Here is a 136,137-nt window from a genome sequence, read left to right as displayed (position 1 = left end):
CCACGCTGAGAGATTGTGGATCCACCATGTTAATATGTCTCTGGTCTCCGCATCCAACGATATTACGAGGCCCCGGAGTGGAGATGGGCAGTCTTCAGGTATTGTAGGGCCCGGTAATGGAGTGGAGCCGGAAACACCGCTTGGATGGATGATAAGAGGAGGCCGATGATCCGGGCCAGGTGCCGAAGTCACAGTTGCAACATAGACAGAGTTCTGCGTAACTCCTTGTGGATTGCTCGAATCTTTGCCAAAGGTAGACTTAGGGTCTCCAGTAAGGAGTCCAAGAAACCCCAAGAAATTCCATGGTCTAGGATGGAACCAGCACAGATTTTTCTTGATTGATGAGATACCCTAGGCCAGGCATGTCCAAACTGCGGCCCTCCAGCTGTTGCAAAACTACAACTCCCAGCATGCCCTAATAGCTGTAAGCTATCCAGGCATGCTGGGAGTTGTAGTTTTGCAACAGCTGGAGGGCCGCAGTTTGGACATGCCTGCCCTAGGCGAAGGAGGAGAGTCATTGTCGAATTCAAATGTCTGAGAAGGATGGTGGGATCCTGAGCCAACAGAAGGATGTCGTCCAGATAGATAATCAGTCGCACTCATTGGCTGCGGAGTGTGGGGGTGGAGCCCGTTCGATCGCCTCTTGCATCACAATTATTACAAGAGGACTTGAGGGGGGAAGGTAAATCCACTATGTGGAAACCGAGGATCGTGGTCAGGACCCAGCGGTCCGTGGTGATGCTTGTCCAAGCATGATAAAAATGTCGGAGTCTGCCCCCAACACAAACCTGAGAAGAAAACTGAATTAGTCTTACCGGTAATTCCTTTTTCGCGAATCCTCCATGACGGCACCTTACTTGGATTATCCTCCTCCTCCAGCCAGGCAGGGACAGGAAGGTTCAAAAGGGCCCGCCTCCTCACTTATCTTCAGTGTCTTCTGGACTTGACAGGCCCTAAACTTACACACTCATTCGTGACCTCCACCAGTTAATTAACTATTCATTGTCATACGTATTAAACCTCATACATATAATTATTAACTTTATAACTAGTCCCTTTTTTTTTTTTTTTTTTTTTTTTTTTGGGGGGGGGGGAATATAAGCGGTGCCGTCATGGAGGATTCGCGAAAAAGGAATTACCGGTAAGACTAATTCAGTTTTTCCCCTCCCCTCCATGACGGCACCTTACTTGGAGAACTAACAGATTAGTCAATTAGGGAGGGACAACAGCTTGTAAAACTTTCCTACCGTAGGATAGGTCTCTTTTAGAGTCAGTATCTATCCTATAGTGTTTTACAAAGGTATGCGGATTCGACCAGGTTGCTGCCCTACAGATCTGCTCCAAGGAAGCGGATGCTTCTTCCGCCCATTAAGTCGATACTGCCCTTGTTGAATGAGCCTTGATATTTACCGGGGGTCGCTCTCCTATTGCTATGTAGGCCTCTGAGATGGCCGATTTTAACCACCGTGTAATAGAAGGTTTGGACGCTTTTAATCCCTTCCTACCCCCTAGGAATTGGACAAAAAGGTTATTGGATTTTCTCCAGTGTTTAGTTTCTGATATATACTTCAGAACACATCTTCTGACATCCAAAGTGTGAAAAACCTCTTCTTTTTTTAGATCGGGGATTTTCACAGAATGAAGGGAGAATCACCTCCTCCATTCTGTGGAACTCCGAGACAACTTTAGGCAGAAAGGAATTGTCGAAACTTAGAATTATTCTGTCGTCCCTGATCGTCATGAAGGGCTTTTTAACCGAGAAGGCCTGTATCTCGTTAACCCTACGTGCAGAAGTAATGGCCACTAGGAAAACTGTTTTAAGGGTCAGATATCTGATATTTGCTGACTCTAAGGGCTAAAAGGGGGGTTTTGTGAGACCGGAGAGGACAGAATTTAAATCCCACGGAGCGACTAGAGGTCTATTCCGGGGTCTGAGTCTGACGGTTCCCTTCATGAAGCGAATAATCCACGGATTAAGAGCTATTTTTTCATCTAAGTAGGTACTTAATGCTGAAATTTGAACTCTAAGAGTACTAGGTTTTAGCCCTTTGTTAAAACCTTTTTGAAGGAAATCCAGAATAGACAGAATACACCCCCTGGAGCTAGAGGTATTTTCTGAACACCAGGAAACATATCTCTTCCAGATTTTACGGTAAATTTTATTAGTAACCTCTTTTTTGCTGGCTACCATGGTATTAATTACTCCGTCCGATAAACCCTTAGATTTTAATACTGCCCTTTCAGGATCCAAGCAGAGAGGTGCAGACTTTGCGTCTTTGGGTGGAAAACCGGCCCTTGAGAGAGGAGGTCCTCTGACCAGGGCAAAATCCAAGGATCCTCCCTGGACATCTTTGCCAGGAGAGGAAACCAGGATCTCCTCGGCCAGTTGGGAACAATCAGGATTACCTCGGCCCTTTCTTCTTTTATTTTCCTGAGAACCCTCGGAATCAGGGGTAGAGGTGGGAAACAGTATGCCAGTTGGAATTTCCAAGGGAGAGCTAGCGCGTCTGTTCCTGCACTCCTCGGATCCCATGGATCCAGGGAAAAATAGGTTGGTAATTTTGCATTTATTTTGTTTGCAAAAAGGTCTATTTGGGGAAGACCCCACCTTTGTGTTAAGGTCTGGAAAATTTCCTCCTTTAAACTCCACTCCCCCGGATCTAATCTCCTGCGACTGAGGAAATCCGCCTGTATGTTTTGCGTCCCTTTTAGAAAAACTGCTGACAGGGAGAGGAGATTCTCCTCCGCCCACAGGAAAATCTTGTTGGCTAGGGCTTGTAGTTGTTTGCTTTTTGTTCCTCCCTGGTGGTTTATATATGCCACTACCGACTTGTTGTCGGATCTTACTTGTACGTTGGACCTTTCCAACTCCTCTGAGAAGTAACTCAGAGCTTCCCACACACCCAGAAGTTCCCGGTGATTTGATGAGTATCTCTTCTGGGCCTGTGACCACTCCCCTTGGGCTGATTTTGTTTGAAGATGTGCTCCCCAGCCCCAAAGGCTGGCATCTGTGGTGAGGATCACCTGATCTCTCACTACCCATGGAACTCCCCTCTGTAAATTTAAGTTTACTTCCCACCATTTTAGCGAGGACCGTACGTGATCCGGAATTATTATAAGACTGTCCAGGGAATCTTGTTTCCGGTTCCATACTTTTAACATAAACGTCTGAAGAGGACGGGAATGTATTTGCGCCCACTTCACTGCCGGGATACAGGCTGTAAAGGTTCCTATCAGGGCCATCGTTTGTCTTATGGTGTGGGATCTTTGTTGCCTGAACCGTTTTACTTGGGATTGGATTTTTGGGATCTTTTCTGCTGGTAAGAAGCATTTTTGGCTCACCGAGTCTATGAGAATTCCCAGAAAAACTATCTGTTGCGTGGGAACTAAATGGGACTTCTCCCGATTTAAAATCCAACCCAGTTCCTCCAGTCTGTCTATCATTCTGGATAGATTGGACTCTAGGTCTTTTCGGGAGTCCCCCACTACCAACAGATCGTCCAGGTATGGAATTATCATTATTTTTTCCTTTCTCAGAGGGGTTATTGCCTCTAGCATAATTTTTGTGAAAAGCCTGGGGGCAGTCGTTATCCCAAAAGGTAGAGCTTGGAACTGGAGATGTTTTAACTGCCCTTGGACCCATACCGCTATTTTCAGGAATGGTTGAGACCCTGGATGGATGGGTACGTGAAAATACGCATCTTTCAAATCTATGGATGGCAGAAACGCCCCTTCCTGTAGAACTTTGACCGTGGTTCTTATAGATTCCATCCTGAATTTCTCGTGCTTTATGGACCTGTTCAGGGCTTTCATATTTATAATGAGACGCATTTTCCCGTTTGTTTTTTTTTTACCAAGAATACCCTGGAATAACAGCCCAGACCGACTTGGTCCGTAGGTACCGGAACTAAGACGTTCATCTGAACTAAAAGTCTGATTTCTTGCTCCATGCCGAGCTGGAGATGTTCCGAGCTCTGAACTGGGGTCTGAATAAATAGGGGGGGGGGGGGGGGCTCCTTACAAAGGGAATACTGTACCCCTTGCTGAGAGTATTCAGTAACCAGTGGCTGCAAGAGTATTTTTCCCAGCAATCCACAAATTTCCCCAGTCTTCCCCCCACTGGGGCTCTGGCGTCATTTTTTGGAAGGTTCCTCGGAACGGGGAGAGAACAAAAATCCCTTCCCTTTCTGTCTTCCTGATCTCCAGTTTTCCGATTTACTCCTTTTATTTTGAAAACTAACCTTTTTTTGGGGACGAAAAAAGGGAGCTTTCCTCTTCTTTTTATCCTCTGGAAAATTCTTTTTAGAATCGGACGCTTTCTCTAGGATTTTATCTAAATCCTGACCAAAGAGAAGGTTACCATGAAATGGAATGTTACATAGTTTCGCTTTGGAACCTGTGTCACCAGACCAAGCTTTTAGCCAAAGTGCCCTCCTAGAGTTATTGGCTAGAGCCGTAGCTCTTGCGGCCAGCCTGACAGAATCCGCTGTTGTGTCTGACAGAAAATCTACGGCTTTTAATAAAAGAGGGAAGGAGTCTGCAAAATTTTCGTATGGGGTATTGGACTTCAATAGTATCTCTAGTTGTTCCAACCAATTTTTTAGAGATCTAGCCACGGACGTGGCCGCAATATTAGGTTTAAACAAAGCCGCGACCGCATCCCATGTTCTTTTAAGGCTAGCATCCACTTTTTTGTCCATGGTAAAGAGGAACCCTTAGCTAATTTGGAGAGCGACACGTCAATTTTAGGACAAGTCAGGAACGGGGACAGTTCTTCTTCGTCAAAAGGAAGCCTTTTCCTAATTGTTCGGGGCAGAAAAACCTTCCTGTCAGGATTTTTCCATTCCCTCAGGATAAGAGACTGCAGATTTTTGTGTACCAGGAATACCCTTTTTTTCTTGGTTTCTAATACTGAAAACATTTTATCCTGGGCGGACTTATGTACTTTTTCTTCCTTAATTTCCATGGTATCCCTAACCGCTTTTAATAGATCCTTTATATCGTCAGATGAAAATAGATAATTTTTAAAATCTTCATCAGAGTCGGAATTAAAACTATCCTCCTCGCTATCTGAAGAAACATCAGAGGCAGATGAAGAGGTTTTTAAGGGGGATCTTTTCCTAGGCCCCTGTTTGGAAGTAGATGGGACGTTAGCAGCTGCAGAAAAATCTGAGAAAGCGTTTTTTATTTCCTGCTTAATCAGGCACTGCAATTCCTGTTTCAGGGACGGGGCTTCTTCCCTAACGATGCTATCAATGCATTTCTCACAAAGTTTTTTAGTGTTAAGCAAAATACTAGTATTTGGCTGTATTTGTGAGAGGAGAGGCTGATTACACGGCTACTTACTTGCACCTGTGAGGCCAGGCTGGGTGGGTACTAGGCTATTTATAGGCTCCTGTAGGCCTAGGCTGACGACGGGTCAGCTGATTTCACTACCTGTGAGTCAGCTCTAGGATACAGCAGCATGGTGTGGAGGCTCCTTACGGCTGGGCGATGGCAGAATGTCTTAGCAGGGCGCTGGTATTCACGGTAGGATCGGAGTGGTTTGCACAGGACCAACGCTGCGGTCCACGACATGTAGCGCTCTGAGATGTAGCAGAGTCGGGCGCTAAACGGTTGAATGAGGGTTGTTAGTTGGTTCAAGTCATGCACGCTGTGTTTTATATCAATGGTAAGGAAAAATAAATAAAAAAATGCTGTGGTATTGCATTTGATGGCATGGTGCCTACAGGGCGGCATGCGATGTGCAGTACTCTGGTTCAAAGCAGAGCGGGGTGCTTATGGTCTAGTGAATGCTCGGCTGTCCAGGGGCTTGTTGGGGGTCATTGCATATAGTTGTTGGCCTAGCAGGCGCCTGGTGTAGGTATGGTCGCAGGTTTCCTCTATTTAAAAAAAAAAAAAAAAAAAAAGTGTGTTTTTAACATGCAGGGGCACACCCGTAGCTAATGCCAAACAGGCAAGGAGTTGGGGTATGTATACCAGGGGTCTGCATGTGGGGATCCATGCAGATCAGTCGAGGCGCCTGCATTTGAGTTCTGATGCTCCTATAGGTAAGAGTGGTTTATCTATAAACTGTATGTTATGGGCACACATGTGTCAGCGGTTCTGTGCTGGGGTACAGGTGCATTATGTTGCCTTATTGTCGTTGCTTCAAGGTTCATGCTCATACACGTTTATGATTTATTTTTTGTTTTTATTTTTTGGTGGTGCTGTGGTGACCATCCTGGGAAAAAAAAAAAAAAAAAAGCCTGCAGCATTATGTGGGGGCGTTACTTTCATAGCTATGTCCATGTGTCTGCATTTACAATTTATACTCTGTTCACCACTAGAGCTGCGTTCATGCGTTGCTGTTGCATAACATTGATACCCTGTTAGCTCAGATTGCATTCACAGCTGCGTTATACAGTGCTCTTCATGCTCACAGCTGGGCCCATACCATGTTTTCAGGCACTACTCACATCCAGAGCTGCGTTCACCCACCTGTTCATACATCACTTCGGCTTCCACTTAAGGCCGCATTTTTCTTTTCATTGCTACATCATGGTTACTCAGTATTTTCTCGGGGGCAGTCAGTGCACCGCTCTGATACCGTTCCCCTAATGAACATGGCTGCTTCCTTCAGGTTACATTTCTTCCCTCGCAGATGCCTGGCCCCGCCATTAGGGTCTCTCGCGCCTGGCAGTTAATAAGTCCTGTCACGACTACAGGCGATTACGAAATCCTGTCACGTCTACAGGTTAATAAGTCCTGTCACGTCTTCAGGCAATTACGAAATCCTGTCACGTCTACAGGTTAATAAGTCCTGTCACGTCTTCAGGCAATTACGAAATCCTGTCACGTCTACAGGTTAATAAGTCCTGTCACGTCTTCAGGCAATTACGAAATCCTGTCACGTCTACAGGTTAATAAGTCCTGTCACGTCTTCAGGCAATTACGAAATCCTGTCACGACTACAGGTTAATGGGTCCTGTCACGACTACAGGCGATTACGTCCCGATCCATTATCAGAGTTAAGCGGCATATGCCATCCTCTGGGTTTTTGGGTCCTATATTAATAATAAGAAATAATTTAAGCAGTGGCCTGGGGGATAAGTATAGGTGTAGTATTTGCTACCAGCAATAGTTGGTGTCCGAGCAGGGCCCTTAGCGAATGGTTGGACTTCATTAAGTCTTCTATCACATTCACCATTGTTATTTCAGTTCGCAGCTCCCGGGTTCAGACCTTCTTGCAATATGTTCATATGATCGTCAACATAGGGGTAAATCGTTTGACTACCGACCGCTCTTTCAAAACATCAACTTTAGCTACCTCCTAAAACAACGGCACGTGACAAAGAGGTAAGGTATATAGAAGTCGCTGTTGTGTACGGTATATTCCGCACCTTCATCGGGCAGAGTTTTCGGCGTTCAAAGCGGGCATCGTAATGGTATGTATATATTTACTCTAAATACGGTCCATGCTTTTTGGCCCCTTTAGGCTACCCTACAGCAGCAGTTACGGCACAATTCTACTGCTTGTTGAAGATAGGGTTAGATAGGTTAGGGACACCTTTCTGATAGCCGATCCGAACACAAGCATAGTTATCGGGGAGTTTGGCCGAACATACGCGACATCTAGGAATTTTAGATTTCGGCGATATTTTAGGCCTTACAGAGCTATCCTTGTCACTCTTCCATACAAAAAAAGGGGAAAGATGAGAAAGACTTAGTATAGTGCAAGAAGCATTCCATACTCACAACCTGGATGTCACTCACAGCTACAGGTTGGTCCATAGCCTCCTCCTGATCCATACGTGCGGATGTCTGAGGCTGCAGGAAGCTTGCAACTGTCTGGTCAGAGGCCGACATCCGACTTGACCAGGGCGCCAGATTTTGAATGTACGTGTGGCCGGAAGTCCTCCCCCTGACCTCCGACGTCATCCGGCCGGGCAACTCTCCGGCTACATCAATTAGGCCCCTAGATGACGTCACCCGCCGGAGCCGAGAATCTCGGGCAGCGGGCAGCCTGGAAACCGGAAGTACTCCCTGAGTGTCCGGTTGCCGCGGCCTGCCACTACGCGCTGGCGCGCGCGAGTTTTGAAAAGGGGACCGCGGCAGGCATCCATGGAACGGACTTACTTGCCCAAGGTAAGACCGTGGCTGGCGCAATGCACCCGCCCTCCGCGAAAAGCTCCCGACCGGGGCACAAACGTAGTCCTATCCTCCGCCTGGCAAGGACAGGAAGACACTGAAGATAAGTGAGGAGGCGGGCCCTTTTGAACCTTCCTGTCCCTGCCTGGCTGGAGGAGGAGGATAATCCAAGTAAGGTGCCGTCATGGAGGGGAGGGGAAAATTAGAGGTATGGCACTTAGCAAAGGGTAGTCGCGAGTTGGTGGTTCCTCTGTAACCTCTGAATTGGCCTGGTGCACCTCTGGAGGGGAAAAAACTTGACGGTTGCCTGGCCTCCTGGAAGGCTGTTCTCTGGGGAAAGGGTCTATGGGTGTAGGAGCCTCGAGGTGGAGCGGCTGGACAGATGGCCCCTAGAACTGCCGGCCCTGGTGGAAACCCTGCTCTGAAACACTCTTTTCATTCATACTTGTCCGTGAAGGCGCCCACGAATCGACTCAAATCCTTAAAGGGCTTCTGTCACCCCCCCCCCCCCCCAAAACTTATTTTTCATTTTTTGGCATCTTAAAATCCTTATTGTACGACTATTCCCTATATATGGCTCTTACCTTGTTTTGTGGCTTCGTTTCATAAAAAAAAAAATCTAGCTTTTAAAATATACAAATTACTTTACTACCAGCAAGTAGGGAGTCTACTTGCTGGTAGCCGCCACATCCTCCTTTTAAAAAAAGCCCCCTCTTCCAGTTCTCCTCCTCCAGCTGGCCCTGTCTGCAATTCAAATCCCGCGCCTGCACCTTACGTGTCTTCATTTGGCGCAGGCGTTCTGAAAGAAGGATGCTCGCTTCCTCAGTGCACCTGCACCGATGACTTCTTCGTTTAGAGGCTCTTTACTAAGAGGGCAGCGCACACGTGACTCCAAATATTGTGCCACCAGGAGCCATTCCGCGGATCGAGGGTGGTGGAGAATATTCAGGATCGAAAAGTGGTTCACCAGAAGGATACGTTAAAGTAGCCAAGGTGGAGACCGCGGACTCAGGAAAGGCGACACCAGGAGGGGCTGGGGTGGAACGCCTGTCAGACATACCTGAAAATTCTTCTCCTGACATATCCAGGTCATCTGCTCTAGCCTCCTCATCAGAGCCGACTTCGGACTCAGAATCAGTAACCGGTTGTGCTCTGGCACATTTCCAGTTCTGCGCCTTTTCTGCCTGACGTGGGAAGGCTCTTTTGCGCGTCAAGGGTGGCAAAAGACACACCATTCGAGGTGTTTATGGAGGCATGAGGGAGCTCCCTGGATGTGGAAGGTTGCGCTCTCAGGGCGTCAAAGATGGACCTAGATAGGGTCTGGGACATTGACCCCATGGCTGCTAAAATAGCGTCCGAGAAAGAGCGCTGGAAAGCATCCACCTGGGAAAGGTCTAAAGGGGGGGGGGGGGGGGGGGGGGGGGAACTCCCCCGGGGCATAGAGGGGGATTATGGCAAGGGGAATGGGCCCCCATATCAGAGTCCTCAGCCTGAGGACTGGAGGGCATATACCTTGCTGGGACATAGTGGAAGGATATGTATATAGAAGCAGTCTGCAGAAAAACTGAATGCACCTATCCTGTAAGGGAAGCAGTCTAGCTAAGTATAATAACTATCTGGGCACAGTAGACTAAAGCCAGTAAGGCGAGTTACCAACACAAGGGAGTAAGCCAGGCGCCGAATGAAGGAGCTGCCGATTGCACGGACTAAAGACCGGAAGCGGAAGGGTGTGGCCGAAGGAGAGAAGGTAGCGCGCGAAAAAGGAGACGGCGCAGGAAGGAGAGAGGCCGACAGAAGCGTGATCCAAAATGGGTGCCGAAAACACGCTATGGCAGCCGAAGTCTCGTGAGATCACAGCCGCGGTGAGGAACGGTGCAGTAGGTAAGAGGACAAAGGAGGCGGAGGAAACAGGTAGGGCACAGTGTAAGGGTAGAAAAAAAATCTCCCCTACCAGGGGAAAACGGCAGCATAAGCAGGGGGAGAAGGAAAAAAGCTAAGGGAGGGAGAGCCTCCGGAGATAAAAAAGGTGAATAACCTAGGGAGAAAGAAAAAAAATTACAAGCCCCCAACCGCAAATAAGATGAATACACAATAATGGCTAACAGTGAGGAACAAAGACATGTATACTCTCTACTATACTATCTGTGGCAGCAGCAAAGAAAGAGGGGGATTTCCTAATGCATGGACACTATATAGGGGCTATAAGGGGAGGGCCTATTGCCATGGTGATATGCTAATCTCAGGATGTTTTTTCTTTGCTGCTGTGGTTGTCAATAAAGATATAGCAATAGGAGCCTCCATGTCTTGTACTAGTTGCTGATGTGATCAGACGCTAAGGTCTGTTGTCTACAGGATGTGCAGCAGCTAACAAATGTACACTGAAGCATATTTTTCTGTTTTATCTTCTGATTGTATATTCTTTATCACACAGACGTAAAAAGCAGTTTCTGTATATCTGAGTGTCTTGTGAGCATGCTCTGAGAGAGAGGCAGACGTCAGCGTGCAAAAAGTGGGGACGAGCTATCTCATATCACCTGTGCAATCTGCTCCAAAATTATTCATATGCATCAAATTTGTGAACAACTTCTGCAGATGAAATTCTGTTCTATTCAACTGAACGGGGCTGCTTTGACAGCACCATATGGATTTCTGCAAGAACCATTCAGATGAATGGGATAGTCACAGAAATTTCTACAGCAAAACTGCCCTGTGTGAATTAATTGCTCAGTAGAATAGTATAGCTCAGGGATCAGTCCTGTGTAATGTCATATCCTACACATCATGTGACCCCTGACGTTCAGTATTGTGGGTCAGATCACAGATGTCTCCATGAGATAACCATACAAGACTAATGGTGGAATAAATTATATTTATTGTGGTTATTACATGTAAAGCAGAGTTCCTCTCTTTACGTGATTTGTGGCACGGCTGCCCGTCTCTAGGTAATTTTGTTAATAAAGTGAGCAGTAGTGATTGTTCTTTCCTATAAAGAGTGGTCAGACATAACTGCCCTACAATTGCTTTATATTGTTCTTTTTCTGATATGCAAATTAACAAAGGGCATCTCTATTGCACCAAAAGCCACACTCCTTATTACTCCCCACCCCCCAGCTTTAAAGGAGAGGGCCTGGAGATATAATCACGTTTGCTTGTTTGCCTTGGGGATCTGCACGCGCACACAGCGTACAGGTCCGTGGAAAAATTTTTATGCATGTATTTCACAAAAGTATGATTTCCTATTCTAAAACAAAAGTAAGCATAAAAGCTGTAAACCACCTTTAATGTGACAACAAACAGATGTATTCTAGTGGTTTTGCATCTATAATGACTATCTCCATCACTGCATCCTACCATCCAATAATATACTGTATCCACTTTCCTGCCCACCTTCTGATTTAGAGACCACCTTGAATTTTAGATGTCATATGATTATCATCAGTAACTGTTACTGCCCCCTCACGTGAAGAGCTTGTCTGGTACAGAAAGTTCTGGTTCCTATATGGGTGACTTAAAAAAAAAGAGTCATGAAATTACACTGAACAATGCAATAGTCCCAGTCTGATACAGAGAAAGTGAACAATAAGTAATCATAATAAGAAATGCTATTGGTTTCTAAAGGTTAACTTGTAAGGTATTCCTGCTGTATTATTCCCATTATGATGTAGTAGCTGACTTGTGAAATATTGTATGTCGCTTCTCTGTGACATCATCGTAGTAGCAACATCTACCAACAAATTATTGTTGCTCAGTGGAGTAAGATAATAAGGTCTGTACTATCATGACTTCTAAAGCAAGCTTGGAAGAAACTTTTTGGCCGACTGGTACTGTTCTGCCAGGTCTTGCAAAGAGAGCTCTGTTAGTTACCAATATTGCAAACCCAGAGGTACAAAGGAAGGCAAGATCTAAAGTTCTGAAAGAAACCAGGCCAGTCATAATTGATATAGGAACAGGTTCTTGCAAAATTGGATATGCAGGGGACCCAAAACCTTCATTTGTTGTTTCGTCTACAGTGGTAAAACCTTTTAGAGAGACTTGCAAAACAGGAGGCATCCAAAAGGAATATTTAATTGGCAAAGAAAAAGAGTTTTTTCCTAATATCTCCCAAAAGCTTGTAAATCCTCTATGGCATGGTGCAATTGTGGACTGGTATTGCATTGAAGCCATGCTTGAATACCTGTTTGTTCAGGAGATGAAGATTACACCTGATGAGCATGCTGTTCTGCTGTCTGATCCTCCACTGAGCCCAATAACTAACAGAGAAAAATATATAGAGATGATGTTTGAGACCTTCAACGTCCCAGCTTTCCACATGGCCTATCAGCCAAGACTTGCTATGTATTCGTATGGAAGGACATCCAGCCTTGTTGTTGAATGTGGCCATGGTGTGTCTTATGCAGTCCCGATAAGTGAAGGACACGTTCTTACTAGTTTAACAGGCAGAGTAGATTATGCAGGAGCAGACGTTACAAAATGCCTAATGGAGAATTTAAATGGAACTGGCCATAAATTTAACGTAGAGCACCGAGACATAATTGAAGACATAAAAAAACAATTTTGCTACATTTCCTTTGACTTCAATAATGAGTTACGTTTGCCACAAAATAAGTACCTAGCAGAGTATAAACTTCCAGATGGACAGCGAATCATTATAGGAAAGGAAAGGTTTATATGCCCTGAAGTACTCTTCCGGCCATCCTTAATGGGTTCTCCTCAACCTGGTCTTCAAGACCTAACCATGACATGTATTAATAATTGTGATGCTAGCCTTAAGAACAGCATGCTCAATAACATTTTGCTGTGTGGAGGCATTACTATGCTTGAAGGTTTTCCTGAGCGTTTTCAGAAGGAATTGAACCAGTTTTCATGTCATCAGAAACCTTCTGTTTTAGCTTGGCCTGAACGACAATTTTCTACCTGGAGGGGGGGCTCGGTATTAGCATCCCTAAAATCCTTCCAACAAGTTTGGTTGTACAGGAAGGAATATGAAGAACACGGTCCTTCCATCGTTTATAGACTATGCTTCTAAAGAAAAGAATATTCTCCACAATACTGTACAATAAAAGAATGAAATAAAATGTGCTTCCTGCATAAATGTTATTTACAGTTTATGGAATACTATACCATAGAGGAAACCAATCATTGGTGTATTAAATAGAAACTGAACAAACCGCTTTAAAATCATTTTAAGTCAATAGGTGCCAGGTCAGTTTTTTAAGTTACCGCAAAAAAACGGATGCAGCACCATTGATTTGCATTGATTTTCATGTCAGATCAGTTTTTTTTGTTTCGCGGACCGAACACAAAACCGCAGCTTGCAGCGATTTTTGTGTCCGGTCAAAAAACTGAACAAACCACAACAGAACAGCATCCTGATATGGTTTTGTTCTGTTTTGTCTCCATTGAAAATGAATGGGGACAAAATAGGAGCGGTTTTCCCCAGTTTTGAGATACTCTGTCGGATCTCAAAACCGGAAGGCATGTGTGAAAGTAGAGTAGACTAAGGCCTCATGCACACGACAGTTTTTTTTCACGGCCCGCAAAAACGGGGTCCGTGATCCGTGACCGTTTTTTCGTCCGTGGGTCTTCCTTGATTTTTGGAGGATCCACGGACATGAAAAAAAAAGTCGTTTTGGTGTCCGCCTGGCCGTGCGGAGCCAAACGGATCCGTCCTGAATTACAATGCAAGTCAATGGGGACGGATCCGTTTGATGTTGACACAATATGGTGCCATTTCAAACGGATCCGTCCCCATTGACTTTCAATGTAAAGTCTGGAGTTCTTTTATACCATCGGATTGGAGTTTTCTCCAATCCGATGGTATATTTTAACTTGAAGCGTCCCCATCACCATGGGAACGCCTCTATGTTAGAATATACTGTCGGATATGAGCTACTTCGTGAACCTTAGATCCGACAGTATATTCTAACACAGAGGCGTTCCCATGGTGATGGGGACGCTTCAGGTTAGAATACACTACAAACTTTGTACAAGACTGCCCCCTGCTGCCTGGCAGCACCCGATCTCTTACTGGGGGATATGATAGCACAATTAACCCCTTTAGGTGCGGCACCTAAAGGGGTTAATTGTACTATCATATTCCCCTGTAGGAGATCAGGGCTGCCAGGCAGCAGGGGGCAGCCCCCCCCCTCCCCAGTTTGAATATCGTTGGTGGCACAGTGTGCCAACCACCATCGGCCCCCCCTCCCTCCCTCTATTGTATTAAATCGTTGGTGGCACAGTGTGCCAACCACCATCGGCCCCCCTCCCTCCCTCTATTGTATTAAATCGTTGGTGGCACAGTGTGCCAACCACCATCGCCCCCCCCCCTCCCTCTATAGCAGTAACATTGGTGGCAGTGTGCGGTCTCAACAGTAGAAGATTCATACTTACCGGCTTGCTGCTGCGATGTCTGTGTCCGGCCGGGAGCTCCTCCTACTGGTAAGTGAAAGGTCTGTGCGGCGCATTGCTAAAGAACTGTCACTTACCAGTAGGAGGAGCTCCCGGCCGTTCACAGACATCGCAGCAGCAAGCAGGTAAGTATGAATCTTCTACTGTTGAGACCGCACACTGCCACCAATGTTACTGCTATAGAGGGAGGGGGGGGGGGGGGGGGGTGGCGATGGTGGTTGGCACACTGTGCCACCAACGATTTAATTCAATAGAGGGAGGGAGGGGGGCCGATGGTGGTTGGCACACTGTGCCACCAACGATTAATACAATAGAGGGGGGGGGGGGGGGGCGATGGTGGTTGGCACACTGTGCCACCAATGATATTCAAACTGGGGAGGGGGGGGGGGTCTGCCCCCTGCTGCGTGGCAGCCCTGATCTCTTACAGGGGAATATGATAGTACAATTAACCCCTTTAGGTGCCACACCTGAAGGGGTTAATTGTGCTATCATATCCCCCTGTAAGAGATCGGGTGCTGCCAGGCAGCAGGGGGCAGTCTTGTACAAAGTTTGCAGTGTATTCTAACTAGAAGCGTCCCCATCACCATGGGAACGCTTCTGTGTTAGAATATACTGTCGGAAATGAGTTTTCACGAAGTGAAAACTTAGATCAGAAAAAGCTTTTATGCAGACGGATCTTCGGATCCGTCTGTATGAAAGCAACCTACGGCCACGGATCACGGACACGGATGCCAATCTTGTGTGCATCCGTGTTCTTTCACGGACCCATTGACTTGAATGGGTCCGTGAACCGTTGTCCGTCAAAAAAATAGGACAGGTCATATTTTTTTGACGGACAGGATACACGGATCACGGCCTCGGCTGCAAAACGGTGCATTTTCCGATTTTTCCACGGACCCATTGAAAGTCAATGGGTCCGCGAAAAAAAAACGGAAAACGGCACAACGGCCACGGATTCACACAACGGTCGTGTGCATGAGGCCTAACTTAGTTGCTTCTCTGCTGTGACAAGTGTAACATTAGAACGTCCTGGAGATTAAGGGAATCTAAAGCAACATCGGAAACAAAACTTTTTATTTTATTTTTTATTAAAGAGCGGTATGAAAAGAGCTACCTAACAAAGTAAAAGAAACATTAGTTTTCAAAAATGTATTTTACGCTATAATACATAAACACATCATATATAAATAACATGCATAAACTGGGCAGACTTGTTGGTTTTCCAGTGACTGTTGGGACAGTGCTGGTGCCCTCATGTATTCGCACATATATATTTGTTGCAGTGTGACACAGTGTTAGTCAAGCAGGTCAATCTTCCATTGTATGGTTTTACCAAGTTTTGGTGGGATGAGGAGTTCTGTTTCTGGAAAAGAAAAAAAAATTATATTTAATTTTTTAAACTCCACTTTTAGGGTAGGTTTAGGCTCATGCACACGTCCGTTGTTGACAGGTGTCCGTATTGCGGCCTGCAAACAGTGAGACGGCAATATACGGACACAGTCCATTTGTGCATTCCATCATGGATGCAGACCTATTCACGGAAGCACTACGGAGCGCTTCAGTGGGTTTTCTGTCAGTGTTTCTGCAATGCAAAATTTTTTAACTTGTTCTACATTTTTTTTTTGCAGTGTGGACAGATCATGGACCCATTCAAGTTGAATGGGTCTGCATCCATTTGCACCCGCCACATGTACGGTATCCATGCAAATTGCGGTCCCCAATGCACGGAATGGGCAGCACACGTTCATGTGCCCTTACACAGTTTTTTTTTTCAACCAAAGCCAGAAGTGGTTCCAGCAGGAAGAAGTACACATTCGGTCACATTATTAGGACCACAGCTAATATTCAGAGTAACCGCTATGTGCAGCCCACACAGCCCTCAAGCACTTTCGTCACCAACTTTCATATCTCACATCAATGGCACATGATGATCTGCAGTTTCCACATCGCTTATTTACAATGGTGCCATTTGTCCACTCACGATACACTTTCACCACAGCAGCACATGAACAGATTACAAACTTAACAGTTTCAGACATATTGCCACCCTCGGCCTGAAAGCCAATAATCATCCCTTCTTGCAACTCTGATAAATTGCCCCTTCTACCCATGAGAGCATCAGATATATTGAGCAGAAAAGGAATCAATATTACAAAAGCCTTTATACAGATTACATTTAAAGATGGGTATATGGACATTCGGGTAGCCATCTTGTCTGTTTTCTGAAAGGGCAGTGCGAGTTCAAGCTTTCTCAAGACAGAGAATCACTAACTAAAAAGTTAGGAATGCTTGCATGAACAATTCCCAGGTCGTACATTGAATAGGGAAGATAGAGATGTACCATAAAACATGCAGGCCAGCCTTTAAAAACAATGGACTAAGGCCTCATGCACACGACCGTGGTGTGTTTTGTGGTCCGCAAATCGCAGATCCGCAAAACACGGATGGCGTCTGTGCGCGTTCCGCAATTTGCGGAACGGCACGGACAGCATTTAATATAAATGCCTAGTCTTGTCCGCAAAGCGTGGACAAGAATAGGACATGGTATATATTTTTTTGCAGGGCCACGGATTGGAGCAACGGATGCGGACAGCACACTGAGTGCTGTCCGCATCTTTTGCAGCCCCATTGAAGTGAATGGGTCCGCCTCTGAGCCACTGATGCGGACCAAAACAACGGCCGTGCGCACGAGGCCTAAATCTGTTAAAGTTTTTTTTCCATCCCAATTAATAAAAGGGGATACATTTTATATTCATTGTATGGAGTATATAGCTATAAAGTGATTGTATTGTGTATTATATATTTTATCCTATATGTTATGTTCTAAGAAACTGAAATCAATTAGAATTCATTATTGGTAATCAAAATATATTCTTTTAGTGTAGAGAATAAGGTAAGGTTTCCAAGATAGTCCCCGAGTGTGAAAACATTGGGAGTTAATTACCTCTTGGCTCATAAATGTGTAGATAAGGGAGTTAAGTGTTTGGATACCGAATGTCTTAGTATATCTAAGTGTCTTCCTTATCTTATTTATGTCAGAGGTTAAATTTTACAAAATTAAAAGTAAATAGAAGAGTTGATTTGTAATTACACCAACTCTTACATAGAACCCTAGTGCCCCCTTGTGGTAGAGTTGAGGTAAGAAAAAGGGGATGATATAATACAAAATGATGTCATAGTCACATGGAAGACCAAGTCAAGCTCCTTTTTCAGGAGAGAGATAAAAGCAGGGGCGTAGCTAAAGGCTTATGGGCCCTGGTGCAAGAGTTCAGCTTGGGCCCCCCTTCCCTCAAACCTTCGTGCTGCATGAGGCAAAAATTTAAACTGCACCCCCCCCCCCCCCCTCCTCCATACCAAATTCTTAACCTAACCCCTTCTGTCCAGCCAGAGGTGTAACTTGCATACACTTTCTATAATACCAGTGTCTTCTTATGTGGCACAAGGGTCTTTGGGCCCCTCAGGCTCCTGGGCCCGGTAACGACTGCTACCTCTGCACCCCTATAGCTACGCCCCTGGATAAAAGATAGCATGAGGGGACACAAGGGGAAAGCCACTACACCCAAAAGGAAAGAAAGAAAGCCATTACAATACCCAAGAAAGACACACAAGAGGAAAGATCAGAGGAAAAAGACTTGACCTGACTTCATTGCTGAACCTTGACACGGATTTCTTCCAGACAGATTAATCCCGAATAGCTGGTATAGTATACATTTTCATCTGTATATTAGGCAACTGCCATATACACATATTTATTTATTTATTTATTTAAATAGACCATATTGTTCTTTGTAGGATCTAGATTGATATGAGATAATTGTACCTGCAGCATCAATTATGTCTTTCCAATCTAGGGAGATTTATCTATACAATTGATATATCTACAGTTGTGTGATCTCCAGAGAACTGATTGTAGTTCTAGTCAGATGGTCTAATTGAATTGATATAGTACATCACATTGTGAAAGCCTAAATTTACTTTGAATCAGGAAAATCTGTTCGCTGTGAGAAATCAAGTGTCAATCTTAAATTTTCTTGTGTCTTATTACGATACCAGTTTAATTATTAATTATATCTATATCCTATACCTATAGGTTATTTTGTCTTTTTGATTGCATATAATTGATTATTCTTGAATTGTCACCAATTTTATGTATTTTTTATTGCACTGGAATATTATTAATAAATATATATATATATATATATTTTGTACACAACTGTCAACTTAGCGCAGATCATGAGCTCTCGTTAGCTCTTGTTTTATTTGTGGAAATAAGTCGGAATCTCCTCTATTAGGGTACTTTCACACTTGCGTTTTTCTTTTCCGGCATAGAGTTCCGTCACAGGGGCTCTATACCGGAAAAGAACTGATCAGTTTTATCCCCATGCATTCTGAATGGAGAGTAATCCGTTCAGTTTGCATCAGGATGTCTTCAGTTCAGTCGTTTTGACTGATCAGGCAAAAGAGAAAACCGCAGCATGCTACGGTTTTATCTCCAGCGAAAAAAACTGAAGACTTGCCGGAACGCATAGGGATGTATTAGTGCTGGATCCGGCGTTCAGAATACCGGAATGCCGGATCCGTCGTTCCGTTATGCGCATACGCAGACTGAAAAAAAAAGGTGAAAAAAAATAAATGCCGGATCCGTTTTGCCGGATGACACCGGAACGACGGATCCGGCATTTCAATGCATTTTTTTGACTGATCAGGCATTTTTAAGACTGATCAGGATCCTGATCAGTCTTACTAATGCCATCAGTTAGCATACATTTTGCCTGATCCGGCAGGCAGTTCCGGCGACGGAACTGCTTGCCGGATCTCTCTGCCGCAAGTGTGAAAGTAGCCTTATAGATTCTAACTTGTTTTTCCATGAATAAATTAAACTGTTTTTCAGAGCAGTATAAATATTCTGACAAAAGCAATGAGTGATATGTGTGCAGACAGCACATCACCAACTGATATACCTACTAAACCAGCTCACGACATGCAACTTCCTTCATGAGCTAGGCAGTGCTGGTGTGTAAAAGTAGGACGTGATCCTGATCATGTCATTTAACCGTGTATAAAGCCTTCCTTTATATTTCCGATTCCTTTCGAATCTACTTCTGGCTTTGGCTGAAAAACCCTGCAGGAAAATCTGCTTCCAAACCTCCTTAAAAAAAACTCAAAAGGTCATCCTAGGGGTAGGTTTACACATACTTTTTTGTAAGTCTATTTTTAATGTGGGCAGGTGTTACTTTAAAGGGGTTTTCTTAGGTTATCATTAGATGACCCATCCTATCCTAAAAAACAAAAAAAAGGAAAATCTGATAAGTGTGTGTCCCACCTCTGGAACTCTCTGTCAATGGAGTGCAGCGTTTTTCATGCACTGCTATGGGACTTCGGAAAAAGCCAAGCACTGGCTTGGCTATTTTCGGAAGTCCCATAGCAGCGAATGGAGGGCGAGCCGCGAATGCAGGGACAGTGTCCTCTCCATTCACTATGGGACTTCCGAGAATAGCAAAGTTCTCTAATCATGCTTGTGCTCCTCATAAATGATGGGGACATGGAGGTTGGGCTCGCATTTATCAGACATTTATGGCATATGCTATCAATATGCCATAAATGTCAGATGGGAAAAAGGAGATTTTTGTATAACTTACCAGTAAAATCTCTTTCTTGCTCTTCATTGGGGGACACAGGAACAGTGGGTATAGCTATGTCCTCTAGGAGGCGTTGACACTAGTAAAAGCTGTTAGCTCCTCCCCTGGCAGCTATACCCCCTCCAGCCTGGAGAGAGAGCTTCAGTTTGTGTACAAGCAGCAGGAGAAGCAAGCCAACCAAAGAAAAAACATGGAACGCCAAAAGACCTAACGGGGTTCAATCCAGCAACAGCCACAACTGTGGTCGACCAACAATACTGGGTGGGTGCTGTGTCCCCCAATGAAGAGTGAGAAAGAGATTTTACTGGTAAGTTATACACTAATCTCCTTTTCTCGCCCATATTCATTGGGGGACACAGGAACCGTGGGACGTCCAAAAGCAGTCCACAGGGAGGGAAAAAAAACACAGACCCATGGAAGCAAGCGTCCCTGCAGGCATCTAAGAACTGTCGCCTGCAAGACTACGCGGCCCAAGGCAGCGATCGTCGATGCATAAGTATGCACCTGGTAAACTTTTGTGAACGTGTGTAGGAGGACCCGTAGCCACCTTACATTACTGTGAAGCCGAAACGCAATTCCTCCCAGCCCAAGAAATCGCCCACCGCTCTGGCGGAGTGAGCCGTGACACCTAAGGGCCGAACTCTGCTCCGTGCGCGGTATGCCTCAGCTCTTGCAGGCCAAACCTAACGTGCAATCGCCACCTCAGAGGCCGCCAATCCCTAGCGAGAACCCTCCGAAGACAAAAAGGGTGTTCGTACACCAGAAGGGACTGAAGGCTTCCAATAATGATCAGAGCTCTGACAACGTCCAATAATGTAACTCCCTTCCGTGGGGAGTGAAGGAGAGGGACAGTGAAGGAAGGAGAATTTCTTCATTGATATGGAAGTCAGAGACCACCTTCAGGAGAAGAAGGAATGGGCCGGAGAACCACCTTATCCTTGTGAAGAACCAGGAAGGGTTTTCTGCAAGAGAGCACCCCCCCCCAACTCGGACGACCATCTGATGGATGTGATAGCCACAAGAAACGACTACTTTCTAGAACAGGAGCTGGAGTGAGATCTCCCGCAAGGGCTCAAAAGGGAGAAGACTGGAACGCTGAGAGAACTAATTCAGATCCCAAGGCGGTAAAGGACAGTACGGAGGAACCGTATGTGCCACTCCCAAAGGAAGGTTGTCATGGAACCAGGGAACCAGAGGATGCGGGAAGCTGCCCAAGGACAGAAGCGCCAACACCTGACCCATTAAGGTACGAAGGCCTGAACCAAGGTCCAACCCTGATTAAGAATGATATGACTGTGGGGAGAGAAAACGGAGTGAGGGGATGTCCCTGCTGTCACAGAAGCCCAGGAAGGACCTTCAGGTCCTATAATAGATCCTGGGCAATGCAGTCTTCCTGGCCTGAGTCATAGTGTGGATGACGTCCGCTAAAAACAAACAGTCTCCTCGTCAGAATGGCTGTAACAGTCACACCGTCAGCAAAACGCTGATGTAAAAACGCACCTTGGGAAGAAGGTGTGGCAGTGACCAAGGGACATCTCCTAGAAGGAGAACGAGGGCGGCATACCACGCGCGACGGGCCAATCCAGAGCGACTAGGATTTGTCGGAATGCCCTCCATCTTGATCTCCCGTAGAACCCTGGGTAGGAAGGGAAGGGGAAAAACGGTATGGAGGGAGAACTCCTGCCAAAGGAGATATGAGGGCGTCTCCGCCGCATGCTTCCGGAACTCTTGCTTGGGAGAGAAAGGTGGAAACTTTCGTGCAGATACCGTAGCACACCCGGACCAATGAAGGAATCCCTGTAGAAGGAGGGATGTGGAGGCGTCACAGCTTACCAATCTGGACCGGAGCGTGCCTGGAAATGGAAGACTACTAAACGAATACCCTGTGCAACAGATGAGGGAAGGTAGTAACGCAGGAACTACCAAGGCATGCGGGGTGGCCATGAACTATGAGCCAGAGGAGGAAAAAGACAGGAGAAGAATAGGCTAGGACTAAGCCCATTCCCCGTCTCAGACCGGCGCTATACAGAAGTAGCCAAGGAATAAGTGGCTGTGCAAAACTCCGCCTGAGGAGGAAGCCAGGCAAGGGGAGTGGCACCCTATTGCTAGCCCCATACCCCAGCAGAGGGGGCCACCCGCAGAGGCCACCGAATTCAGTGCTAAAAGAGCCCACCACCTGACGAAAGAGCTGTGCAGCAAGAACCCAAATATGTAGTGGTAACTCAATACCGCTCCCACAGTAGTAGCAGTCGCTTGCCCCTTCAGCGTAAAACTGAGGTTGAGGTCTGACTATCCGTAGAAGCCACATACCATACTGCCCCACTTAAGTAGAGCTAACCTTAAAGACTCTACCTGGAAGGGCGCTGTAGAGGAGCAACTGCCCAGCCAGCGCCAGGGTAGGACCACTGCACCGACTACAAACTCAAGCATTAGCGACAAAACTGCACCTGTGGAGAGTGCCAGCATAAGCACTTCCTAGAGAAGGAGGAGTGGTGGGTAGAAAATACAGAGTCCGTGAACACTCGACTTGCTGGAACAGACCACCAAATATGTGCAATGGAGTACGCGCTACGCATTGAAGCGGACAATATCATGACCGACAGGAATGGAGGAGGCCCATGGAGATGGGGGGGGGGGGGGGGTCACAGGGACACATAAGTGATGCTAGGTAACCCCCTGAGACAGAGGATGTTATAAGCCTGTCCAAAACCCACGCCAAAAGAAAGATAGACACCGAATACACTAGCGACGCCCGTATACCACTAGGGTAAAAGTACCGGGCATCCGCGGGTTCCGACTGTTGCCTAGTTATTCCCCGCTAGTGGATCACTTGCGGAAGGGGTTAATGCAACAGGAAGCACGGTGAAGTGCAACAGGGTGCAACACTTCACCCTTAGAAAGGGATAGTGCGACAGTCGGGACCATATGCAATGGTAGTGCAATTACTGTACCTATGGAAGAGGGAAAGCATACAGCAAGTACTTAAGCCAGCGGTAGGGAAATACTCCACCTATGAAGGGGGGTTAATGCCCACTGCGGGAACTAGTGCATATGGAGAGTCCTGCACGCCGTGGGAGTACAATATATTGCACCTAAGTAAGGGGGAATGCATACCGCACACAATGTAACCAGTGAAAACGTCATCGCGCCACCTAAAGAAGGGGCTAATGCATATGGCAGGTACTGAACCCAGAGGAGATGCGATTCTGCCACCTACAGAAGGGCACATGTATACTCCCCACACCGAAATCAGTGTTATTGTACTTAGGCCACCTAGGCAGGGGACAGTGTATAGGGCCAGTACTGCCTCCCGAAGAGGAGGGCAATGCATAAGACAAGTACTAGACCACCCTACACGCAATCCTGGGAAACTGCTTCGGATTCACGTCAGGGTCTGGATCAGTGATCTCCTCCCCCCCCCCCCCCCCTCCCCCTTTAGACATCTTTCTTTCTCCTTGAATATCTCCGCACCCCCACCCTTCCTCCCTGGGCCACACTCAGACAGTCTAAAGCAGGCATCCTCAAACTGCGGCCCTCCAGCTGTTGTAAAACTACAACTCCCACAATGCCGTGCTGTAGGCGGATACCTGTAGGCTGTCCAGGCATGCTGGGAGTTGTAGTTTTGCAACAGCTGGAGGGACGCAGTTTGAGGATGCCTGCTTTAGACTGACCCTCTCTGGAGGGTCTGTCTGAGTGTGGCCCAGGGAGGAAGGGTGGGGGTGCGGAGATATTCGAGGAGAAAGATGTCCTGCTGTAATCCGCTTGCGCGCAGATCTACCCCTCAGAATCTCGCCCCTGACCGTTGCGGACTGCACAGGTGGGGACTTATCAACCAAACCACCCAGGGGGTGGAATGGGAACTTCTATAGGTCTCTCCATCAGATTGCGGAGGCGGTGCATTATCAACCAAACAACCCCGGAGGGTAGATTGGGAAGTTCCAGAGGTCCTCCACTGGATTGCGCAGGTGGAGAATTATCAACCAAACAACCCGGAGGGTGGATTGGGAGTGTCAGAGGTCCACTATTAAATTGTGCAGGTGGAGAATTATCAACCAACAACCTAGAAGGGTGGATTGGGAATGTCAGAGGTCCTTCATTGAATTGCGCAGGTGGAGAATTATTAACCAAACGACCCAGAAGGGTGGATTGGGACTTCCAGAGAATCTCCACTGGATTGTGCAGGTGGAGAATTATCAACCAACGACCGAGGAGAGTGGATTGGGAATGACAGAGATCCTCCTTGATTGCGCGGGTGGAGGATTGTCAGCCAACGGCCCCGGAGGGTGTATTGGGAATTCTGCAGGGGTCCCTGTATTGCGAAGGTACATGCAGAATTATCAACCAAGCGGCTGTGTAGGGCGGATTGGGACTATGAGAGGTCTTACTGTGATTAAATGTTCTAGTTTTTATTTTTTTTACATGACTGGATTAAGTGAAGGAAGGGTTAAATCTTGAATATTAAGAACTGCACTGTTTATCTAACCCCTTGATGACCCAGTGCTGGCCTAATAAGAAATGGCTGGTCAGGAAGGGTTAAAAGTGCCTGCGACCAGGGTGGTACTCAGCTGGCTTCTGGGGGAGGGGACAGCTAGGTGGGAAGAATTCGCACCAGCCCGCAGCCCCTCCCCCAGGGATGAAGTTGCGGGCTAGTATGCTGCAAAGCTGGGCCAAGTTAATACACGGCCGACTGTGAAAAGAGCGCCTTGAAAACACTGTCGGACGGCCGGGGGAAAAGAGGGGGCCTGGAGCGGAGCATCCTGTTTCAGCGCGAATCGCCCACACCGGCCGGTGGTGCCCGCCCTCGGAGAGGAATAGACACTACCGCCTGCCGCTGGAACCCAGAGTTGGGCAAGGTAGCCAGCCGGAGTCCCCCATGCCCTACAAACTCTCAGCAGCGCACGAGGCGTCTGCGCTAAGGTCGTGCCGGAATTAACCCTTTTCGGAGCGGCGCGCTTGGCGCCCACTTCCAAAGGGGGTGGAATATGGTGCTGCCGAGTGAGCAGTCCTGTGGAGGAAAATTTTCCCCAGAGGCCAAACTATTAACCGACTATGAGCCGGAAGCAGTCGGCCTATGGAGGGGGATGAGGGGGACTGCCTTAGGGGTCTTGTGCATATCGCACACCAATAAATAAATGCCCCAGGCAGCCTTGTGTGTCCCCTGTAAGACATAAGTTGCGGCCTTGTTACGCAGCTAGGAATTGTGACAATTCAGGCCTCCAGAAGGAACCCTCCAGGTAATCCGTGCCCGCACTAGTTAACCCTTGGAAACTATGCCAAGGGGGAGGGAGGAAGTTAATACTTACCTAGTCCCGTGTACTCACCTCATCTTCTGTCTTGCCGCCATCTTCACCCCTCCTCTGGTCCAGCAAGGTCACCCCTTCAGCTACTGGCACCATAGTGGCAGGACGCTGGAAAAGGGGGGCTTGGATGGGTGACCCTTTGGCTGGCGGGATGCAGGGGAGTGAGGCTGCCCTGGTCCACCTTGTCTTTTGTGGGGAAGGCAGCAGTGCGGGTGACAGGCACTGGCGCAACTCGACCCCGGGAGAACAGGGAGGCGACCACTGTTGTCCCATCTGAAAAAGGAAAAAATTAAATAAAAAATCTTCAGGAGCTTCTTGCCTCCTATTGACACTAGAAAAAACTGAAGCTCTCTCCAGGCTGGAGGGGGTATAGCTGCCAGGGGAGGAGCTAACAGCTATTACTAGTGTCAACGCCTCCTAGAGGACATAGCTATACCCACAGTTCCTGTGTTCCCCAATGAATATGGGCGAGAAACCCTTTTAAAGAGACTAGCAAAGATTAGCACAAAGGGGGAGATTTATCAATACTGGCACTTTCTGCGCCTGTCTTGATATACCCTGTACTGCCAAAGGTTGCACCTAATTTATGACAAGGCACATGCCTCATTATAAATTAGGCACATCCTCCAGCAGTCCATGCGTCTAACCAGAAATCTATGGCAGCTCAGAGCTTCCATGGATTTCTGGCTTCATTTACTGCAGAAAACTGGTATACATGAAGATAAGCTTGTTGCAGAGGCTGGTCATGCCCCCTTCCAGAAAAGTGAAGAGGACTGCAAAAAGTGGCAGATGCAACAATTTTTTAAAAATTTTCACCTGTGACATTTTAACACCACTTTTCAGGTGCAAAGGGAATGATTAACCCCTTAAGGACCCTGCCATTTTTCACAAATCTGACATGTGTCACTTTATATGGTAATAACTTTGGAACACTATTACTTATCCAGGCCATTCCGAGACTGTTTTCTTGTCACACATTGTACTTCGCGACAGTGGTAAATTTGAGTTAAAATATTTCATTTTTATTTATAAAAAAATACCAAATTTACCAAAATTTTTAGAAAAATTCTTAATTTTCTACATTTCTATTTCTCAGCTTTTAAACAGATAGTAATACCTCCTAAAATAGTTTACTTTACATTTCCCATATGTCTACTTCATGTTTGGATAATTTTGTAAAATTACATTTACTGGTCACACAGCTCCCCAAACATAGCACTAAGGAAGGGCTATGGATGTGTGAGGAGTACTGAAGGGGTTAACTCTGCAGCTGAGGAGGAAGGGCAGGCTAATCCACAGCTTTGATCTCCTCAGCATTAGAGAAGGAGAATTACAAGTAGCTCAGTTCTTAATAACTGTGTGTTTACTCACAGTGACAGTTTAACTGCAGGATGAAATTGTTCGTCCTAGTGTTAAGCACCTGCAAGTTAGGACGAGCATTCTCGTCCAAGGTCCTGAACGTGTTAAATCTCCCCCAAAATGTCTCCAATCTTCTAAAAACAAAGCCACTCTTGTTCACGTCAAGGGAGTACAGGTCAACATGGCTGCTGGTTATGAATATTTTTTGCAGTACGTTTATTTTTTCCATCAAAACTTTGATACCAGTTTCAAATGTATTTAAAAAAAAAAGAAAAATTTCAGTCAAGGTCTTTTTATGTGGGCTGCTGCACATAAAATTAGTAGAAAATAACCTAATGTTCACAATGGTTGTCTGATTGGTGAGCTGACGTGATATCTGCATTCACATGCCACAACAAACAACCACAAAAAAAAGAGTTTGGTGGGAGCACAAGAAGGAAGGAAGGAAAGAGAGAGAAAGAGAGATATCTCTAGTGTTCTCCAGCGAAAACAAAAGAATCAGGCTTTGGAATTAAACAGCATCTGTCAGCAGATTTGTACCTATGAAACTGGTTGACATGTTGCCATTACACCTAGAGGCTCTGCAACTGTCACACACTTTGCACTTTAATTGACAGGACCAGACAGTGTAAAAGTGATCACACCTGCTTGGCCCTGTCAAAGTGCAGAGGCTCTAGGTGTAATGGCAACGCCCCTGTTGCTCCTAGAGGCTCATTTGCATATATTAAAACATCATTTTTTTTGAAAATGCAGGCACATATGTACAGGTCAGTCAGTTTCATAGGTACAAATCTGCCGACAGATGCCCTTTAAACACTCCAAATCCTTGTTTCTCCCTCGTCATCATCTGTTGAGGGACAGTCAGGAGCTCCCTGCCACAGTTGGGCAGTTCCGCCAAATACTTTGTCTATGGGGGACATTAAAAGAGTGTTCAGCAGATAAGAGGCATATGTTGCAAAACAACAGTGCTTTTCTGTAGCTAAGAGTATACACACTCCTGGACTGGATTCTTAGGGCTGTATTACACTGGCAGATTGTCTGACAGATGATCGCTAATAACATTCATAGTAACGCACATTAGCCGTCTAATACTGCCGCCGATTACACACTCGGTCATCGGGCAATCTTGATCTTTCAGCATGCTTAAATATCCCAATTTGCGAGCGGCCAATCATGCTGTTTAATCACAATCTGCTGCAGGCCAACAACTAATCAGTATAGGGACAAGCAATGGCCTAACCATCTCTCCTCCCCATGCTGTGGAGGAGATCGCTGCATGTAATAGCAGTGGTCTCCTCCTCTAGCGAGCAGGCAATTGCCGGGAAGGAACAGTAAATGTAGTACAGGCTTTACCTTGCTCTGCAGGTTTTATTGTTTTCTGTTGTTGATAAGAAGACATGATGCTATTAGCAGTTGAATGGGGTCCTAGTACCTGGAAAGAAAATAGCAACATAAGGCTCTTTTCACATTGCATTTATGTCCTCCTATTGTAACATACACACAGACAGGAGCCAAAAGTCGTAATAATGTAACCCAGTGGATTCTTTTAGCATGGTGGGCATTTAAACATGAACATGCATATAGCTTGTATGTGAGGATGTGTGTGACTCTTTCCTGTCGCAGTTTTGCATTTGTTTTTGGAGGAGTCTAACGGAAAGCATTATAAGATTATTGGATTTAATCAGACTCTTTGGGGGTCATTTAATAAAGCCAAGCGACTGATCTGCCGAAGTTATATAGAGGCTCCGGCCTCTACATAACTTTGGTGCACCCACCGCCAATCTAAATCTAAAATAGGCGTAGAAAATGAAAAATGAGACAGGCCTAGTGGCCCACTCCTTTGTTTCGACCTGGGGCGGGCAAAAGTCATAGATTGCGGCACAAATATCTGGAGTATATCAGTTAGTCAATGACCCCCTTTATTTCTAAGAGTTTTTATTTCACTGTCCTATATTTCACGATAGAACATTCTCTAATAGGTTTTGATAGTTGTTCAAAGATTATCATCTATTACTGTTTTAACCCTTTGAGGACAAGGCAAATTTCAGTTTTTGCGGTTTTACTCCCTGCCTTCCAAGAGGCATAACTTTTTTTTTTTATATATCTGTTCATCATGACGTATGAGGGCTTGTTTTTTGTGGGACAAGTTTCACTTTCTAACATCACCATTTAATATTGCATACAATGTAGTGGGAAGCTGGAAAGAAATTTCTAATAGGGGAGAACTGGAAAAACCGCTATTGCACCATTATTTTATGGGTCTATTTTTAGCGGTGTTCCCTATGTGGTAAAACTGACCTGTTCCGTTCATTCTCTGGGTTAGAATGATTACAGCGATATCACATTTATATAGTTGTCCTTGTGTTTTAACAATACTGAACAATAGATAAAACCTTAGGACAAAATAGTTTTTTTAGTGCCATATTCTGACCCTTATAACTTTTTTTTAGATTTCCATCTACTGAGCTGTGAAGGGGGCTTATTTTTTGTGGGGCGATCTGTTTTTTTATTAATAGCATGTTGGAGTTCGTAAAAAGAAAAAATCTAATTTTCTTTCCAACTGGCCATTTTAATTTATTTCTCCTTTACTGCTTTCACAGTACAGGATAAATATGTTTCTATTTTAATAGCTTGGGCATTTTGGGATGGGGCGGTGCATATGGTCTTTATTTTTTATTGTTTATTTTTATTATGTTGAAAGGGGGTGATTTGAATGTTTACATTTCTTTTTAAACAGCTTTTTGCTTGAACATGCAATCTTCAGATTGCTTCTCCCTTACATTGCAATGAATTAGCATGGCAGATTCGCTATTTTGTTATAGAGCCTTGCTACCTGCTGACCTTCGTTAGAACTACAGCTGGAATATCCTCAAACTCTTTACAGAGACCCATGATATTAACACGAATGAACGACTTTCCAACGCGAGGAAGCCATTCAGGCTCCGAGAGTGCAGAGCTTCCAGGGAAAGCTGCATCAGATGCCGTGGTTGCAAAGCAAAGCATCTGCGGGTTTAAAATGTCCACAATTGGCGTTATCGCTCAAACATTAGACCCGGGTGTCTGCTGTGTGAAACAAGAGATGACATGCACCACACATGTACGCCTCACGGTGTCAAGAGGTTAAAATGTTTCTTGGTCCTGAATGCATGTCAGAACTGCACTGTGTGCCAGCACCCTTAGGCCTCTTGCCCATGACCGTATGCCCTCCGAGATATAAGGTCCGTGAGCGAGCCATATGTCCCGGAGGAGCATTGATCGTGCGCACGGGAGCACACAGCATCATAGATTACAATGATTCTGTGCACATCGGGTCGCCTGCGGGGCTATTGTCCCGTGCACACGATCAATGCCGCTCCGGGACATATCGCCCGCTCACGGACCGTATATATCTCGGAGGGCATAAGGTCATGGACAAGGGCCCTTAGTTTGTTCTCTGAAACGATAAAGCCCCAACTGATAGTAAAACTGTGCCAAATTTACATTTTGTGAGAAAATTCTTTTAAAGAAAATGTTTAGACTTACTGAAGGTACGGCATTTGGCTGTGCACATGGAGTCCAGATGTCCGGTATTGACGTTTCCAATAACTGGAGCAGTTCATGATAAAGGTGTTGCAGTTCTCCAGCGTCCGTATCATAAAGAAACAGGACCAGCACTTTCAAGAGACTGTTTATCTCCTCTACAAAAACACAAATCAGTAGAAAACAGCATATTCCTTTTTATCCTTAATGCAAGACTGCATCAGTCAGTCATTTATTTATTTTTTTACTTCCGTCTTCAGTGAGGATACAGAATAAGAGTTACTTTATTTTTGATGACCAAGCATAAAAGTTATGCCAGCTCAGAATGGTCCTTGACCTGTGTCAATGTCAACTTGAATTCCTGGTGACACAACTTGCCCTTGCGGGGGCTGCTATTAAACAGATTCACCAGTCACTGTGACAGATCTAGTACTATAAAGGAGCCTGCAATAACCACTTCCCTGTCACTTTAATTTCTAAACACAAAGCTCAGATCCAGTACTATGTCCATTATTATGAACTCCTTCAACATATGTGTTTTTTGCAAGAAAAATCTGTGACCTCATGGGATACCCCAATGACTGCAAGTAAAGTCGAAAGGCAATCAATGCCATCCCCGCATTACGCTGTTGAGCAATAAAACAATGAGGTAACACCCCAACCCTTAACCACATTAGTGACTGCACATACATGTTTTTTTTTTTACAGTGGCTCTAACAGACGGGATAAAAAATAAAAACGCCAATGGTGGGCTATGGTTTCTATGGCCTGCCACTTACAGAAGCCCATTAGGCCCTGATAGAGGTAGATTGTAGAATGACTCTTTCAATGTAAAATAACAGGAATAATACAATGCACTACATAAGTTTTGCTGTGTATTATGTAAGCAATCAAATGACTGCATATCCAAGTTCTTTTGTAGGACTAAAAAAGAAAAAAAATCCAAAATATTTTTCACTGAAAAAACTGAATATAAAATAAAAAAAACATAATGGGTATCAATATATTCACACTGACCTAATCTATACAATTATCACATTGTTTATACCACAAGGTCGCTGACTGAAAGGTAGACAGTAAAAATACCACTTAAAAATAATGTATCTGCCCGGTAAGTAACTATATCGGGTGTAAGGTAGTTGGGGTATCTGAGCCCAACTCCATTGTTCACTTTCTCCCTATATGATATCTGTTAATAATGGGAGTTCTGGCCTTTTTTTTTTTTCAATACTCATTGTGAATGCGTGAACAATAACATAACAACGGTATAGTTCGGGTCATGGATGCTGTGATACCACAACTCACTTCTCATATTATCCACTGCACGGACAATTTCTCCCAATGCTTCCAGAAGGGCCAAATCCTCTAGGGGACTACCTTCCTTCAGACTGTGCTTTTTGCGTTCGGCTTTTCGACGATTCTTAGATGATCTCCTGTACGGAGGAGGATAGGGTCACAAGTTTGACAATTAACGTATACACCATCATTATTATTCTGACAACTTACGATGAAATTCTTGAATTACTGTGAGAATATTTCCCACTCATATCACTTGCTGTCATGATGCTGCTTGTGTCTGAGAACAGGTCAGATTCTAGGCCTCCTGGGAGTTCATCATCTAACCCAAGAAAAGACATATAATCACATTTCAGTGTCCAAACTAAAGTGTTGACAGTATTTTGTATTACTAAACTAAAGGTAACTTTCAAGAACAAGTGAAAGGTTAAAGGGGTTGTCTCACTTCTGCAAATGGCATTTATCATGTAGAGAAAGTTAATACAAGGCACTGACTAATGTATTGTGATGGTCCATATTGCCTCCTTTATTTTTCCATCACATTATAACCTGTTTTCTTCCAGGGGTCATGGCTGCCATTGCAATGCAGATACAAGTTGGTCAGGATGGTAGCTGTTGCGCATGAGTGCTTATACCCATGGTCCCGGCCGCCAGAGAGGCCGGCACTTTTTCGTATAGTGTGCAAGCACAGCCACCACTGCTGGATTACTGGGTGGTCGTAACCATGGAAATTAGAAGTGTATAATGTAATTGAAAAATTAATCCAGCCAGCAAAGGAAGTAATATGGAGAATCACAATACATTAGTCAGTGTCTTGTATTAACTTTCTCTACATGATAAATACCATTTGCTGAAGTGACAAAACCCCCTTTAGTGGGGAGAGACACTCTCCAAATCACTGCAGGGGCCAGTGGGCATCTAACCAGTCGGATCAGGAGACCCCAGTTCTGAGGAAAGACTTGGGCCTCAAAAGGTGGGACCGGCATCTATCAGTTCAACTATATTGTGTAAGTAGTGTAATGGCATGCATGCAGTGAGTGAGTGGGATCTATCAAAAGTGTAAAGGAAACGTGGAGAAGCTGCCCATAGCACCCAGGTTCCAGAGTCTTCGGACTTCCTTTGTGCTAGTTCTGCTAAGCTGCCATGTGTCCATAAGATCTGCAGTTAATATTAACCTATATGTCGCTTATAATTTGCTAAAAAGTACGTACATCTGAATTAGTTTTAGACAGCATACATTTATAGGATCATAACATTCAGGCGTACCTAGTAAGCCTTGTCTTGCCTTTTCTTTCATGTCTCGTACAACAAAAAGTCGCTGCTTGTAACGAATGAATGTTGTTTTCTGGATATCCAAGAATATTATATAATTCTTTTTAGCTATATCAAGAAAATATCAAAAGTTATTATCGCTATTACATACTATACGGGTGCTTTAAGCTATTTAAGCTGAAGTTATTTACCTTCCAGTATCGCAGGCTTCATATTAGTCTCTATTATATCAAGACGTTTGTATTTGTGTATCTAGGGGAAGAAATACAGTCACTAATAAAAAAACATTTGAGCTATTGTCTAAGGTTATAACAACTTAACCACCTTTGTAAAATTCATGTCCTTAGGATAGGCGATGAATATAAGATAGGTGGGGGTACTGAGAGTTAGACCCTGACCTATCAATTATTTAAAGGAACCACGTCACCTTTAATATATGCCATGCACAGGTGGTTGAGACTAGGCAGCAATACTAGGCGCTAGGCATAGTATGGAGCTATGCTACCAAACAATGATGGGGGTGTAGTGCTCTCCTTCAGACACTGACACCATGTAGACAGTTGCCCTCCCCCAATTTAATATTGATGGATTAGGATAAGTTAGCCCTTTAAAGTGTACATTTAAGGTCAGTTTTACTCACAGTCAGGGTCATTTATCAAACTAGTATAAAGTGTTAATGGGTTAGTTGCCCATAGCAACTAATCCGATTCCACCTTTATTTTTGACAGATCTTTGGAAAATGAAAGGTGGAATCTGATTGGTTGCTATGGGCAACTAAGCCGGTTCTACTTTACACTAGTGTGATAAATGACCCTAAGTATTTATTTGTGGAGGGGGCTGGCTAAAATGCAGTGGTCAGATGTTAGTCACTAAAAATTATTAATTTTTATGATGTTATACATCAACAAAACAAAAATTATTATTGATCATATAAAATGGGGCTCCCCACTGACTCACATATTTAGAAGGACTTCCCAACCAGAACAGCAAATTATAAACAAAGTACATCCAATGAAGGAGATAATATCCCAAGAGTAACCATGTCCAACAGAATCATACTTGGCAACAGGCCAGGCAAGTCCTCCTCCCTCTTATACATTCCCGTCCAGCGCAGTCATAGCTCTGCCAGCTCCACTGGCCAGTAGACACACTTCTCTAATATTTTCCATCCTGGTGAACCTGAACTTCATGAACATTGAGACACATCACTGCATACTTTGGAGAATCCAGAAAGGTGGTAGTCCCTAATGCAATGATCTGCAGCTTAGATTCATACACCATAGAATGTGGGACTTGTAACTGCCGCAGCCATTTCTTTCTATCCAAGAACTGGGCCCTCTTCTTCCTAGATATTACATCCCAATCTTTGTAGCACCGCACTTTTACATACACTTGGCAAGGTGGCCTGTCCAATACACCCGGAAGGCAGGAGACCCTATGTACTCTCTCCACCGCAAACAAATGGGACAGTCTCCTTACAAAATTTTTGGAGCAGACAGTTCTCAAACACTATATCAGGATCAGACCTTTCAACATGTTCAAGCACTCTGACTAGAAGAAGAATATTGCAACGGGGACTACTTCCCAGGTCATTCATATCTGCAAATAACAGTCACTTCTTGAGAATTTTTCTGGGTAACTCTTTGCAGTGGAGCTACAGTATCCTCAATTTCTCTCACTCTACCTTCCACCCACCTTCTGAAGATCCAAAAAGAAGAAAAGATCATATGTAATAAAAGCTTATATTTAGCCAAAATGTTGCATCACTGGATTTAAAGGGGTTGTCCGGGTTCAGAGCTGAACCCGGACATACCCTTATTTTCACCCCGGCAGCCCTCCTGAGCCTGGCATCGGAGCATCTCATGCTCCGATGCGCTCCCGTGCCCTGCGCTACATCGCGCAGGGCACAGGCTCTTGTGTTTACAATAACACACTGCCGGGCGGTAACTTCCGCCCAGCAGTGTGTTCGGTGACGTCACCGGCTCTGAGGGGCGGGCTTTAGCTCTGCCCTAGCCGTTTTACTGGCTAGGGCAGAGCCAAATCCCGCCCATCAGTGCCGGTGACGTCACCGGGGTTCCTGTCAGCCCCATAGAGAGCCCCGGTACGTCACCGGAACTCAGAAAAATGCCTTTGCCCTGCGCGATTTAGCGCAGGGCAAAGGAGAGCATCGGAGCATGAACTGCTCCGATGCTCATGTCAGGGGGGCTGCCGGGGTGGAAATGGAGGGATGTCCAGGTTCAGCTCTGAACCTGGACAACCCCTTTAACACCTATGGATTAAAACCTTTTTTTCTTCACTTTTGTTCACTGTATTTTGTTGAGTAAAGAAACTTCCAGATACAGAAAGAAAATAAATTCTTCAATAATCCAAACAAAAACGTGTGCCGCCTTCTTTTTGGACTATATGATTTGGGCTGTAAGAGGAAACTATACTCTACTTAGTCCTAAGGAGTGCTGTCCCAGTCAGTTTTTTTGACCTTCTGATCATCATGCTGGAAAATATAGACACAACTTGTCTAATCCCAACTAGCTGACAGTTTAACCCGTTCTACCTTTTTTTGGTTTTTGCGTTTTCGTTTTGCACTCCCTGCCTTCACATAGCCATATGAGGGCTTGCTTTTTGCAGGACAAGTTGTACTTTCCAACGCCACCATTTAATATTGCATATGATGTACTGGGAAGCAGGGAAAATATTCCTAACGGGGTGAAATTGCAAAAAATAAATAAAATAAAAATATAAAAATGCCATTCCACCACAGTTTTTTTTTTTTTTCATTTACGACGTTCGATAAAACTGACCAGTTACTTTCATTCTACAGGTCAGTACGAATCCGGCGAAACCTTATATGGTTTTTCTCGCGATTTGATTGGGGACAGGGAGTGATGATAATGTCTGTAAAGTGCTGCGGAATATAGATATGTGGTTAAAAACTGATGGTAGTGTACCTTTTAAAACTGCATGTAAATAAGTATATACGTGTATGCCTTGTATCCACTAAGGCCCGCTGGATCTGCACACTGGATCTGTGAGATGGACACAACTGATATAGGTGAACCGCACTTCAGTGCACAGATCCATCATCTATCCACTGATGGCACCAGACAGAAAAACCAAGTGTGCAGTGTTTTTTTCTGTCCGGTGCCATTTGCCATCCAGCATTAAAACTGATGCTCCAGAAAACTATGGGATCTGTTCTGGCCTCAGTTCGCCTTCAGCGTTTTCTGCTACATGCTGGAGGGTCGCTGAAGCGGATCTCTGGACATATGTGAAGGAGGCCTTATATTAGTGAATGTAAAAAGACAGGAAACTGTAAGAATGCAAACCTAGCATATAGAGTTGCAAGAAAAAGTATGTGAACCCTTTGGAATGACAGTCTGCTTAAACTAGTAACACACAAAGAATTAAATGTTACCATGTTTTTATTGAACACACCTATGTAACATTCACAGTGCAGGTGGAAAAAGTATGTGAACCCCTAGACTAATGACATCTCCAAGAGCTAATTGGAGTGAGGTGTCAGCCAACTGGAGTCCAATCAATGAGATGAGATTGGACGGGTTGGTTACAGCTGCCCTGCCCTATAAAAAACACCCACCAGTTCTGGGTTTGCTTTTCACAAGAAGCATTGCCTGAGGTGAATGATGCCGAGCACAAAAGAGCTCTCAGAAGACCTACGATTAAGAATTGTTGACTTGCATAAAGCTGGAAAGGATTATAAAAGTATCTCCAAAAGACTTGCTGTTCATCAGTCCAGGTAAGACAAATTGTCTATAAATGGAGAAAGTTCAGCACTGCTGCTACTCTCCCTAGGAGTGGCTGTCCTGTAAAGATGACTGCAAGAGCACAGCGCAAACTGCTCAATGAGGTGAAGAAGAATCCTAGAGTGTCAGCTAAAGACTTACAAAAGTCTCTGGCATATGCTAACATCCCTGTTAGCAAAACTACGATACGTAAAACACTAAACAAGAATGGATTTCATGGGAGGATACCACAGAAGAAGCCACTGCTGTCCAAAAAAACATTGCTGCATGTTTACAGTTTGCACAAGAGCACTTAGATGTTCCACAGCAGTACTGGCAAAATATTCTGTGGACAGATGAAACCAAAGTTGAGTTGTCTGGAAGAAACACAACACTATGTGTGGAGAAAAAGAGGCACACCACACCAACATCAAAATTTCATCCCAACTGTGAAGTATGGTGGTGGGGGCATCATGGTTTGGGGCTGCTTTGCTGCGTCAGGGCCTGGACGGATTGCTATCATCGAAGGAAAAATGAATTCCCAAGTTTATCAAGACATTTTGCGAGAGAACTTAAGGCCATCTGTCCACCGGCTGAAGCTCAACAGAAGATGGGTGTTGCAACAGGACAACGACCCAAAGCATAGAAGTAAATTAACAACAGAATGGCTTAAACAGAAAAAAATACGCCTTCTGGAGTGGCCCAGTCAGAGTCCTGACCTCAACCCAATTGAGATGCTGTGACATGACCTCAAGAATGCGATTCACACCAGATATCCCAAGAATATTGCTGAACTGAAACAGTTCTGTAAAGAGGAATGGTCAAGAATTACTCCTGACCGTTGTGCACGTCTGATCTGCAACTACAGGAAACGTTTGGTTGAAGTAAAGGAAACGTTTGGTTGAAGTTATTGCTGCAAAAGGAGGTTCAACCAGTTATTAAATCCAAGGGTTCACATACTTTTTCCACCTGCACTGTGAATGTTTACATGGTGTGTTCAATAAAAACATGGTAACATTTAATTCTTTGTGTGCAACAGACTGTGATTGTCTATTGTTGTGACTTAGATGAAGATCAGATCACATTTTATGACCAATTTGTGCAGAAATCCATATCATTCCAAAGGGTTCACATACTTTTTCTTGCAACTGTATTAAACCACATCATGTAAAGTTCTCCATTTACATATTCCTAAAAGACAACACAGTTTATCGAAATATATCAAAATATCATACCAAACGCAAGCAATCTTCCCAAAGAGCTCCTTCCAGCAGTAAAATAATTGCTTCTTCATAATCCTAAAATGAATTTAACATTGTTAAAGGGAACCAGCCACCGGTTTTTAACCATAAGAGTCATCGGCATCCTGAGATAGTTCTCCCCCACCCTAATCATCCTAGGTTAAACGCCTCCAAGTACTTCTTTTACAGTCCACTTTTGCTTTTTTCAAGTTATGTAAATTAAATGCTTACCTCATCACCTCCCATTCATAACCCCACCTCCCGTTATAAGAGTGACAGAATCTAAAGGTCCTACCCTCCTCCCAAACTCACGTCCCAAATCCCACGCATGTGCAGAACCAGTCACCTCACTAGCTGATGAAAAAAAATCTAGAATATTCGCAATTATGAAGATATATCACTATATTCTAAATCTTCGCGAATTCTCGAAGTGCCGATATTCGTGATAAAAACTTGCGATTAGAATATTCGCGATCAACACTATTACTAATCATATAATGTATACTGCGCAGCTGCAAGACTTGGAAGAGTAGGGGTGGAGATGAGCAATGTAGGCGTCTTGTGGGCACGGCTGCACTACGAGAGTCAGAGAACGCTGGACTCCTCTCTGAAGCATGGAGGAGACAGGACTCATCTAAGGTGCATTTACATATATGGAGGGAACATTTATTTTAGGTTTTTCACTGAACTGATTCAGAATGGATTTTAATATCATTGTCAATGTATTAAAAAGTATTTATAGAAAAGTGAGTGGATAAATAGGCTCAGAAAGTGATGACAGGGTTCCTTTAAGTAGACAATGCTTTACTTCATGCCACTCGTACAGATTACTATTTAACATAAGTGGGCTCTGTTATATATACATGAATGTAATCATTCAGCCACACAAAGGGTCTGCCTGTCCTTATGGAGTGTAACTTCCACAGTGTTATCCACAGGATACCTGATAAATGTATGATCGCTACTGGGGCCACTGCTGGGATTCGGGAAATGGTGTCCAGGCCCCATCCCCCATTCCTCTCCACTGTATGATAGCAGTGAGGTGGAGTTTGAATGGAGCGATGGTCATACATGCTTATTGCCACCCCATTCGATGTCCTTTAGTTAGACAGCGACAGAGCTGTACATCAAATGGAACTAGGGGGGCGCAAGAAAGGAGGAAGGGCTGGGGCAAGGGACACCCATACTAGTGATTGGTGGTGGTCCCAACAAACATTTATCACCTGACCTGCAGATACATGTTTTTGTGGGCTATTCCCTTTTAGCATTTGCTTAGATAACATTTTTTGGCAATTGTTTTTGGGTATCCTTGGTCACTATCACCATATTGAAGTAAATCAGCATTCAGCGCTGACTGTTCTGGATGCAGGACTGCCAGAATGTTTAGGATGTAGCTGAACTGATTATGTATGATGTACTAAATGTACTCACATAATGAGATTATTTCTAGTCATCTCAGTCTACTCCCTCTCCTGTCACATAAAATCACTAGCAATATAAACTATCCACATGCTATTATAGTAAGGCTAATTTCACACTCTCGTCCATGACGGATCCGTTTGAATTATCTGTAACATAGCTAAAACGGATCAGTCTTGAACACCATTGAAAGTCAATGGAGGACGGATCCATTTTCCATTGTGCCAGAGAAAACGGATCCGTCCCCATTGACTTACATTGTGTGCCAGGACGGATCCGTTTGGCTCAGTTTAGTCAGACGGACACCAAAACGCTGCAAGCAGCATTTTGGTGTCCGCCTCCAGAGCGGAATGGAGACTGATCGGAGGCAAACTGATGTATTCTGAGCGGATCCTTTCCCATTCATAATGCATTAGGGCAAAACTGATCCGTTTTGGATCTCTTTTAGATCCCTGAACGGATCTCACAAACGGAAACCAAAACGCCAGTGTGAAAGTAGCCGAAGCCATGAGTGACTTTTAGAAATGCATTTGTAGCACTATCCTTAATCTCCTTTATTTGCCAGACTACTACTGAATCTTGCAACACTACATCTTCTCATTTGGACTCCAGTTGCTTATCTAATGGAATTTGTCCTTTGAGGTGATAAGTATATATGGCCACTTCTTTGCACACCCCTCAGTCCCTGGATTTTAATCTAATCAGATCAATATCTACATGAAGTTAACATATGCAACCCTAGTCCATTTGGTCTGTGAGTCATTATAATGTGAGTACCACTGGGAATACAAAGAACTGTTTGCTATATAGCACAGTAAAATCTGGTATATAATTTAAAAGGTTGGTCCATCTGGGACACTGATGGTGCATCGCTACAATATGCAATCAATGTCAGATAGGAGCGGGTCGCATGTGGGACCCACACCTATCTCCCACATCTGGTCCTGTGAAGAAAACAGAGAGCAGCTGCGCATGGGCAGCCACCCTCCATTGACCGCTATAGGACTTGTGAAAATAGCGGAGCACTTGCAGTCCCATGGTGTCAATAAATGGAGAGCACGCCATGCATGCACAGCGTGCTCTCCTTCACTACGGGGGCCCTGTTCTGGATATAGCACTGGGTCTCAGAGGTGGGACCCGCACCTATCTGACCTTGATGGTATATCCTAACGATAAGCCATCAGTGTCCCAGATGGGTCAACCTCTTTTAGGAAAAGCACCAATTATTACTGATCATAAATTCCAATTGGATATGTTCAACATTTTGAAAACACCACCATATAAAAAGAAAGATGGGTAACTATAGCAAACAATATAATACAGTACCTCAGCATACTGTTCTAGCAGTAAGGCTGCGTTCTCATACTTCCTCTGTTCCACCAGTTTGCCTGGAAAGGAGACAAGTAAACATATGTATAACAGCAGCAGGTCATGTCAGCAGCCATGTGCACGCATACTATTCCGCCACTCACCTGAAACGCTCCTAGCCAAAGCCGCCAGTCTGTCCTTGGAGTACTGTAATTGGAAAGCTATGGATAAAATATGCTGCCAACTGCTACATGCAACAAAAGCATCAAGAGCCTTCTCAAGACTGCCGCAGCGGGCGAAGATGAGGCCAGCTTGTTCATGGTGTTGTCTTGAAAGCAAATGGTCTCCATAAGCATCATTAATAGCCTGAAAAACAACAAATGACATGGTGTACTAGAAAGCAACCACTGACCAGTTCATAAAATATGAATTACATTGGATCTGTCACCTGAACGTGCTAGTAGGCAGCAAATGACGGGGACAGATCTGCTCTCCTGTTAGTGTCGTTTGGCTAGGAGGAGCAATCATAGAATACGGTGGACACGAGGAGGTTGGCTGCTGTCAGCTAATAAAAATGAAGGAATATTTTCTACAACACTATGCTTACTCACTTTATATTCACCAGATCCAACCGGATGAAGTTTCAGGGCTTCAGTGTAGAGATTTTGATCTTTAACCAAGTTTAAGAACTCTATGAAATGCTCCGGCCCTGTGGTAACAAGAGGATTGCAAATTATACAGGTATATTCATGCTAAATTGGTAGTAGTCATATAACTAACTGACAAACATTGCAGAAGCCCTAGACCAGGGTTTCTCAAGCTTATAACTGGGGCAACACCAGCTGTCAGAATCCACAACAAAAGTGGAGCACGAAGACGTCACATGGACAATATGCTGCAGAAATTACCACCATGCTATCAGAATACCAACCATAGTGCTTGCCACAGACCCCTCAATTTCCTCTACTGCACACTGCAGGTCAGCATTAGATTTATCTTCACACGCACTTGCCTTTAACCACTTAAGGACCACAGGTTTATACCCCCCTAGTGACCAGGCCCTTTTTTACAAATCGGCACTCCACAACTTTAGCGGTTTATTGCTCGGTCATGCAACTTACCACCCAAATGAATTTTACCTCCTTTTCTTCTCACTAATAGAGCTTTCATTTGGTGGTATTTCATTGCTGCTGACATTTTTACTTTTTTTGTTATTAATCGAAATTTAACGATTTTTTTGCAAAGAAATTACATTTTTCACTTTCGCTAAATTTATTGTTCTACATGTCTTTGATTAAAAAAAAATGTTTGGGTAAAAGTTATAGCGTTTACAAACTATGGTACACAAAATTTGAATTTCCGCTTTTTGAAGCAGCTCTGACTTTCTGAGCACCTGTCATGTTTCCTGAGGTTCTACAATGCCTAGACAGTAGGAAACACCCACAAATGACCCCATTTCGGAAAGTAGACACCCTAAGGTATTCACTGATGGGCATAGTGAGTTCATAGAACTTTTTATTTTTTGTCACAAGTTAGCGGAAAATGATGATTTTTTTATTTTTTTCTTACAAAGTCTCATATTCCACTAACTTGTGACAAAAATAAAAACTTCCATGAACTCACTATGCCCATCACAAAATACCTTGGGGGGTCTTCTTTCCAAAATGGGGTCACTTGTGGGGTAGTTATACTCCCCTGGCATTTTAGGGGCCCAGATGCGTGAGAAGTAGTTTGAAATCAAAATCTGTAAAAAATGACCTGTGAAATCCTAAAGGTGCTCTTTGGAATGTGGGCCCCTTTGCCCACCTAGGCTGCAAAAAAGTGTCACACATCTGGTATCGCCGTACCATTTTTTACAGATTTTGATTTCAAACTACTTACCACACATTTGGGCCCTTAGAATGCCAGGGCAGCATAACTACCCCACAAGTGACCCCATTTTGGAAAGAAGACACCCTAAGGTATTTCGTGAGGGGTATGGTGAGTTTATGGAATTTTTAATTTTTTGTCACAAATTAGTGGAATATGAGACTTTGTAAGAAAAAAAAAAAAAAAAAAAAAAAAAAATCATCATCAGTTTCCGCTAACTTGGGACAAAAAATAAAAAATTCTAGGAACTCGCCAAACCCCTCACGGAATACCTTGGGGTGTCTTCTTTTCAAAATGGGGTCACTTGTGGGGTAGTTATACTGCTCTGGCATTCCAGGGGCCCAAATGTGTGGTAAGTAGTTTGAAATCAAAATCTGTAAAAAAATGACCTGTGAAATCCTAAAGGTGCTCTTTGGAATGTGTGCCCCTTTGCCCACCTAGGCGGCAAAAAAGTGTCACACATGTGGTATCGCCGTACTCAGGAGAAGTTGGGAAATGCGTTTTTGGGTGTCATTTTACATATACCCATGCTGGGTGAGAGAAATATCTCTGCAAAAGACAACTTTTCCCATTTTTTTTTTTATACAAAGTTGGCATTTGACCAAAATATTTATCTCACCCAGGATGGGTATATGTAAAATGACACCCCAAAACACATTGCCCAACTTCTCCCGAGTACGGCGATACCACATGTGTGACACTTTTTTTGCAGCCTAGATGCGCAAAGGGGCCCAAATTCCTTTTAGGAGGGCATTTTTTGACATTTGGATCCCAGACTTCTCACACTTTAGGGCCCCTGAAATGCCAGGGCAGTATAAATACCCCACATGTGACCCCATTTTGGAAAGAAGACACCCCAAGGTATTCAATGAGGGGCATGGTGAGTTCATAGAAATGTTTTTTTTTTTTTTTGGCACAAGTTAGCGGAAATTGTTTTTTTTTTTTTTTTCTCACAAAGTCTCCCTTTCCGCTAACTTGGGACAAAAATGTCAATCTTTCATGGACTCAATATGCCCCTCACGGAATACCTTGGGGTGTCTTCTTTCCGAAATGGGGTCACATGTGGGGTATTTATACTGCACTGGCATTTAGGGGCCCTAAAGCGTGAGAAGAAGTCTGGAATATAAATGTCTAAAAAATGTTACGCATTTGGATTCCGTGAGGGGTATGGTGAGTTCATGTGAGATTTTATTTTTTGACACAAGTTAGTGGAATATGAGACTTTGTAAGAAAAAAAAAAAATAATATTTCCGCTAACTTGGGCCAAAAAAATGTCTGAATGGAGCCTTACAGGGGGGGTGATCAATGACAGAAGGTGATCAGGGAGTGTATATGGGGTGATCACCCCTCTGTCATTGATCACCCCCCTGAAAGGCTCCATTCAGACGTCCATATGTTTTTTACTGATCCACGGATACATGGATCGGATCCGCAAAACACATACGGACGTCTGAATGGAGCCTTACAGGGGGGTGATCAGGGAGTCTATATGGGCTGGTAACCCCCCCTTAAGGCTCCATTCAGACGTCCGTATGTGTTTTGCGGATCCGATCCATAGATGCGTGGATCCATAAAACACATACGGACGTCTGAATGGAGCCTTACGGGGGGGGGGGGGGGGGGGTGATTATCCCATATAGACTCCTTGATCACCCCCCTGTAAGGCTCCATTTCGACGTCCGTATGCGTTTTGCGGATCCGATCCATGGATGCGTGGATCGGTAAAACACATATGGGCGTCTGAATGGAGCCTTACAGGGGGGTGATCAGGAAGTGTATATGGGGTGATCACCCCCCTGTAAGGCTCCATTCAGACGTCCGTATGTGTTTTGCGGATCCGATCCATGGATGCGTGGATCCGTAAAACACATACGGGCATCTGAATGGAGCCTTACAGGGGGGTGATCAGGAAGTGTATATGGGGTGATCACCCCCCTGTAAGGCTCCATTCAGACGTCCGTATGTGTTTTGCGGATCCGATCCATGGATGCGTGGATCCGTAAAACACATACGGGCATCTGAATGGAGCCTTACAGGGGGGTGATCAATGACAGGGGGTGATCAGGGAGTGTATATGGGGTGATCACCCCCCTGTCAGGCTCCATTCAGACGTCCATATGTGTTTTGCGGATCCGATCCATGGATGCGTGGATCCGTAAAACACATCCGGACATCTGAATGGAGCCTTACAGGGGGGTGATCAATGACAGGGGGGTGATCAGGGAGTCTATATGGGGTGATCAGGGGTTCATAAGGGGTTAATAAGTGACCAAGGGGGGGGGGGGGGGGGTGTGGTGTAGTGTAGTGGTGGTTGGTGCTACTTTACTGAGCTACCTGTGTCCTCTGGTGGTCGATCCAAACAAAAAGGACCACCAGAGGACCAGGTAGCAGGTATATTAGACGCTGTTATCAAAACAGCGTCTAATATACCTGTTAGGGGTTAAAAAAAAGAAAATCGCATCTCCAGCCTGCCAGCGAACGATCGCCGCTGGCAGGCTGGAGATCCACTCACTTACCTTCCGTTCCTGTGCGCGCGTTCACAGGAAATCTCGGCTCACGCGAGATGACGCCAATCGGCGTTAGTGTGACCTGGGAGAGCCGCCGCAATGACGCCTTTCGGCGTTAGCGTGCGGGCAGGTGGTTAAAGAGGTTGACCGAGATTTTGATAAATAGCCTATCCTCAGGATAGGTCATCAATATCAGATCAGGATCCGACCCCTGGCACCCCCACCGATCAGTTGTGTGAACAGACATCAGTGCTCCGGTGATTGCTGCAGCCTCTTCCTAGGTCAATTAAGTCACGTTCATTAGTCACATGGCCGGGAGCAGCTCAGTACCATTCAAGCTGCAATATCAAGCACAGCCGCTATACAATGGACAGTAGTGCTTGGTAAGCTGCAGCACTCAATGGAGAACCGAAGTCCCTTCGATCTGCTGCCCAGAAACAATGCAACTGAATGAGGACGAGCGATAGCAATAGCGATCCGTCATCCCGATACACGTAAATCCAGAGCTTCACCTCCACTTAACAAGTGGCTGACTGGATGGGCCGACAAGCAGCAGATTGTTGGGAAAGAAATGTCTGCTACTCGTCAGCCCAAGTGATATGTACAGACCAAGAAGTCTATTATTAGGCTTAGTGACTAGTGCAATAATGGCAGGATTTTATTTTTTACATAGATATTGATATAGAAATTTCAAAATAAATAAAATAAAATAAAAATCTTAAAAAGTTAAGCGGATACGCTAGTAAACAGAAGAAACGTATAGAAAAAGTATTACTTGATGCACCATAGACTATAATTGGGCAAACTTAGTTCAAAAGTGCATACTTTTAACTGTTTGTCACGGTTTAAAGTTTCTATATGTTTTTGGGCTTGCCTGAATAATGTAGCATACCACGCTTTTCTGTCTTTTTTTTTTTTTTTTTTTTTTTGCAGATCGCTTCGCTGCATTGCAGTGAAAAAAAGACAAATCGAAACATAAAATATGGTATACATCCTTCTATTAAAAGTATCCTTTTTTTTAGATAATGCATTCTAATTTTCAAACCTTTATTTAAAAAAAAAGAAAAGTTTCACAAAAAATAAACTGACACAAAAGGTATTGAAACTTATGCACATCCGTCAAGTGTATACGATAAAAAAAGGATATATAACCACAAAATTGCAGACGCTTGTATACTTTTGTTACTGTATGTCCAAACATATCCACTTGATGTACAGCAAAAACGAGATGTGAACAGGCCTTAACATAAAAACATGACTTCATTTTCTGACGACACATTCCTTTAACCCCTTTAGCCACAGTCACATAACCGTATGTATGTGAATGTGAGTGAATGTATGGAGTGGGCTTCTGCAGTGAGCCCATTCCATACGTGCCAGGTGTATAATACAGCAGGCATCCGGCCACAATGACTGAGAATGGTCATCACGCCAAACCTGTCAATTAATCGTTCAGATGCCACTATCAAAAGCGACTGCGGCATTTGTGAGGTTAGACAGAGGGAGGGGGCAGTGAAATTGCGGGGCTTCGATCAGTTACCACAACAGCCTGGACGCTGCTGAGGCTTCCCAGAAGAGTCATAGTAACCTCCCTGCCAAGCTGTGCAGGAGGCACAGGTCAGCAGGGGCGTGTCAAAATCCCATTCACCCTGGTTCTAGCCCCCTAAGGGCTAAAAGTTATTGTTAAAAAAAAAGTTTCAAAAAAATGTTAAATAAAAAAATACATTTCAAATAACCCCACTTTCTCAATATTACACAAAGTAAAATATGTCAAAAATAAAAAAATAAAAATAAAAATACACAGGTATGACCACATCTGAAAATGTCTCAACTATTAAAATATACAAATAATTTTCCTGCGCAGTGTACACCATAACGGAAAAAAAAAACGCAATTCGCCTTATTCTTCCAAAAAAATGTGATCAAAAAGTTGTATGCACCCCAAAAAAATGGTACCAATAACAACTGCAGTTCGTTCCGCATAAAACAAGCCTTCAAACAGCTCTTCGGACAGAAAAAGTTATGGCTGTCAGAAAATGGGGATGCAAAGAAAATTTTGATTTTTTTTCAAAAGGTTTTTATTTAAAAAAATAAATAAATACTAAAACAAAAAAACTATACAAATTTGGTACCATCGTATTCAGTTGCAGAATAAGGATGTCATGTCATTTTTAGCGCAAATTGAACGGCGTAATGGCAAAACCCTTTAGGAATTGTGTGGGGTTTGTTTTTCAATTTTACCTCACAAAGATTTTTTTCCCCCCATTTTCAAATACAAGACATGGTAAATTAAATAGTGCTATTAAAAGATTAATCTTGTCCTGCAAGAAGTAAGTCCCCATATGGCTATATGAATGGAAAACAAAAAAAAAAAAGTTATGGCTATTGGAATGTGGGGAGGAAAAAACTAAATTGCAAATAGAACATGGCCCTGGTACTTAAGGGGTTAAAGACATTGATCCATTTTTTAAATCCAACATGTCTGTTCTTAAGACAGAAAGTCATACTTCACAAAATAGTTAATGTATTTTTCGCTCTATAAGATGCACTGCCATTTTTCCCCATTGCATGTGTACATTGCAGGTTGTGCTGCAGACAGACAGTGGTCTGCGTTGTATCTGTGTCACGTACATCACACGCTTTTAGTGACCCTGACCTTTCATCTGCGCGCCGGGCAGGAAAAGCATGGTTGAAGGAGCTGGGCCAGCCCGCTGCTGGAGGGCGACAGCTTCAGCGACTTTCCGTCAGTGCCTTGGGTGCCTGCTCTGCCTAAGCGTGCCTCCCCACGAGCTTGCTCACCTATGACTGCTTAGGTACTAGTGTAAAGTATCCCCAAGTAAAGTGTTCCCCATAACAATGTGTCATTTGTAGATCCCCCCCCAGAGTGTCAGTAGCAGATCCCCCCTATAACAAAGGGTCATCTGCAGATCACCCCATAACAACAGATCCGTCCATAACAATGGGGCATCTGTAGATCCCCCCCATAACAATATGTCAACGGCAGATTCACTGATGACAGTGTTCCATACACTGATATTTTCGGCTACAGCGCGCCAATAACTATGAAGGATACAGAGCTGACAGTTTTTCATTACTCTACTCAAAGCAGTAGGAGGAGAGGAAATAGAAGTCAAATAACAGAGAAACCAGAACAACATCAACACACAACTGACAAACCACAGTTAAACCACTCAAAGTACTACTCAGGGTGGGAGCTGTGTACCCCAATGAATGGAAATGGATTGTACGGTAAATAAAACTAAATTTTTCTCATCCATGTCATTGATGGACACATGATAGACCATGCAACGTCCCAAAGCAGTCCGTTGTGACCCACAGTAGCATCAGCGGATGCATAGATATGCACCCAATAGAGGCTTGGTGGTTTACCACCTAAGATGCCCTCATGTTTGAGTGAGCAGTAGCCCGGAAAGAGGCTACCCTGCCCTGAGAGTTGTAAGCCTCCAAAATGGAAAGACTAATCCAACGGGAGATGGTGGATTTAGACACAGCCAGACTCTTCCTGTCTATGAAGAGTGAATCTGACCTTCTAAAGGTGGATGTGACCGAAAGATAAATGTGGACAGCTTTTACCACATCCAGGGCATGAGGATCTAATCCTTGGGCTGAGTTGGAGCTAAACAAAACAAGGGCAGAACAATATTCTTGTTAATGTGGAAAATTCGGTAGAGAAGAGGGAATCGAATGAAGGATCCTGATGGGGCAACAAGGGGGATTTAGAAGACCAAGCCACCAGTTTCAAAACCTTATGAACAGAGGTGACCGTAACAGGAGAGCAACCTTGAAAAAGAGAGAACATAAGTAGATGTCCTGCAGAGGATACCTTGTGAAGGCAGGCGGACTATTCCATCGTCACAGGTGAAGACAAAGACCAAGTGGAGAGCTGACTCAACAGGTTTGAGGGACAATTTGGAAAAAGACTCTTGCTTCCTATCCTTTTGGTCAGAGAAGGAAGCTGCATCCTCCATGGGCAGTGTGGTAAATTTAGCCAGGTGGGAAACAGGAGGGTCCAAAATACTGGGTGCGGCCCACTTAATGACAAGGCCCTCAGTAGTGAACAACCAAGCGTTTGGGCATGGCAAACAGATGGAATTTTGGACCATGCCGAAAGTATGTTATTATACTCAGGAAATGTATTCAGGCCCATCTTGAACTCATTCCGTCATTTCACCATCACAACCATTTCTGGCAAACAGTTCCATAGTCTCACAGCTCTTACAGTAAAGAATCCTTTTCTATGCTAATGGAGTAAACTTCTTTCCTCTAGACATAGAAGATATCCTTTGAGCAATTCAGGAATGAGTTTGCCCTTCCCCATACAGCCTTTTATCAATTTTTGTTACGACATGCATTCCAGTCACTTATATGCACTACAGTTCCACTGTTACAACAGATTCTCATAAGTGACTCCTCGAGTGGACTAATATCATAAATATATAGGAATTTATTTGTGAAATTTGTGCAGCATGATCCCTTGGTGGTCAAACAAAAATGGGAGAGAGAGGTAGGTTCTATTTCCCTTGGTGGTCAAAAAAATGGGAGAGGGAGGTTGGTTCTATTTCAGAGGATCAATGGAAAGCAGTACTGGCACTGACACCTCAGTCATCACTGTGAAAGGGTCAGAGTATGTCCCAATTATTTCTTATTCACCGGGTATATCGGACTCCATCCTTTCTGTTCAAGATGCTTCCTGCCCTATATGTTGGGAGAGTCCTGCATCCCTGATGCACATGTTCTGGGAATGTACTTATGAATTTGTGGACAGGTGCGTTAACCTGTATTAAAGAAATATCAAAATGTGGTCCTGCCTAGTCTGAGGACGTGTGTGCTGGGAATATTGGACATTAAAAAACAAAATTCACGCTTGGGAGTTCAGCGTCTGCTCTTCCAGGCCAGGAAATAAATTGCTAAATACTGACTTAGACACCAGCCCCCATCTGTGGCTGAATTTTGAACAGAATGGCTGAGACCCTCCGCCTGGAAAAAGGTGTATATTTTAAAAGGCAATGCTTGGCCAAGTTTACCAAAATATGGGACAAATGGGTAGTATATAGGACCGCTGCGACATAGCTTGGTTTATAGTTCTCTTGGTCGTGTTGGGAGGAGTGGTCTCAGAGATGCATGCGGTTTTGGATACGCGTGACCGTAACTGGGAAGGGAAATTATGGTAGGTGACTTGAAGTGGAGGTGCTTACTGAACAGTTTATCTTGGAAGAGATGGAGATTGAGCTCATACTTAGAGTGTCGGCAATATCTCCCTTGGTGCTCTGATACTCTATACCTATATTAGTGGTGTGGTGCCCATCTCATCAATGGATAGGGGGTGGGTGTTAGGGATAGGGGCAGTTTGTTCTATACTAATATGTAATACAGTTGCAAGGGTAGTTTTCTGTATCATTTGATTGCATTAATCAAAAGTTGGACGTGATTTATGAAAAGGTCTCGATAACACTCTGAATGTCCAATGGGATTGTATGTACCTACTTCTTTATCCTCTGATGGGGTCTTTTTGTTAATAATTTTTCAATATACAGAAATAAAAAAACTATCCGATTAAAAAAAATAAAAAAAATAACAGGATATCCCCTTGTCATGCTTATAGTCCTTGGTATAAATAGATAATGGGAGAGATCCCTGTTTTGGCCTTTGATACATTTATACATGGTTATTAGATCTCCCCTCAGTCGTCTTTTCTAAACTGAATAACACTAATTTTGATAATGTTTCTGGGTACAGTAGTACATCCATTCCAGTTATTACTTTCGTGGCCCAACTCTGAACCCGCTTTTCACCGAGATACTCCAGGATAGAAGTCAAGTGACCTTCACTATCCAGTGTACACTGCTGCGGCATGACGTTTGGTCTGCCAATCACATGACTTTCTCCCCTTTTAGCCCCCTTAGATAAAGCGTGTCCAAATGCCTGCGAATTTGTGTGCAGGAGTGCACAGCCACCTGCTGCACTGCTATCAATGTTCCTCAAGTGATTCTGTCTCGGCCACTTATATATCTATAATATAGATATATTTATAGCAGTGCAGCAAGTGCCTTCTCCATGCTGAAACACGCTGTCTAAAGGGGCAGGTCTTCCGTAAGGTGGAAAAAAATTCTGCCTGCTGACTGTGCACTGTGTCCCAGCTCCAAATAGCAAACACTTACCTAAATTGCTTTTAAAATTTACAGACCTATAGTTTCCAAGCTCACTTTTTGAATATTGGCACCACATTTGCTATACACCAGACCTGTGGAACAGACCCTATTATTATAGAACCCTTAAATATTAGAAATAAGGGTGTGTCAATTACATTATTTAAGTAACTCAGGATGAGGAGGTGTATGCCATCTGGACCAGGTGATTTTTCTATAGACAGGACTATTACTTACCACATTTGCTGAGATGTCCAAGAGCTTTTTTATATCTTTTCAGGTGCTTGTCAATAGTATATCGCTGATAATTGCTTTCCATTTTCTTTAGTGTGTTGAGGAATGGAAGATATTCCTTTGGGTCCTGTGACAAATAAAAAGGGAACACTAAGACTCATTGTCATTACAGCGGTTGTTCATGATTTTTTTTCTTTCGATTCCTCACCATCCAGCAGTACCTATGAAGGAAGCTGTACTTACCTGTTCCCTTCAGTGACGTGTGCCCAAACAGCAGGAGACCAAATACGGACGTGCTGCTTAGGGACATGTCACCACTGAGGCCACTCATTGGTTGCAATGGCGCACATGACAGATGGGGACCGGAAGTCCACTGAATAAAGGGTGGGATTCACGGATCTGGAGTGAGGCATTTTTTGTACACATTGGGGGAGATTCATCAAAACTGGTGTAAATTAGAACTGGTTTAGTTGCTCATAGCAACCAAGCCAGTTTTTCTTTACACCAGTTTTGATAGATCTTCCCTAGTGTGTCTTACCACTAGCATTTTCTTTATGGAGTTTTTCCCCTTATAGAGGAGGTGCTGGCAAAATACCTTAAAAAAACGCTAAAAGCTTCAGCATGCTGATTTTAGAAAAGAAGCAACAAAAAATGGCACTTAATGAACAAAAAAGCTTGTTTGTGGTACATTTCATATTTCCAATTTACCCTCAGCTAACACCATGAGCTTCATTTATACCACAAAAACAAAAGGGTGTAGAAAAATGTAAACAAAAACGTGTTAAAAACAGCCTTAAAAGGGGTTAGTACACAATAAATGTAAAAAAAATAAAAAAAAGTCAGACATTATCTTGTGTATGACATTCGCTTTCTAACAAAGCTAGAACCAGCCCTGTACCTCAAATGGAACCAGAGATCTCCCCATTCATTGCTCTGCTAGATTTACTTCTAGCTGGCAGCTAAGGGAGCCTCGTCTATTCTGCTGCAGTTGAAAAATGGAACTGAACATGTGCGTCCACCTTAGTAAGGATGACAGCAAAATTGGAAAAAGAACAAACAGCAGGCGGTGTAAACAGATACATTTCTGTGAGTAACTCACTGGCTATACTAAACTTTTAATTACATGCAATAATAAAAGCATGGTTTAAAAACTATAGAACATTTTTCATGGGACACCCCCATTAAGCTGGTTTTCGCGAGGACAAGAATCTGTCAGTTTGAGTTAGGCCTGAGCTGGTTTTCCTATTAGCAGGGTAGCCTTACCATACAGCATGTAACCCCTACAATAAAGCAAGTATACCAGAAATCACTTTATGTAACTAAGTATCACTGTACAGGTCCTTCTAGAAAGATTAGCATATTGTGATAAAGTTCATTATTTTCTGTAATGTACTGATAAACATTAGACTTTCATATATTTTAGATTCATTACACACCAACTGAAGTAGTTCAAGCCTTTTATTGTTTTAATATTGATGATTTTGGCATACAGCTCATGAAAACCCAAAATTCCGATCTCAAAAAATTAGCATATCATGAAAAGGTTCTCTAAACGAGCTATTAACCTAATCATCTGAATCAACTAATTAACTCTAAACACCTGCAAAAGATTCCTGAGGCTTTTAAAAACTCCCAGCCTGGTTCATTACTCAAAACCGCAATCATGGGTAAGACTGCTGACCTGACTGCTGTCCAGAAGGCCATCATTGACACCCTCAAGCAAGAGGGTAAGACACAGAAAGAAATTTCTGAACGAATAGGCTGTTCCCAGAGTGCTGTATCAAGGCACCTCGGTGGGAAGTCTGTGGGAAGGAAAAAGTGTGGCAGGAAACGCTGCACAATGAGAAGAGGTGACCGGACCCTGAGGAAGATTGTGGAGAAGGACCGATTCCAGACCTTGGGGGACCTGCGGAAGCAGTGGACTGAGTCTGGAGTAGAAACATCCAGAGCCACCGTGTACAGGCGTGTGCAGGAAATGGGCTACAGGTGCCGCATTCCCCAGGTCAAGCCACTTTTGAACCAGAAACAGCGGCAGAAGCGCCTGACCTGGGCTACAGAGAAGCAGCACTGGACTGTTGCATGTCATTCGGAAATCAAGGTGCCAGAGTCTGGAGGAAGACTGGGGAGAGGGAAATGCCAAAATGCCTGAAGTCCAGTGTCAAGTACCCACAGTCAGTGATGGTCTGGGGTGCCATGTCAGCTGCTGGTGTTGGTCCACTGTGTTTTATCAAGGGCAGGGTCAATGCAGCTAGCTATCAGGAGATTTTGGAGCACTTCATGCTTCCATCTGCTGAAAAGCTTTATGGAGATGAAGATTTCATTTTTCAGCACGACCTGGAACCTGCTCACAGTGCCAAAACCACTGGTAAATGGTTTACTGACCATGGTATTACTGTGCTCAATTGGCCTGCCAACTCTCCTGACCTGAACCCCATAGAGAATCTGTGGGATATTGGGAAGAGAAAGTTGAGAGACGCAAGACCCAACCCTCTGGATGAGCTTAAGGCCGCTATCGAAGCATCCTGGGCCTCCATAACACCTCAGCAGTGCCACAGGCTGATTGCCTCCATGCCACGCCGCATTGAAGCAGTCATTTCTGCAAAAGGATTTCCCACCAAGTATTGAGTGCATAACTGAACATAATTATTTGAAGGTTGACTTTTTTTGTATTAAAAACACTTTTCTTTTATTGGTCGGATGAAATATGCTAATTTTTTGAGATAGGAAATTTGGGTTTTCATGAGCTGTATGCCAAAATCATCAATATTAAAATAAAAGGCTTGAACTACTTCAGTTGTGTGTAATGAATCTAAAATATATGAAAGTCTAATGTTTATCAGTACATTACAGAAAATAATGAACTTTATCACAATATGCTAATTTTTTGAGAAGGACCTGTATATTTCTGCTTCAAATTTTGTTCAAAAGTTTCCTCCAAAAGTGGAGTTTTCCTTTAGACTTGACAATGCATCAATTGCCTGAATCTACAAATCATTACCTTTAACCATTAATAACCAAACAATCATTTCACCTTTTGTGATTTTTCGGCAACCATAACAACCAAATCAAAGTCATATGTGCCAAGAGAATGATCATAGAGCTCATTGACATCCACAAGGAACAGCAGGTACTTCAAGGCTTCCTCTGCACTCACGGCATCTGGACACGGTGGGCTCTCTGCAAAACAAATAAGGGTGTACCAGTGATTAGTTTGCTAGGCAGCAGCTTGGAACCAGCTATAAATATAGTAAGATTAATTAAGCATATTTAAATCTTCAGTTCTAAATAGGTGAGCTCACCAAGTGTGCCTTCTCCGGGGCTCAACCTGCTTCCTACCAAAAAGCCTCAAAATTAGTCACCAAGGAGATACAGAAATTGGCTGGCTCACGGTAAAATATCACATTTATAAAAAAAAAAAAAAGCGCATAATTCTCTCACTCTTAACATACATAACATATATAAAATAAGGTTCTATAAAGTGCATAAAAACAATCAATCAGTCTTGGTCCCATTTAATATCACATGCGGAGCTCTCGCATGTGTTGTTGCGAATGACGGCTTTACTATTTCAGCGCATGCGCTGTGTGCTCTTCCGGACACCGGACCTCCGGAGGTATTGTCCAAGAATACACTTGCGTTGATAGACAGGAATGAGATTAGAGGTGCATTAAAGTTATAATGATACAGTATTGCCGTCTAGGCAGACTCGTTTCGGAACCCAGTGTTCCTTCCTTATTGGCAGAAAATGATTAGGATTGGGACCTTCCATTTTTTTTTATATAATTAGATTCAGTTGCCTCAAAAATCTGGACTGGACTTGAAGACGGTTTGTGTCAGTTCTCAGGATGCAATTTTGCTATTACTATCGCTGCTGAATCACAGCCGGTATCATTGTTCTTATGCTCTCATGAAGTATGATGATTATATCTATTCTGATTTATACTATACAATACATCAGCCTTATTGCCTTATTTATAAAATAAACAGAGAAATACAAGAGTACCAAAAATATAAGGGCTTGAAATGGTAGCCCGACAGCCACACTCTGATTCCTACATGTAAAACATATCTACAGATGGAGATTAGTTACGTTTTAACTTATTATTGATAATTCTAATGATATACCTTCCTCAATATTCAATTGCTGCAGAAAATTAGCTGCTCATATCAAATTTCTCTATAGAAGTCTTTAAAAGGATGGACATACATAACATATTTTATAAATGTTATGTATGTTAATGACATTTTTTATTAATTAGATTATTATTTATAATAGAGTGAGAGAATTATGCGCTTTTTATAATAAATGTGATATTTTACCGTGAGCCAGACAATTTCTGTATACATATTTAAATCTTGGTTATCTATTCTCTATAGACAATGAAGATATTTTCTGAAATATATATACTACAGAATATACGGTACATGGATACAACGAGGTTGCAATATCTTGTATATCAGCTAGATGGCGATGTACTGTATGTATCCAGACAAAATAATTCCTTTGTTTGTTTTCCTGGCTAAGAGCTACCTTGATTACTTCCAGATTCAGTGTTCTGGAGGCATATACAGTCAGGTCCATAAATATTGGGACATCAACACAATTCTAACATTTTGGGCTCTATACACGACCACAATGGACTTGAAATGAAACGAACAAGATGTGCTTTAACTGCAGACTGTCAGCTTTAATTGGAGGGTATTTACATCCAAATCAGGTGAACGGTTTAGGAATTACAACAGTTTGCATATGTGCCTCCCACTTGTTAAGGGACCAAAAGTAATAGGACAGAATAATAATCATAAATCAAACTTTCACTTTTTGTTGTTCTAGAACTGAGAAGGCTTTTTTAGATGTCGTTTGGCAAACTCTAATCTAGCCTTCCTGTTTTTGAGGGTCACCAATGGTTTACATCTTGTGGTGAACCTTGATTGTTGACGTTGACACACATACACCTACCTCCTGGACAGTGTTCTTGATCTGGCCAACTGTTGTGAAGGGTGTTTTCTTCACCAGGGAAAGAATTCTTCAGTCATCCACCACAGTTGTTTTCCGTGGTCTTCTGGGTCTTTTGGTGTTGCTGAGCTCACCAAATGCGTTCCTTCTTTTTAAGAATGTTCCAAACAGTTGTTTTGGCCACGCCTAATGTTTTTGCCATCTCTCTGATGGGTTTGCTGCGTTTTTTTCAGCCAAACGATGGCTTGCTTTACTGATAGCGACAGCTCTTTGGATCTCATCTTGAGAGTTGACAGCAACAGATTCCAAATGCAAATAGCACACTTGAAATGAACTCTGGACCTTTTATCTGCTCATTGTAATTGGGATAACGAAGGAATAACACACACCTGGCCATGGAACAGCTGAGAAGCCAATTGTCCCATTACTTTTGGTCCCTTAACAAGTGGGAGGCACATATGCAAACTGTTGTAATTCCTATACCGTTCACCTGATTTGGATGTAAATACCCTCAAATTAAAGCTGACAGTCTCGGTTATAGCACATCTTGTATGTTTTATTTCAAATCCATTGTGGTGGTGTATAGAGCCAAAAAAAATTGAATTGTGTTGATGTCCCAATATTTATGGACCTGACTGTAGGTCCCTGTTATCATACAGGTCACAATCCTATGGTGTAAGGTTAACACCCAGGCCATGCTCTTTAATAAAAGGAATCTTCTGATCATTTTGGTCAGAAGAGGAAGTCTCAAATACCACCATGAGTCATGTCTTCTCATTTAAGGAACATTTTCTTTCCCCTAGAGAGAATTTTTATTTGGAGCAATGCAGACAGCATGGTCAGATCCTTTGTTTAGGGATCACACAAAAATCCTGCCATGAGACTAGTTATAATCATTAATCAGACGGTGGACACTGCTAAGAGGTGAAAGGTGCATAGTACCATCCATATATTTGCAACACTAAATATTATTATATCGAACAGTACCTGTTTTACATCTATATGTTGAATATAACTGTACCCAATATTGACAGGCACTGCAATAATCGTATAAATTGTGTTGATTGCTTTTCTAGTAACACTGAAAATTGATCTGTTGCAGATAGATCATTGAATGTAGGCCATTGGGATAGATCAGTCTCCTGAATGCATGGTCATTTGTATCTATGTGATTCATTAGTGCTAGGTTATTATTTTGGTGTTTTTTCTATAGGTATGAGTTACTCTCCTTTTTCTTTGGAATACAGAATAAAATCAGCTATTCTGGTATCTAATCAGTGAGCAGACACATTTTTTGAAGGTTTCCAATAAGTTACATTACCTGTGATGCACTTCAGTTTTCCAAACCCCCCTTTCTTGAATGGGAGCAATGCAAGAGGAAAACGGTTACAGGAAATCAAATTCCCCACCTGTGCTCTCCCAGTGCTGTCAGCTGAATACAGACAGTCCTTCTAATCTAAAGTGCCATAATAAAATGCAAATAGGGCTCTATTAGCAACCTTGGGCTGTAATGTTTCCTTACTGCTGCAATATTCGAAAATTACCCTCTACAGAGTAATAAGGGGGGAGTTGCAGAGAGCAATGAGCAGAAATCAAAGCCATTAAATATTTTTTTTCTGAACTGTATTCACTGAAGAAAATAAACAGATGAAATGCAGAATGTAAAAATGTATTCCCTATTAAAAGTGCCCTGTCTTACCCAGGAAGAAGTACAGCGGCGTCTTAAAAAGATTAAAATGGACAAATCGCTGGGACCAGATGGCATACATCCCCGCATCCTAAGCGAATTAAGTAATGTCATAGCCAGACCGTTATTTCTTCGGCGCATAAAAAATGTTGTGCCAATATTCAAAAAGGGTCCAAAAACAGAGCCCGGAAACTATAGGCCGGCAAGTTTAACATCTGTCGTGGGTAAACTGTTTGAGGGTTTTCTAACAGATGCTGCTATCTTGGAGTACCTCAATCAAAATAAGCAAATAACGCCATATCAGCATGGCTTCATAAGGGATCAGTCATGTTTAAAGGGCTTCTGTCATCCCACTAAAGTCATTTTTTTTTGGGGGGGGGGGGGGGGGGCTAGTTAAATTCCTTATACTGCGATATATGAAAATATAATGCTCTTACTTCCTTTCCTTCAGCAGTTTCTTCTAAAAACAAACTTTTATAATATGTAAATTAGGTCTCTACCAGCAAGTAGGGCGTCTACTTGCTGGTAGCCGCCACAAAAAACCGCCCCCTCGTCCTGTTGATTGACGGGGCCAGCCGCGATCTCCTCCTCCGGCCGGCCCGGTCAGTATTTCAAAAATCGAGCGCCTGTGCTCATTCAGCGCATGCGCTCTGAGATGAGGAGGCATGCCTCCTCAGCACTCCCTCAGTGCGCCTGCGCCGATGACGTCTTCTCTTTCGGTGATGTCATCGGCGCAGGCGCACTGAGGGAGTTCTGAGGAGGCGAGCCTCCTCATCTCAGAGCGCCTGCGCCGAATGAACACAGGCGCGCGGTTTTTGAAATGCTGACATGGCCGGCCGGCGGAGGAGATCGCGGCTGGCCTTGTCAATCAACAGGACGAGGGGGCGGTTTTTTGCGGCGGCTACCAGCAAGTAGACGCCCTACTTGCTGGTAGGGACCTAATTTACATATTATAAAAGTTCGTTTTTAGAAGAAACTGCTGAAGGAAAGTAAGTAAGAGCATTATATTTTCATATATCACAGTATAAGGAATTTAACTAGCCCCCCCCCAAAAAATTGATTGGATAGATTGAAGGCTTGGGCAGATAAGTGGCAGATGAGGTTTAACACTGACAGATGTAAGGTTATGCACATGGGAAAGAATAATGCAAGTCACCCGTACATACTAAAATGATAAAACACTGGGTAACACTGACATGGAAAAGGACCTAGCAATTTTAGTGAACAGCAAACTAAGCTGTAAAAACAAGTGTCAGGCAGCTGCTGCCAAGGAGAATAAGCTAATGGGTTGCATCAAAAGGGGCATAAATGCCCATGATGAGCACATATTCCTACCACTTTACAAATCACTAGTGAGACCACACATGGAGTACTGTGCACAGTTCTTGGCTCTTGTGAACAAGGCAGACATAGCAGAGCTGGAGAGGGTACAGAGGAGGGCAACTAAAGTAATAACTGGAATAGAGGGACTACAGTACCATGAAAGATTATCAACATTAGGAAAAAAAGACCACTGAGGGGAGATCTAATTACCATGCATAAATATATCGGGGGTCAGTACAGAGATCTCTCCCATCATCTATTTATCCCCAGGACTGTGACAAGGGGACATCCTCTGCATCTGGAGGAAAGAAGGTTTGTACACAAACATAGAGGACTCGTTACGGTAAGAGCAGTGAGACTATGGAACTCTTTGCCTGAGGAGGTGGTGATGGTGAGTTCACTAAAAGAGTTTAAGAGGGGGCTGGATGTATTTCTGGAGTGTAATAATATTACAGGCTATAGCTACTAGAGAGGGGTCGTTGATCCAGAGAGTTATTCTGATTGCCTGATTGGAGTCACACAGGAATTTTTTTCCCCCTTAAAGGGGTTGTCCGGGTTCAGAGCTGAACCCGGACATCCCTCCATTTTCACCCTGGCAGCCCCCCTGACAGGAGCATCGGAGCAGTTCATGCTCCGATGCTCTCCTTTGCCCTGCGCTAAATTGCACAGGGCAAAGGCAATTTTAGGAGTTCCAGTGACGCACCGGGGCTCTCCATGGGGATGACAGGAACCCCGGTGATATCCCTGGCACTGATGGGCGGGATTTAGCTCTGGCCTAGCCAGTAAAACGGCTAGGGCAGAGCTAAAGCCCGCCCCTCAGAGCCAGTGACGTCACCGAATACACTGCTGGGCGGAAGTTACCGCCCGGCAGTGTGTTATTGAAAACAAAAGAGCTTGTGCCCTGCGCGGTTTAGCGCAGGGCATGGGAGCGCATCGGAGCATGAGATGCTCCGATGCTAGGCTCAGGGGGGCTGCCGGGGTGAAAATAAGGGTATGTCCGGGTTCAGCTCTGAACCCGGACAAACCCTTTAAGTGGGGAAAATTGGCTTCTACCTCACAATTTTTATTTTTTTTGCCTTCCTCTGGATCAACTTGCAGGGTGACAGGCCGAACTGGATGGACAAATGTATTTTTTCGGCCTTATATACTATGTTACTCTGTTACTTTTGTTTTATTACACAAATTAAATATTAGTTTTGGATTAGAACAATGGGATTGAGCTGCAGTACCAGATACACCCTATGGACAAAGGGACACAGTTGCCATAGTTCTTCTTAAAGGGGTTGTCCCACAAAAAGGATTCTACATTTTGCAAACCAGCAACTGGATCTGAATACTTTTTTTAATTGCATGTAATTAAAAACTTAGCATAGCCACTGAGTTATTCAATAAAATGTATCGATATAGCGCCACCTGCAGTTTGTTTTTTTCTTATTTCTTTGACCTGCTCATTGAGATGGCCGCACATGCTCAGTTTCATCCTTCAACTGCCTCCTGAGCTGTGATTGGGAGAGTTGAGACATGCCCCCTGAGCTGCAGCAGAACAGACACTCTGGATCCATGTGAGGTACAGGGCTGGTTCTTGCTTTGTTAGAATAAGATTGTCATGTTCTATATGATTTTTTACATTAGCCATGGGATAACCTCTTTAACCGCCTCCGGACCGTCTAACGCAGATGTGCGGTCCGGAGGCGGCAGCCCTGCGCAGAGTGACGCATATACGCGTCATCTCGCGAGGGCCGAGATTTCCTGTGAACGCGCGCACACAGGCGCGCGCGCTCACAGGAAAAGAAGGTAAGCGAGTGGATCTCCAGCCTGCCAGCGGCGATCGCTCGCTGGCAGGCTGGAGATGTGATTTTTTTTTTAACCCCTAACAGGTATATTAGACGCTGTTTTGATAACAGCGTCTAATATACCTGCTACCTGGTCCTCTGGTGGTCCCTTTTGTTAGGATCGACCACCAGAGGACACAGGTAGCTCAGTAAAGTCGCACCAAACACCACACTACACTACACCCCCCCCCCCCGTCACTTATTAACCCCTTATGAACCCCTGATCACCCCATATAAACTTCCTGATCACCCCCCTGTCAGGCTCCGTTCAGACGTCCGTATGATTTTTACGGATCCATGGATACATGGATCGGATCCGCAAAACACATGCGGACGTCTGAATGGAGCCTTACAGGGGGGTGATCAATGACAGGCGGGTGATCACCCATATACACTCCCTGATCACCCCTGTCATTGATCACCCCCTGTAAGGCTCCACTCAGACGTCCGCATGTGTTTTGCGGATCCACGTATCCATGGATCCGTAAAAATCATTTGGACGTCTGAATGGAGCCTTACAGGGGGTGATCAATGACAGGGGCGTCATCACCCATATACACTCCCTGATCACCCCCTGTCATTGATCACCCCCCTGTAAGGCTCCATTTAGACGTCCGTATGATTTTTACGGATACATGGATCGGATCCGCAAAACACATGCGGACGTCTGAATGGAGCCTTACAGGGGGGTGATCAATGACAGAGGGGTGATCACCCATATACACTCCCTGATCACCCCCCTGTCATTGATCACCCCCCCTGTAAGGCTCCATTCAGAAATTTTTTGGGCCCAAGTTAGCGGAAATATATATTTTTTTGTTTGTTTTTTCTTACTAAGTCTCATATTCCACTAACTTGTGTCAAAAAATAAAATCTCACATGAACTCACCATACCCCTCACGGAATCCAAATGCGTAAACATTTTTAGACATTTATATTCCAGACTTCTTCTCACGCTTTAGGGCCCCTAAAATGCCAGGGCAGTATAAATACCCCACATGTGACCCCATTTTGGAAAGAAGACACCCCAAGGTATTCCGTGAGGGGCATATTGAGTCCATGAAAGATTGAAATTTTTGTCCTAAGTTAGCGGAAAGTGAGACTTTGTGAGAAAAAAACAAAAAATCAATTTCCGCTAACTTATGCAAAAAATAAATAAAAATTCTATGAACTCGCCAGGCCCCTCATTGAATACCTTGGGGTGTCTTCTTTCCAAAGTGGGGTCACATGTGGGGTATTTATACTGCCCTGACTTTTTAGGGGCCCGAAAGTGTGAGAAGAAGTCTGGGATCCAAATGTCTAAAAATGCCCTCCTAAAAGGAATTTGGGCACCTTTGCGCATCTAGGCTGCAAAAAAGTGTCACACATCTGGTATCGCCGTACTCAGGAGAAGTTGGGCAATGTGTTTTGGGGTGTCATTTTACATATACCCATGCTGGGTGAGAGAAATATCTTGGTCAAATGCCAACTTTGTATAAAAAAATGGGAAAAGTTGTCTTTTGCCAAGATATTTCTCTCACCCAGCATGGGTATATGTAAAATGACACCCCAAAACACATTCCCCAACTTCTCCTGAGTACGGCGATACCAGATGTGTGACACTTTATTGCAGCCTAGGTGGGCAAAGGGGCACATATTCCAAAGTGCACCTTTCGGATTTCGCAGGCCATTTTTTACACATTTTGATTGCAAAGTTCTTCTCACACATTTGGGCCCCTAAATTGCCAGGGCAGTATAACTACCCCACAAGTGACCCCACTTTGGAAAGAAGACACCCCAAGGTATTCCATGAGGGGCACGGCGAGTTCCTCGAATTTTTTATTTTTTGTCGCAAGTTAGTGGAATATGAGACTTTGTAAGGGAAAAAAAAATTAAAATAAAAATCATCATTTTCCGCTAACTTGAGACAAAAAATAAAAAGTTCTATGAACTCACTATGCCCATCAGCGAATACCTTAGGGTGTCTACTTTCCGAAATAGGGTCATTTGTGGGGTGTTTCTACTGTCTGGGCATTGTAGAACCTCAGGAAACATGACAGGTGCTCAGAAAGTCAGAGCTGCTTCAAAAAGCGGAAATTCACATTTTTGTACCATAGTTTGTAAACGCTATAACTTTTACCCAAACCATATATTTTTTTGCCCAAACATTTTTTTTTTTTTATCAAAGACATGTAGAACAATAAATTTAGCGAAAAATTTATATATGGATGTTGTTGTTTTTTTTGCACAATTTTACAGCTGAAAGTGAAAAATGTCATTTTTTTTAAAAAAAATCGTTACATTTCGATTAATAACAAAAAATGTAAAAATGTCAGCAGCAATAAAATACCACCAAATTAAAGCTCTATTAGCGAGAAGAAAAGGAGGTAAAATTCATTTGGGTGGTAAGTTGCATGACCGAGCGATAAACGGTGAAAGTAGTGTAGTGCAGAAGTGGCCTGGTCATGAAGGGGGTTTTAGCTAGCGGGGTTGAAGTGGTTAATGTGGGGTACATCTATAAAAGTTTTAATTTGAGATGCTGCAGGTTTTTGTTAGTTCTACAAAGCCAATTTTATGTTCTATTTTCAAGTTTTATAATCCAGTTTTATTAGTGACTTTTTAACCAAATGAAGTAGAATACTATTTCTAAAGTTCACAACTGGGAGAAAATTACAGCAGACAAAGCTTACCTCTGAGCTCATGGACTTTCAAAAGAGCAGTTTCCAGCTCTGGGGTTGTCTTCCTGACATAAGACGTGAGTATAGATAAACAATATCTAAGCAGGAGAAAAAGCAAAAAGGCAATTAAAGAGATTAAAACCCAACAGTCACATTAAAATTGAAAAAGCTGTAGATTTAGAATTTATATCTCAAATAAATAAAGTTGTCACACAACTTAGGTGACTAAAGTGCATTTTAACCCCTTAGTGACAAGCAATTTTAGCCTTGAAGACCAGAAAGTTTTTTACCCTCTCTGTTATAGCAGTCATAATATTCAATTTTTGTTCTTTAATTTAGCTGTATGATACCTTACATTTTGCAGGATGAACTGTGTTTTTATTTTTTGGGGGAGAGGAAAAAAATAATAATAATAATCTGCAAAAATAAATCCCAAAACACATTTTTTAGGATCTATTTATACACAGTTCACAGTGTGGTATAACTTTATTCTATGGGTCAGTACGATTACGATGCCAAACTTATTATATTATGTTTTACTAATACAAACAACTATTTAACAAAATAATTTGTTTGTGTTTAAATTTGACACAGCATAACTGTGTGAGGACTTGTTTTTCTTTAAAAAAATATTTGTAGTTTTCATTGGTACCATTTTTTATAGCTTTTTATTCCGTTTTTTGGTCAGTGAGATGAACAGAAAACAGAGTTAGTTCAACAATATTTTCTGTGATCCATCAATAACGTATTAAAGTTTATAATACAAGTCATTACAGATGCAGTAGATCGAGGATTGTCACTATCCCAAAAATAAATACTACCCAAGTTTACATGGATAGAAAGGGTGTGTGGTTGCAACATGGGGTGTGTTATTTGACACCAATGTTTAGATCATATAAAAATAATTTTTTAAACAAAATGCAGCCAAGAGCTCTTATGGAGGACCAAATAACCACAAAGCCGGGAAAATACAACCCTCACACCTACCGTATTTATCGCCCCATAAGACGCACTCCCCCCCCCCCCCCCCCAAAAGTTAAAAAGGCGGCCGTAACTCACTGAGGTCACGTGCCTGCTCCGCCTACTTCATTCATAAAGTAGGTGGAGCAGGCACGTGACCTCCGTGAGTTATGGTCGCCTGCAGCCAGGCCTGCCTGGTAGCTGCTAGTGCTTACTACCGGTAAGTACGGTACACACGGGGAGCGCAGTTTAGATATTATGATTAACACTACGTATACAGTACATACTGAGCGGCGGGGCCAGAGTACAGTGCCTGCATGGCCCTGACACTCTCCCCGCCTACTACAGACCCTCCTTAGGGATCTGTGGATGGGATAATGATGGGGGCATATTTGGCTGAACTAAACGTGTGTATGGCCACCTTATAAAAAAAAAATCTTAGCAACTTGCACATACTTCTGAGGATTCAGTTTTTCCATGGCTGTTCTCATTGCATCACAGATTATATCAACTTTCTTGGCTCCAGATTTCTGGGAAGAAGGGCCTGAAGATGCTGCACGAGTAGGGTACATTGTAGTAGTTACATCTTCCTCTCTGGAAACCAAAACAAACCATTAGAAATCGGGAATAGAAGCTTAAAGCAGCAAAAGCAGAATTTGAACAACTCATACAGCGCAGAGGTCACTAGAATCAGTTTTCATATAGTCAGCCTGCTAAAACAACATACAATAGTCCTTAAAGGGTTGTCTCACTTCAGCAAATGTTAATATAAGGCTAGTGCTTGGCCATGAATCAGGAAAAAAAAAAATGAAAAAAAAATACAAAGTGGAGCCCAAATGACCAACATAACCTTGACCATGTTGTTTATCTTGGTTCGGTTACATACAGCTCCGCTCTACTTTGAGCCCCTCATCCACTCTCTACAACGCCATCCCAACAAGTGAACAAAACAGAAGGAGTGGTCTGAATTGAGCCATGTCCCTTGGGATAGAATATTGACACAGATAAGAGCTCTCGCGTGAGGTACAAGCCCAGTGTGTGTTCCAAACATTGGGACGCACCTTGCACTCTGTGCCGAGCGCAGCGGGCCGGAATGAGTGGCAGAGCCCTTCAGCTGCTTTCAGATATGCACAATACCTGGAATCTTTCAGGGGAGGCTGCTCTCCTTGCACACAGCCCAGTACATGGTTGTGATGATACAACCCTCCTGTCGCTGCTATGCCTTCACATCATTACATTCACCCCGAGACTCACAAGTTTACCCAGGTGCTCAGCAAGCAGCAGAGCGTCTTGAGGTGGTGAAAGGCTCCATGCTTCTGGTGAGTGTCAGGCGAGGGGGCTTGTCCGGCAGCGGTGGGGAGGTAGAGAGCAAGACACATGGACCCAGCACTGCTGATGCCCTGTAATTACTGCTTGGGCAGATTAGTACCCATGCCCATCATATCAGCTTCGCCAGGGCAATCCTGAAGCTCCATCATAACAGCTTGGCTCTTGATGTCCTGTCATAACGGCTAGGTTGGAGCAGTCCCGATGCCTGGTCAGGAAAGCTTAGCCACGACTGCCCCGTGGCTCCATCATACCAGCTTAGCCAAGGCTCTCCTGATTCCCAGTGTTAAATGGGTTTTGCAGGGACGAGAGGCAGTGTAATAAAGAGGAAGCAGTGCTCGCATGGTGCGCCGCCTCCTCTTCAAATAGATGGTCAGCGGATGGAGGGGTGCTGGGTGTCCGACCCCTCCCATTTAGATATTGATGACCTATTCTGAGGATAGGTCATCAGTATAAACTCCCTGCACAACCCCTTTAAGACTGTCCACTGCAGTCCTGACGCATGGTCACAGGGGTCTTGACATTAGACCAGAAGAGCTTGGCCAGTGCATGCCAATATATCATTACTTGCATGCACTGCCTGGTGTATTGCTACAAAATCATCTTATATCTCTGAGCTGGACTGTTCACTGTGACCTGTGTGGTAGCAGGTGTCTTTCTGGTTATGACAGATATGAATATCTCTGCAGTGTTTATGGCATTGTGTATAGCGCTCTGTGTAAAGTGCAACGGAATCTAGGTAAGCACTGCACATATGTCTACATGTAGGCTCTGCCCCTACTTCTAAAAGTGAGTATAGCATGCATTTATTCTGTGTAGGCTCTGCAGCTATGTCTGAAACATTAGATACAGGCCCTACATGTATAGGTACGTTTATAAGTTGTCTTAAATAAAATATACCTTCGATATATTACATGTATGAGAGCAAAAAAGCAAAAACAAAGTCAGCATTCCTTTAACCATAATAGAGGCAAAGTCCCAGTCCCCAGCAAGGCACTTAACGTATTGTGATTGTCCATATTGTCTCTGTCACTCGCTGGATTCATTTTTCAATCACATTATACACTGCTCGTTTCCATTTTTATGACCACCCTGTAATCCAGCAGCGGTGGTCATGCTTGCACACTATAGAAAAGTGCTGGTCTCCCTGGTGGCCAGGACCATAGGACTGCACATTTGCTGCAGCAGTGGCCGTAACTCCTGGATATGATCAGTGTATAATGTGATGGAAAAATAAATCAAACCAGCAAAGGAGACAATATGGACAATCACAATACATTAATAAGTGCCTTGTAGTAACTTTCTACATGATAAATGCCACTTACTGAAGTGAGACAACCCCTTTAATTATAGAACGTTACAGCACTTACTTGATTTCCGTCAGAAACAAGTTTATATAATTTACAGAATCAATCTGCCTTACAAATAGCTCCACATTGTCCAAGAAGGCCTGCAATACAACAAAAAAGAAAATACAATTATTCAGTATTCCTACAGATAATTACATTAAAGACAGAAAAGTCAAACCGAAAGACATACCTTTGGATTGTGATCATAAATTAAGTTCAAGTTAATTCGTAGTTTCCGCATACATTCAAACGCATCTCTAAACAGACAACTGGAGAAAAAAAAAAATACATATTTCAGTGAGAATTTCAAGGTTTTATTTTTGTGTATTTTAATATATTTGAGATACTACACTTGGGACATATGGCACAATGGTCCCTTAAAGGGTTTCTTCCTTTAGAATTAGGCCGAATGCACACGGCTCTCGGCAGGAATCCAGCCCGTGGTACCACGGACCGCTCACGGCCATGAAACACGGCCATGTGCATTCGGCCTTACTGTTATGTAGCTGACTGACATTAGCAATGTGCTAATGTCAGCACTACATAACAGTATGTTTTTTACATTTCTCCCTGCAGCCGTTCTGCTAAAATAAGCACTTTTATAATATGCTAATGAGCCTCTAGGTGCTATGTGGGCGTAGAATCAGCACCTAGAGGCTCCGTCTACTCACCCTTTATCCCGCCCAGGTCCTCAGTTCTGCCCGCCCCTCTTGATTGATGTCCAAGTTCCATGCATCGTTGAGGAATTCCCGCGCCTGCGCAGTGAGTGAAGGCCGCGCTCCTGGGGCCGGCTTCTGCACTGTGACGTAGTCGGCACAAGCACAGTGAGGAATCGGGCACCAGGAGCGCAGCCTTCACTCACTGCGCCTGCGCCGAATACAGAACTGAACAGCGCAGGTGCGGGATTTCATCAACGGTGCAAGAAACTTAGACATCAATCAAGAGGAGCGGGGAGGGCAGAACAGAGGACCTGGGCGGGATAAAGGGTGAGAAGACAGAGCCTCTAGGTGCTGAATCTACTCCCACATAGCACCTAGGGGCATATATAAAAGCATATTATAAAAAAAGTGTGTATTTTAGCAAAATGGCTGCAGGGATAAATGTAAAAAACATACTGTTATGTAGTGCTGACATTAGCGCATCGCCAATGTCAGTCAGCTACATAACAGTAATTCTGATGGTAGAAACCCTTTAAACCTCCTAATACCAAGCATACTTGGGGCATTTCCAGTGCATAAACTATGTTTTGAAGAAAATAAAATTTGTATTCTCTTTAAAACAATTTTTACACCAGTTTTTAGTTTCTTATACAAAATAAAAAAAAAAATCAAATAACCACACGTATTGTCAGCTATTAACATATAATAGGCTGAGTAAACACAATAGCTGCTCAACTAAAATGCTCCTATGAGTATGGTGCACTCCACATATAAATATATAGGCAACTGTCCCAATGAATATGCAAGCAGATAATGGTGGGCTGTCAGGTGGCCCTGTGAAGCAAAGTTCCATTGGTATCACTTGTGAAAATGTCAAATCCTCAGCTGATGCGCTCCGTATTAGATTGACATACACTATTGTATCTTATGATATCTTACTGACATTGCTATTTTAACTATATCAATAAATCACATCCTGTTTATCCGCTATTGTTGTCCAGAGTACTCAGATAGTTGAGTGCCCCTCCCTTTATTTTTGATATTAACATATAAATGTTTGATATATTACATGGCTTTTGTATGGCAAGTTAATAGGCTTCAAGATTTGCTTTTACCCAACAGACCAGCAAATAAATAGGGTGCATTAACACATAGCTTCTTTTACTTTTTAACACTGTTGTTTTGCATCATTTTTTTCCTGGTGGTTTTTCCTATATTTTCATTTTTCAAAAAGTTCTGCAACCAGATGTTAGCTATAATATGTAAGTATAAAGCACACTTCTCTATGCTTATTTTCATAACTTTTAATGAATTTTTTTGCATCAGTGGCTGGGATGGCTTCTTTCCCCCTATAGTTCCATGTATATAAACGGTATTAAAGATGAAGGACTGTCAAGAAGCCCTCCTGCAGCCTGGACGTTTTGCCTGGCCCTGACAATCTGACAACTGTGCCACTGCTCTAGTATTAATTGATTCACTCATCTCTGAAAATGTATGAATAACCCCCCCCCCCCCCACACACACACACAAAAGCATGTAAACACTGCACAAAAATCAGGCTTCTAAGAACCATGTGAAAATGCCTAGCAGTTCTGACATATTGCGTACTGTACTGAACACCACAACTAAGGAAGGAGAAATGGTGTAAACATAGTTCTCCACTGAAGAACGGGGCAGCATGATTGTTGTCCAGTCACTATTCTTGACCTGCTTGTGTTTATGGAGCTCCAGAATAAAACCACTATGTCAATTTATAATTGAAGTAGGCAGAATTGGGTTTCCACTGGAAGCAACACTGAACAGCTTTTGGGCAGGCTATGATTTCATTTGTGTCATGGCTTCTGTTGGTTCTGGGGTAGGATGGATACACTTGGTGCGTGGCAGACCATGTTAATATTGGCCTCTGTCAAGGCTCTTGTAGTTGTGGTGGCGACACATTGCATGATGCACTACTGATATCAAAAGTGACAGAACTAGTGAACCTAGAAGAACAACATCTACACAGCCTAACAGCTTAGCTGAGCTTCTGGAAGGCTACATACACACAGGAGTGAATCTGATACTTATATTCCACACAGATTCACAGTAAATCTTAACGAATCTGAATCAAAATTCACGTGTTACATACAGACTTTTTTGTGGCTTTGTCATAATAATAATAATAATCTTCATTTATCGTATTTTTCGCTTTATAAGATGCACTGGACTATAAGACGCACCCCAAGTTTAGATAAATATGGTGATTTGACTCGTGCTTGCCATGGGTTTTACCCTATGCATTGCACAGGCTGCAATCCAATATGAAAATCTGCTAAAAGAATTGCAGATGTTAAAATATGCACTGCAGGTCCATTTATGCATGAAAAAATCTCATCTTTTAGCTGGTACTGGATTTCCACATGCAAAATGGCACATGTGTGCATGTGACGCAAAGTGATGGGGCAGTATGTGACAGGATGAATGTGGCTTATTATACAGACTGTAACTGAAATATCTAAGATTCTATTCACATATGCTGAAGGTTCCAACAATTTGGTCAGAACTGATGGCAAGGAGAATGCTGTATGCAGCACTATTCTTACTGTCAAACAAAAAACCAACGCTATGTTGGATCCCATTGTAAGTCTCCATAGGAAGACTTAGAGATTCAGACATCCATCCAAAGCAATTACCGTACTAAATAAACAAAAAGTATCACAAACCCATTTTGAGTAACAGTTCATATAGTGATATTTCCAAAACCACAGAATGCATGGTAGAAATGATACAAAAAACTCATTAAAAGGGGTTGTCCCATGAACATTTTTTTTTTTTTTTTTTACAGTTTTTAAACCAGCACTTGGATCTAAATACTTTTGTAATTGCATGTAGTTTAAAACTTAGCATAGCCACTGAGATATTTAATAAAAATATATCTGTATAGCGCCACCTGCTGTTTGTTTTTGTTATTTCTTTGACCTACTCACTGAGAAGGCCGCACATGCTCAGTTTCATCCTTCAGATGGCTGCTGAGCTGTGATAGGGAGAGCATGGACACGCCCCCTTAACTGCAGCAGAAAAGACACTCCCCTTCAGCTTTCAGCTTGATATAAATCTAGCTGAGCAATGAATGGGGAGATCTCTGGATCCATGTGAGGTACAGGGCTAGTTCTAGCTATGATAGAAAGAGACTATCATGCACTACATGAAGTCTGATATATATTTTTTTACATTAGTCTTGGGATAACCCCTTTAACCACCTCCGGAACGCCTAACGCAGATTCGCGTTCCGGAGGTGGCAGCTCTGCGCAGAGTCACGCATATATGCGTCATCTCGCGAGAGCCGTGATTTCCTGTGAACGCGCGCACACAGGCGCGCGCGTTCACAGGATCGGAAGGTAAGCGAGTGGATCTCCAGCCTGCCAGCGCCGATCGTTCGCTGGCAGGCTGGAGATGTGATTTTTTTTAACCCCTAACAGGTATATTAGACGCTGTTTTGATAACAGCGTCTAATATACCTGCTACCTGGTCCTCTGGTGGTCCCTTTTGTTTGGATCGACCACCAGAGGACACAGGTAGCTGTGTAAAGTACCACAAAACACCACTACACTACACTCCCCCCCTGTCACTTATTAACCCCTTATGAACCCCTGATCACCCATGATCACCCCATATAGACTCCCTAATCACCCCCGTCATTGATCACCCCCCTGTAAGGCTCCATTCAGACGTCCGTATGATTTTTACGGATCCACGGATACATGGATCGGATCCGCAAAACACATACGGACGTCTGAATGGAGCCTTACAGGGGGGTGATCAATGACAGGGGGGTGATATAGACTCCCTGATCACCCCCCTGTCATTGATCACCCCCTGTAAGGCTCCATTCAGACATTTATTTTGGCCCAAGTTAGCGGAAATTGTTTTTTTTGTTTTTTCTTACTAAGTCTCATATTCCACTAACTTGTGTCAAAAAATAAAATATCACATGAACTCACCATACCCCTCACGGAATCCAAATGCGTAATTTTTTTTTAGACATTTGTATTCCAGACTTCTTCTCACGCTTTAGGGCCCCTAAAATGCCAGGGCAGTATAAATACCCCACATGTGACCCCATTTCGGAAAGAAGACACCCCAAGGTATTCCGTGAGGAGCATATTGAGTCCATGAAAGATTGAAATTTTTGTCCCAAGTTAGCGGAAAGGGAGACTTTGTGAGAAAATACTAAAAAAATAAAAATTTCCGCTAACTTGTGCCAAAAAAAATAAAAAATTCTAGGAACTCGCCATGCCCCTCACGGAATACCTTGGGGTGTCTTCTTTCCAAAATGGGGTCACTTGTGGGGTAGTTATACTGCCCTGGCATTTTAGGGGCCCGAAAGCGTGAGAAGAAGTCTGGGATCCAAATGTCTAAAAATGCCCTCCTAAAAGGAATTTGGGCCGCTTTGCGCATCTAGGCTGCAAAAAAGTGTCACACATGTGGTATCGCCGTACTCAGGAGAAGTTGGGGAATGTGTTTTGGGGTGTCATTTTACATATACCCATGCCGGGTGAGATAAATATCTTGGTCAAATGCCAACTTTGTATAAAAAAAAAATGGGAAAAGTTGTCTTTTGCCAAGATATTTCTCTCACCCAGCATGGGTATATGTAAAATGACACCCCAAAACACATTCCCCAACTTCTCCTGAGTACGGCGATACCACATGTGTGACACTTTTTTGCCGCCTAGGTGGGCAAAGGGGCACACATTCCAAAGAGCACCTTTAGGATTTCACAGGTCATTTTTTACACATTTTGATTTCAAACTACTTTGCACACATTAGGGCCCCTAGAATGCCAGGGCAGTATAACTACCCCACAAGTGACCCCATTTTGGAAAGAAGACACCCCAAGGTATTCCGTGAGGGGCATGGCGAGTTCCTAGAATTTTTTTTTTTGTCACAAGTTAGCGGAAAATTATGATTTTTTTTTTTTTTTCTAACAAAGTCTCATATTCCACTAACTTGTGACAAAAAATTAAAAATTCTAGGAACTTGCCATGCCCCTCACGGAATACCTTGGGGTGTCTTCTTTCCAAAATGGGGTCACTTGTGGGGTAGTTATACTGCCCTGGCAATTTAGGGGCCCTAATGCGTCCAAAGTAGTTTGAAATCAAAATCTGTAAAAAAATGGCCGGTGAAATCCTAAAGGTGCTCTTTGGAATGTGTGCCCCTTTGCCCACCTAGGCTGCAGAAAAGTGTCACATCTGGTATCGCCGTACTCAGGAGAAGTTGGGCAATGTGTTTTGGGGTGTCATTTTACATATACCCATGCTGGGTGAGATAAATATCTTGGTCAAATGCCAACTTTGTACAAAAAAATGGGAAAAGTTGTCTTTTGCCAAGATAGTTCTCTCACCCAGCATGGGTATATGTAAAATGACACCCCAAAACACATTCCCCAACTTCTCCTGAGTACGGCGATACCACATGTGTGACACTTTTTTGCAGCCTAGGTGGGCAAAGGGGCACACATTCCAAAGAGCACCTTTCGGATTTCACCGGTCATTTTTTACAGATTTTCATTGCAAACTTCTTCTCACACATCTGGGCCCCTAGAATGCCAGGGCAGTATAACTACCCCACAAGTGACCCCATTTTGGAAAGAAGACACCCCAAGGTATTTTGTGATAGGCATAGTGAGTTCATGGAAGTTTTTATTTTTTGTCACAAGTTAGTGGAATATGAGACTTTGTAAGAAAAAAATAAATAAATAAATCATCATTTTCCGCTAACGTGTGACAAAAAATAAAAAGTTCTATGAACTCACTATGCCCATCAGTGAATACCTTAGGGTGTCTACTTTCCGAAATGTGGTCATTTGTGGGGTGTTTGTACTGTCTGGGCATTGTAGAACCTCAGGAAACATGACAGGTGCTCAGAAAGTCAGAGCTGCTTCAAAAAGCGGAAATTCACATTTTTGTACCATAGTTTGTAAATGCTGTACCATAGTTTGTTTGCTTTTACCCAAACCATTTTTTTTTTTTTTACCCAAACATATTTTTTTTTTATCAAAGACATGTAGAACAATAAATTTAGCGAAAAAATTTATATATGGATGTGGTTTTTTTTTGCTAAATTTTACAACTGAAAGTGAAAAATGACATTTTTTTGCAAAAAAAATCGTTAAATTTCGATTAAGAACAAAAAAAGTAAAAATGTCAGCAGCAATGAAATACCACCAAATGAAAGCTCTATTAGTGAGAAGAAAAGGAGGTAAAATTCATTTGGGTGGTAAGTTGCATGACCGAGCAATAAACCGTGAAAGTAGAGTAGTGCAGAAGTGTAAAAAGTGGCCTGGTCATTAAGGGGGTTTCAGCGGTTAATATTGCATATTAAAAATTACCTAAAATATTCACAAATCACTCACCTATCTAGCCACCTGCGAATCTGTGCCAGTACAAGAGCCCTGTGATGAATAGTTTCCAAGTTGCCTCGTGGCATCTGTAGAAAAATAAAAAGAACCTGTCAACTGTATCTAACATGCTTTTTACCCAATAGATAATGGGGGTCTATTTATTAAGACCGACGCTGGCCTCTGCATAACTTTGGCAGATCCACCGCCGCTTCTAAAGGGAGCTGGCGTAGATTTAGACCATTTTCTACGCCTTAAACAGCTGTGTATAACGATGAATGAGAGGGACCTGCCAGACCCGTCCCCTTTCCCCACCATTCCCACTTTGTAGAAAAGTCGCAGATTGTGGCACAAAGAACCTGCACCAGAAATGCGCCTAATATAGATGTATTTCTGTTAGTAAGTAACCCCCAATGTGTTTATATGACACCTAAAAAATAATTGTTAACACCTAAAGTAGGCTGAAATTCAACTATGCAAACAGCATTGATGTCAAAACACTGGGGCAAAAGCTGTCCTAGTAGATTAAAAAATGAAGACATCCCCTCTGGGTAGTCCTAAAACTCAAACAATATTTCACTGAGCTCCATAACAGTACAACTACAGGGTAGATTTACTTGTCCCTTTTAAAGTTTAGTCAATGTAAACTAAAGTCTAAAGATGTACAACAGTTACTGGGTTCATGCTATATGATCGATCTGGTGCATCTTTAGACACTTTTGCCTAACTTTACAGCACCCATTGCTTGGCTTACTTTGTGACAATATTGTGAACCAACATTTTGATGCAATGTTGGAGCATCTTAAGCCATGTCTGCTTTCCCACTAAGCGATCCCATTTGTCAAGGAAGCTAGAAAAAAGTATATACAGCCATTATATTAGTATATTTTTCCCAAGAGACCAGCAAGTAACTATTTGTAGATTGTATATATCTCCTCCCGTACACAGTGTACAACATACTTTGTAAAGCCAAAGTTTGCAAAGTATACACTAAATGATCCTAACAATACTGACATTGATTTTGTGCATGCTCATCTTTCCACTAGAACCTTGTCACAAGAATCGCTGGCGGGACGGTGGTCAGGAGACCTATGAGTTGGGAATACCCTTCTTTCTTTAATGTGGAAGTGGTCTCTGTTTTCAAGGACTGTTCTTTGTAGTAATGTGCTCCAGCTGGTAACAATAGCCTTGTGGGTCTGGGTTAACATGTTCAAATCGACTGACATCACTGTGTTACTTGTGTACTACTAATGAATCATTTTAAAGGTTTTTTTTTTCCAGGAAAAATGCTTAAAAAAGGACTAATGCAAATACAAAAAAGACTCTTTACTCACCCGCACCGATCCCTGCTGCTGCCATTCTGACACTGCTATGGTTCCTGCTGTTCTCTCATTCCTGTCTCGGCTTCACACATCATAATAACTGCCTGAACGTAATGTTTAATTGTAGAAATAGAAAGTATCTACAGAGAATTCATTTCTGACTGGTGCCTGTTCCTTACCCTCTCTGTCCTTCCCTTTTCTCCCTTTCCTCTCCCCCCCTGTTATTACTATATTTTGCCATGTTGTGTAGATTTATGCACAATCTCTTGATTGTCATAAAAATGAAGATATATGTATGCTTCTACATTTCTTTTATGTGATTGTTTATTTCACGATTCAATGGGAGTGATGTAACTCCTATGTATGTATTCATAAATCTTTTAAAAATAAACAGAATTTTAAAGAAATGCCAGGAAAGGTGCACTCGGCTAATTACTGGCCTTAGCGGAGACGCTTTTCCTGTCATTTCCAGTGTGATGATACCGGACAGGAAGTGGAGAGCAGGGGGAACTGGAGCAGTGTCAGAATGGCAGCGGGGGATGGAATCAGCAGAAGGGAGTAATGTTTTTTTTTTTTTTCTTTCATTTTTAACATCGTCCAGCCTGTTATTTATTATATATATATATATTTTTTTTATAAAATCCCCATGGAGAACCCCTTTAATTAAGAAAACTTTAATGTGGGATCCTTGTAAAGAGTTTGCGATGAAACATCAGGCAGAACAGCTAAAAAGTAAGACCAATTCATAAAGTTTGTAAAGACTTTACTTTCCCAATTGGAGACTCTGTCTCTTAGTTGTACCAGTTTCTAATAAGAAAAGACATGCAGTCCTAATGCAGGTACCTGCTAGTCTCTAGAGCAAGACAAGAGAAGTTCCTTGAGACTACTTCAAGCACACTGAACAAACACTGGTGTACAGGACAAGGTAAACATTGTGTCATTACTCGGTCATTGTTCTCTAAAGAAATACTGTAACATGGGGAATCAGAACTGACCTGTAAGATCACTTTAGTGTCTTGTGGAACTACAGTAACAATGCGAGATCCTCTTTCCACTTTTCGAACTGTCTCATCGTTGGAGATCGATGTGCCATTTAGGAGTGCTTCTAGTGCTACAACGAGCAGTAGGGAAATTGGAGCAGCCAAGGTTGAGCATATTATTCCAGGAAATTACAAAAAAAATAATAAAAAATCAAAGTAGAAATATAAGATATTACCTTTCACTGATGTATCTCTCAGCAACACACATCGGCAGGTATGGGAGTGGTTAGTAAGGAGCAGGAAGTCATCATATATAGCAAAAGATGTGATATTTGTAGCCACCTGAAATAGGGATTACAGCAAAAGCAAATTACAACATACAAATACATAATGCAAATAACCAAAGGAGTTGAAGACTGATTACCTATCTTCAGGATAGGTCATCAATATCGGATAGGTAGAGGTCCAACTCCCCAGACCCCAGTGATCAGCTTTTTGAAGGGGTCACAGTGCTTGGATGAGAGCTGCAGACTCTTAGTTTACTAAGCAAAGCATCACACATTGTGTAGTGGCTGTGGGTTGTATTGCAGCTCAGTCCCATTTACTTGAATGCTGCAGTAAGGATGAAGCACCACAGTTGATCCAACTATCAAATACCGATGACCTACCTGGAGGATAGGTCATCAATATTTAAGGGTCCATTCACACGTCCGTGTGTGTTTTGCGGATCCACAAAAAACGCCGACATCACCGATGTGCATTCCGCATTTTGCGGTCCGCACATCGCCGGCACTTAATAGAAAATGCTATATTCTATTTTTTTCGGGAACGAAATTGCGGACCCGGAAGTGCCAGTCCGCAATTCCGGATCCGGGCAGAACGATGTGCTGCCCTATAGAAATGAATGGGTCCGCAAAATGCGGAACGAAATTGCGGATGTGTGAATGGACCCCAAGTCTCTGAAAGCCCTTTCACCTAAAAGAGCAAAAGTTCTACACAAAAAAGAATAACACTCACCGCCAAATTATTGATGAAAAATCGGGATCTGTCAGTAATACCCAGAACAACTTCCTGCAAAGGAAAAGTTAAACTTCATGGACATACGTTTTTTTGAACCTAAGTAAATATGTAATTATGAAACAATGTATTATCGAAACAGTAATGGTTCAAGGGGTTGTCCACATTATATACAAATTCGGGCAAGCCATGTAAGCGGCATAAAACTACAAATGAATGGGTGCTCGCCTGTTTTCTTTACTGTTTTTCTTTGAGGGCTGCGCTTCGGTCCACCTGCTGCTGCTATGATGTTCTGTGTACAGGTCACCACTGCAGCCAATCTCTGGCCTAAGCCATGCATGGGATGTCTCTGCTGAGGCCGTTGATTGGCTGCAGTGGTGACCTGCGTTTTTCTTTGTTTTTCTGACTGCAGCAGTGATGAGGACCAGAGCACATTGCAGGAAGTAGCAGAGGAGAAAGCGGGTGAGTATTCATTCGTTATATTACGTACCAGGGATTGCCCACGTTTTTATATACAGTAACTCAGACAACCCCTTTAACAACTATGAGTTAAACAGAAAGACAAGCAATGAAACCATCTCCAGAGGCTCCACATAAACAGGCACAATCTACCAATAACCAGATGAAACAGAAGTTACATAGAGAAAAGCTTAACTTATCATTAAAATTCATTAGGATTTGGAGGAGGAGTATGAATGGAGAGGCTTCAAGCATGTCTGCTAACACTATTTAAAGTCTTTGGGAATGATAAAAGCAGCTAAGTACAGCTCTTGGCCATGTCTGCAAATCTCAAACTTTGAATTGAGTGGCAGACACCGCTAAGTTTTTGTTCAAACTCTGATAAATTTTTCACCTAATATGCGGATAGTGTCCTTTGTGGGACAATCCCCTTAAAGTGAATCTCCAATTTGCATTAGTTTCTACAGGTCATCAGTAAGGCCCTCTGCTCTTTATCATGTTCTTTTTTCCTTATTATATTAATTTCATGTTGTTTAAGGGCCCATTCACACGACTGTATTGACTTGAATGGGTCCGCGATCTGCAAGATACGGCAAAAGGTAGGACACGTCCTATTTCTGTAGTACGAAGGCGTGGACTTGAAAGCCCACTGAAACACTCGGAAGCCCTTCTGTGGGCTTTCAGCTCAGTGCCACCGCATATCCTGTGGATTACGGACCCATTTAAGTCAATGGGTCTTCATCCTTGATGTGGAGTTCTCAAGGCCATGCCCCTGTTTTGAAGACCACTATTTGCAGTCCGCAACACAGGCACAGTGACCCTACACACGTGTGAATGGGCCCTTAAGAGTGTGGGACACAAACCCAATGAGGTAAGGGGAGAATATACAAACTTCATGCAGATGTTACCCTTAGATAATTTGTTCCCAGGACCCCAGCACTACAAGGCAACAACGCTAACTACTGAGCAAGGCAACAACGCTAACTACTGAGCACGGTCTTTGCTGAAGACCTCTAACCAGCACCTGCACTTCTTTTAGTTCATGTTACTAAGCCCCTAGGAAACCTTCTTATTCTCACTTGTCTACTTCCCCCCATTTGGCTCTAATATCTAAAGTCTGAAAGTAACCAGAAACCAGCCACAAGGACCTACTGTTTAAAGTTCCATGTGCTGAGTGTTATAGAGTTTGCTCCTTATGTCAGCAAGATGTCTGCTGTAAAAAGGCATTGTAGATGAAGGTTATAGTTTGTGAATTTCAGTCACGGTATGAAACTGCATCATTGTACCTCTCCTTCTATTTCTGTGATTGCAGTTTGAATACAAGGATGTTGAAATTTTACATCTTGACCTGCAGCATCCTTCCAGGGTTCGATGACATGTGATGGAGTCTCTGAAAAGATGAAGATGTTGGTCTAAATTAAAAAACTCTTATCGTTCAGTGTGATGATATCTAGCTGGATCGTCTTCATTACGTGAGTGGGATTTGTTACTTCTAATGTGACGTAATGCCAGAGTCAGCTGGGATTTTTTAACATTACAACCAAAAGATGACAAATTAGGGATACCAACTCTGAAACCTAAATTAGCATTGATGTGTTAGTGGGACAAAACACTTCAGTTTTTAATAATTTGTTGAAAGTGCAATAATCCTGGCCAGTGGATGTCACACTGGCAATAAAGCCCTAGTAATAAAATGTCACCCCCCATACTTACCCCAAAGATACTTCCAGACCTGTCCATCGGCTGTCTGCAGAGCACACGTCTTGGTCTTTGTGTTATAGAACACACTGATTATATGTCCGTTAACAGATACAGTGGGTCTGCTTGTAAAAGAAAAAAAGTTAAAAAAAACAACATGCTAACTACATAGATACAATGATGACAAAGTACATAACAGTCATATACAGTGCACGTTTACATACTGGACATCAACACTCTGGCCATCTATTGGGATCTTCATGAGGTAAACAGTTGACTGTCTGGAATTCTCGCCTTGAATCACAACCAAAAAAGTGTCATCCTGCACCCATGTAAGATGGCGGAAGCAAAGAGGATGTGTGTTACACGATGGAACTTGAACTCTACAAAACAGAAAAATAACTCAACTGAAGGAAACTGAGGTAAAATATAAAAAAATTGCAAGTTTTGGGTTAAGTGTGGTAATCTGACAACCAGCCATTACAAGCATCTCCATCTAGGTGTTTAAATGGAGGTCAACATTTTAAAATAGATTTTAGCCCCCAATCTGGCTTAGGTGGTTAGTGGGAGAAGTGATGGGAACAAGCTGGGATCTTTCTTCCCATTTCTCCTACAAACACAGAGCTAGCAGCTTCCAGACTTTAAATGGGTTGCCTGGCCTTAAAGCTTACAACTTCTGTGGTCCTCTCCTGTCCTCGGTCACTTCCCGTCCCTGCAGGACTAGGAAGAGGCTTGGTCACGTGTCTACTACGGCCAACCACAGGCCTCAGCAAATCACAGCAGCTTGAACTCTACGTCCCAGAAGTAATGTACCGTTCGAGCTGCTGTGACTGCTGAGGCCTGTGACTGGCCACAGTGGTCAAGGAACCAAGCCTCTTCCTAGTTCTGCAGGGACCGGCTGGAACAAAGCAGCAGCAGGGAACTGTGGATAGGTGAATGTGGTTTATATGTTCAGGCAGACAGGGGAGGACCCCTAGGGATGTTGGGCAATCCTTTAAAATAGTGCTGCCTCATAAAATACTGCACCAAACTCTTGCCATTATTTTCTAGTGTGGCCAGCATGTAAAGGGATTAGACATTACATACATATCCTTCGCAGCGAGAGGGTTAAAAGCATTAACTCTATACTTCCACAATAAGTAAAAGAGGTTATCCCGTTAGGACAACCCCCGTCTATAAGAACTTTTAGGAGTCAGTCAGATCCGATTCCGCACTACAAGTAGGTGCTATGTAATACTAAATATCGGCTGAAGTATAAGAGGTGGCCACCTACACATCTCCCCATCCATAACAGCTGATAGCTGGCATTACTGGCATTTAACCTACTGGGTTCTTATTTAAGGAAGGGGTTGTCCAGTATGCTACATTGTACCTTTCAAAACCTACACACTTTCTGCCCCATTTTAATGCTACAATAATTATGTGATAATAACTTCTGCTCTGTTCAGATTCTTGTTATCATACAGTGCTTAAAGGGGTTCTCCGGACATTTTAAGTAATTAGTCCTTTCTTCTATCCTGTGGAAAGATGATAGTTTAGTTAGTACTGCCTGTCCTTTGCTCCACTGATGCCGCCATCCCCACTGCACTCACATAGGCATCGGGTTCTTCCGCACAGGATGTGTGCCCTCCTCTTGGACCTGGTCAGCTGCACTACAATTATGGTGGAGGGAGGGACAGGTACCTACTGACTAAATGATCTTCCTTCCACATGATAGCACAAAAGACTGATTACCTAGAACAGGGATCACCAACCTTTGGCTCTCCAGCTGCTGTGATACTACAACTCCCAGGATGCACACTTACTCCGCTGTTCTTACAACTCCTGTAGAGGTGAAATGAGGATTCTGGGAGTTGTAGTTTCAGAGGTTGCTGATGCCTGAACTAGAATGACAAGCGAACCCCTTTAACAACTGTGCATTATGAAGTGTTGTCAGTTTTGCCGCACATGGGAGAACTTCTAAATGGGCCTGTGTATGAATGTGCATGTAACATCTTCCAGCATATAGAAATGACCTGCATCTCTTTTCCAGTACTGGCATTCTAGAGTTTAGTTTATATCCATTTCCTGGTACTGCTTTCACAGTGGAATCTTTAATTGCCTCAATTCCTGCAAAAATAAGAAAAAAAAAAAATGTGTATATTTCCAAATACTATATAACAAGCATGTGGCTTTCAATATGATCGGATCATTCCTTACTGACCATATCTGCAGATATATAGTGTATTGGCAGCATCAAGTACAACAAAGTCGCTGCTCTTGTCTGGATCTGAATGGAAAGCAAGGTTATTCACAGCAAGTGGAAACTGCATGTGAAATGTGCACATCGGAGGAGGGACCACAGACTGACCAAAGGATGTCACCAAAACCTTATCTGTACAAAAAAAAAAAAGGGCAAATGCATTTCATTTAGGGTGTCAGTGAAAAACAACAGTCCATGTAGCTATAGATTAGCTATAGTAGGCATTTACATCTTTAATATAACCAACCTTCAATACAAAAATCCATATTGTTACAAGATTGGAACTCCTTTGTGGTCCAATACCACAAAAAGAGGAGAAGAGCAAAGTCAAAGATGATAGTTTGCCACCGGTGAGGGAAACGGATAAGGATAGACTTCATGAAACTAGGTGACTGCTTCCCCACATCGGCTGTCATTTACACACTGGACGCAATACACAAAATAAAGTGAGAAGACTATGGGCTTTAAAGTTTCTTACCACCATCAATGATGGCCACATCAGCCTGTCCTCCTGGACCATGTCCACTGCAGTCTGTACTCCAGGTCCAGTCATAGCAAAGGTACCGCCATCCAGTGCATACAACATGCAGTCTGTACGAGATCTCGGGGTCCCACGCTACAGACACAACTCTCTCGTTTTCCTCACTCCCAAAAAGTAAGCTTTGTTTCAGGTACCAATGATAATTTCCAGCCACCCAGAGTTGAACTAAGAAAGGAACATCATATAAACTGACGCAAAACTATTAGGACATAAGTCTATGTCATGAAAGAAGAATAAAGGCGCGACATGTAAAAATAGCACATTATGGCTACGGTATTGTAAGGCTAAGTTCTGCATCGGAGGCTGTGCTACTTTGTCATTTTCATTGCTCTGCTCCTAGAACAGAGAAGAACAATAAAAACAATCAACGGTGGAAAAGCGAACAAGCCTAAGACAATTGGAATGTATAAAGCCTCATGCAGAAGACCGTATTTCGTATACACATATAGACCCATTCCTTTCTATGGGTTCGCAAAAAAACATCATCTGTGTTTTCTGCATCTGTGTGTTCGTCTGGCAAATGATAGAACGTTTTCTATTGTCCGTTTTGCAGACAAGAATAGCCATTTCTGTTAATGGAACTGGGAAAAATGCGAATTACACTTAGAAGGTATCCATATTTTGCGGATCTGCGGACTGCAAAGCAGATACGGTCGGAAGCATGTAGCCTAAAGCAAACAGATCTTTTCTTTCATATCATCATCCTCCACCTTTCCCACACAGTAATATGTATATACACATAATGTATACTTTAAAACGATATATACTGCAGAAAATATATAGGGGGTCATTCATTAAGCTGAAATACACCTATTTCAGGCGCAGATTGAGGTGCAACAGCTAGCTGCGCCGCAATCTGCGACTTCTCCCTTCTCAAGCTAGGTCTAAAGGCGCACCTTGGGTGGAGAAGGGAAAGGGGCAGCAGGCCCACCTCATTTACCATTTCCTATGCCTGTTTTAGGCGTAGAAAAAGGGTGTAAATGTAAGACAGCAAGGAAGCCGTCTTACAATTCGAACTGACGGAGGATCTGCCCAAGTTATGGAGAGGCCTGCGCCAGCTTAAAGGGCTTCTGTCACCCCACTAAAGTGATTTTTTTTTTTTGGGGCTAGTGAAATTAGTTATATTGCGATATATGACAATATAATTGTGTTACTTACTTTGATCCAGCAGTTTCTGCAAAAAACAAAGTTTTATAATATGTAAATTCGGTCTCTACCAGCAAGTAGGGCGGCTACTTGCTGGTAGCTGCTGCAGAAATCCGCCCCCTCGTCGTGTTGATTGACAGGGCCAGCCGGGATCTCCTCCTCCAGCCAGCCCTGTCGGCATTTCAAAAATCGCGCGCCTCTGTGGATTCGGCGCAGGCGCTCTGAGATGAGGAGGCTCGTCTCCTCAGCACTCCCTCAGTGCGCCTGCGCCGATGACGTCTTCTATTTCGGTGATGTCATCGGCGCAGGCGCACTGAGGGAGTTCTGAGGAGACGAGCCTCCTCATCTCAGAGCGCCTGCGCCGAATCAACACAGGCGCGCGATTTTTGAAATGCCGACAGGGCTGGCCGGAGGAGGAGATCCCGGCTGGCCCTGTTAATCAACACGACGAGGGGGCGGATTTCTGCAGCAGCTACCAGCAAGTAGCCGCCCTACTTGCTGGTAGAGACCGAATTTACATATTATAAAACTTTGTTTTTTGCAGAAACTGCTGGATCAAAGTAAGTAACACAATTATATTGTCATATATCGCAATATAACTAATTTCACCAGCCCAAAAAAAAAAAAAAAAAAAAAATCACTTTAGTGGGGTGACAGAAGCCCTTTAATAAATGTGCCCCACAGATTTCATTTTCTATTGCCAAAAATGTTGTCAAGTTAATCTAATCTTCCTTGTAAAATAAAAATGAGTGCTTCACATCACAATATGTGTCTTTATTACTCTTATCTTGTATTTACCATAAGTATTGGGTTTTGAACCCTCCTTTCCTAGATCCTGAAGCCAAACAGCTAAAACTGTTGAATCGGAGTTCCACAAAAGTTCTCTCACCTGTTCCAAGAAGAATATAAGAGCATAAATATATTGTCCCGTTTTGTTTTTTTTCTACACAATATATAACAAAACTAAGAATCAGCTCACGTAAGAAAAAAATCATGTTGTTATCCATGCTTGCCTACTTTTTGAGAAATTACTTCAAGAAGAACATGCCCATACTCTAGAATTATAACTATATATCAGCCTTCAAACAAACAGACTAAATATAGTAAGCGCTGACTTAGTGGTATGTAAAGTCAAGCCCAGCCCTTCCCTCACTATCACAGTCCAACACATTACAGAGTCAGTCCCAGTGTGCCCATGATAAAGCCACCCACATTACATCCAATTATTACCACAGCCTGTGCTAAGGAATGGTACAATTTGCTGTTGTGAAGCTTATTTTCTAATGCGTCAGACATGCTGAATAGGGGTCATCCGGGAACTCATCCCTATAAACAGACAAAAAAAACAAAAAAAAACTATTTTTTTTATGAATTCATCTGGTCCCATGGGGACATGGTTAATGCAAACTAACTTACAATTCTTTCATTTTACACTATGCATAAAACCCCTCATTTCCCCCTTTCCTCCACCCTTATTAATCAGTCTTGTATAGCTTTGTGTACTGATAACTGTTCGTCTGTTTTCTTTGTTTTCAGGACAGAAAATTAAAAGCTCTTTTATAAGAGTAGGATTGGCCGAACAAGCTTTCGTAGGAATGCTTATTCCCAATCATTGCCCCCTTTAAGTGTTCAGGTTCAGGTTTTTTAAATGGCGTTTTTGAAGCCAATACCAGGAGTGGATTCAAAATTGTGGAAAAAAAAAAAAAACTGACGTGTCACTTTATATGGTAATAACTGTAGAGCTTGTTAAAAAATCCTTTTCACCAGAAAATCCCTTTAAAGTGTTAAATGGGCACCAGTCAACTTGTTATATTATTGACTGGCGCTCAACTCGGGCTGATCTTGGCCTACAGTCAGGTCCATAAATATTGGGACATCAACACAATTGTAAAATTTTTTGGCTCTATACACCACCACAATGGATTTGCAATGAAACGAATAGGATGTGCTTTAACTGCAGACTGTTAGCTTTAATTTGAGGGTATTTACATCCAAATCCACATGAATGGTGTAGAAATTACAACAGTGTGCCTCCCACTTGTTAAGGGACCAAAAGTAATGGGACAATTGTCTTCTCAGCTGTTCCATGGCCAGGTGTGTGTTATTCCCTCATTATCCCAATTACAAGGAGCAGATAAAAGGTCCAGAGTTCATATGAAGTGGGCTATTTGGATTTGGAATCTGCTGCTGTCAACTCTTAAGATGAGATCCAAAGAGCTGTCACTATCAGTGAAGCAAGCCATCATTAGGCTGAAAAAACACAACAAACCCATCAGAGAGATAGCAAAAACATTAGGCGTGGCCAAAACAACTGTTTGGAACATTCTTAAAAAGAAGGAACGGGGGTGAGCTCAGAAACACCAAAAAGAACCGGAAGACCACAGAAAACAACTGTGGTGGCTGACCGAATTAATAGACCCATTAATACCTACTTAACCACTCATCACCTATACAAGTGCACCAAACCTAGGCTTAAAAGTGGCCCCCTCAATAAAGCACAAACACAAGAAGACATCACCAATGCAGAACTGGTTAAGATTGAATGGTTTTTATAGGTGCAGAAAGTGTAGGTTGTAGAAGTACCAACTTTCCAAAAAGAACGAATTAAGGTCTCTTCCACACAGAATTATTTTTCCATGGAGATTAAACATCTCTTAACATGTAATTCTTCAAGTGTAGTCTATTTGGTCCAATGCCCATGCCAAAGACAATATATTGACAGAACTAAGAGACCCTTTAAGGTTAGAATATCGGAACATCTAACCAATATAAAAAAATGGATATGAAAAAAATTCCTTATCCAAACACTTTAAGGAATCTCATAACAAAAACCATAAAGGCCTAACCTTTCCAGCATGGGAAAAAATAGAGAAAAACACTGGAGGGGAGGAAACCATATAGACAGAATGTCAAGAGCAGAATTGAGACGCATCTATGATTTTGGAAGCCTCCTGCCAGCAGGCTTAAATGCTGGACTAGAAATTTTTGGTTTCCTATGACAATCCAGGTGTGACATATGTAGAATGGTACACGGGTCCCCCTACTGATGGGAGATCGCATGTCTGGCTGTTTATCAGCACTGCAATCTCTCCTTGGTGGTGGGCCCCTGTCCCCATACAAGTCTTGAAACTTTTTACCCTCAAGACCACACTTCCAGGAGTTCATCTTAAAAGACATCTTATACTAAGATTTCTAACCGTTCTTAAATTTTAGGATATCCAATATCCGTTAAAAAAAAAAAACACACCACAAAAAAATTGTACAGGTTATGATGAGTGTGTGTGTGTGTTAGAGAGATAGAGATATTTCTATATACACACACACACACACACATTATATATATATATATATATATACACACACACATACAATACTGTGTTCAGAAAAGAGTGCATGTAATGAGATCTATATTCTGCTTATAACACCATGGTTCTGACTGTAGATCGCTGCACTAATGTTATCAGCAGAAATATTTATTGCTGTCCACAAATAATGGACTTTCTACAGAAGGGAAAGTGAGAAATAGATCTTCAGGTTGGAGCATACTGTAAGACTCACCATGTGGATTGGAATGAAATCTTACAAGTTCCAGCAGCCTATATGCAAGTGGCTGCTAGTTGTGCTGTGTAACAGGATGTGGGGGCGGGGCAGCAGAGCTTGTGCTGGTGCATGTGAAATCCACAGGAACACCCACAGAGCCTCATAAGAGATGACAGCACTGAGCATAATTCATAGAAGAGCATTTCTGAGAGCATGTGAAGCAAAGCTGATACCAGTAAACAAGTGTAATTTTATTATGTGCTGCATTATCGTAAGATATGGGGTTATTGATTGTAAGTGCACAAAGGTGTCTATAACCTCTAACTCTCTCATTCACACCATCACTGCCATCAGAGAGGCCCCTCTAATTAAGAGAGCACATACACATATCACAAGACCTCCCCCATCAAAATTTAGCATGCCCCCCCACTGCTCCACTCAGTTTACCACTAGGCGTGAATCACAAATTCCTAAGCAAAACGAAATGCAAAGTGTGATGCCACAGATTTTTGACAAATGTAAACTCTAGAATAGAAGTAGTAAAGTGGAATTTTAATCTAAAAACTGTAATAAAGTCTCCCTCTCTCAATTTTATTGACTTATATGTGGAACAGGTGTTTCATAAATATGAGGCTCATTCTGAACACCAGATTTATCAGTGCATTAACACCACACAACTGGCATACGCACATTACTAAATCGCCCTATACAGTTCTATGTCTGAATTACATTGCATCATAAAACTGTCTGGCTGAAGCCACCGCTAAGGGGATATCCATGCAAAGGAATCTATACAGTTACCATTGACTGCAATGGAAACTGTAAAACTCAACACTGAACTGTCCCTAGTGGCAGCTGCATGAAAATGCAGTGTTTTTATGTGGGAACAGAAGAGGAAGTTCAGCACTGGGGCCCCCTCCCTTCACAGTAGTTGCATGGTATAACTGCATGAAAGTTACAACACTGACACCAATTGAAGCAATGCTCTTCTGTGGGCATCTTTATCTAGGCCTGACAGAAGTGACCCTTTAATATCAAATTAACCCTATTTGTGCAAAATTAAATTTAGTTTAAAGAAAACAGACAGTCAGCTTTGTCTTAACGCCAATGCATGTGAATTTATTAACTTTCTCTTACCTGAACTTCTCCTTTTGCAAAAGGTAGTGTGAATTCTCCATGTACAAGCCCATTCTTCTCAAAGAAAATCACATCATGCTTGTTGGGCTTGCTCTGAGTCGAAGCAATCAAACTACCTGAAGGCCTTGAAATTACAGAAAACAGAAAACAAAGGGATCGTCCCACGATTAACTTTCATTTATTGAGTTAGAGTTCGCAAAATATATTTTCTCGCTCGTGTCAATGGGGGACACAGAAGAACAAGGGACGTTAAAGAGCAGTACTATGGGGAAGGAACAAGAACAGAATGAATCCAACGGCGGTCATAATGCCCCGAACAGAAATGCGGGGGAGGACACACCCGGAACCCTGAAAAGAGACAGGAAGAATCATTCCCAGGAAGGCCAGCCACAGAGCAGCTAAACATGGAGTGGCTCCGGCTGGGCAGAAGAAAGAAGATTCCAGGGAATATAAATCACGGCTTAAGAGACTGCAGAAGACTTCTGAGGAAGTGATATCCATGGGTCAGAACCCCAGGAAAAAGAATCACGCTACAACCATCAACAGACACAACATGGTGGGAGAAGAAAAAAAGGGAACCACTCAGTGGAAAACTGATTGAAAGAAGACTAACTAAAAATGGCGTCAGGATATCAAGGCACAGAGAAGTGTAGATGTGACAAAAAATAAAAAATTCCCCCCCACGGGGACGAAGTAGGGGTGCCAGAAGGCAAGGCCCCAAAACCATAACAGGCTGCCAGAAGAGAAAACCACTCCATTGGGACCATGACGAACAAGGCAGGGCTTGAGAACCTGGATGACAGGCATGAAAATGGCCCACAAAAAAAAGCTCTTGAAGGAGTGAAGAAGGTCAATGGGAACCCAAACCACAAAAAAGGAGGGGAGTAACCTGGCAGCAAAAATGGCATAAATAGTACGCCAGAAAGGGAGTGTGGACACCAAATGCCACAAGTCCTAGAAAGAAAACTGGTAACAAAACCAATACCATCCGCGCAGGCACTCCACAGCAGAAAGGGGGCATACGAGAACCCAATGGCTATGGAAACTGGCCGAGCAGGCAGACAGTATCTGGAGAAAGTGCAACTACTCGCCCTGCAGTAGGGGAGAAGTAGAAGTGGCTGATGCGGCTCAGTAGGGAACCAGCATTTAAGGGGTGACAACGCGGACAGTACGGCCGCTCTACCAGGGGAGGGGAGCCATGGAAACAATTCACATATTCACATATGCAAACTGAATAAGGGCATAATTAATTGAAGATGAATATAAATTTTCACATATAATCACTCACATAAATCATAGAAGTCATATTTTAGTGATCTGGATTAATTAATACTTAGCTTTTATTATAGCATTATAAAATAAATGAGATTTGTCCCTCAAATTGAAGAGGTAGGTAATCAAGAACCGCTCAGTGTCCCACACTCAGGCAGGACGTTTACTGAAAGCAGTAGTAACGTGTCCACAATGATGCAAATGATGTCAGACACAAAGGTAACAGGTGTACTTGTACACTAGTACCCTAAAGCCTGAAGGTGACTTTGACTTTGTACGTCTGCTATTGATGTATGAGATGTTGGCGCATTTATATGCCATCATCCCAACTATCTTGTGGCTTGGATACTAATATACATTGTGTTAGTCACCTTCAGGCTTTAGGGTACTAGTGTACAAGTACACCTGTTACCTTTGTGTCTGACATCATTTGCATCATTGTGGACACGTTACTACTGCTTTCAGTAAACGTCCTGCCTGAGTGTGGGACACTGTGAGCGGTTCTTGATTACCTACCTCTTCAATTTGAGGGACAAATAGCTTTTATTATAGCATTATAAAATAAATGAGAAGTATTAATTAATCCAGATCACTAAAATATGACTTCTATGAATAAGGGCATACCCAAATCCCCAAGGAGGCAACGCTGATGCTGTCAATATAGTAGATGGTAGAGGCAATGCACTACTTGTGAAGGGAAGAAGGAGCAAAGCCAGCGCCATAGAAATCGTCAGGTTATGCCATGCACAGAAAACCATACTAATACCCACGAGAAGTGAGCAAACCCACCAGCTGCAGCATGTCATGGTATGGGCAGATGACAGCACTATATGGAATAAGAGCACCTGTCAGCCAGCGCCTCAGGAACACCATACATATAAGGCCTGGAGGATCTATTGCACCTGGTGATAGCAGAACATGAGCACAGTGCCACCTGTGAGAAGGAAATGTAGGCACAATCACAGCTACAACTAGCGAGAAGGTTTCACCCCTAGAAGGAGGAATAGTGCGCAGATACTGCACAAAACACCAGGGCCGATACTCCACATGGAGAAGGGACGCGGTAACAACGATGAACACAAATACTCCCCCTGGGACGGAGTCACACAGTAGTGGCCATAAAATCTATGGCCAGCGCAAGGCTGCCTCATGGGGGGAGGCCATAGCACAACTATGGTCTCTAGGGCCAGAGGAGAGGCTCCCCCTGAGAATGAGGCCAAACAGCAGTAGTCACCAAGAAAATGGTGCTAGCGCAATCCTCAACTTGAGAAGGAAGGAAAGTGGCAAGCAGTGCAGACGTTCCACCTACTGACTGAGAATGGACGCCTAGCATGTTGAGTCAACAGCCTGTCAGCTACAGTCCTACCAGGAAGACAGAGGCTGCCACGTAGGCGCCCGACACCAATCCAATCCAAACAATGACTACCTGAGAAATGGGATAGTATGGTGTAGTCACAGTATCCAGTAGTAGTGCCAAAATACCACCTATGACGGGGGATAAGGCGACTGTAGGGACGAGTCTAGCAATAGGCCATCCACAGAACAGGATACAATATGACAAGGAAGAAGTGAGAGTAGTTGCAGTAGTCGACGTTCAAGCGATTACTCCACCTAAGAAAGACGGAAAATGCAATAGGATGGAAAGCTTGCAGAGGTAGGGAATCACTGCACTGATGGAAAGAGGGGGACCCGACAAGATGTACCAGGTCCACTGGTAGTGTAAGCACTACTGGTTGTGCAACTACTCCGCCAATGGAAGGAGGGTAATGCTACAGGATCTACAGTATGCAATTGTGGTGCAACTAATCCACCTATGGAAGGGGGAAATCCAAAAGGACAGATGATAACCAGTATTGGTGCAATTACTCCGCCTGCAGAGGGGGTAATGCAACATGATGTATGGTATCCGGTGGAAGTGCAGTTACCTGCCTAATGAAGGAGGGTAATGTGATAGTCTATATAGGAACCAGTGGTAGTGCAACTACTCTATGGAAAGAGGGTAATACCACAAAATGTACAGTCTCCGATGTAAGTGCAAATACTCCTACTACGGAAGGAGAGGAATGCTAGCGGAAGTATAGGATCCAGTGATAGTTCAACTACTCCGCCTATGGAAGGAGGGTAATGCTACAGGACGTCCAGTATCCAGTGGTGGTGTAAATAGTCTTCCTATGGAAAGAGGACAATGCTAGAGAGTGATGATACAGAACAAATAGAATAGAGAGGCAAGTGCAAACACTCCGTCAATTGAAAAAGGAGGGTATTGATACAGGCTGAACGGCACTCAATGGAAGTGCAAGTACTCCACCCATGAAAGGAGGGTAAAGCTATAGGCTATACTGTATCCACTGGTAGTGCCATTACTCCGCTTATGGAAGGAGGGTAATGCTACAGGCAGTACAGCATCCAGTGTAAGTGCAATTACTCCACCTAAGGAAGGAGGGTAATGCTACAGGATGTACAGGGTCCAGTGGTAAGCACACATATTCCACCTAAGGAAGGAGGGGAAAGTGACAGGACCTACAGAATCCAGTAGTAGTGAAACGACTTAGCCTATGGAACTACAGGAAATGCGGTATTTAGCGGTAGTGCAAGACTGCCGTTTATGGAAGGAAAGTAGCGCTACCGGACATATGTATCCAGCGAAAATTTAGTGCTCTGATAGAACAGTTCCCGCCCGGGGCCTCGAGTACAGGCCAGGCCGACCGGAAGAACTTCCAGTTGGAGCGGCAAAGCAGGGAGGGAGCGGGAGAGCAAACCCGAGACATACCCCGGACGGGAGCTAGGGAACTGCAAGGGGTAGCCGGATAGGGGGTTGCCGCAGAGAAGCCAGGGACTCGATTACCAGCGGCCCCGGTGGAAGACATGGACCGGAACTCTGGGAAAAAACAGAAGGTGGCCTGACATGAAGCCTCCCCCCTCCCCTCCGCCGGGGGAGGGACATCTGCCAAAACTGAGGCCTCAGGGGAAGGTAAGCAGGCCTCCGTGGGGGATATTTACAGGTGAGAACCTGAGAATGGGGAGGGAGGAGGAATGGGGCCTTGGGGACAGAGAATACTCACCCGTCTGGCGTTTTCTGCCCCCCTGGCTCCAGCTTGGTCACCAGCTTCGGTGTGTAACCCCTTGGTGAGGGTAGCTACACCGGTAACAGAGAGGCCGGACCCGGTGACCCGAAAGCTGGCAGGATACAGAGGCTTTAGGAACCTCTGGTCCTCCTTGCCTTCTGTAGACCGGGAACAAGCAGCAGGCTTGGGGTCCCGCTGGATTCCAGTCTCTTGGGTGGGAACGCAGACAGCTTAGAGACTGCCAGCAGCCCAGCTAAAGATAAGAAAAAAAAAAAAAAAAAAAAAAAAAAAAAAACAGACCTGCAAAGCAGGGAGGCCTGCCTCCTACGGACACTAAGTTAAAACTGATTAGCTCAGTGTCTGCAGGAGGGGTATAGCTGAGAGGAGGAGCTAACACTTTTTCTTTGCTTAGCGTCGCCTCCTAGTGGCAGCAGCTATACCCATGTTCTTCTGTGTTCCCCAATGATAAGAGCGAGAAATAAGCAGATAACTAAAACAGATAAAGCAAGTCCCTACATATAACAGTAAATAATAGATTCTGGAAGCTGTAAATCACATTCTTTGAGGACAGGAGCGTCTTCAAAGTCCTGTATAGTGCACAGTACACCAGAAAACTAAAATGGAGCTTCCTATACCTGACATTAAAGAAAGCAGCTCATCCTGATCCAGGCAGAACCCCGCAAGTAAAGGTATTTGTCTAGAATAAATAAAAACCATTAAAAAGGTCCTCTTTAAAACCTCATGCCTTCTGTGAAACATGGTGGTGGTAGTATCATGGTCTGTGCCCGTTTTGCTGCAACTGGACCAGAACGGTGTGCCATCATTGATGGAACAATAAATTCTGAAATATACCAGCAAATTCTATAGGAAAATGTCAGGACTAGATACAACACCTTGGATCTAAGTAGCGGTGCAAGTGCACAAGCTCTGCCTCCGCTACCAGAGCAGCAACTGGATGAACATTTGCAAGAAGCTTGTATGTTTTATCTGCGTTTGCATGGGTTTCCTCTGGTTTCCTCACACAGTCTAAAAACATACTGATAAAGAATTTAGACTGTGAATCCCACTGGGGATGCAAGTGATAATGACTGTAAAATAGTGGAAGCTCCAAATGAACTGCATGGGAGCAGCACTGCAGTAACCAGCGCCATCTACTACCGAAAAGGATGGAGCTGTGTCGAGCTGGAGCTACTGGAGAACAGCTGATCAGAGGGGAAACAAGGTGTCAGACCCCCGATGATCAGACATTGATGGCTTTTCATGAGAATAGGCAATTAAATATTAACGTTTTGGAAAACTCCTTTAAAAAAAAAAAAAAAAGAAGAAGATCAACTTGAACAGAAAAAAGGTGAAAACAATGTATTTTTGTTGTTCATAAGCTACTACTCACTTCCAAGATAGAGCCTGCTCCAAGCCTTCCACAGGTTCGCTGGTTGACTGTAAGGAGAGCTCTCTGTTCCATACTCTTACCTTACGACAGCCTGTAAATCAATGCCGAAGAGCAGAGAGCAGGTAAACTGCTTTTATACAGAATACAGTCTGAACTGCAGCTCACACACACACACATTTGGTTAGTATCATCCAAAGCTGCAGTTTTCAGTGGACTGGCCGACAATCTAATGTGTATGAGGATCCACTGCCAGATTATGTCTGAGGAGAGGACCGACTGCACTCAATTTCAACATCTGATCCTTTTGTTCTCAAGGGATATAGCAGATGACACCAGAGGTGTCTGGCGTCAGCTTTCTCCTCTTTCCCCATTGAAAACACATACATGTTTGGCTGAACCGAACATGTGTATGGCCACCCAAAGAAAAATTAAAAATGTGAAACTTGCACATACTTTTGAGGATTCTGTTTTTCCATCATCTCAGATAGAACAGATTATACCACATTATATCATAGACTAGATTAACTTTCTTGGCTCCAGATTTCTGGGAGAAGGGGCAAGTGAAGCTGCATGAGCATGATATATCGGCCAGCTCAAGAGTGTACGTATATGGGGAGTCGAGAGAGACTACCACAGTTACAGTCCCTGTTACCAGCAGAGAAATAGCTGCATACATGTATTCCCTCTGCACTGAAATGAATGATTATTACAGAACCAAGTGAGGATACACACTAAGCAGTTTCCATGTCCTCTAACTGTACATGCCTCTATTAAGAAGAAAGGCAGCTAAAAGCATTAAGAACACACACGTGCTTTCAAGGGCAAAAGAGGAGAAAGGCGATGCCAGACACCTCTGGCGGTGGCTTATCTCCTGCCAAACAAAATTCTACTGGCTGAGGAGTCAGGAAGGCCTAGTACACCTTAGATAGTCGGCAGGTTCTACCAACTATAATCTTATGTATAATATAAGCGGAGTAAAAAAGACGTAAAATAACCTAAGGGTATTCTCACATGGCAGATTTTTCCATAGGACTTATGGTACCGATTTACATTAAAATAATTTAAAAGGACTTTTGAAACCGCAAAATTGTTGAGAACATGAGTCTATGAAATTATGTTGATAGCATTGGATAGAACAACACTAATAATTACTAAAGATTATGGGGGAGATTTATCAAGGTGTAAAGTAGAAGTGGCTTAGTCACCCATAGCAACCAATCAGATTCCTCATTTCATTTTCCAAAGGCGCTGTGAAAAATAAAAAGGTGGAATCTGATTGGTTGCTATGGGCAACTAAGCCAGTTCTACTTTACACCAGATTGATAAATCTCCCCCCTATATGCTATAGATGTTTATATTGCTGTCCAATATCGCCTTTTAATATGAGAAAGTAATAAATGATATCAATATCACCATTTACAAGATATGCAATATTATCCTATATAAAACACACAATAAAATACTACTTTCATATGTGCCACAGGATAAACTCCTCTCGGAAACTCTCTTGAATTGCTAACAGGGATAGTGATAGTGCCCCATTGATGACCACTCGACTAGTAGAAATTTGTGGACCTGGGGCACTTGGAATATTTTCATGTGTGCTACACGTTCGCATTTTGCAGGACATATAATGCAAGTGCCATAACAACAACACCTTATGCTTTTAAACCCATCATAAGTTCAATTTTCAGTACAGTGGGCACTTTGGGTGGTTAAACCAGTGAAAAAATGTCATAATTGTGGGCCTTCCTACCTGTCTCTGGGCATATGGCACTCACTGCAAAGAGCTGACCATCTTCTCTCCAAGTAACACGAGGTTTGCGGTCATCCCATGGCATAGCAGGTTGTACGCTCTAGAGCAAAGGTGGTATGTTAATATATAAATCACAGCTTTCTGGAAAGAACTGTAACAAACCTAGACTGGATTCACACCCATAATTTATGCACATTTGTGATCAGTCTGAGATCCATTTTTTTACATGGGAAAAAAAGTCCTGCATGCAAAAAAAAAAAAACGGATCTCAGACAAAAATGGCTCAAACAGATTCTAAAATGTGAAGAACTGATGCGTAGAATCCGTTTTTTCTTTCTGTTCTTCTGGACACAGCTTTCTCTGTCAATGTGTGACAAAATAAAAAAAACATGTATTTTTTGTACAAGCCCCCACAAATGACCAAAGTGGGTGAAAATGAAGGCTTAGGCTACTTTCACATTAGCGTTTTTCTTTTCCGGCATAGAGTTCCGTCACAGGGGCTCTATACCGGAAAAGAACTGATCAGGCATATCCCCATGCATTCTGACTGGAGAGTAATCCATTCAGTATTCCTCAGAATGTCTTCAGGAAAGTCATTTTGACTGATCAGGCAAAAGAGAAAACTTAAGACTTGCCTGAATGCCGTATCCGGCAATTTTTTCCAAAGGAATGTATTAGTGCCGGATCCAGCATTCAAAATACCGGAATGGAAGCAATCATTAAGAGAAATAAAATCTCCACCATCCTATTCATACACAAAAAACACACAGAAGGATAAATTACTCACAACACTGAGCTAAAGACCTGCCTCATTCTCCTCTCTGCTCCACTTGTCAGGGATTATGATTCTGGATACAGCTGATACGATCTTCAGCTGAATCTCTGAAGGAAAGGAGCTCATTAGGAGACATGAAGTACATAGAGGATGGACAGGACAGACCGGCAACGGAGACTGCGTACAAGAGCTGCTGCTCATTACTCACATCTCCACCATCCTCTCTGTACTTCATGTCTCCTCATGAACTCCATTCCTACAAAGATTCATCTGAAGCTTGTATTAAACTGTATTCAGGATCATAATCCCTGACAAGTAGAACAGGGAGCAGGATCAGGAAGATCTTTAGCTCAATGTTGTGAAGTAACTTGTCCTCCTGTGTAATTAGGACAGGTTTTTGGTGTACTAATAGGACAGCGCCATTTTGTTTTTCCTAATGATTGCTCCCTAGATAAAACAAACCATTATAACTAATGAAAGGTATCTGGGAATAGATTTATAATAAAGTAATATTTAATTATTTTCATTTTCTCAATTCCCAGAGAACCCCTTTAAAGTGGAAACTCCAGCAGGAAAAAACAGACTACTCCCTTATTAATAAAAAAATAGATTTAAGGCCAAGCGCAACTGAAGCATGAATGTACTTGGGAAATAGCATAGCTAAACCAACCACAGCCTCCAGCTGTCACAGGCAAATCACTTGTGAAGAATGGCTTGCATCATCCCCCATTCACTAGCAGTGTTGGTAGGAAGTATTAATATTGGCCGTCAGTACTTCAGGTCAGAAATCACAGAAAGGAAAGGGAAGAAAAAGACACCAGTCCTCGGCTCTCTAACCAACAGAACTAGAGTGGATGCTTCCACCACACCACCACTGTTTCTTTCACCACCTGCATTTATTCACAGAGCAATCTGATAATGTAAAGAGCATGACTGGTTACATAAACTATATTACTTATATATTGTATGGTTGTATAGCTGCAGAGCTTTTACTGGTATTCAAGATTATTTGCTTTCATTGTACAGGGCAAGGCTTGATACAGATCAGAGCTTTCTTACGAATAAGCACATAAAGGAGTCATATGAGGATATACTACCGTTAGTCTCTGTCTGGCTGCCTGTTTTCCTTCAGATCCATGGAATTGGGTCTCTTTTTTGCCCCAACCAACTGTAATAAATTTCCCTGTAAAAAGTAAAAATAATAATAATAATAGAAGAATCACAATTTGCTTTGGATTTGTTAATACTTTGTCATGCCGAGGCTTCACATTACATGAACGTAAATTACCTTCTCCAAAATCTTCCTGATGAATCTGTATTTCAGCAATTGGTTCAAAGTCTTTTGTCATCAATATGAGGGTCTGTTGGCCTAGAACGACATCAAACAACTGATTGTTCATGATGCCAAATAAATGTACCAAATATGTTCTGGGTGGATTTTAATTTGCGGCTAAGGCCTCATTCACATGACCATATCCGTTTTGCAGTCTGCAACTTGCAGATCAGCAAAATATGTATGCGGTCCATCTGTCGTCCAAATTTTACAGGCATATTCTGTAAAATGCAGAATGGACATAAAGATGCGAAAAGCATACAGACGATCCTGATTTCTGTATATGCAAGTCCTTTTCAGAAAAAAAGATAGAACATGTTCTATACGTCCAGACCATGGACCCATTGAAGTCAATGCATCCACAAAAAATGTGGATGCAACATGGACAGTATCCACATTTTGAGGATCCACAATTTGCAGACCGCAAAATGCATTTGATCATGTGCATGAGGCCTTACACTGATAAATGACACATCAAGAAACCAGATTTCTTAAAGGGGTTGTCTCACCTCATTAAGTTATATTTATTATGTGTATAACATTGATATAAGTAACTTACTAACAGATGCATTAGCAGTAATGGCTCTGGTCCCCACTATCTTTTTTCTTCTTCTTTATATACTGCTCGTCTCTAGAGGTTATGACCACCACTGCAGCAGTAGCCACGATTGCGCACAGCAAGAAAAAAAAAAAAGCCGGCCTTTCTGGTGGCCAGGAATTGATGGAGTAATGATGTGCAGAAGCTCCCGTTCCTGGCCACCTCTCAAAGGCCACTGTCATTTTCTCCTAAAAGAAACAGAAAGGGCCTGCTCTGATGAGACTGCTAGCGCTTCTCATAGTCTAGCAGCCTCACGAGCTAATGTAGTCAAGGGGTGGGATTATATTACCCCCACTACAGCTCTCTAAAGAGCCTTCACAGCGCCCAATGTGATCCTTTGTCCCAGTTTAGTTTGCATACTATCAGAAGCACATCTCCTGTTTACAACCAGCAAGCATTTTAACGCCCACATAAAATCACATGCACATGGTGCGTATTAAGCACAGATTTTCATGCAGTGGTACATGGTCATGGTCAATTCCATTGCTGGAATTACACAGCTCTCTCCATTGTTGAAGTGAATAAGAAGAACGCTGAAGTTGTCAGACTTGTCCACTACACCATGGACGGATCTGTGTAGTTCCAATCACCGACTTCCAGCACCCGGGCTACTCAGCTGGTCAGCTGGAACATGGGGTATCAGACCTGAGGATAGGCCATGAATAATAAAATCCTGAATAGTGTGGATCAGAGCTTCAGTATTTTTCCATCAATATTTGTAAGCCAAAACCAGTAATGGGTTCAAAACAGAGGAGGTGCAAATCCTTACGTTCCTAGTTTAAACACGGATTCCAAATTCGGAATGTGTGAATAAGGTCTTAGGCCGAGTTCACAGTTATTTGGTAAGTGATTTCCATCAGTGATTGAGAGCCAAAACCTGTAGTGAAGCCTTCTCAGATATAAGGCATAATGGAAATAGTTTCACCTGTTCTGTGTTTTTTATCCGCACCTCGTTTTGGCTTATTATAACCAATGGGAATAACTGACCAAATAACTGAAGTGAACTCAGCCTTAGGGCTCATGCACACGAACGTGTGAGGCCCATGCCCATTTTAAGCCCCACTTGAATGGGTCCACAATCTGCAAGATGCAGAGCGAAAGCACGGAGAGGAAGCCCACAGAAGCACTACGGAGTGCTTCCGTGGGATTTCGGTCTATGCCTCCGCACCACAAAAAATAGAGCATGTTCCATTTTTTTACAGTGCAGACTAAATCTTGCGGACCCATTTAAGTGAATGGGTCCGCATCCGCAAACGGCAGCCATGCGGCCGGTGCCTGTGCATTTCGGGTCACTATTTGCGGTCTGCAGCACTGGCATGAACTGTACACTTCGTGTGCACGAGCCCTTAGGCTTCTTTCACACAAGCAGTTTTTATCCCTATTACATTGGTATTACGGAGGTTGTCTTAAGCTTCACGCACACTGGCGTATTTTATCTGTATTCTGCATAAGAAGCTGCAAAAAGTGTTTCCTCTATATTTTGCTGTGTTGAGGATCCCTCCTGATTATAGTGTAAAAACGGATGACCTGAGGTTCACTTGAACGGCAGGGGGTCAAGTCTATAATATGGCTGCATCTTAAGGTAAATAAATACCTGTTATAAGGAGAACAAGTTCTTGATCAGGGCTCCAACTCATAGTAACAATTCCACTATCCACACTGCCAACACATTCCAGCTGTAAGGGGAAAAATAATTAGTACATACCATTTTTCTTTTTCAGTATGTTTCAGTGGTCAGAAAACGACACTAGACTATTAACCACTCCACTTTATTAAAGGGGTTAACCAGGAAATTCATATTGATGACTTATCTTCAGGATAGGTAATCAATATCAGATCAGCTGTATGAAAAGGCTGCAGTACTCCGTGAGCGCCTAGGCCTGTGACATCACCATATATCGGTCACATGGCCTAGGCACAGCTCAGCCCCGTTCTAGAGAATGGAGCTGAGCTGCGATACCAAGCACAGCCGCTATACGATGTACGGCGCTGTGGTTGGTCAGCTGTAAGGAGCAGCTGTAAGTCAGCTGTCTTCAGCACCTTTTATACAGGCTTTTCTACAAACGCTCATCCCTGATAATCGGTCCGATTATCAATCCATATAAAAGGACCTTTAGGCCTTGTCCTCACTGTTTTTTGTATGTGAATTTCTGTGCCAGAAACTGCCTCCTATAGTTTTGAGTGGAAGTCTGTACTGCCGTTCATGCAGCCATGATTTATTTCAGCTATGTTTTCCAGATCACAACAAGAAAGGAAACATCCTTTTTTGGCGCTATTTTCACCAGAAACTGTGGCGGGCGTCTGCTTGCAGATTAGCTCCACTGAATAGGGCTAAAACAACAAGCAGATCTATCACATTCATCCTACTAAACCTTATCTTTCTGTGGCGGAATCCACATGGAGAGTGGAATTCCCACCATAATCCGGGCACAAAAAACTCAAATGGGGATCATTTACTATGACCCTCTATGGGAGGAAAAAACAAACAAACAAAAAAAAAAAACATTTAAAATCACAAACCCATGATTTGAAACTCTTTTAATGCCATTGTTCCTAATTTAGGAGCAAGTGGCATTTCTACACTGCGCTCACCACTTTCTGAAAAGGGACAGTGGCGGGGTGTGGGCGAGGCCAACAGGCCCGAAACATTTACTATAATTTATGATGGAGTAGATTGCAGTCTAGGATAAAAGGATGCTCCTAATATATGATGAGGCCCACGCATTTTCCGACGGCGCGGGGGATATCAAAGACCAGTGTAAAACGCGTAGTCTTTCATAAATGACCCCCAAAGGAACTCTCTTTAGACGCTTATCGCCAGAATAGGAGTGTACGTCAAACCCTGCCATGCAAGGAAGAGGAATCTTTAGCTGGAGGTACATTTTAAAAAACAAACAGCAATTACCTGACCAGTGTTCAGATTGCACAGAATGACATCACCTGTGGCAGTAGCAATGCACACAGACTGCTGATCAGGGACATCCTGTATCCCAACGACCTGACCACTTCCATCCTCTGGTAGAAAATTCTCAACTGTTAAAGAGACATCTGTAACGATCTGAGAAAAATACATAAGTGTATCGGTTATAAAAGTGATGCTCTGACTTGCAAATCTAAACTCTTTAAGAGCCTGATATATTGATGGCTAACCTCCGGCACTCCAACGACAACTCCCAGCATGCACTCTTCTCAGAACCCCATAGAAATGAATGCAGCATGCTGGGAGTCGTAGTTTCACCACAGCCGGAGTGTCGGAGGTCAGCCATCACTGGTATAGAGATTCCTGTATATGCTCTTGTATTCTGCTGACAATGCTGTATTGGTGGCTGCAGGGTTTTCTAATTCATTATACTTTTCTATTATCCAAATTGCTCCTGGCCACAAAGGGGGCACTCCAGGTTATATTATAGACAACTGCTGATAATGCAAGAGGATGGACAAAAATAGGGACTCATTTAGAAATCAGTCACCTGCTCTGTATTGGGATCCAACTCCACAAAGCCATAGCTTGATCCGATGAGAACAGTTCCAGTGTCTGTACGTACAGTAAAGCAGTGTGGAGTGCCAATACCTGGTGCTGAGCCACAGTGTAAAGACTTCTGTAACTTCAGGTTTCGCATATTGATTAATTATAGTAGACCTGTAAGGGGGGGGGGGAATAAATAAATAAAATACTTGAGTTATGACAACTTTTCGGTGACTGATATAGTGCATGGAGAAATAGGGTGCCTTATATAAAAGATCACCTAACACTCTTTGCTTAATGCTTAGGACTAGTGTTGTGCAAACTTTAGCGTACAAGGTTCTGGTTATCTAAGAATTCCGTTATGGGTTCTGCTACCACAGACCATAAGTTATGGATCCATAACGCTTACGGTGTCACAGAACACTGTAAGCGTATACGCACAGGGTGATCCTTATTTATGGACCGCCCTTAATGACGTACAAGCACGTGCAATATTCTGCAGCACCGCATTAAACGGCATGTGTATGCTATGGATCACCAGTCGAAAGCGATTTCCCAGGTACAGATGACGGGGCTGCACCGACGTAGGTGTAAAACGTGGAAGTCTTTTACCGGTTGGTCCATTTCTGCATCGTATACACCACAACATGACTTTTATGTGTCATCACATGCTGGGAGACTATCAGGATGCATAAGAAGTCCCATCATCCTAAATACTGCATGAACAGCAGAGAATCCATACAGGGAGAGCATCATGAGAAAATCATCTCTACCGTACGAGCATTACACACTATATTACACAAGGTCCTCCAGGAATATAGTCAAAGACAATGGACTAGCACCTGACAGCAGACACCGCTCACCCCACTTTCTAGGGACCACAAGTTTATGACATCTATACAGTTCTTTCCACACATTTACTAAAGATATATACACAACCACGAGCAGAAAAAAGCAGGTGCTCTTCCTCCACACTGTCACTGATGGGACTCAGGACAACAACCACTACTATACCTGTCCACGTTCCCTGCTTATACCACACCGTGACAGCAGACCGGGCTCAGCAATAAGGCGTCACACATAGCTCAGGTGTATTCAGTCTACCACTAAATGGTACGATACTAAAGGGGAAGACATTTTTTCGGAGACCAAGTCTCCATGCTTACTTAGGGAATAACGTCACGTAAATGGCTACTTACGTCGGAGACAGACAAGTGGAAGCTGCTGTGCCTCTAGTGTACGCGCCACTCCCCGACGTCTACTGTGTGGCGCGTGCGCAGTGCGGGCTAGTGTCCAGAGATGTTGCTGGCACCTGGACGGGTATCTTCACCGGGGAGATTGCCTACTGAGCAGCTTCTCTAATGTACAGTTCCGTGTTCTCATGCCTTATTGTTTTCAAGATCTCTCCTTGCTGCTGAATGCAAATATTTGTCCTTATTGTGCATACCTCCTTGTCCTTATACATGCATGCCTGCCCAATTTTCAAAAGCCAGAGGAAGGACAATGGCAGCGCTAGTGCCCGCAGGTTTCTTTTACACTGTTATGTCCCAACTAGTGTTGAGCAAACTTGTGTTTCTGGTTCGGCGTACAAGGTTCGGTTTAGGCTTCAGTTTAGGCTTAAGTTTTTGCTGGATCGGGCAACGATCAGCAAAAACATTTCTGTTAGGCCGAATGAACACGGCCGCGAGCGGTCCGTGGTATCCCAGCCTGGCATCCTGCTGACAGCAGGAACGCACGGCGTGGTATCCCAGCCTGGCATCCTGCTGACAGCAGGAACGCACGGTGTCATTGGTTGCTATGACGCCGTGCACTTCATGCCGCCGCTGCACTACAGTAACACACTGGTATGATACGAGTGTATTACCGTAGTGCAGCAGCGGCATGAAGCGCCCGGTGTCATAGCAACCAATGACACCGTGCGCTCCTGCTGTCAGCAGGAATCCAGGCCGGGGTACCACAGACCGCTCACAGCCGTGTGCATTCGGCCTTACTGATAATACAACCATCTGCATCTGTTATGAACGGATCCGGTTGTATTATCTTTAACATTGCCAAGACGGATCCATCATGAACTCCATTGAAAGTCAGTAGGGGAAGGATCTGTTTTCTATTATGTCAGCATTATGTGTCATGCTGGATCCGTTTTGCTCCGCATCCCATGACAGAAAGAAAACCGCAGCATGAATGGAGGACATCATGTTGATCTAAGGATACTTTCACACTCGCGTTTTGTGCAGATCTGTCTTGTATCTGCACAGACTGATCTGCACGATTAATGCAAATGCTTGTATCCGTTAATAACGGATCCGTTTGCATTATTCATTGAAAAAAAAGTCTGTCAAAACGGATCCGTCTTGACTTACATTGAAAGTCAATGGGGACGGATCCGTTTTCAATTGCACCATATGGTGTCGCATCTGTTAGGCTCTGCATAGTCAGACGGTCACAAAAACGCTGCAAGCTGCGTTTTAGTGACCGTCTAAAAAACGCAACGGAGGCAAAACGCAGTCAAATTGATGCATTCTGAACGGATCCTTATCCATTCAGAATGCATTGGGGCTGAACTGATCCGTTTTGGGCCGCTTGTGAGAGCCCTGAAACAGATCTCACAAGCGGACCCAGAAACGCCAGTGTGAAAGTAGCCTAAGCAGGACAGCACACAGGCCCGGCCGGGTAATGGTCTCCAGCCTGGGAGGTATGATGATGTCACTGCATTGCCCCTGCTGCTGGGGAAAGCGCAGACCAGGGAATGGTGGAGTAGGGAGCAGACAGCCTCCTACTTCACCATTATATTCAACTATACCTGCATGCTCAGGACGCAAATACAGCTGAAACTGGGACGCACCTCAGCTTCCTCCAATTGCAGGACACCGCCGAAATCTGGAATTGTCCCGCTGGATTCAGAATAGTTAAGAGGTATGATTATGTTCTATTGAACTCTGTGTTCATGCAGCATTTTCAGCCTACAGTGCCTTGGAAAAGTATTCACCCTCCTTGACTTTTTTTGTATTTTGGTGCCTCACAACCTGGAATTAACATGGATTGTTTGAGGATTTGCATCATTTAATTTACAGAACATGCCCACAACTGTGAAGATGTTATTATTATTTTTTTATTGTGAAGCAAACAACAAATTGGACAAAATAACAGAAAAAGTCAATATGCATAACTATTCACCCCCCTAAAGTCAATACTTTGTAGAGCCACCTTTTGTGGCAATCACAGCTCCAAGTCGCTTTGGATAAGTCTCTATGAGCTTGCCACATCTTACCACTGGGATTTTTGCTCATTCCTCCTTGCAGAACTGCTCCAGCTCCTTCAAGTTGGATGGTTTGTGCTTGTGAACAGTAATCTTTAAGTCTGACCACAGATTTTCTATTGGATTGAGATCTGGGCTTTGACTAGGCCATTCCAGCACATTTACATGTTTCCCCTTAAACCACTCAAGTGTTGCTTTGGCAGTGTGTTTGGGGTCATTGTCCTGCTGGAAGGTGACGCCCGCTTTACTTCCCCCAAAAAGCTGGACATATGTTACCCATTTCCAGCTGATTATGTTGCCACATGGGCGTCCCCACCTAAGGTTGATCCTCCAGTGGCCCGCCTGTCTAAAAGCACGGCCATTCCTGTACCAGAAGGCTCCTCACTTCATTCCACTGAGGACCGTCGTATGGAGTCCCTCTCCATAGCCATATTTGCTGCCTCGGGTTCAGCCCTCAGACCGGTCTTTGCCTCCGCCTGGGTGGGGAAAGTGGTCTCCGAATGGGGCTCGCAGCTTGAACAGGAATTTCGGTCGGACGTCCCCATTCAAGACCTCCGATCCTTAGCTCAAATGATAGTTCAGGCAGGAAAGTTTATCTGTGAGGCTTCTCTCGATGTGGGTGCTCTCGTAGCCCGCTCGTCTGCCTTAGCCATTTCCGTCAGGAGGGAACTTTGGTTAAAGGTTTGGGCGGCGGACGCCGCCTCCAAGTGTTTTATTACAGGGCATGCCATTAACGGGCTCCCGTTTATTTGGGACCCGTCTGGACGAGATCATCTCAGAAGCCACGGGTGGCAAGAGCACCCATCTTCCCCAGTCCAGACCCAAGGGCGCCTCTCGGGGCCGCTCTGGTTCATCTCGCTTTCGGTCCTTCCGCAGGTCCTCCGGACCTCGATCCGCAGCTGGTCCTTCCTCTGGCCCCTCCCAGGATAGGCGCAAGAAGCCCTTTTTTCGGGCGTAGCCCACCTGGTGCAAGTCACAGGCTGCCCGTCCCTCCATGGCCAAGCAACCCTCCTCCGCCTGAAGGTGTGCCGCCTTCTTCTTTTCAGGGACGTCTGGCGGGCCCATATCTCCGATGCCTGGGCACTCAAAATTGCATCCTCCGGATACAAAATCGAGTTTGCTTCTTTCCCTCCGGATTGTTTCTTTCGGTCCTGTTCTCTGCGGGACCTCGAGTGTGCGGCCTCCTTCTCCGCAGCCATTCAAGCCTTACTAGACAAGGGAGTCATCGTTTCCGTGAATCTGGGGGACCGATTCAAGGGGTTCTACTCAAACCTTTTCGTGGTCCCCTTAAAACGGCTAAACCGTTTTCTCCACCTTCGGCAGTTCCAGATGGAGTCCCTCCGATCCGCGGTGGCTTCCCTGTCAATGGACATTCAGGATGCCTACCTTCACGTACCTCTGGGCGGAAGCTCACGTTCCGGCCCTGTCAGCGATTTATCTGGTCACCGGACTTCCTCAGCCGGACCACCATCGACCCGGGCGAGTGGTCGCTACACCCGGATGTGTTCGAGTCCATTGGCCTCCAAGTTCAACCACAAGCTTCCCACCTTCCTGGCCAGGGCAAGGGACCCGAGGGCGTACTGCGCCGTTGCAGGAATTTTCTCTTCTGTATGTGTTTCCTCCCATTCCCCTACTGCCTTGGGTTCTCCGGAAGATCGCGGCAGAAGGCATTCCCACGATCCTGGTCGCTCCAGATTGGCCTAGCCGTTCTTGGTACACCGATCTGATGCTGCTCCTGGGAGACGCGCTGTGGCCGTTACCTCTCAGAGAAGATCTCCTCTCTCAAGGGCCGATCTTCCACCAGCATTTTAGATCGCTACGTTGGCTGTTGAGACCGCAGTTACACACAATGGGGGTTTTCCGTGGATGTGGTTCGCACCATGATCCGCGCCCGGAAACCTGCCTCGTCCAAGATCTATTATCGGACTTGGAGGTCTTATTTGGGATTCTGTGAAAATCTGGCTGTTCCCCCTCTCCGTTTCTCTCTCCCCATGGTTCTGTCCTTCCTCCAGTCCAGCCTGGACCTGAGGCTGGGTCTCAGTTCCTTGAAGGGTCAGGTGTCGGTGCTGTCCATCCTCTTCCAGCGTCCGCTGGCTCCTCTCAGACCTGTCAAGACCTTCATCCAAGGATTGGCTCACTCGGTTCCTCCATACCGTTCCCCTATTCCACCCTGGGACCTGAATATTGTGCTCTCGGCGCTACAAGCTTCCCCCTTCGAGCCGCTACGGAAGATCTCACTACGACTTTTGTCTTGGAAGGTCGTGTTCCTTGTGGCCATCGCGTCTCTTAGCCCTTTCTTGTTCCGAGCATTTTCTGGTCTTTCACCAAGATAAGGCTGTTCCCAGTCCCGTCCCTTCCTTCCTTCCGAAGGTGGTCTCCGCCTTTCATTTCAATGAGGACATCGTCCTCCCCTCTCTGTGCCCATCCTCTTCCCACCCCCGGGGAACGGGAACTTCACCGGTTGGACGTTGTTAGGGCCTTGAAAATTTACTTGGAGATCACCAGCCCCTTTCGTCACACAGACTCTCTTTTGGTAGTTCTGGAGGGTCCACGCAAGGGGTTGGCGGCCTCCCAGGTGGCTATCGCCTGTTTCATCAAATTAGCTATTGTTGAGGCTTACCGCACCAAAGGGCAGGGTTCCGCCTTTCGGTGTCACCGCTCATTCCACCAGAGTGGTTGGTGCCTCTTGGGCACAGAGACATCGGGCTTTGGCTGAACAGTTGTGCAAGGCGGACACCTGGTCTTCCTTGCACACCTTTACCAAGTTCTACAAGGGTGCACACTCATGCATCGGTGGATGCTGCTTTGGGCCACCTGTTCTTGCAGGCGGCAGTTTCATGATGCCTACGGTGGCTTCGCCTTGGGCTGTGGTCCCTCCCTTCTTAGACTGCTTTCGGACATCCCAAGGTCTCCTGTGTCCCCCAAGGAAATGAGCGAGAAAACGAGATTTTTGTATAACTTACCAGTAAAATCTCTTTCTCGCTTTTCCTTGGGGGACACAGCACCCACCCATTATTATTGTTCTACAGGTTACGGTTTGGTTGCCCCTGTCGGGTAGTTGACTTGTTTTGTTCCACTTTGTTGGTCATTGCCTTTTTTCTCACTACTTGGACACGCAACTGGTAGTCTCTCTCTCCAGGCTGAGGGTACAGCTGCTGCAGGAGGGGCTTAACAGTTTTCACTTAGTGTCAGGCCTCCTAGGAAGCTGAGCTATACCCAAGGTCTCCTGTGTCCCCCAAGGAAGAGCAAGAAAGAGATTTTACTGGTAAGTTATACAAAAATCTTGTTATTAAATAAAAAGTAAAAAAAAAAAAAAAAGGTTAAAAAAACAAACAGCAAAATATTAAGTTTAAATCACCCCCTTGCCCAATTTTACATTTAAAATATATAAACAATAAAAATCGCCACACCCGAAAAAGTGCAAACTATTAAAATATTTAAAAATATCTCCTATGTGGTGAACGCCGTAACAGAAAAAAAAACGTGCAATTTGCCATTTTTTTGTCACCTCGCCCCGACAAAAATTAGGTTAAGATTGTTCTATTATGGTACAGATGTTCCATAAAATGTGGAATGCACGCAGCTTTTTTGGTGTTTTTTTTTTTTTTTTTATGTGGTAGAGAAATCGAGTAAAAATTTTGGTGTCTTGACAACCCTAGGTTAGACGTGTTTTTTTTTGTTTTTTTATTATACTGTAATTATATATATTTTAAATTTGGCGACCCAAAAATTTTATTTGGCTCCTAAATTTTTCAGGTTAGAAGCCAATGGCTCCTTGATATTTTTTTTTGGTCTGGAGCCCTGAGTGGGGGTGACTGCATTGTGTATATGTGACAGTGGGGGTGACTGCATAGTGTATATTGTGTATATGTGACAGTGGGGGGGGGACGTGACTGTATAGTGTATATCAGGGCTCGACAAATCCCAGGTCGCCATGGCGACCAGGAATTTAGTCCTGGCGCTTGGGTATTTGTCAGCCCGTTTTCAAAGGTGCCTGGGCGATGGGTGCGGAGCGCTGTTCTGTCCGGAGGCAGCACAGGAGTGGAGATGAGCGGAGAGCTGTGTGACGGTGCCTTAGGTTCCCTATACCCGGCTGCTCTTTGGACACGCTCCCTGCCCATGGCTGAGCGTACGCCGCGGAAGTCCACTGTGACAGACGTGATGAGGAGAAGCGCCGCCCTGCCCCCAGCGGGCTCGGGCCACCCATGTGCTCTATAAGCGGAATGCAGAGTCTGGCCTGGCAGCACGTTAAGCAGCTGCTGTGTCTGATGGGCCGGAGGCCTGACCTGCTGTGCGGGGGCCATAGCGCTGACCTGCGCCCTCCTCGTGGCTCTCAGGTTCACCTGCAGGTAACTTACACGCCTCCAGTGCAAATTACTACTACTCTCATCCAAGTACATGTACACTGTATGCCATAGTCCTATATACTGTACATATATCATGGTCCTGTATACTGCGTATGTAACACAGTATACAGCACGTACACTGAATGTCAGTCATATACTGTACATATATCATGGTCCTGTATACTGCATATACCATACTATACAGCACATGTACACTGCATATGTAACATGGTATACAGTATTATTGGGGGGGCTCTATGGAGAAGTGGGGGGGGAGCACTATGGGGGAATCTACTGGGGGCTTTATGACGCGGCTCCGCCTGGCTCCTAACTTTTTTAGCTGGCTCCTAGATTCCAAGGAAATTTGTCAAGCCCTGGTGTATATTGTGTATATGTGACAGTGGGGGGGCAGTGACTGCATAGTGTATATTGTGTATACGTGACAGTGGGGGTGACTGCATAGTGTATATTGTGTATATGTGACAGTGTAGGGGGGCAGTGACTGCATAGTGTATATTGTGTATATGTAACATGGGGGTGACTGCATAGTGTATATTGTGTATATGTGACAGTGGGGGTGACTGCATAGTGTATATTTTGTATATGTGACAGTGGACGGGGCAGTGATTGCATAGTGTATATTGTGTATATGTGACAGTGGGTGGGGCAGTGACTGCATAGTGTATATGTGACAGTGGGCTGACTGCATAGTGTATATTGTGTAAATCTGACAGTGGGGTGACTGCATAGTGTATATTGTGTATATGTGACAGTGGGGGTGACTGCATAGTGTATATTGTGTATATGTGATAGTGGGGGTGTCACAAAAGTTCCCGTGCCAGGAGATCAGTCAGACTGGCAACACATGGTTTGATCTGACAGGTTCCTTGTGGATCAATTTGTGTCTGTGTTGTTTCTGGTAATGGCCTCACCCCTTACCTCAGGTGTTGCTTATGTGCTTATTTTACCTTCCCTATTTATTGTGGCTTCTCCCACCATACTGTGCAGTTTATAGCTTCAGGCTTGTTGTGGATTGCTGGTGTTTTGATCTCGGCAGAGTTCCTGTGCTTCCATAGCCATTTGAAGTTAAGTGTCTCCTTCCCCTGTTCATACTACCGTTTGGAGGAACAGGTTGTCTCTTGTCCTGACATTAGTACCAGGGTTCTACAGGGTTAGTTAGGACTTTAGGTTCCTGTGTATGAGCTTGCCTATCTCTGGGGTCAGTTTATACTTGTTGTCAGTCAGGTTTCTCTATTAGGTGACCTGCTCCTTTTCCTAGTTTCCAGGCCTTATTCCCTCACGCCTTTTCACAACCACGTTCGGTGTGGGTTTCCCTCCCACACCGAAGCGTGACATTATAAACCGCCAAAACCGTCATTTTTTGCTTGTTCCAATACAGCCATGGATCCTATTGCTGAACTGGCCAGACTGTCTTTGAAGGTAGCTGACCTCCGCACGACCGTCTCGCAGATCCAGAGACCAGAGGCTGCTGGTCCTAGTGGTGGTTACCAGGCCTTTCTCGAGCCTAAAGTTGCCCTCCCGGACAGATTCTCTGGGGGAAAATGATAATTTCATTTTGCTCATAGAGGCATGCAAATTGTATTTTAAGCTATGTCCACACTCATCTGGGGATGAGCGCCAGAGAGTTGGTGTGGTTATTTAGTTGCTTAAATGGGACGCTCAGTTTTGTGCTTTTTCTCTGCCAACCGGATCGCAGTCCCTCCATTTGGTGTATGAATTTTTCAGAGCTCTGGGACTCATTTATGATGACCCAGACCGGACCTTCCTGGCCGAGACCAAGTTACGTGACCTTCGTCAGGGAAAGCGTTCTGCTGAGATCTGTTGCTCTGAGTTTAGGAGGTGGGCTACGGATACTGAGTGGAACGATCCTGCCCTCCGAAGTCAGTTCTGTCAGGGATTATCAGAGAGGCTGAAGAACGCTTTGGCCTTTCATGAGAATCCTGAGTATTTGGAAGCCGCTATGTCTCTTGCTGTGCGCATTGATAGACGCCTGAGAGAGAGATCTAGGGGCCCCCACTCTCAGGACGTACTATCACATAACTTACCATCTTCCTCTGACAATTTGGGTGAAGATACTCCTGAGTTTAGGTCTTGGGACAAACCCATGCAATTAGGGGGAGCTATTCCTGGATCTGCTTTCAAGAGTATTAGTCATAGGAAGGGTGTGTGTTTTTTCTGTGGACAAAAGGGACATTTTAGCAATATATGTCCATGCTTTCAGCGTCAAAAAGAAAAGGGGGCATCTAATTCCCGTCTGACTCTTGGAGGGGTAAGAGGGGAGTTAGAGAATGTGCATTTGTCTTTGACTGGTAGTACCCGATTTCTCCTGACTGCCGAGCTAGAGTCCAAGACTGTGGGTATTGAGGTGTTTATCGACAGTGGGGCAGGGGTGAATCTAAATGATGGTCAGTTCGTCCGTATGCATGGGTTGTCACCGAGTGCATTAGAGAAAAACATATCTGTTTTTGCCATTGATTCTGTACCTCTAACTCAGAAGTGTTTCAGATGGTGTATGACATCCAATTAAGAGTTGGTGACTTTTATCAGGAGTTCATCTTGTGTTTTGTGATGAAAGGTCTCCCTGCTCCGTTGGTTCTGGGTTTACCGTGGTTAAGCAAGCATAATCCAACCATCGATTGGCAAGCTAGACAGATTCTAGATTGGGGTGATTATTGCTTTGATAATTGTCTGAATACATATTTTTCTGCTTTAACCACTAAAGCATTACGCTCTTTTATATCTGATGTACAGTATTTTCTGAAAGTGGATGCCAGGATTTACCTCCGCATCGAGAATATGATTGTCCTATCAACCTTATTCCTGGAGCTGTTGCCCAAATCTAGGTTGTATAATCTTTCTGGACACGAAAGAACGGCCATGAGAAAGGATATTACCGAGAGTTTGGCTAAAGGACACTTAAATAGACCTTCCAAATCTCCCGTGGTAGCAGGGTTTTTCTTTGTTAAAAAAAAAAGGACGGAACTCTTGGGCCATGTCTGGATTTCTGTGAGCTCAATCAGATTACTGTCAGTGATCCTTACCCCCTTCCTTTGATTGCTGATTTGTTTAACCAGATTGTTGGTGCCAAGGTGTTCTCCAAGTTGGACTTAAGGGGGGCATATAATCTGGTCAGGTTCAAGGAAGGGGATGAATGGATGACGGCTTTTAATACCCTAGAGGGTCATTTTGAGAACCTGGTCATGCCTTTTGGGTTGACCAATGCTCCCGCGGTTTTCCAGTATTTTGTGAATGACATTTTCCATCACCTGGTGGGGAGGTTTGTTGTTGTGTATTTGGATGACATACTAATTTATTCTCCAGACATGGAGACTCATCAGGATCATGTTAGACAGGTGTTACAGATCCTAAGAGATAAATTGTATGCTAAATTGGAGAAGTGTGTTTTTGCTGTACAGGAGGGTGCAGTATTTGGGCTACCTGTTGTCATCTTCGGGTTTTCGTATGGATACAGAGAAAGTCTGTGCTGTATTGGACTGGGATCGACCTGAAAATCTGAAGGCTCCTATGCGTTTTTTCTGTTTCTGTTTTCCTGTTTGCTTGATCCTAGGTGACCCTGACTCCCTCCGTATTAAGTGTAGGGAGCCGGTGGTTGTGTCCCCTCACTATTATAGGGTGTTCAGGTGTCATACAGTCGAGGCACAAGGGCATGCAATTTTCTATCATAGAGATCTTTGCATGGGCTGAGAAGACAGGGAGAGTTTCAGGGCTTAAATAGGGGTCTCCCTTTTATTCCTTAGTTTCAGATCAAGCCAGCCGGATCCTTATTTGTAACTTCTTGTTTTCTGTTACACCATCCGTGACAGTCACTTGACAGATACAGGCAACACAAAGTTCAGAGCAATATAGCGTGCAGATATAAGCAGTCTCATAGGCAGTGCAGGGTCTGGATCCAGGCAGACTTACAGGAGGAGATGGGCAGACGCGTAGTCAGGCAGTGCAGAGGTCTATAATCCAGGTGATCCAATAAACAGAAGGCAGGCAGATGCGTAGTCAAATGAAGCAGAGGTCAGAATCCAGGAAATCCAATAAACAGACACAGTGGGACGCTTCAGTGGGAGTCAAGAGGTACAACAACCACACTTGTGCACTTCATGATGAGTGAAGCTGCCTTAAATACAAATAGTCCCGCCTTCGGGTGGGGATGGTAATCAGGAACCAGCTGCCTACTCCTATAAGAAAGGGAGAGGTGCACGCGCGCGTGCTATAGCGCATCAGATGACACCTGGTAGTGAGGACGGATCCAGCGGTATGCTGGTGGGCACCTGCATCTCCTACAAGGTAAGCCAGTACTGGGACCCATAGTGCTGCAATGTGCAGACAGCGATCTACCACCCTGCAGTGGAGACGCAGATCCCATACTGACAGAGATGCACCGGATTCTTGTCCCTCTGGGAAATTGTTTGTTCTATCTGAATTGCGTCTCAAGGTGTTTGAGGAACATCACTGTACGGTTCTTACAGGACACCCTGGGAGCTGATCCACTGCTGACCTCATTTCTCGTTCATTTTGGTGGCCAGGGTTGCGTAAGTGTGTTGAGGACTATGGGCCAGATTTATCATCATTGTTTATTGTCTTTAAGGCTATAATCGTAAATGTAGATGGTAGTCGCCAAACTAGTTAATCACTATCACTGAAAACGACTACCTAAAAATTAACTTTTATTGAAATAATCTAAAATAAATAATCCCTACCAAAGGGATACACAGTAGTGCAAAAACAACACAAAAAACCGACTACACAAAACAGAGAAGGTCTGGATCAGACAGAAAGCTAAGCTTGAGGAAGACAAAAAAGGGGGGAGAGGGGGAAAGCACCGGGGCAACACGTGCCAAATCAGTGTCTATCCCTGTGATGTCCCTTGTCAAATCCTCAGCCCGGAGATGTGCCTTGATGGTAGGCACACTCCGTCCACGTGCCTATACTGTCTATCCTTATGATGCCCTTGGTGTACTAGCCCATATGGATATTTGGGTACTAGTATGTATTAGATACTGGTTGTTAAACCACGTGTCCCGACGCGTTTCCCCCCCTCCTCATTCAAAAGGGGGTTCATCAGGGGACATATATGTACATCAGTGTCAAACGGACACAAGAAGTGCTCAACAAGTATCAAAAAAGATGAATCAAGCATAAATAATAAACTGGAGGCCAAACCAAACCATAAACCATCGGATACAAAAATGACCACCCAGACGGTTGAATAAACGGTAAAGCAACCAAAGAGTAGACAAGAGTATACTTAACTGATGGTCATGATGAGGGTCAAGCTGAGTGGTCCAAGATGGTGGTCTCAGGAAGGGCCTCCAGGGGGCAAAAAATGATGTGGCTCCAATTTGTTTGAGGTTTCCCACCTTATTATATAGCCAAATGGGGCCGTCCCAGCTAAACTGGACCAATCAACGGTACTCGGGCATATCATGTGATCACCATGTGCATGCTCACTATACTTATGTTAACCATAGTGGTGATAGAGGGTCATATTTAGATTGTACAGACATCCTACATATTCATTTATTAAAGATAATAATGATGGAGGCGAAAAAAACAAATAAACTAACGCCTTTATACATACTCGTCTTTTTTGTCTTCCTCAAGCTTAGCTTTCTGTCTGATCCAGACTTTCTCTGTTTTGTGTAGTCAGTTTTTTGTGTTGTTTTTGCACTACTGTGTATCCATTTGGTAGGGATTATTTATTTTAGATTATTTCAATAAAAGTTAATTTTTAGGTAGTCGTTTTCAGTGATAGTGCCAGATTTATCATCACTCTGACAGCTCACTCCACTTTCACATATGGCTAAAGTCAGTTTTAGCCAAATCAGATTTATGTTCGGCCCTTTAAGACTGTAATAAATGTGGTTTGACGGTAGAAGTTTATCCGTCAGTAAGCAGCTTTACAAAAGTCGCACGTTTTTATGAAAAAGTCGCATGTTCTATTAAAAAGTCTCATAAGATAAGCATGGTCATCACTGGAGTGAAATTGCGACTTTTTAAATAGTACCAATAGTAAATCTGTCTAGAGATTCATTTACATAAGAAAACACGCCAACTTTCAGAAAACTGGCGAGCATAGTGCAGAGCAGAAAAAAGTCGCAAATTTGTGCGTAGTTTTAGCGTTTGGGACTTTTTTGGGGGACTTTTTCACTCCATTATTCTGACCTGAGCTAATGATAAATCTGGCCCTATGTGTCAGCCTGTAGCACTTGTGCATGAGCTAAGGTGACACATACTCTGCCTTCCGGATCTCTATTTCCATTGCCCATCCCATCCAGACTCATGTGTCCATGGATTTTTTTTCTTTTTTTTTTCTTATAACTTTCTTTATTTGGATGTAAAAGGCAAATAGCATACATTTAAGAAATCACATTGTATGCAGTATACAACTATGTCTCAGGCATATCACATCATGTACATCCTTTTATAGCATATGATTACATTTGAAAAAGATATTCATGTTAGTTCTTATACCCCCCCAACATTCCCCCCAACACACATGTTGCTCATGTTGATCCTAAACATCACCTCTGAAACCTTCTAACCTCATGATTCTATATGTGACTTCTCTCCTATATCTTAAGTAGCCCTAGTGTGCCCTTGACTTTTGCTTCCAGATAGCACTTGGTTTGCACAAAGGGGGACATCAATTCTTTGATTTCCTCTTTCGTTAAAATATGCTCAACGAGTTTCCTCCATTTTTTTATGAATTTTGCCACTGCCTTCTCCCTACTTTTACCAGCTTCCAGCCATTCCAAATAAAGTATCCTTCTCACCAGACCTATAACTTCTTCCTTTGTAGGAGATGTATTAGTCAGCCAATGACGCAATAAACACTTCTTTACTGCCATAAGGACAATATGCACCCCTGGTTCTGCAAATCCTTTCCCCTGGAATACATCTTGTCCCACTGGCATATATTGAAATATACACTGCTGGGGTTCTACCTTTTACCTCTACATCCCAAACCTCCCTGATAAAGGAAATTAGCTCTTCCCACAGTGGTTTGATATGTGCACAACTCCAAGACCCGTGTAAAAGATCTGCTTTTTGTTGTGAGCATTTAGGGCACTTTCTAAGATAGTGAGCTGGGGCATTAGAGTATGAAAGGTTAAAAGCATAAGTTGCTTTATGTAAGATTCTCAGTTGCGATTCTCGCCACTGTTCGCTTTCTAATATATTCCAAGCCCTCTCTCATTTTGAGGGCTAGGTCTGCAACCTTGATGTCTTTTTCCCAATGTACAAACACATTTTTTACCAAACCTATAGAACTCGTGCCGCGAATACGTCTATATAAGTCTGCAAGTGAAGTCATGCCCTCACCTCCCCCAGAAGAGCTGCAAACCAGATCATTCTGTCGCCATCCCCCATAGAGGTCGACTGGGCTTTGCAATAAGCTGTAAGCTGCGAAGCGACAAGCTGGTACTTGTTCACTAATTGCTCTTATGTCATCAGTTTATGATCCGAGGCTACCATTATTTCATTCAGTGTGCGGATGCCTTTCTCCCTCCATTTTTTGTACATCTTATTCTCTCTTCCCTGTGGGAAGGCAGGGAGAGACCACAGGGGCATCTGGGGCGACATATAAATTGGGAGCTTATACAATTTCCTGATCGCTTTCCACGCCATTATGGTGTCTCTGAGTAGAATGGATTGCTTAATTTCGACTGGAAGATCTTTAAGCCTGGTGTGTATAAGGGCTACTAAATCCCACGGTTGTGCCAACTCTTGCTCAACCCTACCAGCTGAGAAATAAGTCGTATTCTAAACCCAATCTTTTACATGTTGGAATAAGGCCGCCAGATTATATAACCTAATGTCGGGCATATTCAGGCCTCCCTCCCATTTCAGTAAACAAAGCTTTTTATAGGCTATGCAAGGCCTTTTCCTATTCCAAAGAAAGGCCACAAATGCTGACTGTATCTTCCTCGCATCAACATGCTTTAGAAGCATTGGGATTGTCTGTAACGGATATAGCATTTTAGGAAAGCTGATCATTTTTATTAGGCATGCTCTCCCCATCAGAGACAATAGTAGCTCTTTCCATTTATCAAGTTCTTTGACTATCTTATTAATAAGCGATGGGTAGTTTAAAGAGTAAATTGAGGACGCTGTTCTACCTATTTTAATCCCTAGGTATGTGATGTAATCCCTATGTAGCTCTACCCCAACTTGGGATATGGATGGTATGTTTTTGTCTCCCAGAAATAAGAGCTGACTTTTAGACACATTTATTTTGTAACCTTTTACTCTGTACCCTGCCTTGTTCCCTTATGGAGCCGTATGGTATCAGACAGAAAGCCCGGGACATGTATCCTCGCTTGAGGGTCTGTATATAAAGCTGTGAGATAATTCAGAAAGGTACCTTTCAGAGCCATCGCATTCAGCACATCATTCTGCCATTGCCAGCTAACATTGTCGAATGCTTTTTCGGCATCGACAGCCTGGAGGGCCTGTGTGGCATTCGACTTCCTTCCATGCAGACTGTCCTGCACTGCCAGTACTTTTCTAATATTTGCTACTGCGGAGCGACCTTTAATGAATCCCACCTTGTGTTCCCCGATCAGGTCTGGCATAAATGATGCTAGTCTATTGGCTAATATTTTAGATGCCAGTTTGAGATCTTGATTAATCAAAGAGATTGGTCTAAATGATTCCGGGCTTGTCAAATCTTTCCCTATTTTTGGGATTAGTTTAATATATGCCACATTACTGGAGGGCGGTATCCTCCCCCCCGGAACACCCCATTAAACAAGGCGGCCAGCGTAAACACTATCTCAGGTCCCAGGGCCTTGTAAAATTCTGCCGGGAACCCATCAGGGCCCGGCGATATCCCATTTTGTAGGGATTTAATCGTCTGTTGTATCTCTGCCTCCGTTATCTCCGTGTTTAGCCCTAGCCTAAAGCTGACCTACAGCAGTGGCGAAAAATGGCTGGGTTGTTAAACTGTGTGTATGTGGAGACTAAAGGCCTGCAAGCTTCTATTGGCTGATAAGGGACATGTGACCGTGTGTATGGCAGTTGGGATATGAAGAAAAAGACTTGCAGGCTCGTATTGGCTAATGCAGGTCATATTTTGGGAATATCTCAGGAACAGTGCGTCCTAGAGAGCTGAGACCTGGTCTAAAACCTTCCCTGACATGTGTGCCATATTTGGTGAGGACAGACAGACAGAAACTCGTTTTTATAATATAAGAGAAGAGATATAGACAACTATACATTGAGCAGATTTTTATTTTACACTACTAGGCTATCTTTGGAATAGTTATTAACCATACTCTATTTTGTCACTCTGGCATGAGGCCCTGATGAACCCCGTGTCTCTGATCTATGGGGGGGAAACGTGTTGGGAATAGAAATTTATAACTATCTAGGGCATGGGGCCCACAGAACCAGATGGACCCAATTTTGTGGTCATATCATTAGAGTACACTATAACTATCATATATACACATTTCTTGACCCTACTCTGGGGGCATTAGGGTTTCCCACTGTTTTTCACTGGTTCCTGACCATATCTGTAACTAGTAGGAGTCATTCCCTAGGAAGACTGTCCCGCTCCAGTAGGGCATGTTGGGGCAGATGTCTAAGAGTATCCATTCACGTATACCTCTGTGCGTTAGGAGGTTATCCACCCCAAAGTTACCCTATAGGTTATACTGAATCCAGATATACTAGACCCTGGGGCCTTCTACACATCCTTGTCCCTACAACATACTATTACACCCCCAATATCGCTGGCCACCATGTCACCCTCCAGTTAGGCATCCCACTAGTCTCCTACCATCAGTTTGCTTGGTCAGGGCTTCCCAGTGCCAGCTTCGAAGACAGCGGCTATTCCGCTATTGGTAAGGAAAGACAGGGATAGCTTCCCTTTACCAGTTCCCTGTCCGACTATCAGACAAGTGTTACCATCCAGACCACGTCTTCAAGGGGGTATGGTTTACCTAGAGGGCCAAGGGCGTTCTCCGGTTATCCTTCAACCAATTTTAGAATTCCCACGATTAGTCACTATCTATTTTAAAGGTGTTACAGGAAATATGTCTTTCAGCCAGAACCTCATCCTGATGACCACACAAATATGCCTAATAATTGGACCCAGTGGTATTCACCCATTCAGTATAGCCAGTAGCATTGTGTCCCTTGTTAGCATATCTAAGGCAGGAAGGGCACATTGTAAAAGCAGTTTAACAACATCCTCTTGACCAAGAGATGGAAGATATTTGGCTGGTCACAGGGTGGAGTCTATGGTGGGGGGTTGGGACACAGCAACATATAGGTGAAAGTTGGGAGTGGGGCTCTCGCTTCTCTTCCTGGACACCTATGGATGAGCAGCATTTCAGGAGCAAGCTAAGTTATATGTGTGCGTATGTGGGTATGTATATAAGTATAATATCCCAGTAGACTTTATATGTGTACATATAGATATTTGTAGTCGGCGATTGTATTACCAATAGATTATATATGCTGTTTATGCAGGAGTCTCTATATATACATATACTAATGGTCAGGTATTGGATGTGAGTTGGTTAGAAGAGTAGATCCAGTAGACTGTAAATTGGTGGACTCTGCATATACTGTATATACATACACATTATTAGCCACATTTGTTTAGCATCCATGGTGGTCAGGAACGGAGGGAGCTGTGTGTGGTGGTGTCCTCTATGTATTGTGTTATCTGTATCTTTATGTATAATGTCCATTGCTTTGTCATCTCTATGTTATCAGTAAACTATTTTTATATATAAGTATCTGCGAGGGTTGTGTGTTGCTCCTGGGGTATATGAAGGACTGGAAGAGGTGTAATTATACACAGAATAATCTGGTTGTATGGGAAAGAAGGGCAACATGCTAGGAATAGAATAGAAGAGATGGAAAACGAAGATATACATAAATCTCCTATTTCCAATAAGCAACCCCCCCCCCCCAACAAAAGGTCATTAATAATAATTAATAGTTATATTTTAAGAAGGGTTAATCTTTTTTTTCTGTGAATACTTCTGTTTTACATTGTATTATGTCACCTATTAAATCATTCAAAGGATGAGATTATGTGTGCCGAAGAATTATAACACAACCAATTGAAATAAAAGACACACATGTACAATTATAACACAAATATTTTATTCAATAATAAATATAACAACAGACCATAGACAATGATAAAATGAGTAGCAGCAGTGCAGACAAGCGCTGCGATAAGCAGCTCAGCCGCCTGACTCTGGGTAAATGAATCCAAAAATCCAAAAGAGGAATAGGGAAACAGTGTATGCTGCACTGAGCAGGCAATAGAAACCCTACCCCCAATACACGTACAAGCCTCCAACCCCACAGATAAACATACAACAACTGCAAAATAGGAGCCAGAAAAAAGGGTGAAATAACAGCACCTATAGCTAGCCCATAAGCAGTATGGAGGGACAACAATAGTAGTAATAAATGTTGAAATATATACTATAACATATTACCTAGAGTTGATAGGAGGCACAGATGGAACAAACCCAGGTCTGGTAGAGAGCGCACCCCGACGCACGTTTCGCTCCTCCGCTTTCTCGGGGGGCGTATACATTAGCACCTGCTACCACCCTACAAATAGCCTGGATGATTGATAATCAGGTGTAATGCACCTGACAAATAGCCAATGATACTGCAGCACAGAGAACTGACATGAAAAAAAACTATCATTGCTTACTTAGGTAAATAGCGATTACATTACCTGTAATTTTGATCACTTTTCAGCAGTGAAAGATTTACATCTTTTCGCTCGACGTCCGACTTTTAAAAAGATTTTTCACTCACGTATGGATCCCAATTTCACTACCCCACTTCAACAGGAAGCCCTCAGGACCCTAACATCTCTATTGGAGGAACAAGAACCTGAAGGAGAAAACCGTGGTGCGTTCCCTAAGACCTTGATCCCTAAGTCAAAAAGTTTTCCGGCTGTGTCCCTATATCCCAATGTGGATTTGTTTGTTAAATTGGTGGGGAGAGAGTTATCTAAAATCATTCCAGAAGGGGGTAGGGATAACTGTACCATTCAGGAGAGAAGAGCCCTGAAAGAGATGGAAAAGTGGGCGGATGTTGTTATCAAACCGGCGGATAAGGGGGGAAATATTGTAGTATGGCCAGCTATTATGTACCAAAAAGAGGCTCGTAGACAACTACATGATACTGAATGCTACAAGAAGTTAACTTTTAACCCCTTGCCAAATTTCAACAAGAATTATCTAAGATACTTCAAATGGGAGTTGAGGAGGGGATCATCACTAGTAAACAATGCTCTTTCTTGGTTCCAGAATATCCAGTTGTTCCTACACTGTATCTACTGCCTAAAGTACATAAAGATCTGGTAAATCCACCCGGCAGACCCATCATTGCCGGTATCAACAGCTTGGGCGACACGATCTGCAAATATGTTGATTACTTCCTGCAACCCTTGGTGGAAGAATTACCGTCACATCTTAAGGATACGATGGACATTTTAAGGAAGGTGGAAGACATCCATCTGGAACCAGATATGCTCATCGCCACATATGACATGGAATCATTGTATACATCGATTAGACACAAGGATGGTTTAGAAGCAGCAGCATTTTTCCTCAACAGTACCAATATGGGTAAGCATAAGTGTCAATTTGTCCTTTCTCTGTTAGAGTTTGTACTGACACATAATTTCTTCCTGTTTGGGGGGTCCTTCTACCTGCAGCTCCGGGGGAAGGCAATGGTGGGGGCGTCTTGTGCGCCCTCGTATGCCAATTTGTTCCTGGGGCTGTGGGAGAGGGAAGTCCGTCAGACGGATCCCCTGCCAGAGGCTTATGGCGTCCAGTATTGGGGACGTTATATAGATGACATCTTGATTATCTGGCAGGGGACTGAAGAGGAGTTCGGACATTTCATTGGTTTGCTCAATGATAATGACAGAAATATCAAGCTTACCTACAAGATTGCTCGTACAAATGTTGAGTTCTTGGATGTGCTGTTTCAGGTGGATGCGGGTGGACGGATCACGACCAATCTGTTTAAAAAATAAACATCAGTAAATGCTGCATGCAATGTAAATGCTGCATGCAGATTCGTCACACCCAAGCAACCTAATTAAAAGTATTGCAGTTGGACAATTCCTGCGAGTTCGCAGGGTTTGTTCCTCCGATGAGATGTTTGAGGTCCAGGCAAGGGACCTGAGGGAAAGGTTTGAGCAGAGAGGCTATGGCAGGTGTTGTATCGAAAAGGCCTATTGGAGGGCCAGATCATCATGGAGAAGAGATCTCTTACACAAGAAAAGTATGTGGGAAGACTCACAACAACTGAGATTCATCATAGGGTATAACAAGTGGAAGGAGGTAAATAATGCCCTAACAAAATATTGGGATATTCTATTACAGGACCCACAATTACAGGGGGCCATTACCCCATACCCTTCGATCACTTTTAGGAGGGCTAAAAATCTGCGTGACCGGCTGGTCCGCAGCCACTATACCCGCAAAGAGGTGGGCCTCTTTGGGACAAAGGGGACCCCGTGGGAGAGCAAGCCTTGTGGTAAGTGTGTTGCCTGTGCCAACATGGAGAGAGCAACACAGTTCCACAATTCTGCTAGTAACAAAACCTTCAGGATTACACATTCCATTAATTGCATGACAATGGGGGTCATATACTGGGCCATTTGCCCATGTAACTTGATTTATGTGGGTATGACATCCCGATAACTAAGGAGAAGAGTCAGAGAACATGTGCTATCCATTATAGCAGCTAAAGATGAGGAAGATGAGACACAGTTGAAGACCTTGGCAAGACACTTCAAAGAAAAACACGAATCAGATGGGTCTCTATTACGGGTAAGAGGTATCGACCGGGTTCTCATAGATACACGAAGTGGCAATTGGAAAAAAAATGCTGGCCCAAAGAGAAACCAAATGGATTTTTCTTCTTGGCATCATTACACCTTTTGGTTTGAATGAGGGCAACAGTTTTTCCCCATTCCTTTAAAATCTTTCCCGTTGTTGAGTGTGTTCCTTCTCTGTTGCCTTCGGTGCACTGATATGACATTGTTGCTTATAGCCCGGGTTCCGAACCAGTCACTCGCTATGTGTTTTTAACTGTCATTTTATATTAACATTGTTGTTTCTGTATTTTTAATAGGATTACACATATGGGATTTGGTACCTGCGGATCTTACATATGCCCTGGATCATCTGGCCATTCTATATTTACAATCTGGATCGGGTTGACAACCATGCGAATACAGAGAAGAGAGTGCTATCTGATATATTTTTATATTTCATTGATGGTTTTATTCATTATGGGGGGTAGCCTTTGGATATGTAGTACAGCGTATGTTAAGAAATTTAAAATCACTGCATGTCACCTGCATGTTTCACTTGCACTGCACTGCACTGCACTATCACAACTTCTTCACAGCAGTATGTACTGTTTTTTTGGCATCACGCAGCACTTGTTATTATATGCATTATATAAGTACTTTTATGAATATAGTAAGTACTTTCTTCTACTTGTTCTTTAATATATGCTCACATGTATTGTGTTTTACTAGAAATATTATGGAGGGCCATGCTTGGTACCCTCTGTGGATGTGGAATGGGTATAGCGCATAATTGTAATGACCGGTGTCACGCACAGAGAGGAAAACAGGGAAAGCCCTGCCTAAGGGAGAGGGAAAGGTGGTGACCCCTAACTCACCTTGCGGCTGGCACCTGACTGCCCTGACGTCCCTAGACGGGTTCCTCACCCGTGCGGCGATCACGTGCCTAAACCCTGGCTTTCCCTGAAATGAGCCCTAGATAGTGAACGGGCCGGTGGGATCGCTAGTCCTCACCACTGCACTAAGAGGGAAACACCAGGGAGAGGACAGACAAACACAGACAAACACAAACACCCAGGTGGACGACAACAACTGTCCACAAAGGTCCAACAGGGATCCGGAGGGTAGCGTTCTGAATCAACAGTCAGAGAACGCAGCAACACAGCTCCAGTGGGTCAGGATAGATGTCCAGGCAGGAAGCTCTATCTCTGGCAACCAGAGAAGTGTGAGAGAGGAATATAAGGAGGTTTGGGAGTGCTGGACAAGGAACAGCTGAGGAGAAGGAGCTACGGATCCCTGAGTGAGCCAAAAGGGTTTGCAAAGCAAACCCAGAAAGCTACCATAAGGAAAACAGCCCTATCTTAAATAGAGCGTGCAGCCAACCGCTGCGACTTCCTGACCCCGGGTATAACGGAGTCAGGCGTGGTTCTCGATACCCTCGTGACAATAATGTTGCGCCTTATTTATATTTATACATAATTTTATACACTTGTCTCATTACTATTATAGAGGATTTGGTCCTGCTATGTATGGTGTGAGCAGGGGCAGATTAAGTGCATGATAGGCCCGGGGCTGTCTACCCAACTTGCCCCCCCCCCCCTTCCCTCCATTTTAGTTTAGTTTTTAGTTTTTTTTTGTATGAAGAGGCTGCGGTGCTTCATGGGCACCACAGTCTCTTCTTAGGCCATATGACATCTTCAGACTAAAAAAAAATACCCCAAATTGGGTCCTAAACTGAAAAATTTGGTCGTCAAATTTAAAATACATATAATTGTAATAAAAAAGACATTGAGGAGAATACAGCACCACATACCTCTTACATCCAGTGACATCTCCTGTCATGTAGACCTTCTCTTTCCTCTTCTCCTCCATTTGACCCAGACCACCATGGAAAATTCTTTTAGCCGCATCTCGTCTCTACAGTTTGTAACACAGACACGTTAGATTTCTCAATTTTTCCATCAACCTCCTCATCCTGGTGTCCCCACAGTGTCATCCTGCTGCCACTCCCAATACTGTGCCCGTTGTGCTCCCCAATGCCCCAGGAACTATACTGCTGAAAAAATAGTGACCCTGATAGATATAATTGGGGTAATTTATCAAACTGGTGTAAAGTAGAACTGGATTTCAAAAAGAGCTGTCAAATATGAAAGGTGGAATCTGATTGGCTGCTATGGGCAACTAAGCCAGTTCTGCATTACACCAGTTTGATAAATTACCCCAAATGTTCCTATAGTGTCTACAGCAGTTATAATGTCCCCTAGAGTGCCCCCAGTAATAATACCACCCTCTATTGTGCTCCAGGCAATAATCCCTGTATAGTGTCCCCAGAAATAATAGAATTGCCCCTATAGTGCCTCCCCAATAGCAACACCCCCATATAGTAATTTCCACCACACTGCCCCAACATAGTAATCCCTCCATAGTAATTTTCCCCCACACAGTAATTTGCTCCCACATAGAAATTACCCCACACTGTCCCCACATAGAAATTACCCCACACTGTCCCCACATAGAAATTACCCCACACTGTCCCCACATGGCAATTTCCCCCACATAGCAATTTCCCCACACTGTCCCCACATAGCAATTACCCCCACACAATAGTTTCCCCCACACTGCCCCCAGATAGAAATTTGCCCCCACATAGTAGTCCCTCCCATAATAATTTGCCCCCACACAGCAATTTGCCCCCACACAATAGTTTCCCCCACACTGCCCCATCTAGTAATTTGCCCCCACATAGTAGTCCCTCTCATAATAATTTGCCCCCACATAGTAATTTGCCCCCACATAGTATTCCCTCATAATAATTTGCCCCCACACTGCCTCTTCTAGTAATTTGCCCCCACATAGTATTCCCTCCCATAATAATTTGGCCCCATACAGCCCCCACATTCCCCCCCATGTAATCGATTTATCTTCCCTAATATGTCCTCATGTGTCGCCCCCCCCCCCCCCCTCCAAGTAGGCAAATGAAATTAAAAAATGAACAAAAAATGAAAAAGTAAATACTCACCTATGTCCAGGGCCAGGCGCTTGCTCGCAGAGGAAGGCGGGCGGGATGAGTCAGGCGCGTCACAGTGCTGCGTCCCGGCACAGGCGCACGATGACGTCATCACGCACGCCTGCGCCGGGATTTCACTACCGCATAGGCCTCAGGCCTACAAGGCCTGAAGCCTATGCGGTGAATGCCGGTGATCGGCGACGGGACAGGGAGCTAAGCGCTCCCGTGCCCCGCCGCAGTATGTGGACGTTCGGGTCAGCGTTGGGCCCCCCAGCGGTGCTGGGCCCGGGGCTGCCGACCCGAACGTCCCTATTGTAATCCGCCACTGGGTGTGAGCTTGCATAGCACGACTGTAATCAGTACTCATGTCACATTTTATATTCAATTATATGTATAGTTTGTAGGTATCTATTTAGCACATTTTACATAGATTTTATATATGATCTTTGCTCTGCAGACATCCTATATTCGCCCTATAGGTATAACTTCTTTTGGAGGTGCTTCCTGATAAGTTTTGTATGATGACATTATGTGCAGGAGTCCCTTATTTTATTGGGGTGATCTGTTGCTGAAATGCGATGTTTGTCTAAACCTGCTCCTGCAACACAGGATTTGATCTGGATAAACAGGCTTTTTGGCCTAGGTGAGCGCAGGCTTACTGGTAACACAGTGAGTAAGATGCGATCATGTGATCGCTGTTTACCTAAGTTCCGGTGGCTCTGTTCATGCGGGATGGTTCTTGCACTTGCATCCAGTTGCCATGGTGCGACAGGAAGTAGTATGCGATCATGTGATCGCAATTAAATTTGCATCCAGTTGCCATGGTGCGACAGGAAGTGGTATGCGATCATGTAATCGCAATTAAATTTAGATCTCGATGGTTCCGGTCTTGCGCAAGTTTCTCAGCATCTGACTTGAGGCGGTGACATTTGGCTGACCTCGGCTGCGGACTTCTCGCGTGACTGGGTAACATCCACATGCGCTTGTTCTTAATTTTGAACAAGTTTGTTTCCACTTCCTGGTCTTACTATGGTTGGTCATGTGACCAGTGATGCTGACACTCCGCTGTCTCTGTTAGATGACGCAGTCAGCAATGATTGTTTTTTTTCATGTCAGTTCTCTGTGCTGCAGTATCATTGGCTATTTGTCAGGTGCATTACACCTGATTATCAATCATCCAGGCTATTTGTAGGGTGGTAGCAGGTGCTAATGTATACGCCCCCTGAGAAAGCGGAGGAGCAAAACGTGCGCCGGGGTGCGCTCTCTGCCAGATTTGGGTTTGTTCCATCTGTGCCTCCTATCAACTCTAAGTCATATGTTATAGTATATATTTCAACATGTATTACTACTATTGTTGTCCCTCCATACTGCTTATGGGCTAGCTATAGGTGCTGTTATTTCACCCTTTTTTCTGGCAGTTGTTGTATGTTTATCTGTGGGGTTGGAGGCTTGTACGTGTATTGGGGGTAGGGTTTATATTGCCTGCTTAGTGCAGCATACACTGTTTCCCTATTCCTCTTTTGGATTCATTTACCCAGAGTCAGGCGGCTGAGCTGCTTATCGCAGCGCTTGTCTGCACTGCTGCTACTCATTTTATCATTGTCTATGGTCTGTTGTTATATTTATTATTGAATAAAATATTTGTGTTATAATTGTACATGTGTGTCTCTTGTTTCAATTGGTTGTACTGTATTATGTCAGTTAGAGTAAAACAGAATGCCTACTAAGCCATTTTAAAGGCATCTGCCCATGGCAGCCCTGAAGCCATTGTTAGGCCTTATTCACACCTCTGTGTTTTGGATAGTGATTTTCATAAGTGATTGTGAGCAAAAACCAGGATTGGACGCTACTCAGAGATAAGGTATAAGCACTGTTGGAAATCACTGACCTGACACTGTGTGAATAAGGCCTTAGGCCCCTAGCTACTATGGCAACTATAGTGTTGCAGTGGACGCCCTCCCTTTCCATAAGGACTTAGATGCCATTGTCAGCATAAAGCCTGGGAGTCAGAGTGGGGTGCCTGCGGGCAAACGGAGCGGTGCCCAGGAATAATAGTAAATGCAGGGAGATGCCTGGGCGCCGCTCTATGTAGCCTGCTCATGAAAGGTTGTCTTTAACTTTTAATACAGGAGGCAGGTGCTGGCAGCAGAATCGCATAGCCGGCACCCTGCCTCTGACCGGCACCTGAGGGGTTAACTGCCGCTGATCTGCTGCCAGTACCCGCCTCCTGTATTAAAGGTTAATTATCATTGGTGGCACAGTGCGCCTGCCCCCCTCAACCCCCCCAGTATTAAAATCATTTGTGGCAGTGGCCACAGGGTCCCCTCCCCTTCCCATTGCTGGCAGTGGTCACAGGGTCGCCTCCTCTCCCCCTCATTGATGGCAGTGGCAGCTTCTGATCGGAGCCCCAGCAGTGTAATCCTTGGGCTTCGATCGGTTACCATGGGAGCCAGGACGCTACTGAAGCCCTGGCTGCCATAGTAACATCCTTGCTGCTGTGTGCACAGGGCAGCAGGGAGAGTGTGAAGTCCTACTCACCACAATAGAGCTCTATTAGGGTAATTAGGACAAGGGATCCCAGGTTTTAGCCCCTAACGGGGGAAATAGTTATTAATTAAACGGTAAAATAAAATAAAAACACCAAGTATAAATCACCCCCTTTCCCAATTTTACATATAAAATATATAAACAATAAATAAATAAACATATCACATATCGCCACATCCGAAAAGTCCAAACTATTAAAATATAAAAAAAAATGTATGTGGTGAACCCCGGAACAGAATATTTTTTTTTTAAAAAACTGCGCAATTCGCCATTGTTTAAAATGCAGAATGCACATGGCTTTTTGGGTGTTTTATTTTTTTCACGTGGTATCGATTGGTATGGAGTATCTCAATACTTTTTTATGTTATCAAAATCGAATCAAAAACCCACAGGCTATGGGTTATTTTCGCCACAGGCCCCCATGGTAGATGCCCCGGTAGCTAAAATAGCCAAAAATTCTGCTCTACTATTTGATGAGAGGCTGCTTAGGAGATCCGTTAGATAAAAAAGCAGACGTCTATCTTAGACGTGCTTGGGAGTCTGCTTCAACAAGTCTTAGGCCGGCCATTGCTGCCTCTTGGTTCTCCAGGTCCTTAAGGCTATGGTTAGATCAGTTGGAGTCGCATATTAAGGACAAAAGACCTAGAGAGGAATTACTATATTACCTCCTTACCTTTTCTAAAGCCACAGACTTCCTGGCGGATGCCTCTACTGATGTGATCCGTTTTTCTGCCAGAGCAGCTGCTATGTCTAACGCAGCTAGATGGGCTAGCTGGCTTAAATCATGGAAGGGGGATCAGGTTGTTTGGGTCCTCGCTTGATGACATCCTAGAGAGGGCCTCAGATAAGAGGAGGGGTTTCCCGTTTTCTCAGAAAACTTCCCTTTTTCGTAAATCCCAGGCCAGTTTTCAAAAGACAAAGGAGTAGGCAGGGTGACAGGAGAGACAGGGAGAAATTCCCTAAAAGATCTGGGGGTATTTTGTTCAAGCCCCAGGACAATAGACCAAAGGACAAATAACAACGACGCCAGATCTCAGGTGAGGGGAAGATTGTCCCAGCCTGGAGGTCCATTTTTCAAGACAAATAAATCTTAAAGGGTACCTGTCATCAACTTTATGCTGACCGTACTGAGGACAGTATAAAGTAGTGACAGAAATGCTGATTTCAGCGGTGTGTCACACATCAGCCAAAAGTAAGTGGTTACCAAGAACCAACATCATAATTATTGCAGCACAGGTCTTGAAAAGAGTCAAATCTGCCTGAGTAATGATTATTCATAATCTCCTGCACTCTTACCTATCTGCTGATTTTCCTAACCCTAATTCAATATACCCTAATTTAGCATTACCTACCCTGGCATTCCTTTTGGTTTAAGGTGTTTTTGATATATATATATATATATATATATATATATACAGTACAGACCAAAAGTTTGGACACGCCTTCTCATTCAAAGAGTTTTCTTTATTTTTATGACTATGGAGGCATCAAAACTATGAATTAACACATGTGGAATTATATACATAACAAACAAGTGGGAAACAACTGAAAATATGTCATATTCTAGGTTCTTCAAAGTAGCCACCTTTTGCTTTGATTACTGCTTTGCACACTCTTGGCATTCTCTTGATGAGCTTCAAGAGGTAGTCACCTGAAATGGTCTTCCAACAGTCTTGAAGGAGTTCCCAGAGATGCTTAGCACTTGTTGGCCCTTTTGCCTTCACTCTGCGATCCGGCTCACCCCAAACCATCTCGATTGGGTTCAGGTCCGGTGACTGTGGAGGCCAGGTCATCTGGCGCAGCACCCCATCACTCTCCTTCATGGTCAAATAGCCCTTACTTTCAAAGTTTTCCCAATTTTTCGGCTGACTTCTCCTCAATGCAACTGATGGTCCCAACCCCATTTATAAGGGAAGAAATCCCACTTATTAAACCTGACAGGGCACACCTGTGAAGTGAAAACCGGGTGACTACCTCTCGAAGCTCATCAAGAGAATGCCAAGAGTGTGTAAAGCAGTAATCAAAGCAAAAGGTGGCTACTTTGAAGAACCTAGAATATGACATATTTTCAGTTGTTTCACACTTTTTTGTTATGTATATAATTCCACACATGTGTTAATTCATAGCTTTGATGCCTTCAGTGTGAATCTACAATTTTCATAGTCATGAAAATAAAGAAAACTCTTTGAATGAGAAGGCGTGTCCAAACTTTTGGTCTGTACTGTGTATATATATATATATATATATATATATATATATATATATATAGCCAATTATTACTAATCACATTATGGGGGAAAATTACAAATTTTATTTCAAGACACGGAGGCTCCTATTGCTTAACCCTTTCTTTACTGTCCACCAATAGCAGCAAAGAAAAAACATGACATAAAGAAAGAACCATGGCAACAAGCCCCTCCCCATATGTGCCATTATAATAGACCCCACATCCATAAGTCCTTCCTCTTTCTTTGCTGCTGCCACCAAGATAAGTACACGCCATAACAGTTATTTTCCTTGTTTGTACCTATCTCAGTGTGTTTTTTCACTGGTTGGTTTTTGGCATTAGGTTTCTTCCCTCAGGTTCGCCTATAGATTTATATATATATATATATATATATATATATATATATGAACAAAAAAGTATAGTGGCAGCACCATCAATGGTATAAAAGCGGGTGCAACTAGCCCAATGTGGATATAAGCCAATCCAGATAGATAAAAATTGCAAAAAAAGGGCAGCACTCCAAAAAGTAAAAATGCAAAAATGCTTTATTTACCCATATGGGACATGCAACGTTTCGGCTCTATGCAGGAGCTTGGCTTGAAAAAGGCTCCTGCATAGAGCCGAAACGTCGCATGTCCCATATGGGTAAAAAAAGCATTTTTGCATTTTGGAGTCCTGCCCTTTTTTTGCAATATATATATATATATATATATATATATATCCTTATAGGTCTGCTTATTCGGCGTGTGTCTGTGTATATATATATATATATATATATATATAGGCCTTGAAAAAATGAGGATGCAGCACACTATATAGACGAGGGCTGCACGTCCGGCCAGTGTGGACCAGCACCTAGGTCCAATGAACTAGAAATGAAAAAACGGCCAGCAGCACTCCAAATTAGCAAAGAAAACGTGTGGTTTATTAACCCAAAGTCAAGCGACGTTTCAACAGCTTGTTGCTGTCTTTATCAAGCCTAGTGCTCATGTGTTACAAGCATGCTTTATACAGGCACATTAATCAACCATAAATTGACATCAATTAAATAAAATACAATCAAAATTCATAAATATAGTGATACATACAGTTGCATAAATTCATATAAAAGACCGCCACAATTTGGCAAGTTCAGTACATATAAATAATAAATCATTAGTACAACATCCTTTCAACTATGTGAAAAAAGTCTTAATAGGTGCAGGTGAATACCCTAATCACGTGAAATTAAAAACTCACTGTCAGCTGGGTAACTGTATACAGCATACATCGCGTGCTCCGCGGCGTTCCCAGTCAGTAACCACGCATGCGCGAGAGGAATGAATCTCGCGATTCCTCCGGCGTCTGGGGACTGACTGACAACCACAACCAAGATGGCCGAGACAGCCCCGCAGCTAGTATGCGCATGTCCAGACCATAGCAGGGGCCGCCCATCAGTCACTACGTAATCGTAGTCGTGTAAATGGATAGCAGCAGATACAAGGAACAGGATTTTACTAATATGGTTTGTTGAAGAATCATATACTGATATCAGGGTCTAGAACACTACAAACCTGCGATCTACATGACATATGCATATAAGATCACTAGATTCAGCGTCTTATCAACCCATTATGATGGCTATAAGGAGACAATACAAGAAGTAGAAAAAGGGTGTCACCCAACAGTGACAGGTCACGTTAGTGATCCATCAATGTTCATTTAGGAGGAATTTGGCGTCGCCAGGGAATCTCCGCGAACCGCCTCCCATCCCCCTTAAGGGTACATCACTCTCCCACCCGTGCATTTACATGTCCAAGCCAGAACTATATATAATGATAACACTGATAATCCAAGTTCCTTGAAAAAAAATACTAAAAACAAATGCATAAATATAAAGACTGTATGGGTAGGCGCCTAACACAGTATGGACTAAATTCCGCATTAATGCTACAACCGCAGTCCAGACATCATGTATGTGGATAAGGTGCACACAGCATGGGTAGCCAGCTGGAACCGCGATGTACTTCACACCACACAGCACCTCAGGCATGACCATGAGATTGTTTTGAATCTAAAAACAAAAAGAGAGAGGGAAAATTTTAAAGAAACCTCTCATATAAAATTACACTTGATTAAATGCATACAAAAATTACACTTGGTTAAATGCATTAATGTATATACATGTGCATTCAACATACAGTAGGGAATAAGGATCAAGCGATCAACGGAGTGAGGCAGCACTAGTTCACCCTAAAATCCACATTTAACCCATTGGGTCTTAAAGTTTTCAAAGTGTATATCCAATATAGCTCACGCTTTTTGAGGAGAGCTTGTCTATGCCCCCCCCCCTCCCCGTCTCCCCAGTTCTATCTGCTCTAAAATGCGAAATCTCAAATCGTTCTGTGTGTGTCCTGCCTCTTTAAAATTTTTAGACTGGCAGTTGCGGACGTCACGCCGTAGTCCCCCTTCCCTTGGGGACCATGCATCTGGAGAAGCCCAAAGTAATCCTGGCCCCTTTCCCCTGCGGGAGGGGATAATCCCCGGGTGGATGACTCCCAGGTCCTTGCGCTCCAGCGCTCTATGACTGACGCCATCATTGCAGCCATGGGATCCATGTCCTCCACACTATCCCGGTCCATTTCTGAGGCCATTTTGGCCCAGTGATCTACTTCCAGAGTTCGGGTTCCCCATGCCACCCTTGAATCTGTGTCATCAGCTCTTGACCCGTCTGCCTCCAGAAACAGTGTAAGCGGTATGACTTTTGCCACCCATAATAGCGCGCCTATGTCACGCAAAAGGGTCTGTACACACCAAGCAGAAAGAGCGCGCCCGTGGAAATGTGCCAGAGCACAACCAGACACTGAGTCCGAGTCGGACTTTGGTTCAGATGAGGAGGCTCCGACTGACGCTTTTGGCGATGCAGATGGGGATCTTGGGGACGTTCCGGTGGAACGATCCTTCTCAGCCCCTTCGGCCAGCGGCTCCCTAGCTGAGGCCACCACTGCCTCTCCCACCACCCTTATAGACCCGGTCGGTGAACCCCTTTTTGACCCGGATGCCCTCCATCATCCCAGATCTGCGGAGTGGCTCCCGGTAGACCAGGTGGCAAAGTACTTAGAGGCCCGTGCCCCCTTAGTAAGGAGGCCCGCAATAAGCTACGGGCGGAATGCCCGAGACCCTGGTACCTAACAAGGTCTGTGAGACCCCAGTGGTGGACCCTAAAATGGCACAATTTTTGGCCAAATAAGGTTGGAACCCTTGCAAGGGGCTAGAATCAGCCTTAAAAGCCTGCCAGGACAAACTCTTGGATGTCTTTGGCCCCTTAGCAAAAAACTTCGAGCTGGCAGAAACCGCTAGAGGGGAGGACAGGCAGGTGGACCCGGCTGGGTTCAACGCGACATTTGTATTACCGGGAATGTTAATACTTCCCTTTCTATTGAGAGGCGCAAGGCCATCCTTTTTAAGATTGAACCCAAATTGGCCAACCTCACCCTTACAGAGGCGGGCAGGGAGGCACAAGGTTTGCTCTTCGGTGATTCTTTTATCAAGGATATGGGCCGTTTTGTGGGCGCCTTTACGGCTTTAGACAAAGCCCAGTCCTCCATGAAGAGGGCATTTCAGAATAGGGTTTCTACCAGAGCCGGCAGTTCCAGGGGCTGTCTGTCCGGCCGGTCGACCTTGCAGACCTGAGGCATGGGTCAAGGCTCCTTCTCTCACAGGTCCTTTGCTCAGAGGAACCCCTACCCGGAGGCGAGGCAATCTTCTTCTTCTTCCTTCTTCCCCACTCGTGGCGGATCGGGCCATTTCAGAGGCTGTAGAGGTTCCGCAGGATCAAGATGTCCTTATGGTAAGTCCAACACCTCCTCTGCATTTTTCAGATATTTTTGTAGGGGGAGACTGTCTTTTTTTCTCATGCTAGGTCCAGCATCACCTTGGACCCGTGGGTTCTTTCCACAGTTTGGGGGTTCCACATAGAGCTGGTAGACGACCCTCCTTTCCTTCCCCCACCGCACATCCAGGTCCGCTTCAATCAGGCGCAAGCTTTGGTGGATCAGGAGCTGTCGGACTTCTACCGGAAAGGGGCGGTGGAACGGGCCCCGGACGGACATTCGGGAGTTGTCAGCAGCATTTTCCTAGTGGAAAAGAAAGGAAGGCATATGCGCCCGGTAATCAAACTCCAGGCTTTGAATGCATTCATCAGGTACCGCCACTTGGAGGGGATTCACATCCTCAGAGATCTTCTTCTGCAACAAGATTTGATGGTGAAGCTCGACCTCAAAGGTGCGTATCTGACGGTTCCGGTGTCAGAGGCTTCCAGAGACCTTATGCGTTTCCTCTAAAAAAGGGACATTTGGCGTTTTACATGTCTCCCCTTTGGTCTCTCTTCAGCTCCCTGATGCTTCACCAAATTAATGCGTCCAGCTATTGCTTGGCTGCGCAGTCGAGGAGTATGTCTAATAATCTACCTGGACGACATCCTCATCATGACTCAGGACCGATCGATCCTTCTCAGTCATCTAGATTTGACGGTGAATCTCCTGTCCCGTTTAGGTTTTCTTCTCAGCAGAGAGAAGTCTGTGCTGATACCATCTCGCTGCATGGACTTTCTGGGCTTCATGGTGGATTTGACCAAGTCTACGCTATGA

General features: G+C 43.7%; 2 protein-coding genes and 1 long non-coding RNA gene across 5 annotated transcripts; 2 read left to right on the top strand and 1 right to left on the bottom strand.

Moving 5' to 3' along the window:
* Positions 1 to 11,908: 11,908 nt before the first annotated feature.
* On the top strand, positions 11,909 to 13,156 carry ACTL7A (actin like 7A). Its single transcript, XM_044278458.1, has one exon. The coding sequence runs from the start codon at positions 11,909 to 11,911 to the stop codon at positions 13,154 to 13,156; it is 1,248 nt and encodes a 415-aa protein (XP_044134393.1).
* Positions 13,157 to 15,602: 2,446 nt separating this feature from the next.
* On the bottom strand, positions 15,603 to 103,348 carry ELP1 (elongator acetyltransferase complex subunit 1). 3 transcript variants are annotated; one of them, XM_044305389.1, is made up of 37 exons: positions 103,289 to 103,348; positions 102,279 to 102,448; positions 101,714 to 101,866; positions 100,403 to 100,484; positions 98,166 to 98,246; positions 97,975 to 98,060; positions 96,103 to 96,202; positions 94,347 to 94,437; positions 88,620 to 88,743; positions 84,741 to 84,831; positions 82,734 to 82,961; positions 82,217 to 82,387; positions 82,029 to 82,122; positions 80,238 to 80,396; positions 80,029 to 80,138; positions 79,602 to 79,705; positions 77,857 to 77,910; positions 77,076 to 77,181; positions 76,855 to 76,970; positions 74,553 to 74,626; positions 67,690 to 67,768; positions 67,521 to 67,600; positions 65,281 to 65,418; positions 63,877 to 63,962; positions 54,440 to 54,585; positions 51,412 to 51,535; positions 41,243 to 41,340; positions 40,796 to 40,997; positions 40,650 to 40,711; positions 37,899 to 37,961; positions 33,115 to 33,175; positions 32,918 to 33,031; positions 31,862 to 31,973; positions 31,661 to 31,788; positions 30,359 to 30,513; positions 28,190 to 28,268; positions 15,603 to 15,901 (listed from the first exon to the last, which is right to left on the bottom strand). In XM_044305389.1, exons 2-37 carry the CDS (start codon positions 102,426 to 102,428, stop codon positions 15,834 to 15,836), a joined length of 3,969 nt encoding a protein of 1,322 aa, XP_044161324.1. In that variant the 5' UTR covers positions 102,429 to 102,448; positions 103,289 to 103,348; the 3' UTR covers positions 15,603 to 15,833. The 3 variants fall into 3 exon arrangements, with proteins under 3 accessions (XP_044161324.1, XP_044161332.1, XP_044161342.1); XM_044305397.1 differs by having other exon boundaries at positions 80,029 to 80,135; XM_044305407.1 differs by lacking the exons at positions 94,347 to 94,437; positions 96,103 to 96,202; positions 97,975 to 98,060; ... (3 more) ...; positions 102,279 to 102,448; positions 103,289 to 103,348 and adding exons at positions 85,173 to 85,268; positions 92,954 to 93,203.
* Positions 103,349 to 109,472: 6,124 nt separating this feature from the next.
* On the top strand, positions 109,473 to 124,617 carry LOC122927884. Its single transcript, XR_006387826.1, has 3 exons — positions 109,473 to 109,882; positions 122,209 to 122,529; positions 124,049 to 124,617. It is a non-coding gene; the product is annotated as an uncharacterized LOC122927884 (long non-coding RNA).
* Positions 124,618 to 136,137: the final 11,520 nt, after the last annotated feature.

Source organism: Bufo gargarizans, chromosome 1 (genome assembly GCF_014858855.1).
Source record: "Bufo gargarizans isolate SCDJY-AF-19 chromosome 1, ASM1485885v1, whole genome shotgun sequence".
NCBI classification, from domain to species: Eukaryota; Metazoa; Chordata; class Amphibia; order Anura; family Bufonidae; genus Bufo; species Bufo gargarizans.
The sequence above is the reverse complement of the archived record's forward strand: the minus strand, read 5'-3'. Positions and strand labels throughout refer to the sequence as shown.

What these genes read in the sequence shown, in the direction of transcription:
- ACTL7A (XM_044278458.1), top strand. Translation starts at nt 11,909, where the DNA reads ATGACTTCTAAAGCAAGCTTGGAAGAAACTTTTTGGCCGACTGGTACT.
- ELP1 (XM_044305389.1), bottom strand. Translation starts at nt 102,428, where the DNA reads ATGCGAAACCTGAAGTTACAGAAGTCTTTACACTGTGGCTCAGCACCA. An exon ending in GTACTGGAAAAGAGATGCAG is followed by an intron (nt 80,397 to 82,028) that starts GTCATTTCTATA and finishes TCTGTTTTGTAG; the next exon opens with AGTTCAAGTTCCATCGTGTA. An exon ending in ATTCGCAGGTGGCTAGATAG is followed by an intron (nt 67,769 to 74,552) that starts GTGAGTGATTTG and finishes TTTTTTCTCCAG; the next exon opens with TTGTCTGTTTAGAGATGCGT.